General features: G+C 35.6%; 27 protein-coding genes, 1 long non-coding RNA gene, 1 other non-coding gene and 3 pseudogenes across 41 annotated transcripts; 15 read left to right on the top strand and 17 right to left on the bottom strand.

The window, feature by feature from the left end:
* Positions 1 to 3,176: 3,176 nt before the first annotated feature.
* Positions 3,177 to 5,635, bottom strand: LOC130499504 (uncharacterized; annotated as a pseudogene).
* Positions 5,636 to 7,465: 1,830 nt separating this feature from the next.
* Positions 7,466 to 8,792, top strand: LOC108828283 (beta-carotene isomerase D27, chloroplastic). The gene is made up of 4 exons (XM_018601918.2): positions 7,466 to 8,135; positions 8,218 to 8,324; positions 8,401 to 8,496; positions 8,564 to 8,792. Exons 1-4 carry the CDS (start codon positions 7,621 to 7,623, stop codon positions 8,611 to 8,613), a joined length of 768 nt encoding a protein of 255 aa, XP_018457420.1. The 5' UTR covers positions 7,466 to 7,620; the 3' UTR covers positions 8,614 to 8,792.
* A 648-nt stretch (positions 8,793 to 9,440) lies between these two features.
* LOC108828284 (uncharacterized) lies at positions 9,441 to 11,675 on the top strand. Of its 3 annotated transcripts, none has more exons than XM_018601921.2 (9): positions 9,441 to 9,650; positions 9,731 to 9,848; positions 9,930 to 9,951; positions 10,054 to 10,110; positions 10,212 to 10,293; positions 10,675 to 10,770; positions 10,855 to 10,979; positions 11,091 to 11,109; positions 11,201 to 11,675. In XM_018601921.2, exons 2-9 carry the CDS (start codon positions 9,755 to 9,757, stop codon positions 11,423 to 11,425), a joined length of 720 nt encoding a protein of 239 aa, XP_018457423.1. In that variant the 5' UTR covers positions 9,441 to 9,650; positions 9,731 to 9,754; the 3' UTR covers positions 11,426 to 11,675. The 3 variants fall into 3 exon arrangements, with proteins under 3 accessions (XP_018457423.1, XP_018457422.1, XP_018457421.1); XM_018601920.2 differs by having other exon boundaries at positions 9,753 to 9,848; XM_018601919.2 differs by having other exon boundaries at positions 9,442 to 9,671; positions 9,753 to 9,848.
* Positions 11,676 to 14,149: 2,474 nt separating this feature from the next.
* On the bottom strand, positions 14,150 to 14,942 carry LOC130499601 (brassinosteroid-responsive RING protein 1). Its single transcript, XM_056993840.1, has one exon. It carries the CDS (start codon positions 14,864 to 14,866, stop codon positions 14,348 to 14,350), a length of 519 nt encoding a protein of 172 aa, XP_056849820.1. The 5' UTR covers positions 14,867 to 14,942; the 3' UTR covers positions 14,150 to 14,347.
* Positions 14,943 to 18,916: 3,974 nt separating this feature from the next.
* On the bottom strand, positions 18,917 to 21,153 carry LOC130499576 (uncharacterized). The gene is made up of 8 exons (XM_056993768.1): positions 21,015 to 21,153; positions 20,836 to 20,940; positions 20,550 to 20,636; positions 20,406 to 20,456; positions 20,131 to 20,224; positions 19,922 to 20,006; positions 19,644 to 19,836; positions 18,917 to 19,293 (listed from the first exon to the last, which is right to left on the bottom strand). The coding sequence occupies exons 1-7, from the start codon at positions 21,099 to 21,101 to the stop codon at positions 19,677 to 19,679; spliced, it is 669 nt and encodes a 222-aa protein (XP_056849748.1). The 5' UTR covers positions 21,102 to 21,153; the 3' UTR covers positions 18,917 to 19,293; positions 19,644 to 19,676.
* Positions 21,154 to 21,276: 123 nt separating this feature from the next.
* On the top strand, positions 21,277 to 21,379 carry LOC130500534 (small nucleolar RNA Z279/snoR105/snoR108). The gene has a single exon (XR_008939155.1). It is a non-coding gene; the product is annotated as a small nucleolar RNA Z279/snoR105/snoR108 (small nucleolar RNA).
* A 674-nt stretch (positions 21,380 to 22,053) lies between these two features.
* LOC130499577 (cytosolic sulfotransferase 5-like) lies at positions 22,054 to 24,983 on the bottom strand. Its single transcript, XM_056993769.1, has 3 exons — positions 24,649 to 24,983; positions 23,613 to 23,619; positions 22,054 to 22,899 (listed from the first exon to the last, which is right to left on the bottom strand). Exons 1-3 carry the CDS (start codon positions 24,747 to 24,749, stop codon positions 22,081 to 22,083), a joined length of 927 nt encoding a protein of 308 aa, XP_056849749.1. The 5' UTR covers positions 24,750 to 24,983; the 3' UTR covers positions 22,054 to 22,080.
* LOC130499578 (uncharacterized) lies at positions 22,822 to 24,506 on the top strand. Of its 2 annotated transcripts, XR_008938453.1 has the most exons (4): positions 22,822 to 23,347; positions 23,773 to 23,914; positions 23,991 to 24,123; positions 24,287 to 24,506. It is a non-coding gene; the product is annotated as an uncharacterized LOC130499578 (long non-coding RNA). The 2 variants fall into 2 exon arrangements; XR_008938452.1 differs by having other exon boundaries at positions 23,773 to 24,123.
* An 8,743-nt stretch (positions 24,984 to 33,726) lies between the features above and the next one.
* On the bottom strand, positions 33,727 to 34,624 carry LOC130500190 (uncharacterized). Its single transcript, XM_056994944.1, has 3 exons — positions 34,289 to 34,624; positions 34,111 to 34,128; positions 33,727 to 33,849 (listed from the first exon to the last, which is right to left on the bottom strand). The coding sequence occupies exons 1-3, from the start codon at positions 34,622 to 34,624 to the stop codon at positions 33,727 to 33,729; spliced, it is 477 nt and encodes a 158-aa protein (XP_056850924.1).
* A 3,746-nt stretch (positions 34,625 to 38,370) lies between these two features.
* On the top strand, positions 38,371 to 40,725 carry LOC108825479 (E3 ubiquitin-protein ligase SP1). Its single transcript, XM_018598777.2, has 10 exons — positions 38,371 to 38,800; positions 38,907 to 39,034; positions 39,126 to 39,221; positions 39,290 to 39,427; positions 39,511 to 39,576; positions 39,706 to 39,818; positions 39,909 to 40,019; positions 40,137 to 40,174; positions 40,257 to 40,365; positions 40,450 to 40,725. The coding sequence occupies exons 1-10, from the start codon at positions 38,674 to 38,676 to the stop codon at positions 40,550 to 40,552; spliced, it is 1,029 nt and encodes a 342-aa protein (XP_018454279.1). The 5' UTR covers positions 38,371 to 38,673; the 3' UTR covers positions 40,553 to 40,725.
* LOC108825470 (disease resistance protein RML1B) lies at positions 40,023 to 53,162 on the bottom strand. Of its 6 annotated transcripts, XM_056994277.1 has the most exons (7): positions 50,704 to 53,162; positions 50,164 to 50,598; positions 48,984 to 50,079; positions 48,503 to 48,844; positions 48,286 to 48,402; positions 40,766 to 41,164; positions 40,023 to 40,606 (listed from the first exon to the last, which is right to left on the bottom strand). In XM_056994277.1, exons 2-6 carry the CDS (start codon positions 50,505 to 50,507, stop codon positions 40,931 to 40,933), a joined length of 2,133 nt encoding a protein of 710 aa, XP_056850257.1. In that variant the 5' UTR covers positions 50,508 to 50,598; positions 50,704 to 53,162; the 3' UTR covers positions 40,023 to 40,606; positions 40,766 to 40,930. The 6 variants fall into 6 exon arrangements, with proteins under 6 accessions (XP_056850257.1, XP_018454266.1, XP_018454264.1 ...); XM_018598764.2 differs by lacking the exon at positions 50,704 to 53,162 and having other exon boundaries at positions 40,766 to 41,098; positions 50,164 to 50,697; XM_018598762.2 differs by lacking the exon at positions 50,704 to 53,162 and having other exon boundaries at positions 50,164 to 50,697.
* On the bottom strand, positions 46,994 to 48,279 carry LOC130494741 (disease resistance protein RML1B-like). The gene is made up of 2 exons (XM_056994280.1): positions 48,063 to 48,279; positions 46,994 to 47,954 (listed from the first exon to the last, which is right to left on the bottom strand). The coding sequence occupies exons 1-2, from the start codon at positions 48,262 to 48,264 to the stop codon at positions 46,999 to 47,001; spliced, it is 1,158 nt and encodes a 385-aa protein (XP_056850260.1). The 5' UTR covers positions 48,265 to 48,279; the 3' UTR covers positions 46,994 to 46,998.
* Positions 53,163 to 53,174: 12 nt separating the features above from the next.
* LOC108825472 (disease resistance protein RML1B-like) lies at positions 53,175 to 57,628 on the bottom strand (annotated as a pseudogene).
* Positions 56,910 to 61,889, bottom strand: LOC108825471 (disease resistance protein RML1A). 2 transcript variants are annotated; one of them, XM_018598769.2, is made up of 5 exons: positions 61,358 to 61,889; positions 60,044 to 61,133; positions 59,436 to 59,732; positions 57,803 to 59,334; positions 56,910 to 57,724 (listed from the first exon to the last, which is right to left on the bottom strand). In XM_018598769.2, the coding sequence occupies exons 1-4, from the start codon at positions 61,825 to 61,827 to the stop codon at positions 58,207 to 58,209; spliced, it is 2,985 nt and encodes a 994-aa protein (XP_018454271.2). In that variant the 5' UTR covers positions 61,828 to 61,889; the 3' UTR covers positions 56,910 to 57,724; positions 57,803 to 58,206. The 2 variants fall into 2 exon arrangements, with proteins under 2 accessions (XP_018454271.2, XP_056850256.1); XM_056994276.1 differs by lacking the exons at positions 56,910 to 57,724; positions 57,803 to 59,334 and adding an exon at positions 59,792 to 59,864 and having other exon boundaries at positions 59,560 to 59,692.
* A 2,892-nt stretch (positions 61,890 to 64,781) lies between these two features.
* Positions 64,782 to 66,404, top strand: LOC108825475 (protein ROH1). Its single transcript, XM_018598773.2, has one exon. The coding sequence runs from the start codon at positions 64,967 to 64,969 to the stop codon at positions 66,167 to 66,169; it is 1,203 nt and encodes a 400-aa protein (XP_018454275.1). The 5' UTR covers positions 64,782 to 64,966; the 3' UTR covers positions 66,170 to 66,404.
* Positions 66,405 to 69,814: 3,410 nt separating this feature from the next.
* LOC108825474 (monodehydroascorbate reductase, chloroplastic/mitochondrial) lies at positions 69,815 to 73,384 on the top strand. The gene is made up of 17 exons (XM_018598772.2): positions 69,815 to 69,970; positions 70,042 to 70,222; positions 70,329 to 70,428; positions 70,517 to 70,594; positions 70,668 to 70,739; positions 70,859 to 70,977; positions 71,075 to 71,159; positions 71,266 to 71,355; positions 71,530 to 71,631; positions 71,736 to 71,825; positions 71,930 to 72,010; positions 72,132 to 72,203; positions 72,289 to 72,383; positions 72,477 to 72,565; positions 72,666 to 72,728; positions 72,829 to 72,869; positions 73,008 to 73,384. The coding sequence occupies exons 1-17, from the start codon at positions 69,961 to 69,963 to the stop codon at positions 73,125 to 73,127; spliced, it is 1,488 nt and encodes a 495-aa protein (XP_018454274.1). The 5' UTR covers positions 69,815 to 69,960; the 3' UTR covers positions 73,128 to 73,384.
* A 125-nt stretch (positions 73,385 to 73,509) lies between these two features.
* On the top strand, positions 73,510 to 75,478 carry LOC108825485 (heavy metal-associated isoprenylated plant protein 15). Its single transcript, XM_018598782.2, has 3 exons — positions 73,510 to 74,091; positions 74,195 to 74,270; positions 74,997 to 75,478. Exons 1-3 carry the CDS (start codon positions 74,086 to 74,088, stop codon positions 75,305 to 75,307), a joined length of 393 nt encoding a protein of 130 aa, XP_018454284.1. The 5' UTR covers positions 73,510 to 74,085; the 3' UTR covers positions 75,308 to 75,478.
* A 282-nt stretch (positions 75,479 to 75,760) lies between these two features.
* Positions 75,761 to 76,876, bottom strand: LOC108825483 (2-C-methyl-D-erythritol 2,4-cyclodiphosphate synthase, chloroplastic). The gene is made up of 3 exons (XM_018598780.2): positions 76,527 to 76,876; positions 76,317 to 76,447; positions 75,761 to 76,094 (listed from the first exon to the last, which is right to left on the bottom strand). The coding sequence occupies exons 1-3, from the start codon at positions 76,855 to 76,857 to the stop codon at positions 75,861 to 75,863; spliced, it is 696 nt and encodes a 231-aa protein (XP_018454282.1). The 5' UTR covers positions 76,858 to 76,876; the 3' UTR covers positions 75,761 to 75,860.
* A 174-nt stretch (positions 76,877 to 77,050) lies between these two features.
* On the top strand, positions 77,051 to 79,650 carry LOC108825476 (G-patch domain-containing protein 1). Its single transcript, XM_018598774.2, has 11 exons — positions 77,051 to 77,251; positions 77,348 to 77,432; positions 77,655 to 77,731; positions 77,807 to 77,834; positions 77,918 to 78,008; positions 78,105 to 78,171; positions 78,324 to 78,423; positions 78,513 to 78,676; positions 78,752 to 79,021; positions 79,096 to 79,218; positions 79,340 to 79,650. Exons 1-11 carry the CDS (start codon positions 77,174 to 77,176, stop codon positions 79,403 to 79,405), a joined length of 1,149 nt encoding a protein of 382 aa, XP_018454276.1. The 5' UTR covers positions 77,051 to 77,173; the 3' UTR covers positions 79,406 to 79,650.
* Positions 79,642 to 81,674, bottom strand: LOC108825477 (meiotic recombination protein SPO11-2). 2 transcript variants are annotated; one of them, XM_018598775.2, is made up of 11 exons: positions 81,515 to 81,674; positions 81,347 to 81,430; positions 81,142 to 81,271; positions 80,933 to 81,070; positions 80,771 to 80,859; positions 80,560 to 80,688; positions 80,394 to 80,488; positions 80,234 to 80,296; positions 80,074 to 80,150; positions 79,859 to 79,986; positions 79,642 to 79,776 (listed from the first exon to the last, which is right to left on the bottom strand). In XM_018598775.2, the coding sequence occupies exons 1-11, from the start codon at positions 81,587 to 81,589 to the stop codon at positions 79,642 to 79,644; spliced, it is 1,143 nt and encodes a 380-aa protein (XP_018454277.1). In that variant the 5' UTR covers positions 81,590 to 81,674. The 2 variants fall into 2 exon arrangements, with proteins under 2 accessions (XP_018454277.1, XP_056850259.1); XM_056994279.1 differs by having other exon boundaries at positions 79,859 to 80,150.
* Positions 81,675 to 87,079: 5,405 nt separating this feature from the next.
* On the top strand, positions 87,080 to 89,454 carry LOC108825484 (probable WRKY transcription factor 56). 2 transcript variants are annotated; one of them, XM_056994281.1, is made up of 2 exons: positions 87,080 to 87,531; positions 89,139 to 89,454. In XM_056994281.1, the coding sequence occupies exons 1-2, from the start codon at positions 87,146 to 87,148 to the stop codon at positions 89,326 to 89,328; spliced, it is 576 nt and encodes a 191-aa protein (XP_056850261.1). In that variant the 5' UTR covers positions 87,080 to 87,145; the 3' UTR covers positions 89,329 to 89,454. The 2 variants fall into 2 exon arrangements, with proteins under 2 accessions (XP_056850261.1, XP_018454283.1); XM_018598781.2 differs by having other exon boundaries at positions 89,142 to 89,454.
* A 1,792-nt stretch (positions 89,455 to 91,246) lies between these two features.
* On the bottom strand, positions 91,247 to 94,821 carry LOC108825478 (serpin-Z1-like). The gene is made up of 2 exons (XM_018598776.2): positions 94,317 to 94,821; positions 91,247 to 92,135 (listed from the first exon to the last, which is right to left on the bottom strand). The coding sequence occupies exons 1-2, from the start codon at positions 94,707 to 94,709 to the stop codon at positions 91,404 to 91,406; spliced, it is 1,125 nt and encodes a 374-aa protein (XP_018454278.1). The 5' UTR covers positions 94,710 to 94,821; the 3' UTR covers positions 91,247 to 91,403.
* A 2,396-nt stretch (positions 94,822 to 97,217) lies between these two features.
* Positions 97,218 to 99,075, bottom strand: LOC108825480 (serine/threonine-protein phosphatase PP1 isozyme 3). Its single transcript, XM_018598778.1, has 4 exons — positions 98,699 to 99,075; positions 97,888 to 98,447; positions 97,582 to 97,791; positions 97,218 to 97,499 (listed from the first exon to the last, which is right to left on the bottom strand). The coding sequence occupies exons 1-4, from the start codon at positions 98,874 to 98,876 to the stop codon at positions 97,482 to 97,484; spliced, it is 966 nt and encodes a 321-aa protein (XP_018454280.1). The 5' UTR covers positions 98,877 to 99,075; the 3' UTR covers positions 97,218 to 97,481.
* A 1,821-nt stretch (positions 99,076 to 100,896) lies between these two features.
* On the top strand, positions 100,897 to 102,325 carry LOC108825481 (reticulon-like protein B3). The gene is made up of 5 exons (XM_018598779.2): positions 100,897 to 101,164; positions 101,310 to 101,490; positions 101,565 to 101,706; positions 101,769 to 101,838; positions 101,937 to 102,325. Exons 1-5 carry the CDS (start codon positions 100,981 to 100,983, stop codon positions 102,113 to 102,115), a joined length of 756 nt encoding a protein of 251 aa, XP_018454281.1. The 5' UTR covers positions 100,897 to 100,980; the 3' UTR covers positions 102,116 to 102,325.
* A 584-nt stretch (positions 102,326 to 102,909) lies between these two features.
* On the bottom strand, positions 102,910 to 105,999 carry LOC108825473 (uncharacterized). 2 transcript variants are annotated; one of them, XM_018598771.2, is made up of 2 exons: positions 105,733 to 105,999; positions 102,910 to 105,381 (listed from the first exon to the last, which is right to left on the bottom strand). In XM_018598771.2, the coding sequence occupies exon 2, from the start codon at positions 105,105 to 105,107 to the stop codon at positions 103,155 to 103,157; it is 1,953 nt and encodes a 650-aa protein (XP_018454273.1). In that variant the 5' UTR covers positions 105,108 to 105,381; positions 105,733 to 105,999; the 3' UTR covers positions 102,910 to 103,154. The 2 variants fall into 2 exon arrangements, with proteins under 2 accessions (XP_018454273.1, XP_018454272.1); XM_018598770.2 differs by having other exon boundaries at positions 102,910 to 105,384.
* Positions 106,000 to 114,120: 8,121 nt separating this feature from the next.
* On the top strand, positions 114,121 to 114,974 carry LOC108827545 (dirigent protein 5). The gene has a single exon (XM_018600960.2). The coding sequence runs from the start codon at positions 114,204 to 114,206 to the stop codon at positions 114,750 to 114,752; it is 549 nt and encodes a 182-aa protein (XP_018456462.1). The 5' UTR covers positions 114,121 to 114,203; the 3' UTR covers positions 114,753 to 114,974.
* A 130-nt stretch (positions 114,975 to 115,104) lies between these two features.
* Positions 115,105 to 118,603, bottom strand: LOC108827541 (cation/H(+) antiporter 16). Its single transcript, XM_018600957.2, has 3 exons — positions 118,351 to 118,603; positions 116,573 to 117,583; positions 115,105 to 116,491 (listed from the first exon to the last, which is right to left on the bottom strand). The coding sequence occupies exons 1-3, from the start codon at positions 118,552 to 118,554 to the stop codon at positions 115,295 to 115,297; spliced, it is 2,412 nt and encodes an 803-aa protein (XP_018456459.1). The 5' UTR covers positions 118,555 to 118,603; the 3' UTR covers positions 115,105 to 115,294.
* Positions 118,604 to 123,946: 5,343 nt separating this feature from the next.
* On the top strand, positions 123,947 to 126,676 carry LOC108827543 (uncharacterized protein At5g41620). Its single transcript, XM_018600958.2, has 3 exons — positions 123,947 to 124,545; positions 125,105 to 125,200; positions 125,276 to 126,676. The coding sequence occupies exons 1-3, from the start codon at positions 124,174 to 124,176 to the stop codon at positions 126,509 to 126,511; spliced, it is 1,704 nt and encodes a 567-aa protein (XP_018456460.1). The 5' UTR covers positions 123,947 to 124,173; the 3' UTR covers positions 126,512 to 126,676.
* Positions 126,677 to 126,807: 131 nt separating this feature from the next.
* LOC108827702 (uncharacterized) lies at positions 126,808 to 127,632 on the top strand. Its single transcript, XM_018601174.2, has 3 exons — positions 126,808 to 127,007; positions 127,211 to 127,346; positions 127,434 to 127,632. Exons 1-3 carry the CDS (start codon positions 126,844 to 126,846, stop codon positions 127,488 to 127,490), a joined length of 357 nt encoding a protein of 118 aa, XP_018456676.1. The 5' UTR covers positions 126,808 to 126,843; the 3' UTR covers positions 127,491 to 127,632.
* LOC108827544 (6-phosphogluconate dehydrogenase, decarboxylating 1, chloroplastic) lies at positions 127,601 to 129,321 on the bottom strand. Its single transcript, XM_018600959.2, has one exon. The coding sequence runs from the start codon at positions 129,186 to 129,188 to the stop codon at positions 127,722 to 127,724; it is 1,467 nt and encodes a 488-aa protein (XP_018456461.1). The 5' UTR covers positions 129,189 to 129,321; the 3' UTR covers positions 127,601 to 127,721.
* An 828-nt stretch (positions 129,322 to 130,149) lies between these two features.
* Positions 130,150 to 131,755, top strand: LOC108824203 (putative inactive receptor-like protein kinase At1g64210; annotated as a pseudogene).
* Positions 131,756 to 131,854: 99 nt separating this feature from the next.
* LOC108824204 (mitochondrial import receptor subunit TOM7-2-like) lies at positions 131,855 to 132,309 on the bottom strand. The gene has a single exon (XM_018597578.2). It carries the CDS (start codon positions 132,207 to 132,209, stop codon positions 131,976 to 131,978), a length of 234 nt encoding a protein of 77 aa, XP_018453080.1. The 5' UTR covers positions 132,210 to 132,309; the 3' UTR covers positions 131,855 to 131,975.
* Between the last annotated feature and the right edge of the window lie 1,314 nt (positions 132,310 to 133,623).

Here is a 133,623-nt window from a genome sequence, read left to right on the forward strand (position 1 = left end):
TAATTTCCAATCTAAATTTATGTCTAAATATTACAAATATATCATTTAGTATAAATAAAAAACTAAAAACATAAAATAATACCCGCCCGGTCGGGCGGGTCAAGGTCTAGTAAATAGTTAATCAAAGAGCAGAACATCAAGTAATCAAAGATAAAAAGCAATAGTTCACTGAAGTAATCTTAGAAAAAGAATATCCCTCCGTAAATTGAAAAGTATGATTAGATTTAATGTGAACTATTGAAAAGTATGATTAGATTTAATGTGAACTATAAAGAATTAGTTTAATTTATCAATATTTATAAATTCAAACCTCTAATTCATATATACATGATCCTTGATCATTATCAAGACCGTCTGCCAGACATTATATGGTAAGACTGTTTGGTACTGATATCAAGGGAAAACACAACGGATAGCAAGTTTTGGGTGCAAAGTACTTGATCTTGGCGTGAATGCTGAAGAGAAAGATATGTTATCTCATTGTTGAGTCTGTCATGTCAGTAAAACAAACAGAGTAAAAAGATCAAAGTTGACAAGTATTCTTAGCTTGGCAATGACGATACAAAAACAAATCTGTAGTGACCTCAATTAACAACAAAGGGTTCATTCACAAGAACGGTTTCTAGATGGTCCAGTATATTCTTGGCTTGACAAGAACCAAAGTATTGGTCTGCATCTTGAGAAAGTATCCGACAGCCCAAGAGCTTTCCGCATCAAACTTACGCAGAAGTGAAATCACTCGGTTGAGAGCGAACGAAACTATGAACTTCTTGGGTAAGAGCTTCGGCGCTGAGGAGACAGAGCGTGAGAAACATCATGAAGTGCCGTCACAAACAAATCTACCAGAAACTTGTAATGAAACGAAATTACGACTCAAAAGATACACAGAGAAGTATGATTAGATTTCAGTCTCTTCAGTCTCTTCACCAGCTTACTGTATTTGGTATTAGTATTTTTTTTTTTGAGGGGAGAAAACGACTGCGTATTGGAAATAAGTCATTCTGCGGAGAAAACGTCGGCGTATTCAGCGTGTGATGTTGTTTATTGCATCCCATATCGTTAACAAACAGAGAAGTCAAGCGATTTATAAAGAGCGGAGTCGGAGACAGAGGTCACGACCTTACTTGAACAGGATCTGTTCTACAGGCTCGTACCTCTGTATCGGCCTTTTTTGTTAGCTTTCGAGGCTTTTTTATTCTTTTTCAGTGCACTGAGGTTAGAAACCGCAATGTATATAGAGCGTGTTGTTTATTTCTCCCACATCGGTAATGGACAGAGCAGTCGTGTTGTTTATAGAACGAAGCCAAGAAGGTCGAGGTCACGACATTACTTGAACCAGATCTGTTCTATAGACTCCTAATTTTTTAAGCTTTGGTTGATGCTTACTACACTCTTTCAAGTGTTGTACATAGGGCATTTGAGCTCTGTGTCGTGTCTTCTGAAGCTGAACTCATTCAGACAAGAGTGATCTAGATAGTTATTTCTGCCTGTCGTTTTTTTTTTTTTTTTTTTTTGGCTCAACTTCAACTTTCATTATCCAAAGAGTTTTACAATGAGATTACACCTCACACGAGTTTTAACCACAAGACAATGGAGTGATCTAGTACCACCTAGGAACACGTCTATGGATCCTACGCTACCCAATCAAAACTCTATTGTACTCTTGCAACCACATGGAGCGAATTCACACTACGACTCAGTATGGACCGCCCCTTAAACCACTACATTCTACCACTAGAAAAAACAAGAATACAAAACTATTTCAAAGTCCATCGAAACAGAACACAAGAGGAGAACTGAATAAGCTCAGAGCAGTCGATGACTTAGTATTTGAATGCAGCACATGATCAACCACCATAACACCGAGAGGTGCATTTTCCCCTGTGTAAGTTTCAACTGACCTGAAACTAAGGCTATGTATCCTTGCAAAGTCGGGATGAGATTTTGGCAGCAACGACTATTCAGTTCCCAACAAAAGAGACAAAGTGAAACTGCCGAATATAACTATGATTATGATTCGGCATTGCGGAAGTTCCACTTTGAAACACGATGCCACAGAGGTTCACAACTCCTTCGTTGACCAATCGATGAAGCTTGAACCTCCTCATGTTCTGTCTCCGAGAACCGGAGAAGCAGCTACTCTTGAGAAAAACCTTCATGCCGCTGATGAAGCTCCCTATGTCCACAATGAAGCGCCATTCTTCCCTCCTCCGAGTTGGCCATTGACGACCCTCTACGACTGAAGGAATCACAGCCACGCGCCACGCTTGAGTCAATCCGGCTGACACACATCAGCCTTATGAGCTCCGGTACCACCGTTAAGAGAAAGGTTCTCAACGTTCACTTGTCGGGATTGAGACCAGAGGCTTTCCACGCGCCGAAAGCTCTCCAGACTTCTGACCACACGCCCTCTCTTTTCTTCTCCAAGACACCAGCTTTCAGATCTACGAGAAAGGGGAACACAGGCACAGCCACGCACCTCCATCTCTATGTTGAAATCAGACGAATCAAGCTTGAAAAACGACCGTCGGTGATTACCAACAAACCCTAAAAACCGACCCTTCTCAGAGGTTCTTCTTCTTCCTGCTCGCCGCCGTTCCAGAGGTCGTCTTCTTCCAGCTACCTCAGCTCCGCCGCGGTCAGAGCTTAAGCAGGGGTCTCCATCGAGACTCCAGATCCGTCGAGCATATCACAGGGGGGAGAGGAACCGCCAAGAGAGCAAAACAAAACAAGATAAAGGGGAGAGGAGAAGCCTCCGACTCCGGGAGAGGACACCGGCCGCCGGGGGACACTTGCAGATCTAGGGTTTTTCTCTGTGTGTTGAGAGGTTCTTTCACTTGTGTTTCTTGTTCACAAATAATGCGTCTTAAGCAGTATTTCTGCCTGTCGTTTTGACTCTCAACTCATAATTTTTGTTTCATAATAGAATTATGAGCAGAAGAACTTATGTGAACTCTGGGATGTTAATGATTCAAAACATAATTTAAGAAATTAACTTAAATTAATTGAGATTTATTGAGAGTTGGGCAGACCCTTTTCTGAGATATTTTAAGAAACACATATCACTGAAAACTAATTGAGATTATACAAACAGTCTCAGTTTGCTACCGTAGATTGTAAATGAACTGTTTCGATGGAAGCTTGAGAAAGTCCTATCAAAAACTCACGAGCAGCTGTGAAATGGACACATGATCATGTTGAAAAAGACGGGAGGTATTACCGTATTGTATTATCCTTTTTAGTTAGCACGTCGATGCTAATTCTAATCATCCAAGAATCAAAATCGCAATTTTTCTCTAAACAACGAAATTAAAGGTGAAACAAAAACTTGTTAAGTGTTTGTTTAGAAGCCGTGCATGTGAGTATCATCAATAATCATCATTGGCCGATAAAGCGGCGTTTTTTTAGCAGAGTTCATGTAGGGTCTAAGAACCCATTCCATCTCTGCTTCCTCTTGTTCCATTGTTCCTAATTTCACCTGCATCACCAAGAAACATCATTTGATATTTAAGGAACCTGATTGATATATAACACATTCATTATACAATTTAACAAACCAAATCGAATCAAGACAGAATAACCGAAAAAGTGCATTAATACCTGGTAGAGCCGCAACTCAAACCGAGGACCGACTTCTTTTAGCTCTATCGATTTTGGGCCTCCTTCTCCTTTATCATACACATGATTCCTATTTTTTTATATATATGCCCAGAATCATTTTCTATCAAGAATCAACACAAACAAACAAACAAAAAAACATGCAATATCGTAGGAGAAAAAACTAGTACCTGAAAGAAATATAATCAGATTTATTACGGAAAGTAACTATACGTCTTGCATCCAGTTTTGGAACTGGGAACATGTGTTTTAACATGCTCCCAACTCTTTTACCCATCTGCCAAAGAAAAAATACAGTAAACAAACTCTACAAAACTGGTTTACATTGCAGCAAAGAAGGAAGTGAATCTGTTCTAACAGAATATACCTGGCTTGTAAAGTTGTCAAAAATGACACGAGGATATTGCTCAGACATCTTCCCCATTGCTTTCTTGCTTTGGATATCATACCTTGTTACCTAAAACAAAGGCTGGAGTTGTTAAAAAAAGGAAAGATTTGAAAAGACAAAAATCATTAGGATGCAGAGGTACTTACCACATTAAGTAATTGAAAGTAAGCAGTTGGTCCGAATGGGAGATGAGAAACGATAAGGCCATCAGGCCTACCACGGTTCTCAGTAACAAATATCACATCACTATAATCATGCGAACGCGCCATCTCAATAATCTCAGAAATGACCTGCACAAAGAAACAATTCAGTATATAAATGGGTATTGTGTTGTATAAAAGTCACTACAAGTCCAGAATACTCAAACTCCTAATAGACTTACTCATCTACACGTTCAAATCTTTGAACCTATGTTACGCGTAACTATCTGATGTAAGTAAAGGCATGAATGCGATAGTTACAGCCAGATAACAAAATGGTCCAAAAGGGAGCTAAATACCATTAGAGCTGAACTTAACGACAAATATGAGAGAAACCACAAGGAGTGACCAATTGGAAAACAAAACTAGATTATATAAGATGATGATTAGATTTAGTACAGAAAAGGCAGAAGATGACAAATATATACCTGACTACCACGATTCATTCTCTTGGCGTTAGGAAATACATTCTTCAACTCCTGGCAATTAAAGGTTATAAATCAATCACCAAGCCCCGAAACGTTGTAAAAAGTAACACGGAAGAAAACAAGCCACACAATAATTAATGGTAAACATCTATCAACGAGAGTACTGAAACTAAATTCAATATATATATATATATATATATACCTTAACGAATCGCGTTAGAGGAGCACTTGGATCCCTAGACGTAGTCATCAAAATCTTGGGATCTTTTTCCGTTGCTTTTGCATATTCATCATCAATATGACTCCCTGGAACTACTTTCACAACATGATTAGACAAAGATTATCCACTTTTAGCGACAAACCACAATAATGACACTGACAACAAGAGTTTCAAACGAATGAGCGTATATACTAACTACACAAAGTATGAACGTATACTAATTACGCAAAGAATGAACGTATACTAATTACGCAAGTTCGAACAGAATATATTGAACTATGTATTGAAACAACAATAACTTGGAACCTCGAGCTTATTAACAATAAGCTCCAATTATATAACACAAGTAGAATTTAGTACACAACAGGCTTCACAAAAAAACATGAGGATTCTTACCGGAGGTGTTTTGATCTTCAAGATCAATCTCCTCACGAAGCTTCGCCTCCTCGTTTCGGAGCTCAGATGGAATCGGCTTCCCTTCTGTTCAAACATAAACCCAAATCACAACAAAAAATTATAGATTGTTTAAGAGAGTTAAAAGAAAAAAATAAAAAATCAGTGTGGACCTTGCAGGGCTTCCCTTATCTTCCGCTTCTTCTCATAGAGCCGACGCTCTTCACCTTCCAAGTTTTTCATGTAGAGATACTCCTTTCTTAACCTAATGTTCCTGGCAAACATCTTGATTCGTCGTGAGTGACAGAGAGAGAGAGAGAGAGGGTGGGGCTACCAAGGAACCAGTTTGGTAGGAAAGGGTTTCAAAAGATGCAGGAGGGGAAGGCAACTACAAGATTGCGACAGTCTTATAATAATAAAAAACGGCAAGGTGTTTGTCTATGAAAAGGTGAAACCATTAGCAAGCTACTTTTAGGCCACTTAGTATGTGGGCTCTAAATAGGCCACAAAACAACACTACGAAATTTTTGACAGTGACGCAGGGTTTAACTATTGAGTTGGTGACCCAATCTCTCAAATTAGTGTACAGATGTGTCCTTGTGCTTGTATATATTTTCTATTGTTCCATCTAGACCAGATTCTTACACCTAATTAATAGTTATCTTAGTCACTCTGTTGTATAACTAGTGTCCTTTCGTCACACAAGTGTGTTAGGTATGTGCCGGTGTTTTTAGACATGATTCAGATTTGCGGTTAAACCGGTAAATACGGTGATCTACAACTAATTCAGTTTATATTCAACGAAAATCCTTCAATTAAAACCCAACAAAATCTAATAAAACCAAGAAACTTAGTATTAACTTGTGATCCGACACTGGTTAATCCGGTAAAAACCACAAAATTTAAAAACTATTGCGAGATCAACTTTGATATTATCAGTAATAACAATTTTTATAGTTTATTCAGATCGACTTTGAATAGTATCTGATATTCAAAATATTGCCCTACATGATATATTCATATATTTTTACTGATTTAATATATATATATATATATATATATATATATATATATATGTTTAAGTTTTTTGGTTGATCTCATTTCAATTAGTAATTGTCATGTCTACAGACAACTGGTTTTTGAGTGTGTGGTTTGGATGTTAGATAGGAGAATTGGTGTTAGATCAGTGAAGATATGTCATACACATGATGGACTAATATTTATTTGGACTCATTTGGAAAGAAACATAAGTTATTGTTTCTAGATAATATTGATATATATACAACTTGGTAGCATATTATTATTATGTTCAGAGCTATTTATAAAATCAGTGAGATTCATAATGCAATGTGAAAATTAGAGTTGTTGTACAAAATTACAGTTTTGCAAGATGTTCAAGTTAGAAGATCGATTATAAAATATAAATTTTCTGATTGAAAATCTGTTACAAGGTAAAGTTTGAAGAATGCATCACTAAATTAACATCTTAATTTCTATTTAATTTTTGTAGTTTGTGATGCATATTTTTATGTAGTAATTTTTAAGTAGTTTTGTCTTGATTTTGTAAACTAGTTTTGGTATTAGTGAAATTGTTTTTTTTTGCTTGGAGAAAAATCATCTATTTTATATAAAATTGAAATATGAAATTGGGCATGGTTGTTTTTCGGTTTAGTTTTTAGTTTTTTTTTGTTCATTTTTTTTTGTTGTTTTAGATATAGAAACCTTTCGTAAATATGAAAGACATATGCGATAACAATAACAGTAACTTTTTTTCTTCTTATAAGGCTATGTTTATTGCAGGGTTTTTAGGGTGAAATTTTTAGACTAATATAAAAAATGTCTCTTAACTTTTAACTAATAAAAAATAATAACCGTCTCTTATATAGGTTCTTAGTTTTTTTTATTTAAAGTTAAGAGATCTAAAAAACGGTTCTTAGTTTTTTCTTATTTAAAATTAAGAGACAGTTTTTATATTAAGCTAAAAACATTATAAGGTCTGCCCTTCACCATCTGCTTTTTACCTTCCTGTATTTACTGCGGCTAACTAAATCAAATGTAACTTACAGATGGCTTCCAGATTCCTCTCGAGTTTGGAGAGATTACCAATGGTAAGTCACTCTCACTTGAATAATAATAATTGGATATAACGAAGTGTTCAATAGTCCACACATTATATAGCACAAAGAATCTGAAGCGAAAAAACTGTTTTAAGAGGCAAACAAAGTGGACACTTGTAAGTTGTGAGTTGAATCTTCTCCTTGTCTCACCCTTTTGCGTGTGTGTTGTGTGTGGCCACTAATGTAGCAACAAAAAAAAAACAGAGCACGTTGGCAGGGAAGAGCCCAGACACGAAGAGAGGGAGAGATCTTATCCATGGCTGCTATTACTAGTCTCCAAGCAATCCATCTCAAACTCGGGAGACGTGGCAGCATCCGTTGCGGGATCGCAGAGCCGAGCGGAGTACCAGCTCCGGTAGGGCAGAAGACTAGATACAAAGATGGTTTGGCGGAGAGAGTGTTCATGGGGCTGTTCGCGAGGAAGATGGACAAGTTTGGTGGCTCGAAGAAGAAGAAGAAGAAGGATGAGACGAAGGAGAAAGAGTTTTGGGAATACGACTACGAGAGCTTCGTTGAGGTTTCAAAGGGAGTGATGCAAGGACGATCAAGGGCACAGCAGCAAGAGGTTGTGAGAGAGGTTCTTCTCTCGATGCTTCCTCCCGGCGCTCCTGAACAGTTTAGAAAACTCTTCCCACCGACGAAATGGGCAGCAGAGTTCAATGCAGCTCTTACGGTGCCTTTCTTTCACTGGCTGGTTGGTCCTTCTCAGGTCATAGAAGTGGAAGTGAATGGTGTGAAACAGAGAAGTGGAGTTCGTATAAAGAAATGCAGGTACGCTGTGACTACTACTTGTTCTTGTCATGTTTCAAAATTGTCACAGACTTTGCTTTTGCTCATACTGTTGATATCGAAGGTATCTAGAGAACAGTGGGTGTGTAGGAATGTGTGTGAATATGTGCAAGATCCCAACACAAGATTTCTTCACCAATGAGTTTGGTCTCCCACTCACCATGAACCCAAGTAATTAATCTTTTTCCTCACCATCTAATCCCTTCTTGGGGTTTTGCTTACAGTACTTGCCTATTTACTGTTGTAGATTTTGAAGATATGAGTTGCGAGATGATATACGGACAAGTGCCTCCTACATTTGAAGAAGATCCAGCCACAAAACAACCTTGTTTAGCAGACATATGTACGTCTTACAAAGGCCTCGTATCTTAGTATGTAATCTAACACATGAGGATGTTGCTTGCCTGCAGGTTCTATAGCCAATCCGAGCTCCCCAGTCTGTCCTAAACTACAAGCATGAACACCATTGGATCAGCTAGATGTGCTATTTCCAAAGATATACATTTACATACTTTTTCACAAACATACACAGAAAAGTCACAATATTGTAGAGATTTGATACTGGTTAGTATTATTATGTGTTTCTATTCTGGTTGAGTTGTGAAAGTATCCGATAATACAGACACTTGACCTTACTCATCTGCATCCCCTCTCTCAATCTTTATCGTTTGTGGAGTCACATGTTTCAGCTTATTAGAGGATTCGTTTGAACGAGGAATCATATAAAAAGAGATTGAACATAGTGCTTTTGTCAGTTACTTTTTTTTTCTTGTAAAACCTTTTGTTAGTTACTAGAGAGACAAATTAAGAAATGTGGAACAAATGAGTACAAACAGAAACAGTGAATGTGATCTGGGAGGTGATCATTAAAAGCACATGGAAGTTTTGGCCCAACAAATATTCTTGATGAGACTACCAGAAACATTAATCTGTGATTGTTAATAATTAGTATGTTAATATTATGACAAAATATAGGTTCATAAATAGATTAACAGGGGTAGTTTGGTGAAAAAAGTTCAAGAATTCATTTTTCAATTTGCAAATTATGTCATTCTTTTGTATATGAAGTGCAAATTTTCAATATACTGTAGTATGATAGTTTGTAATATAATGTACAAGCCTAAAATATCATATGGCCCAAAAATTCCAAAAAAGGAAAATAAAATCTTCTATTTTTATTTTAAGAATTGTTCTATAATCTCAGCATTCCAGAAGTGATTTTTAGAAAATAAATATTTGTCCAAAAAATTATATATATATTTCATATTTCTAAAGGGTCGGCATTCTCGAAGATCGGTCTTTGAACCAATCACGAGGTTGCTAAATCCTAGGTGTCCACACAAAAAAACGAGTTGAAGTCAAAGTTATTGATAATTCAAAGAAAGTGATTTGATTTTGAAGTTTCTTCGTTGAAAAGAAAAATAAATAAAAAGAGAGAGAGAGAGAAGAGTGAGTGAAGGAGAAGACGACAGACAAGTTTGCAGTTTCAATTCAAAGGTTTCCGCGTACAGAATTAAAGTATATCAGATCTATTCGCATAACTTGTTTTCGATCTGTACCTTTTTACTGATTTTTAGGGTTTTTGGATCTTCTGTTTAGCAATGGCGGATAAGGCCGAGAAGATGAAGCTCCGGCAAGATTACCGGAACTTATGGCACTCCGATCTCATGGGAACCGTCACCGCCGACACTCCCTGTAAATCTCTCTCTCTCTCTCTTCACTCTCTTTTCGATTTCTCTAAATCTTAATCAAAGAAATTGATTTTTCTTTGTGCAGATTGTTGCTTGTCGTGTGTGTGGTAAGATTATTTGTTGTTGTTGTTGTTGTTGTTGTTTCTCTGTATAATTTGGTACACAGTTGATATCTCCTTCTTTGTTTGTTTTATTGCTTGCTTTTGTAGTGGACCGTGTGTTTCTTACTTGCTTCGGAGAAGAGCACTTTACAATGACATGTCCAGGTCTCAACTTTTTTTTTTATCTATGTACATTATTATTATTGGTATTGAAGATATTTTTATTTTTCCCTTTGCTAAGATATTGTGAGTCTTTATTCTTGCAGGTATACTTGCTGTGCTGGATACATGCCATGTAGTGGGAGGTGTGGAGAAAGCAAATGCCCTGAACTCTGCCTTGCTACTGAGGTCTCACTTCCATTATTAATACATATATATATCATTACATTAAAGCCGCTTGTTTTTCGGTGAACAAAATGAAACAGCTTACATTTTCTTGATCATTCTTTTTTTCCCCTATCTCTGTGGCATTTGTTCTAATATGAGTACTTTTAATCCCTTTTAGACAATTATTTCCTCTTTTTCTGTGTTTTGTACTCTCGTATTTCTGATTGCTTTGCTCATTTCATTTTGACTGAGAGACTTACATTATCTCTGAGATCCATACATACCAATGAACTGGATTTTTTTGGCTTGCTGGCATGAGTAGTCAACTTGCCTATTATTCAATAGTAGATCTCTTGATGATTCGACATTTTTTTTAAGAAACTTGTAATTGTGATTTTTTAGGTTTTCCTCTGTTTCGGAAACTCTGTGGCCTCTACTCGCTTTCTTCTCCAGGATGAATTCAACATCCAGACTACAAAATGCGACAATTGCATTATTGTACTCTCTTTCTCTCCTTCTGTTTTAACTTGTTTTACACAGAATGCATATACACATCTCATTCTCATCCTTGGCGTTTTGCAGGGATTTATGTTCTGCCTAAGCCAAGTCGCTTGCATTTTCTCTATTGTTGCTTGCCTCGTTGGTAGCGAGGAACTCTCTGAAGCTTCTCAGATACTCTCTTGCTGTGCCGATATGGTCTACTGCACGTATGTTTTTACTCTTCCTTAATTCTTTTCACTTTATCCTCTTAGTATATTAAAGGTAAAACCAATGCTAATACTTTTACGACCGTCTTGGTGTTATTTTTTTTTTTTCAGGGTCTGCGCGTGTATGCAGGTATAAGAAAGCGTGAACTACTAATCTTTTAGCTTCTGAAATATATTTTCTTATGTTATATATAAACCGAAGACCAATGTTATGCTTGCAGACTCAACACAAGCTTGAAATGGACAAAAGAGATGGAGTGTTTGGTCCTCAGCCAATGGGAGTTCCACCGGCACAGCAGATGTCCCGTTTTGACCAACCTGCCCCTCCAGTCGGCTACCCTCCTGCGTCTTACCCACCGGCTCAAGGCTACCCTCCTGCACCTTACCCACCGGCTCAAGGCTACCCTCCTGCATCTTATCCGCCTCCTGGTTATCCCCAACATTGAGGAACTTTAAACCAATATCTTCATATTGTGTGTCAAAGTGTTGTTGTTATTACTGTTCAGCTATTTTTCTCAGTTATGTGGTTGCTTTGCAAGTATTAGTACTCTGGTTTATGCACTAAAACATTTGGTATCATCTGGTGTGTTGACTTTGTTGGTATTTTTCTCCCATTTATCTGATGAACGCAAAAATGTGTAAACCTTGCTATGCTATATGTGTGGCTGTATTCCTTTTATCTTTGCATTATCTGTACTGTGATTTCTTTGCAATTGCCTAACCAGCCTGTTCAAGTAGGCTACTTAACACTGTCAAGTAGCCCAAAACAATATTTCGGTATTGTTTTGGGATGCTTTTCACGATGACCTATGACCAAACCGGTAACATACAAGGGCTTGCCAATTATAAAAGCACATGCGCAAGCCTTTCTCCCGAAGCTGAATAGATGAGCGGAATACTGATCCTGAGGACTAGTCATGGCATTAATAACCACAAGTTGGAAACTAATGTTTCTTTCTTCTTTATTTTAGTTATATCTGTTGGCACTCTGCTTTGTATTCCTAACATGAGAATCCGAGTAGTATTTTTTATTTTCTCCCGAACCTGATTTGTCTATAAATATCTGTTCTTTATAATAAGATATTGCGCACGAGGGTGGGACGTGGAATCATCGAGGATGGGCTAAATTGCTTATGAAGTTTATTTAAGTCTTGTAAAAATCTTGAAAATATTTTTCAAAAACAAAAAAAATCTTGAAAATATATAACAAAGCTAATGATTCAATTCATACTGCCTTTTACGCTTTTAAGTCAAAGTGGGTCAACCATAATAACATTGGAAGAGTTGTCTATCGATTAATTTAACGACTTCTCCCACTATATTTAGAAAATTCAGTGTAGTACGTTTGAAGTGTAAAGAAAAACTAACTTATTCAGGTATATGTAGATTTATCATATTTCAAAATTTAATCAAGGGATGTGCTAGTATATGCTCCATATCGCAGGAAACTGGTACTGATAAAATAATAGAATCTACAAGTTGATATTTCTTCACAATGGTAAGGTAAAATAGTCGATTCTTCAAGATCTAAAATTACATTAGTATATTGTTCTGGTATAACATGTTTAGTTCGCCTTTTGCAATTTAGCGGCGGAAAATTGGTATTTTTTTAAAATTATAGTTAATTATTTATTTATGTTACTTCATGGTTTCACAATTTGCCATTTTTTGTGTACTTCATGGTATTGTTTGAAATTTTCAACATAATGTTTTTATAGATTCTATTTATTTTTGTGGTATATCTGAGAGCCAAAAAATGAGTAGAAGCGTGTGGGGCTCGTATTAGTTTAGAAATAAATAAGCACACGCACAGACAAGTCCATGTGTGCGACGTGGCGACAGCATAACATATTCCAATTTCCAAAGTTTCCCAACACATGCGAAGCTTCTTCGCGTCACGCTCTCTGCCTTCATACTCTTTTGCAGGAACCTCTCAAATTATATTTAATACCCCAATGATTAAGTGTTGATTCTTAAGAATGCAAAAGATTAACAAGTCTTTCAGTTCATAGAAAATTCTACAAAAATAAAAGCAACAATCCTATTTCAAGTATACAGCTTACCAAGATGGACTATGATTAAGCTTCGCTAGAAAGTTTAATATGTACGGTATTAATCGTAGGCCCCAGATTTTAGTTCAAACACTTACGATTAAAAATCGTATAAAAACACCCAAATTCTTTCATATATAAGAGCGTGAATTACAAGACAAATAGAGATGATGAAAAAAAACCTTCATACAACTATACAAAGCGAGAATTATAAGAAAATTGATGAAAAAAGTTCCTTTACTTAGATACTTGGAAAATACATTGTTTACCAAATTTTTTTTTTCAAGTTTATGGTTTTTGATGCACTTTATTTGCCTATTTTTGTTTTTTTGGAGAAATTATTTGCCTATATTAGTCCTTTTAACTTTTGAGTGGAGAGCATATAGCCTCTTGGTGGAGGCTGCCTCCATCGTTGATTCGTTGCGTTGTCGTTCTTTGACTTTACAAATCTTTAACTTAACTCTGAGATAAAAAAAAAAATAACTTAACTCTGAGATAAGTTCATCTATTTTCCGTGAACCACATGTGTCAAAAGGAAATAGCTTCATGGATCTTTTATCAGTGAATAGTTATGAAAACCTCAAAATTTTCTTTTGCTATATTTTAAATTTAAAAAGTTAACGCGTGATTTACAATTTGTAGTGAGAAACTAGGTAGCACAGAAGCCTACTATTTGACACTGGATGTTTTTTAAGATTTCTTGACAATTTTAATAAAATAGGAAATATTACACATTTTTTTAACGCTGATTTATTATGATATTACAATTACAATTATTAAGAACATTACATATACGATTCGACAACTGACAATACTCATAGTTGCCTAATAAATCGCACTCTCTCTGGGACTTGAAATCTGGATTTGAGAAAATCTGCAATAAATTGCATAGTCTGAGAATCAAACCCCAAACTTGGGTGTAGAAAACTTTAGACCTTAATCATTATGCTAAGATGCTTCCACAGAAATATTACACATTTATTAATTTGTTAATGAGCAAGTCCAATTATGTTTCCATCTAATTTTTTCTTTCTCAAAATAAAGTTGTTTTTGCTTAGATAACAAAAAACCTGTGAATGAACAGATTTATTTTCACGGTAACAGAAAAAAGAGTGCAAATAATAACTCAAACTTTAGTTTCCTTTTCTGAATAGATGATACAAGTTTTCTTCTTCCTCTTTCACTAGCCTGTAACCACTTTCTATTTTTAATTTACATCCATCAGCTACCAAACACAATACTACTAACAAAAAAGTATTAACAAAGAAAATAACCTTTCATGTTACCCTGTCAAGCGAGAGGAAAAAGAACTATGTCCTAAGATGATTGAGCAAGAAGTTCAGAAACGTCTTCACTAGATTCCGACCAAAGCTTTTGACTAAAGTCCGTTTGAAGCTCATCAGGTACAAACTGGGTACGACAAAGCGGACACGTCATCTGACTATAATCCATAATCCAACGGTCCAAGCATTCTTTATGGAAAATATGCCTGCAATTCGTCAGCCGTCGGATCTCATCGTCGTTCTCGAAGTCGTAGAGACACACTGCACAACATTCGGATTCGGGTCGGTTTAGATCCGAGAATCTGACAACGGGCAAGATCTGTCCAGCTAGCAGCGCTGCTGAAAACAAGTGAGAGTCATGGTGGCTTGAGGTGGTGGAGTTTGGTGGTGGGTCGGGCCATGAAGATGTAACCGGTTCGGGTTCCAAGAAATCGGGTAAACCAATGAACCAGAAAAGTGTGGAGATTAGTTTTCGTATCAAACCTAAGAAAGAGAGTACATGAATGAAGATTTTTGGGAGTAGGAGCTCGGAATAGCCCACCGGAAAACCCATTGCTTCGCCGTTAGAGAGAAAACTGTAAAGAGAGAGAAATAGAGAGAGAGACTTTTGGATTGTGATGAAAAGATGGAGAGGGTGGGATGTATATATAGTTGGCGTGTGTATGTGTATATTAATATTGTATATGTGATTTGGTAATTAATTATTGCTCCGTTAATTTAATGGAGTACTCAATAATGTGAAAATTTTCGTAGGATAATCTTTTATTTAGTTTCTTTTCAATAAAAAAGTTCCAAAAAAAAGAAAATGATATTTTTATGAAAGAGTAACTATATATTTATATTTTTAGATTAATTAATTTAAACTGACTGTTTAGGGGTAAAGGATGAGGAGGTTTTGGAGGTGTTTTTGTAAAAAAATATTAAAAATAGTTTTTAAAAGTATTTTTTAAAAGTATTTTCGAATTTATAAAAAAAATGAATTTGTTTCGAAAAGTTATTAAAAAGTTCAAATTTGAAAACACATAATTCAAATTTATAAAAACATTCTTTACTTTTTTATTTTTTTTAATTTTATTATTATTTATTTATATTTATATATCTATAAATCAAGAGGTAGAAATGTATTTAGTTCTTTAATAAAACTTATTCTGGTCATTTCTTCTTTTCTTTTTCTTTTTTTTTGTTTAGATGTCATTTTCTTCTTTAGGAACTTTTTTATTGACAAAAAACTTTAAAAATCGTTATTTGAAATGCTTTAATTTGTTTCTGTTTGCGTGGTTTTCTTTGGTATTTAATTATTTTGCTTGATGAGGATATAGCTACGAATGTGGTAATGATCTTTCTTTAGGTTATAGTATATGCATAGACTATTGATTGTTTTTGTTCATACTCCCTATAAAGATAATAGAAATCAAGAAATATAAAGTATTAATGTAAATCCAGAAATACATCAAATAATTAAGGTAAAGACAGATCGTTATTCGTTAGGTTCATTTCATTCTCAGTTTGTCGACACCTATATTGCATTATACATGCTATGTACATGCATTTATATTTATACTTTAGAGATTGTTTTTGGTTACCGTGAAATTAGGATCTTTAAAATAATTTTTTAAAAAAAAAATTTACCTTCAAAGTAGGATATTTTCACATCAATGTAGATTACAAAAAAAAAATAAAGAATGAAAATTAGATTCTACTCTACAAAATCAATGAAAGGACATCAATTCACTGTACTAGAAAATCTTAATTAATCGTCACATTTTGGCATGGACAAGGCGAAAATATATTTATCATACCAAGTGTATTTGATATCACAATGATGAATACACACATTGAGTTCAGTCCAAAACAATGTTTGAATCTTCACATGACTAGTAGAGATCATCAGTCTACATATACGTCATTTGCTATTATGATTCTTCATCTATTGACTTTTGATATGTATTTTTATGACCTAAGGTGAACTACGTAGAAAAGCCTTTGCAGTTCTTTAAGTTTGATTTTGATTCGTACTTCTAGAATACAATATTAATTTACGTAACCAAAATATTTGAAGATCTATTTCTAGAGAGGGGGAGTCATATGGGTATCTGACTCAAATGTATGAAAGAGCTAAAGCAGCTCTGACCCACCTCACACCCTCCCCATCTTCTCCTCCAACATTTCACATTCCGCCATTCAACACTTTTTGCAACTATATACTGTATACACTCACACACAGACCTTATATATATATATAAGGTTGTTTATTCATCTATGTAACTTGAACAATATTTCAATGAATTAAAAAATTCCCAATTTAATTGGATTTATATGTTTGATAAAGTAGATGCTTTGTCATACTTTGGAAAAATTGAATCCACCACATGTAGAAGGCGTGAGAGGACAAAAATCACCAGGCTATTTGTCTCCCACGTACGTTTATGTACAGCAAGTTTACCACACACTCATGTTTATATTACATAGGAACAAGGGCTTACAGAATAATTAAAAAGCGTCACTGTTAGTAAGATTATATTAACTGATAAGCCAGATAAATCCAGCCAAGATTAATCCTTTTTGTCTGGACAATTAATTTAACAACCAAAATTCGGTTAAGAAAAACACGGAAAATCAATTATTTTTTCTTTCAAATTACTTAGGAACTGCAGTGTTCAAAATTTATAGTTTATACCCTGGCAATTTACATTCACACATAAGGGTTTAGGTAAGGTGTCAACAAAGTTTTAATGATCGTTGATGACTGATGTGTCATGTGTGTACGTAGAATTTTGATCCATTTTTAGCATACTATTATTTTTTTGTTAACATATTTTCTTCAGTCTACATGCAAATATCAAAACTCTAAAATGAGGAAAAGTAAATAATTTAGAAACTTCAAATATGTTAGAAACTTCCGGTCCTCTCGTAACAGACGAGTTAGTAACTGTGATATATATACTCTATGGATTGGATTATGACAGCCCTTAGTTTCTCTAGTTTCTCTCGGTTATTTTGTAAGTTCATATATTCATACTTATCAATCTAAAACCGTCAATATTTGCATTGGTCATCTGGCTTGAACCAATACTGGAGTCACTTTGTAAAATGTTAATATCATATGCACTGTTGTACTATGTACATGTAAAGAGTTTGTTGTATATATTGTATTTTATGTACGGATATTACTATAGTCATGACAGCATGCTTTGCAGGATTTAAATTATTATAAGAAAGGGAACAGTAAAAAGTACTTGAGGAATTTTGCTTTAAGTTTTAAAAGTAGAGTTAAACATATTTAACTTGAACCTTGTCTGCTAATTCAACGGAAAACTACAAAGTTTATTCCAGTTTTGCATGTCAGAGACTGTCGTTTTGTCAGCAAGCGACCAACTAATCACACTAATTGTTTTAAGCAACCAGCTAAACTATAATTAAAGTATCCAAATATATATACTTGTCTTTGTTTATATTCAATAATCAATTCAATATATACAACCAATTTCATAGTTATCCAGATTAACACTCACTTGACTCTTAGATCATTATTGTTTGTCTATTTTCTCAGATATATTTTGGTTTAGTTTATTCTTTTTTTTTGGTTGAAGAAACTGAAATGGTGAGAAGTGAGGCTTGATCCAAGGTCTGGTGGGAGAGTTTTTTTACTGGGGAAACACCAACTGATCTAATGAATTTTTTTTTTGGTTCAGTATATTCATGTGAATATTCCTAATTTTTGTCCTTGTTATATTTTTAAGAAACTTTTGAGCTATTCCGATAATGAAATTAATCCGAAAATGAAATTATTTTATAACTATTGTAATTATTTTCTCAGATGAACAAGTCACACTATGTCAATGATTGGTCATGTAGACTGACTTGGACCAAGTGGCTTTTCTTTTCTGAATGCATTTATTTTTCTCTTTTAATTTCTTTGAATGAATTTAAGAGCATCTTCAAGAACAACTTTATATTTGAAGTTTGCTGAATTTTATATTTGAGGTTTGATGGTATTTTTATTCACTAGTAAACTCTAATTTTTATTTATTTTATATTTGTACATCATAGTCTTTACTTTAGACAAAAATCAAATAAAAACATAAAACTTTATAAGAACTAAAATCATAGAATAAAACTATTCTAAGTAATATTTATTAATAAATATTACATTCTACTAAAGATTACACATAAATAAAAGATTTTAAAATACATGACTATTCATTATTATTGTTATTATTTTCACAATGTTCCCACATATGATCAATCAGTTGACATTTTAGTTTTATCAAATGAACAATTCCTTGATTTCTTAAAATAAAGTGCATCAGCTAGGGGAAAATTATGATATAACTCAATTATGTATGCTAAACAAGTAAAGAAACTAAACTGTAAAGAAATGCATGAGGATAGTAAAATGTTATTAACAAACAAAGAATCTATCGATGATCATACTACTTGTGAGTTTATCGATCTGAACAAGAAACATTCACAAAGGGAAGAACTCAAGCGTAATAACAACCTCCAAATGAACAAAAATTTTATGGAATTTTTTTTGGTGATACTAGAGGTAGAGTGATAATTTATCAACACAACAACAAGCAATTCAAGCTCTTTAAAAAAATACCAGAAACAACAATCTAGAAAATGAGTTCGAAACTTGAACAAGACAACATCATCAAACAATTAGTATTGTCATGTTTTAAACAACTTCGAAATAATAAAATGAACAAAAAGATGCGTTAGTGTGCTCGTGTTCCTTGAGAACAAATGGACTTTGAGAAAATTCAAATACAATTGTAGCAAACTGGTCGTGAAATGTATTGTTAGGCTTATTAGGTACCAATTCAATCGTATCTGTGATCTTTTATCCTTGCTTTGACACAATTAGAAACCATTTTCACCAATCGTTGTGATTCATAATCTTCTTTACCCAATCGATCCTCCTTCTTTCTCAGCCAAATGAGACAAGCTCAACCATTAGTTCAATATCGATATTTCCTATAAACACACAGAAACACGTTGCAGTCACACACAGTAAACTCTACCCAAATATTTTCTTAGAGAGGACATCAAAGGTTCTCAATCTCAAGTACGGTTTTGAAGCTAATATATTTATTAACAATGCTTTGCTTAATATGGATAACATCAAAACAGTGGTTATATACGAGAAAGAATGTAAAATTAAGCTAAGCTCTTGGTTGACCCTTTGGGTAGAAATATTCAACTTTATGCAAAGTGTTATCAGAGTATCTGCGCCTTGACCAACCCTAAACACCCCGACTCTACTAATACCATCTAGAGTAGAGTAACTAAGGATTATCTTATTATGTAGTAAATGTTAATACTACCTTTGACCTCCTCTGGCTCATATTTTTGCAGCCTTAGAATGCTGATTTTCCAGAACTCAATACGATCTCAACCAGCTGAATGTTGCCGCTCAGTAAAGATGCCTTGCGAGATGGCAAAAAAGAGAAGCCATCCACAAGTTTAACGCACTTCAGACCCCATTTCACCATGAGGAATTCGATTAGATGATGCCCGCTGCAGTATAAAAATCCATACACAAAAATCACCATCCTAATCTTTTGCAGATATGTTATATGACAAGGATGAATGAATTGTGTACCTCCTGTTATGATACGTGGTGATAAAAACTGCATCTGGAGAATTTTGAAGCAGGAAAGAGACGGTGGCAAAGAGATCATCGAACGCTATATACAAAACAAAGGTTCGCGATTCACATTTCAGCTCATGGTAACAAGTAATCTGGGAGAAGTAACGACTCCACAAGGGAAAATTAGAAGGCCAAAACAAAAAGGAAACAGATGAACTAACCACTTGAATCATATAGAACATCTGCTCCAAGTATAATGTTAGGCCGCAGATCAAATATGGTTGCATCCCACACTCCCCAAGTGAGACCCATTACCTGCCAATAGACCACCATAAGGTATGTTTAAATGAATGGAGAAAACACCATGAGACAAATATCTTGGAGATACAAACAAACATATACGCTACGCTCCTAAGCGTTATATATATGCGATTAACGATTATTGTTAATCCAGCGGGCGTTGAAGTTGAAGAAAGTGAAAAGTAGTAAACGTTACATTACAGTTGAGATTGTTAAGCTCACAAACTCTTGTCATATTCTCCAAAACCTGCAAATGTATCATGTATGGTGAAAGATGAGTAATAAACTCCTAGTCTCTGAACCAAATGAGAAAACAAAGCTTATCAATACATTTTCACACCTCTGTTTTGCTTGAGTCATCGGTAAGGGTGACATTAGCTCCAACCTTAGCAGCTACTAAACCGGGTAAAGAAGTGCCAGCTCCTAGCTACAAATTACATCAAACACATAAATGTCTTAAGAAAAGAAGTATATAAAAGTCAAAAAAAGACATTCATTAGCTCAAACACAGAACACAATGATGACATAATCCCACTTCTTTAATGAAGAAAAGCTAAAAAAAACAAAACATTCACTCAAATCTTTGTTCTCGATTTCAATTGAGAAAGCAGGAGTGGTTTGTTTACCTCGAGAACTGAAGAGCCACGAAATCGAGATCGCTCTTGCCAGACGTACTCGGCGAGGATGACGCTACAAGGCCAAACGAACAAACCATACTCTTCCTTCATATTCTACACACACAAAAAATGTCACAAGCCAACGATGCAAAACGAAAACCATCAGAAGAAGAAGGATAGCTTCATACCTCGATAACAGATACAGAGATGGAAGTTTCGGAATCTCCTCCATCATCGCCATAGAAATCATGCTGAGAGATGGTGGTAGTAGTCATTGTATATTCTTGAGATTTTGAAGTTAGGTTTTTTTTTTAATTTAAGTTGAGTATAAGGGAGGAACGGAGAAACGTCCCACATCGGTAAGAAGTGAAGTTGAGGACACTATTGTTTGGGTATAAAAAGGCTTTGGGTGGGTTAGAGTAAAAACATGATCCTTCAGGCAAGTGAAAGGGGATATGATGAGTGGTAAATATTCTCGCTTTATGAGAGAAGAGCGTTTCGCTCCGCCTGTTACGACAATTGAGCGCTCTCCTTTGTCTTACCATCTGATCCCTCTCCTCATTGGTCACTTTTTTTTTTTCATAAAACAAATTTTGTTTATTAACTATAATAATAGTTATTGTTTTCTTTGAAAATACATTAATATTTTTCAAATATACTTATTAGATAATTACAGTTTATATTCGTTTTAGTAAAAAAATATTGGAACTCTTATTATTTTTAGTGTCTTTTTACTTGAACAACCTCTATTTGTCTTACCATCTTAGATTCAAAGCTCCCACGCTCAATAATGTCGAAGTCGTGGGAACTGCTGCTGAATTCGAACACTATCTCTCTTCTCACTTCTGATGGGTCAAAATCTAGCAAGCCAGAGCCAAATGTAAAACAAATGTTCTGTTCGACATCTGATTTGATGAAGATGAGATAAAAGGAATAAGTAGATCATTAGAAAACGTTGGACGAAAACTATCTAGTTATCAAAACCGAACGTTCACATCAAAGACTTAAGTCAAAATCTTTCTGGAGCAACCTCAACTGCTTTTGAATTTTGTTGCAAGATCAGCATTAGAAACCAGAAGCTAGGCTAAGACATAGCAACAAAGCATGAATGAAGAATAATGAAACGCAACAGAAAAAAAAAAGTGTTTCGAGAGTAGTTTTGTCTTAAAAAAAGGAAAAGGACCATAACAAACGGAAAGTGCTCTTATTATGCTTGCATCAACAAAGAAACACACAAACCATAATAATAAAACTCTAAAAATTCAAACCAGAACCTTGAAGTTTTTCTTGGATGATCATGTCTATCTTGTTCTCCATTTCAGGCGTAAGATAATTTTTCGAGTCACCGACTTCTCCTTTACGGAAAAAAAACTTGTGCTCCACATTGTTTATTGTCCCTGTTTTGTTAGCCTCCAAACTGCTCAGATTACGCAGAGAGCAGAGGTCCAAGATCTCGTCCACAGATCCACTATCTTCTTCTTGCTTGGTAAAAGGACAACCCAAGAAGTCCGCAAGTCTCTTGATCTGATCACGAGGCTCGGCTTTCATTTCCTCATACCTCATGAAAAGGACATGCTTTGGGTCTTCCAAGCTTCCTCTCCAGTAACTCAAGAGATGATCCCAAAAAGGTCCAAAATAGTTGGTTCCATCGCAGAACTCGTTAAACATAGACTCGAGAACGCTTCTGGTTGGTTCGATTTTATATATAGCACAGCTGTAAAACCAACACGAGATCAACGTGTCCTTCACGTTCCTGCACACGTACACAATCTTGCAAGGAGAGTGCTTGAGGGCTTCGTGGATCGTGTGCAGTGGCATGTGAGTCGAGAACAGCCTCGGAGGTGCTGAGAACTTGGCTAGGTTAGGACTCGAGCTTTCGTGGTACAGATCGATCTCCAAGAATGGTATAATGCCATGAGGATTATGATATAGAAGAGGATGATCAGAAGAGTGGTTCTTTGATCTCTCAAGCAGAGCGACTGTGAGGGCCTTTAGCGGTTGAAAACCTCTCTGGAAATTGAGAACACCTTGGAGGGTGTTGTAATAATACCAACATCCTTGATATTTACAAATCTTAGACCACCCACGATGGGGGATGATGATGAATCCTTAGCGCTAAATCTTAAGGTAGTTTTAATTAAATATGATTAATTTTTGTAATAGAGCTAAGGATTGGTCCGTCGGGAAGGGATTTAAGGATTGAGTCCGTGAGGACGTGGCAAGGCGTGAGTGGTCCGTCCGGCTGGGGTTGTGTTTAGCGTGTGGAAAAAAAATTCACAATCTTTATGACCAAAAAAAAATTGAGAGCAACTCTTCTAAGGCGACGAAGAAGACGAAGAGGAAGGAGATCTTAGGGTCCCCTCCAGATGACTACACCAATCACCATCGGAAAATAAGCTTCGGCGGAGTAATTCTCTCGCTAATGGAGCCTGCTCAGATCGAATCTGATTTGATATCCTCGTCTGAGACGGCGCGTTTGATTTCTTTGACGAGACCCGGATCAGGCATGCGTCGCACGCCGGTAAGTGTTGCTTTCGCGATCTCACTGTTTTACTAGATTTGGCGTTTCGACATCATGATGTTGTGATTTTCTTGCACTAACTTGATGTTTTATCTTATAGCTTGGTGCTATTAGAAAGCTGCGTTTGATCCTAATGATTGGTTGTCAATAATATCTATGTTTCTTATTTATTTTGATGCCCTGAGACTTGAGTGGTTTGGCTGTACTACATCATGCTTAGCTTAAGGCTCTTTGAAATGCTATTAGAAAGCTGCGTTTGAGATACTGCTCCTCTTTATCAGACAGCTTATTGTGCATTCATAAAGTTCTAGACTCCAATTCCTTCTAAGTAATTGGTAGTTGTAACTGTGCCATGTATCAGACAGCTTTGTGCTACTCTCTGTTCCCTGATTCTGATTATTTTCCAACTCTATGCAATATCACAGGAAGGATGGCTTTCTGGACATTGATAAAAGGTCTGCTGCTCTTTGCAAATGCGTTTGTTTCATCCACCGTGTCTACTCCTCAGACCTCGAGCTTGCAGGAGCTGAAGCAAAGTGTGTTATTTGCTTGTCTGAATTCGACAAGGTGATAGTAAATTGCAGGCTTTTTTCATGTTTCTTGATGTCTCAAGCTAAGCCCGTTCAATAATGATGTTTTGTAGTAATGTATCAATCGTTATGTTCGTTGATGTTTCGAACGGGCTTAGCTTTGCTTCGTAATGAAAGGAGGATTCTCACAATCTCCTTCTAGCTCTACTCCTCCTCCTTCATCCAGATTCAAATCCAACCCTCAAGGTTCGAATCGATTTCTCTTGCAAGTTGTTTCGGTATTAGCTCTGTAACTTGTTTTTAGTTTCTGTTTTACTGTCTTGTTTCTGTTTCAGTACTTTTGGAATCATTTGCTTAATAATTGAAAAGCTTAAAGTCAGATTCTTTTGTTGGGTTTGAGGACATACAGGAGGAGGTGATTCAGAGTATGATGAAGAGGAGAGCACAAAGAAGTTTGCGAGGAAAGTAGCTGATCATTATAGTCACCAAACTCTGGAAGAGAGCGAAGCTAGTCCCATCATTCATCTGAAGAAACTCAACAATTGGGTTTGATCACTCATTCACTCTTTATCATCTCTTAGACATTGTTATTTCAGTTTTTTTTTTTTAAAAAAAAATTATTCTAAGGATTCCAAATTGGGATACACCATTGTAGACACTTTTTTTTGCAATGAAACCTTAACTATTTAAACAAAAAATCAAAAAAAAAAAATTAATAAAATATGGCTAAGGATTCCACAATGGAATCCACCATTGTGGATGCTCTTATGCCCTTGGTAATCTGTGTGTGAAGGAAGCGAAGAGATCACCTTCTTGGTTTCTTCACTTATCTTGTCGTCTCTAAGGTTCGACGGAAGCTCCTTCGGATCCATTTGTGTTTCTTGGTTCTTGACTTCTTGTTACTCGTTACAAAAGGATATGTTTAAGTTTCAAACGAAGTCGTAATAGATATAGGAGAAGAAATTAAGCCAGAAAAAAAGATATTACTGGTAATAAAGACGAAATCTAATTATGGATTCAGTCAGCGAACGTCTCAATATCAACAAGATGTCGTGACAGGTGTAGCTAAGTTTTTATTATTTTATTTTGAAATCCGTAACAGTGGTCTAATGGCGTTTGAGAGAATTAAAAAATCCAGTATGGCGAACCCATTATGGGTTATTAGGTCTTTGACTTCAATAGACCCGGATTTAGCATTTTTCTTTACAAAAAAAAAAGCCTAATTTATTTTGCTGGTGATAACGACAAACCTTAAAAGAAACCAAATATTTAACATATTGAATTTCATTTTCTATTAAAAGAAACCAAATATTTAAATATGGATGGGTTAAAGTTTGGTGCATAATATTTAAAATAAGTCAGAACAAACATTACATATATATGTATACTATTTTCAAATACAATTACTTATTTTACATTCATTTATATATTATGAAATAATAAAAAGGTGATGATTGTTTGAATAATTTTTGGATTTTGGATTTTGGTTTTTGATTTTTGGCTTTTTGCTTTTGATTTTAGAATTTGGTTTTAAAATTTTAGTCTTGATTTTTTTTGTTGATTTTACTTTTTCAAAAAAACTTGAATGGTAAACTTAGATTTTGGTTTTTGTTTTTCCAAACTAAAATAAGTTATTAAAATAATATATTTCTTTTAAAACAATAAAATACAAATTATTATTATTATTATCATCCTTATAAATATATTAAATCATATTAAAATTAAATAAAATATATTATATAAATAAAATAATAGATATAATTTATAATAAATATAATTATATCTCCAGGAAAATATATAGATAGTTAAGATTTTAAAATGGAAGAAATATCAATAACGGAATTTTAAAAGTATATTTAATTCTAAAAATTATTTTAGAGAAAAAATAATTGTATTTTAAAGTGGTAAAGATACATAAAATTTTGTAATTCAAATATTTTAACACAGAATAATAATAACTATATTAAAAAATAAAATAAAAACAATATTATAAATGTATAGTAATTAAAACTAACGAAATTTAACTTAAATTCTATAGTATAGGATATTAATTAATTAACTATAAAATTAATCTATCTAAACATAACTCCAATAACTTAATTCGTAGGGATGATTATTAATTTGTTGTATTCATATTTTTGTAGAATAAATGTAACTCTTTCAACAAAAATAAATGTATCTTTTATATAGTAGATGTATTTCTAAATGTTTCTTTTTGCAAAATAAAAAGTTAAAAATAAAGTATATTTTAAATAACTAATTTTTTTTTTAATTTTCAATTTTTACTATATATTGCTTTCATATTATATATGTTAAGCAAATGATTCTTACTAAACGTTATATTTAATTATATATTTAATGCATGAATTTAGTAAAAAAATATTTACTAAAAAGAAAAGTGACAAATATTGAAAACCAATGTAACTTTTTTTAAGAAACCACAAAAACTTTTTTTTTTGGTTTTTGTGTGAAAAACGGTTATTGAAAAAAAACTAATTTTCTTACATTTTAGAGAATCCATTTTTTAAAAATCTTGATTGGAAAAAAAATAGTTTTTGGAAATACAACAACCAAAAACTAATTTAAAAACCACAAATAATCATCCTCTAAATAATTAAGAAACCTGTAACTATTGAGGGGATGTGTGCTGCGTTCTTATGGTCAGGTTCACCAAACACACACACAAAGGCGAAGGTCTCCTGGGACGACGTATGTAGACCAAAAGAAGAGGGTGGATTAGGCATTCGACGGCTCTCGGATACGTCGCGTGTTTTTTGCGCTCAGCTTGATATGGCGTTTACTCACGAACTCTGGATCACTTTGGGTAGCTTGGACAAAACGCTACCTCCTCCGCTCTCATAGCTTCTGGGATGTTACCGACAAGAGTGCAGGATCATGGATATGGCGTAAGCTTCTGAAGCTTAGGGACCAAGCAGTATGTTTTCTTCGTTCTGAGATTGGGAATGGCAAGACCACACTGTTCTGGTTCGATAACTGGTTGAGCATGCAAGGCTTTTAAATATTACATGAGATTATGGAACACAAGTCTTAGGAATCTCCCGCTATGCGACGGTTTCAGAGGCAGCTTCTGGTGGACAATGGAACATTCGATGGTGCCGTGGCCATCACCTACGGGCGATGATGGCCTGCATCTACTCTGTTCCAGCTCCGGCGGAAGATGCACCTGCAGACCGTCGTCTATGGCGTCATGGAGATGAAAATTACAGGCCGACTTTTTCAAGCAAGGATACATGGGAACAACTTCGAACCCATCACCCACGACTTGATTGGTGTGGAGTTGTCTGGTTCAAACAGGGGATTCCGCGTTTCTCGTTCATAACTTGGCTGGCTTTTCAGGACAGACTAGCGACAGGAGAACGAAGTAGAGCTTGGGGATGTATACAACCGTGCATTCTTTGTGGAGAGCCGGATGAGACCCGCGATCACTTGTTCTTCGCATGTCCCTATTCTTTCACGGTGTGGCACGACCTAACGGGTTTTATACTTGGCGCCCGAGTAAATCCAGATTGGGCTATCACTATTGCATCGCTTCTATCCCCGCGCAGGAAGGAGCTGGACACATGCTTGCTCAAGCTTGCTCTTCAAGCTGCAGTTCATAGTATTTGGCGAGAAAGAAACAGCAGATGCCACCAAGGTGATCCTCTCAGCCCTTTTCAGATGGTCCGATTCATTGATAAGACCATAAGAAACAGGATATCCTCTCTTCGCTACCGGAAGCCAGCTTTCTATAGTGACATGATGCAACGATGGCTCGCGAGGCCATCTGCTCCTCCATAAGCTTTTCTATTTGGTTTCTTAAATCTTGTGTTCCAATTCTAAAAACATAAACTTCAGTGGCCTGTATTTTTTTTTTTGTTGATAATCAATTTAAAATTTCAGCAAAAAAAAAAGAAACCTATAACTATTACGTATATAATTAAATTGGAACGTGCACATAAATCAAAACAATTTTATTTACTACTATTTATGGTAAAATAATTTAAAATATTTCTTTATTTGATATGGTATATAATTATATTTTATATAATATTAACAAGGAGATATATTATATTTTTTTTAAAAATTGATTTGTTACATTTAATTCTTACTCATATGATTTATAATCATTTGTATTATTGTTATAAAATAATAAACCATTGATCACAAAATATTCAATAAACATTGATCACAAAATATTCAATGTAGAACTTTTAATAATTTTAATATTTTATAATCTAAAAAGTTTAATGAAAATTTAAATTTAAAATATTAATTTCTTAATACTTGTTCAATGAAAATTTTGAAACTAAAAAAATTATGTATTTTATATGGTTTTTTATCATAATGTATTTTATATGGTATATAGATTAATTTAAAAAATTTACAAAAAATTATATTTTAATTAGAATATCTATTAAATGAAACTTCATATTTATATTGTTTTATAATCATTTATCTTATTATAAAAAAATTATTGATCACAAATCTTTAATGTGGAATTTTACAGTTTTAGTAATTTGTAATCGTTCTTAAAAATTTGATAACATATACAAAAAATTAAAATTTTGTTATATAATTATTGTAATTGTTTAATTTATCTTGACTATTATATTTTAGCGGGTTGGTACTAAACAGCCGTTCAATAATTGATCGTTTATGTGGACAGAATTTGTCTTACTTAGAGCATCATTAACCCTAGCACCCCATTAGGGGTGCTTAATCACTTTTTAGTAATAAATGGGTGCTAAGCACTTTTTTTAAGCAATCTCTAATTTTTGTCCTCCAATGCAAGTATCTTATTTAGAGATTCTTAAAAAAATTAAACATTGTTTTATTTAAGATATAATTTTATTTATGATATAAAACATTTTAAAGATCAAGAAAATATATTAAGAAACACTTTGGTTTGTAAAATCTCTTGCCATCATCAGAAAGTAAGCCAACATTATTTGAAACATCCTATACAAATTTGACATATACATTCTACAGAAAAACTTACAATATGCTGAAGAGATGTGATGCTTTGCTTCCTGCCAATATGGAAAGGATCATTTAACATGAAAACAAAAGACTTACATCTGCTTTATAATCCACAACAAAAGAGGTCTGACCCGTTTATGAGAACTTTCGACCCAATACTTATTTGGATTGGAGTAACTAAACTACCCAGCTCTCGTTGCAGAGATAGCATCACCATCCTGAAAGAAACCCAATACACATGTCAAATCTCTCTCTAGAATTGTATTGAAACCCTAAAGTTTTGTATTAATAGAAAAGAAACAGACAATTATTTTGGGATGTAAGGTCTATAGGCTACTAGTATAATGTAATCAGCATTCATGTAAGGGTTTCAGACTAAACTCAAAGACAAGGTAATACTTTCAAGTGACTCTGTAAGATAGTTGCAGCTTTAAAGTCACCATGATCAGTTAATTGAAGTAGATGTGGATGGTTCTTCTTATCAGAAGTCAGAGACGATGACTGACCTGGTTCTCCAAACAGATATTAAGAGCATCAAAGCCCGATATGCAGCCTTGGGCAGCTTCATCCTGTGCGATTGCTTCTATCTGCGAATGTCCAAGTAAGTATCACAGTTATTCACTCTATACAAACCCACAATCATCTCAGTGCACACACATAGCAAGAAGAGAGAAAGACAATGTGCAACTTACAATGCCTTTGAAGAATGCAATCTGAGGAACAAAGTATTTAGTCCCGAGTTTGGATTGATCGTTAGAGACAATATTAACCACACCATAACAAACATGGCCATCATACTGATCTCTACAAGCCCTCAGCTTAAAGTGAACATAAGAAAGCTCTTTGTTTAACTCGAGAAGGTACTTGTCAAATATCTTATTAGCATCTCCTGCCAACAAAACCCAATGAAGAAAAACAATTCCTTTTAGCAATCAACATTAACATAAACCAGTCACTGAATCGTTTCCTCGGACAATCTCATTCAACATAAGCCGTTAACATCAATCAATTTACATCAAATTGGGTAAAATATAGATTTTTATTCAAGGAATAACCAATACCGAACAAACCCACAAAAGTTAACTACAGATTCATCCGAAACGTATAACAGAGAGAGACATACCTGGGTTTCTGCCGGTAACGCTAGTGGAGATTGAATGATTTTCTGAGAGAAGGAGACAACGGTGAGAAAGATCGCGAGTCGACAAAAGAGACTCAAAATCAATTGGTCGAGAGAGAGAAAGAGACGCTGAGTCTAAATGTCCAACACGTGTCTCATAAGACACGGCACTTGTGGAGCTTAATTAAGCGGTGTTGCTTAAGTAAATAGGTAATTTTCTTTTTCTTTTTAATTCTAAAAACTTAAAAACCTCACTAAGCAACCGCGTTAATGCTGCTCTTAAGGCGCACATGTTGAAGTCCAACAAATAGTTATTAAAGACCATAAAAGTCGTGAAATCAGTATAAATATATGGAAACTTGTAGGTTGAAACTTACTGTAAGAAGACTATTGAAGTTGCGTACATCTTGCATATATAATATATGGAAACTTGTAGGTTGAAACTTATTGTAAGAAGACTATTGAAGACCATAAAAGTCGTGAAATCATTATAAATATATAGAAACTTGTAGGTTGAAACTTACTGTAAGAAGACTATTGAAGTTGCTTACATCTTGCATATATAATATATGGAAACTTGTAGGTTGAAACTTAGAGCATCATTAACCCTAGCACCTCTAATGTGGTGCTTAATCATTTTTTTTAGTAATAAATGGGTGTTAAGCATTTAAGAAATCCCTAAATTTTGTCCTCCAATGCAAGTATCTTATAAGAGTTTTTAAAAAAAATATTGGCATCAACATAAGGCATTACAACTAATCCAAAACATGTTCTATTGGCATCAATCAAACTGTGTTACCATTGTTACTTAATCAAAAACATGGTCAACACAAGTCGTGGCCATCTCCTATAAAAGCTGTGTTCATCTTCTCTTCCACACAACAACCATTCCCTACTCGCTTCTTCCAATCCCAAAGATGTTATGGCTCCCTACATTGAAACTAATTTCAGAACATGTAAACAAAATCGGAATGTTATAACAACTTATCAGAGTATGCTGAAGTCTTTCATATTCTAGAAACAGAGCAATGGATTCACCACTAGATTAAGTAAGAACTAAAAAGCGAGAGCAGAACATGATGAAGATCTCATCAAAAGCCTGCACTTTGGTGAAACTAGTCTACAAATAGAAACCTCGAGTCTTTCATATTCTAAAAAAAACAGAACAATGGAACAAGATTTACCACTAGATTAGCTCTGCAAAGACAGTGACAACTAAGAACTAAGAAACAAGAGCAGAACATGATGACGATCTCATCAAAAGCCCCACACTTTGGTAAAAAAACAATATACACAAGAAACAATTAACAACTGAATCTCTAAGACACAGTCTGAGAGCTTGTTGGACCATTCAAACAAATGAGAACACTGTTACTTTCCAATCTTAAGCTTAATGAAGCCACCAAGGCATAAAGCTTGTCAATTCACATACAAACTTGTTCACTAAACTAACATCAATTGGATTCTCATGAACCATTCAATACTAAGCATTCAAAAAAGAGGCATAAAAGATCACTGCCATTAAATCTTCTACACATTTGTTCCTACTGTCTATCATCTATCACCATATCTATCCTTGTAAGACTCTTCACCATACCTTTATATGAATGATGTCTAAGAGCTCAGCAGCAGCTTTAGAGTCAGACAAATCAGCAGCAGCTTGACTACAAAATCGAAAACAGAGTTAGTTAGATGTTTGGTTATAATCACAAGAGAGTCTGAGAAGATAAAGGACGAAGCTTTATTGCATTTGATACCTCATGTGTAATCTGGGAGGGCGAATGAGACTGTTAGCAAGTCCTTGCGGACAAACGACGAGATCCATGTGTAATCTGGGAAGGTGAATTAGACTGTCTCTGCATCTGTTCCATTTTTTTGTGTTTTCTTCAAAAATCAGGGTTTCAGAAAGAAAAAGTTTCAGGGGAATATGGAGAAGAAGAAGAAGAAGGCACCAGACGAGAGGTCTGTGTGATTCGAGAGGATGGGACTACGTCCTGAGAGACGAGTCGAGAAGGGGGAGAAGAGTTGGAGAGAGAGAGAGAGAGAGGTAAGAGACAAGGTAATTGTAACACGTGTCCCCAAGCACTCTTTCTTTTGACGCTTAATTAAGCTTTGTTGTTTAAGGTAATTGTGATTTTTCTTTTTTTTTTAATTACAAAAAACCTAAGCACCCTACTTAAGCAATCCCGTTAATGCTTCTCTTACTGTAAGAAGACTATTGAAGTTGCTTACATCTTGCATAAATATATATAATATATATAGAGAGATTTACATATTAGGTCACTTTATGAGTTTGGACACCACTTTAAGTCACATTGGACTACTAAGACACTTATGGACTGGCTAAATACATTTCTGCCCCTAATTTAACTAAGCAGATGAGTTATCGTTTGTGTTTGTCTTTAGAGGCCATTTGGGTTTTGAATTTCAAATATATTATTTTTAGTTATTTTATTTGGTTTAGTGTATGAGTGAATCATTTGTCGGTGACTTTTCATTTCTCTTTTATTTTCTGGCCGATAAAATTCTCCGACAACCGTTCCACAAAAAGGCGATTGAGAAAGACTGAGTTTTCGTGTTCGACGACCCATAATCCTTGAGATGACGACAAGGCGTAGGCGCTCTGGGAAAGAGCAAGTAGTTGATGAGTTTTTGTTTGCTCCTTCTAATCCCAAATTCGATTTGCTAGGTTTTTTGTAGGTTAATTCCGAATTAGGGCTTTTACGTGTTGGCTGTTTTTATCGCCGTCATTGATCGTTTCTTGTAGAGTGGAGACTTGGTTTTTGTTTAGTACTGATAAAACGGAAACTTCGGTTGCAGATCGGAGTAGGCTTTAGGCAACGGTTAAATGACGACAGGGCAGAGACGAGCAAGGAAAGAAATTACGTCCGATGAGTTTACATAGGCTTACTTTCGTATGAGTTAGTGTTTCTAAGGTTCCGACGGTTTCGACTTAGTTTGATTGGTTGATTTCGTTTTGGAATTTGAGCGAGTAGTGAGCTTATTTTCTGATTGAACTTGCTTTGATTGCAGAGGAGGAAAATCATGGTGACTATCCCAACGAGAGACTGCCGGAAAGGCTATTTGCGACGGACCGGTACCCTAGCAAGTGCCTCGATGTTTACTCAACACTGAAAGGCTATTTAGTAGAACTAGTGTCGTGTACATATGTTGCATTATCGATGTGTACATCAATCGACATATGTTGCATTATCCATGTGTACATCAATCCGTATTATCCATATGTACGAACACTTATGCAATCAAAAGTGCTTAATGTTTACTCAACACTGAAAGGCTATTTAGCAGAACTAGTGTCGTGTACATATGTTGTATTATCCCTGTGTACATCAATCGACATATGTTGCATTATCCATGTGTACATCAATCCGTATTATCCATATGTACGAACACTCATGCAATCAAAAGCGCTTGTCAATATGTATGATGCGTAAGGAATGATAAGATCTTTAGAAAAGAAATTTTTTTTTGCTTAATTTAACCAAATGTTCAAACTTCAAATCTTCAATAATGCAAAGCTCTGACTTCACTTACATTTTTGTAGTTTTGTTATTTATAGTAGTGATCACAAATTGTTTTGATAAGTTCAATGTGTACACATAATATTGATTGTATTCACAAAAGCTTGCATGTACATTAATTCACAAAAAAACGGGTACACTAAATATGTTAACATACATTTGCATAAACACATTCTAGATGAAGAATTTGCTACCATTGCAACCAATTTAAATGCCATCACGAGGAAGCACTTTGAGTACAAACTTAGCACCAGGACCAAGTGTCTTGGTCTTGCTACCACTAGTAGCAGTAGCGCAGAGCTTCCCATGCTTGGTAGTGATTCCAAGTTCCTGAGAGGTACAAAAATCAAGTACACCTATAGAAGTGAACAAAAAACAATAACAAGAAGAATGATGAGTATTCTCTTATAGACAAACCCAAGAAACAGCAGAGTTTGTGTCATTAGATACACAACTATCTACACCAAATTCACTCTACAGATTCTAGAGAGCTTCTACGTACAAAGGTTTTAAACTTTTAATCAACTTTAATTGTCACATGGTCCAGACAAATTCCAAATAAACATAGTTCAGAGACATTCCCAGTAAAACCTCCAAAGTCTTGTCTTTCTGCAAATATACAGATATACACATCAACAAACCCTTTTGGTTTTCTCAAAAAAAAAAAAAAAAACAAACCCTTGGGGTTTACTTGAGTTCATCTTCCTCAGCTGATAGATTCCATTTTTCTCAACTAAAAAAATTGGATGAACTATGCTTCTTGACAGACCCAGTCTGTATTTGAAGGCTCTGACAACCCAAATTCTCTGTTTCCACAACTACCGTAAGACCCACCAACGTGTCTCACAATAGACTCGTCCTTTGTTGGCTTCTCTGAATTTTCTCTACATAAATCCCTAAAGCCACCTTCCATTTCTTCCCTTCTGTGGTCGATTTGCCCAATTCTCGATACCCAATTGCATATTACTCGCTTCGTCAAAGACTCCACCCGATTCTTGACCCACCAATTCCCGACACCCAAAGAATCAACATTTATTTCTCTTTCATCACCTAGGGTTCTGTTGTTCTCAAACCCAGAACTCAAACTCGTTAAATCTTGAGTCATCGTCAACGAATTGCTCTGATATTTCTTTGGTTTCCTTCCTGGGCTCCCGTCTACGTAATCGCCGTCGTCGTCTTCATCTCCATCTCTGTTTTTGTCTATGTAACTGCCGTCAATGTATCGCCATCTTTTAGGAAAAAGAAACGTTTGAGGAGAAAGACGATGAAGAACAAAAGATTAGGAAAGCATTCATTAGGTTTTAGTGTACACAAGGGTAAAACTGAAATTTCATATGGTGAATAGTAGAGAAAAGGCAAGAGAAAGTGTGCTAGGAGAAGAAAGTGACTTAAACTGACATTAATAAGTGTAAAAGTGACTCACACCGTAAATCAATTTTATGTTTCTTATTATACTCTCAGTCACTTGCAGCTACACAGGTAGTTTTTGGTTGGTTGTTTACAGGATTACCCTCCCATCTCTCTACTTTTAACAAACTCAATTTTCTTTTTATTTTCAGTTTCCAACAAGTTTTGTTTTAAATTTTGAAATTCACGTCAACGTCAACAACATTGTGGATCCCATTATTTGTTATCTTTATCTTCTTTTTACTTTTTTTTTTTTGATAAAACCAAATCTCATCTTCTTTTTTTTTGGCTAAGAATATGCTGAGGCTTTTTTTCTAACTATAACAAAAATTCAGAGCTTGTTTGGTAAATTTGTGATTCTTCCTTCTCCTTCTTTGTGTCTTTTCGTCTTTGTCTCTGCTCTTCTTGGTGAGATATTTGTCTTCGGTGGAAATGCTTGTCATTCTATATTGTTGAAGTCGTTGTCACCGGAGCGTCGTTGTCCTCATAATTGTATAGGGTCTGCTTGGAAGAATCAGTTTGCAGCAAAGGTCTAATTTGGTGCCAACTATGGGAGCAATGACAATCGAGCTAGGTCTGCTCTGTATTAGGTTCAACGGCGGTGGTTAATCTCGAGGACATGCTGCAGTTTTTCAGGAGGTTCTTTGCGGTAGACGATTGTATGGTAAAATTGATGTTGCTCGTCTTTGAAGGGATTTGCGTAAATGAGATGAATTGTTAACCGAAATCACACAATTCGTAGAGGCTATTGTGGCAGACATTTACCCAAGCAAACAATTGAACGTGTATTAGAGTTGACTACGTGTTGTTCGTGTGTGCTGGTGGAGGTGTACACATGTACTATGAAGTTTTTGTACATATGTACATTTGTAAAAGATACGTCCATGTGGACAGTAACACATGTATACACTATTTCATTCTCACCAAAACACATATATTACACTATTTGATGTTCTATATATATATATATATATACACGAGGTCATAATTCATGCTGTGCGCATAGTTAAATAATTGATTAGATTATTTATTTTATGTTGTATTAAAAAAATTGTATAGTTTTTTTCTAGAATTAGATATTAAAATATAATTCAGATATTTACAAGTTTTTATTTGAATTTTGTTTGAATTTGTTTCGAATCGTTGCATGTTCGGTTAGTGTTTGAGTCTAGGTAGCCATCTTAGTTATGTATTTTCTTTAATAAAAATCCATATATATTTAAGTCTTCAAATTTGAAAAAAAATAATATAAAACATAAAAAGTTGAATAATGTAACACTAAACACTTAAATTTACATAAAATTAGTTAAATTTAAACATTTGGATAAAGAACAAATGGATATTTTTAGTATTTTGAATTTTTATTTTAGATATTTACTTGTGATTGCTTTGATAATTTTGAGATATTTTCATATTTTTGAATATCTGATAGTTACAACATTAAAAATTATATTATATATAATACTGTTTGCTCTCTCCTAGATGCGGCATATCATCGTCATGTCAGAAAGTCAAACCCTGTAGTGTTGATATGTGTCTAGCCAGAGTAAAACACAACACCTCATTTATTTGGAGTTTCGTACTGGGCTCAGTTGTTAATTTATATTGTTCGGGCCTGTAAAAACTGATAGTTGGGCTATGTATCAGTAAGCAATAATCGTCCTCGTTATCGACATATTCTCGATGAATCCAAGCGTCGAACATGATAGAAACGGCTTAATCCAAGTATTGTCGCCACTTCTTTAACTGTTTTTAATTCAATGCACCTTTCATTATTTCTTTTGATCTTTTGAGTGAAACTTAGACTAGATAAGTCTCATCCCATGAAATTCATCATTTCAATTTTCTCTATCTTTGTAAACTTTCAGCAATAAGAATGGCTAAATCTTTTCTATTCTTCGAAGATTTGAAGGCTGTTGGTCAAGTATTTGTTAAGATACTCATGAAGTATTCGCCACCGTTTGAGATTGAGCCGCATTTGATATCGGTTTCGGTTGAGTAAAGATGGAAACTGAAGATTGAACGGAAGAAAGCGGTCTTGACACCGTCAAAGATGGTGTCGAGAGGATTGTAGAGTGGAGGATGGGGAGAGTCATGATGGATCAGCTGGAGTGTTAGGTTTGGCAAGTGAGCTCGAGACATATTGTGCCATGGCACTAGAAAGATTCAATATATAGTGATTATTTAGTGTATTTATTGTAAATATGTTTTTATCCTCTAATTTGAATTATGTCTATATTTAAATGTATAATTTACAAAATTTATTAGTGATTACTTTATTTTTAAATCTCTAACTAAAAATTAAAGGTTGATAACCCCGTAACTCTTTTTAAAACCATGTCATCTGAAGAAAATAAATGGTAGTGATGATATGTGTACAAATTGCTTTACAAGTGATTGTTAATACTGAAGTTCTAAAATGTAAACTCGTACCACTAAACTAAATCCAAACAAGTTTAGCGTGACGATTATGTCAAAGGTTCAACTCTCAGCAATGTATAATTTGCATTTATTTTTATTTAAATCAGTGTCAAAAAAAACTAAATCCAAACACCATAGATAGAATATTGTGAATTGTGAATTTTGGTGTTACAAGAGAACTAGACTTTTGCGTCTAGTTGGGCTTAGATTAAAAAACATGTAAGCCCACGCATCAGTTTGGGCATTTTGAGAACGAAAAACAAACGTAAATTAATGATCTCAAGAGCATCTCCAATGTAAAACTCCATTTTTTCTTTCAAAATAGAATAAAAATGAATATGGAGTAAAATTACTCTAATCCTACTTTATTTTTCATTCCATAATGGAGTCATGAACAAACAAAAAATAGATTACTCAATTTATGGAGTAAACTTCAAAATGTAGTGAGATATGGAGTTGGGTTGGAGCATATGTTACTTTATAATCACTTTTACTCCATTTTGAAGTTAAAAATGGAGTTGGGTTGGAGATGCCCTAGATGAAGAAGAAAAGAGGTAGATGTATTGGAGAACGCCAAAAATCTCCAGATTCATGGATCGACGGTTGGTTGTGTTGATCAAAGTCTGAGAATCTGAAAGAATTTGGATGGAATTCATTCCGAGAGAGAGAGCAGAGATTTGGATGGAATCCAATCCACCAAAAAGTCTTTTCAGAGGAAAATTTGACAACAGCTAAACGGGATTCTACAGCTAATATATGCATTAGGTATAAACATAATAAACCTGAATCAGGTTAATGATTCAGCTAATATATGCAGCAATCCGGTAATGAAACAAAATATTAATGGTTCATTAGTCAGAAAAGATCATCACGTGATTAACAAAGACTTGTGTGATCCTTTGTCAAAAGAAAAAAAAACAAAGACTTGTGCGACGACGACGACAAACAAAAAAAGAAAGACTTTTGCGTCTAGTTGGGCTTAAATAATAAACATATAGGCCCACGCAACCGAATATTGGGAAGTGGACACGTCATTAGCTACCTTCCTTGCTTCCTTCCGACCTTTATCGTCTTCTTTGCCCCCAAACCTCGAGAGAGAGATCGAAGCAAAGAATCATCCAATTACAACGTTCTGAAATTCTCACCTTCGTGCGATCCAGAGATCACTCCTCCACTGCTCTCTCAGTGTCTAATAATCCTTGGAACGCTTCCTCGATGTCAAACTCATAGCTCTCGTCAGCGTCACGATCGTCTTTGCAATCGCGCTTTACTAATCCCAAATATTTAATTTTCATTCGCGGCTGAAACTCCAAACATTAGGGGAAGATGATTCATTGGGGAGGAGTTACCTGCTGCCTCAGCGCCGCCGCTCTTTATCTTCTCGGCCGGAGTAGTGGCAGGGACGCCGAAGTACTCAAAACCGTCACTAGGGTTAACCAACTCAAGGAGCTAGGTCATCTTCTCCCCCCCAAATTGCTTCATCTACTCTCTCTCATATATATTATTTTTGTCTGATTCTTATTAATACTTGTTTTTCGGATTTACTATGTATTTTGCAGCGCAATTGCTAGAATTAGATAGCAGCAAGCTCCTTCCTTTCATTGTGGCCGTTTCAGGAAGAGTTGGCTCTGACACTCCTATCAAGTGTGAGCATAGTGGCATACGCGGTGTTATCGTCGAGGAAACGGTACTTATTAGTCTAGTTTGTGTTTCCCGTTTTGTCAGTTAGGTGTATGTGAAACTATAGCAAATCATATATATATTTGATGTGTTTTCAGGCGGAACAACATTTTCTGAAACACAATGAGACTGGTTCTTGGGTACAAGATAGTGCGCTGATGCTATCTATGAGCAAGGAGGTTCCTTGGTTCCTGGTATGTCAAAATATCAAGTTGCTTTCTTATAAACAATCTCTCGAATTTCATAATTGTTTGTGAAACAGGATGATGGGACAAGTCGTGTGAATGTAGTGGGAGCTCGTGGTGCAACAGGGTTTGCTTTGACTGTTGGAAGTGAAGTTTTTGAAGAGTCAGGGCGGTCTCTTGTACGAGGAACACTTGATTATCTCCAAGGCCTTAAGGTATTTTTGCTTTTCTATTCGGTTGCTTGTTTGTTGTTATTGACCTCTCTATTTGCTTTAAGCGGGTATCGTTTTGGTTTCAGATGCTTGGAGTTAAGCGCATTGAGCGTGTTCTTCCTACTGGAATGCCTCTCACAATTGTTGGCGAGGTATGTCGTATTCTTAGTGTTTATATGGAAATTTAGCAGAAAGAGTATTTGTAGAATGCTGGATCGATCTTTCTAGAGAGCCATACTGATGAGTTTGAATCTAATTTCTATTGCTGGCATGTATGGCAGGCTGTCAAGGACGATATTGGAGATTTAAGGATTCAGAAACCTGAAAGAGGGCCTTTCTACGTCTCTCCTAAATCACTCGATCAGCTCATTTCTAATCTGGGGAAATGGTCAAGGTCCTCTATCTCTCTGTCCTCCCTCACTTTGTTCTTCTTCTCCTATTCTATTTCAGAAAAAGACGACGATGAGCCAAACTGTTTTTACAGGTTGTACAAGTATGCCTCCATGGGTTTAACTGTTTTTGGTGTGTTTCTAATTACAAAGCATGTCATTGATTTTCTTCTAGAGAGAAGACAGCGGCGAGAAATACAGAAAAGGTATGTTAAACATTTGTCTGTCTATAAAGTTGAATAATTGTCCTCAACTAGATCCGTTTTGTTTCCCTCGAAAATTATGTACACAAAAAAATTAAGCAGTGTCAACTGTTGTTGCAGAGTGCTTGATGCAGCAGCTAAGAGAGCTGGGACTGAAGGTATCCATTGGGTGAAATCTTTTTATTTTCCACTCATAAATTGGTAGCACAGTTTCTGACCACAAAACTTTTCTCTCACCAGGTTCAAACGGCGCACATGAGAGCGTTTCAGATTCTACCAAGAATGAAGGCGCTGTTCCTGATCTCTGTGTGATCTGCCTTGAGCAGAACTACAATGCTGTGTTTGTCCCGTAAGCATTCTTCTGCTTCATTTTGGCTGTTTTTTACATTTGCAAATTGCTAAAAAGAGCGTGTGTTGTTGTTACTTCTCGCAGGTGTGGTCATATGTGCTGCTGCACCGCATGCTCCTCCCATTTGTCCAGCTGTCCACTTTGTCGGAGACGTATAGATCAGGTGGTTAAGACATATCGTCACTGAGCAAAACTCAACTCAGGGCTCAGAAGCATTCTCTACTCGAGTTGCCTGTAAATACTGCAAGATCAAAACGATACTAAATTGGTGTTCGTTATCCTCTCTTGTTTGCCTTCAAGAACAATACATTTGAACTATATAAAAACATAAGGTGTTTGCAGTAAGTTCGATTTAATTAATCTTGCCGCTGCCAATGACATTAGGTGTTTGCAGCTTAACCTGTTTGAATCTTCCTTGCTTCACTCTTGATTGACTATATCTGTCTTTTTCCCCAAAACAAGCTTTAAGTGTTTCTCACAAAATGGGAGATACTAAAGCAGAGAAGCCAGCTCCAACAATCTGTACGATTCTCAGCTTTGCCATTGTTGTCTTCTTTCGTGTAGATTATTCCTTCAGTAATATTAGTGTTGAGAGAAGAGATTGAGTCGCTTTGTTGGCTTGATCAAACCCAAGCCTTCTTATCTCTTTTTCCACCGTAAACACATGGGCACCACATTCAACAATGTTGAGTTCGTGGTAGGTACTGATGAATTCGAACATCATCTCATTCTCCTGTTCAAGCCATCCATGTTCTTTAGCATATAAATAGATGTCCCGCTTGGATGCATAGACATGTTCCTGTCAGTGAAGCGACCCTAGTTTATGCGCACGCGACACAAAAATCTGCTAGCTACTTCAATCTGTGTGGTTTAGGGGCAACCACTGAACCACGATGCAAAACCTAAATTCTCTGGAATCTAGTACATAAAATAGTTTATATATATGCTATGCCGGTTTTTGTGTTACAAAAAGAAATTACTATGTCAAATGTGAATCATGTCAATCGTATAACTTCCAAATCATGGCTGGATTTTAAACGGTTCAATATTCTATATAATTTTCAATCAACAAATTTGTTTCTTTTATCACCTTCATATTCTATGTTTTGTTATCAGTATCATTGGCATCTCATCCATCTTTCATTTGTTTCAGGTTATCAAGTTGGATATCGGCCATATCGACCCATCGATCACATCTAAGGGCGGTCGGTTAGAACTTAGAACCTCGGAAACCAATCTGGTCGACCCAGATTCTGAGACAGAGATAATCAGTATGACAGATAGATCCTAACTAGGAGCTAACCAATAGCTCTAAGAAAGGTGAATACTAGTCTAGAAGGGGACTGTGAGTTTTAGAATAGTCACCTCGAAGATGCTAGATCCTTAGGATATAAGAACAGAGAGTTTTAGAGGTTGGATAAAATGATTTCTGATAGATCTCTGCAAATGCAGGAGATGAGTACAAATACTAAAGTTCGAGGGTCACACTAACGGTCTAAAACAATGACCTGTTAATGACGACAAAAGCATAAAGTAAAAGCATAAAGCAAAAGGTGAAATGAGCTGGATGTATTTGCTGACTACGCCTTTTTGTGATCAGGTTGTTAGGCGTGATACTCCTGTGACAATACTCCCTTCTTCAGAGCAACCTTGTCCTCAAGGATTGAAAAGAGGATACTTGTTGGTGAAGTCCTTGTAGAACTCCCAAGTTGCCATTTCAGGTGATTCATCTTTCCAGTGGACTAAAACTTTTGTTGCAGCTTCGTTTTGGCGCTTAACAGTCTTAGTCTCCAGAATTGCTGCAGGTTCTTTGGTGTTGCCGAGGTCAAGCCAGTACTGAGGAACCGCAGGGGAGGATGAAGCAGGGTTTGGGCACAGCTTTAGTTGACTCACGTGAAATGTGTCATGAATTGCAGCTTCAGTAGGCAGCGAGAGTTTGTAGGCAACCTTGCCGATACGGTCTAGCACACGGAAGGGACCATAAAAGCGTGGCGAGAGCTTGTGTGGAGCCTTATTCTTTTTCACTGTATGCTGGCGATATGGCTGGAGCTTCAAGTATACGTAATCACCGATCTTGAACTCTCGCTGGGAACGCTTTGCATCGGCATACTGCCGCATACGGTTCTGAGCGCGAAGCAAGTGAAATTTAAGCATGTTAATCACTTCCTCACGCTTCTGGAGGCTGCGGTCTACAACAACGGAGGAGCTTTCACCCGGAAGGTAAGGGAGGTGAAGTGGTGGGGGTTGACCGTAGATGACCTCGTATGGAGTAGCTTGAATGGCAGAGTGAAAAGTGGTGTTATACCACCATTCTGCAAGACTGAGCCATTTGCTCCAGGATGTTGGTGTCTCAGCAGCCATACAGCGTAGATAGGTCTCCAAGGTCTTGTTGGTTACCTCTGTTTGACCGTCGGTTTGAGGGTGGTAAGCAGTGGAGCGCTTGAGAGTAACCCCTTGTACACGGAAGAGCTCGTTCCAAACCTCACTGATAAAGATCGGATCTCTGTCACTGATGACATCTTTGGGCATGCCATGGAGTTTGAAGATGTTGTCCAAGAATGCCTGAGCAACAGTGAGGGCCGTGTATGGGTGGGACAAGGGTATAAAGTGTGCGTTCTTGCTCATCCTATCGACCACTACCATAATACAGTGTTTGCCCTGAGACGGCGGGAGACCTTCAATGAAGTCTAGGCTTATAGATTCCCAGATCCCATCAGGAATTGGTAGAGGTTGTAGAAGACCCGGTTTGGCAGCCATATCGTACTTGTTCTGTTGGCAGATACTACAGTTTCGAATGTAGTTCTGGACCTCCACGTTTAGCTTAGGCCAATAGAACAAAGATCTGATACGATGTAAGGTTGCGTCACGTCCAGAGTGTCCCCCAATGGCAGAGTCGTGAAGCCATTTGAAGATGTGCAACTTGATATCTTTATCGTTTCCAACGACTAGCTTGCCTCGACGTCTCAGCTCTCCGTTTGTGTATGTGAAGAGGGGGTGTGAAGAGCTGTTAGATTTCAAGTCGCAGATAATCTTCTGGAGAGTAGCATCGGTTTCCCAGAGTAGCTTCAACGAATCGTAGAAACCAGTATGAGCCTGAGATAGTACCATGTTCAGCAACTGAGAGCCAGAGACTCGAGAGAGAGCGTCAGCAACAACATTGTCTTTCCCTTGCTTGTAGTGGATCTCGAAGTTGTAGCCCATAAGCTTAGAGAGCCACATGTGCTGGAAAGGTGTAGTTATTTTCTGCTCCATGAGGTACTTGAGGCTTCGCTGATCAGTGTTGATGATGAAAGGGCGATGCGCAAGGTAGGGGTGCCAGGTTTGCACTGCGTGCACTAATGCCATCAACTCCTTTTCATACACAGACAGGTTTTGGTGGCGGGGACCAAGGGAGCGACTTATGAAGCAGATAGGGTGTTTTCCCTGCATAAGGACCGCACCAATACCGGTGTTTGACGCGTCTGTCTCAACAATGAAAGGTTGATCAAAGTCGGGGAGGGCTAAGACAGGCGTGGAACTGAGCGCTGCTTTGAGGTCTGAGAAGGATTGATCAGCTTCAAGGGACCAAGTAAAGCCATCTTTTTTCAGTAGCGTGCTGAGGGGGCGAGCGATGGAGCTATAACCTTTGATGAAGCGGCGGTAATAGTTTGCCAATCCCAAGAAGCTCCGTAGGTGCTTCTGTGTCGTAGGGATTGGCCAATCACGTATTACAGCAATCTTTCGGGGATCGGTGCTCACGCCGTCAGCAGAAATAAAGTGGCCAAGGTACTCTATGATCGTTGCACCAATAGTACATTTAGAGAGTTTGAGATACAGCTGTTGTTGTTGCAGGATCAGGAAGACCTCCGCAAGGTGTTGTAGGTGTTCCTCCCAAGTCTTGCTGTATACAAGGATGTCGTCGAAAAAGACAAGCACTGATTTCCGAGAGAGGTCTTGAAATACATGATTCATAAGACTCTGGAAAGTGCAAGGGGCGTTTGTCAAGCCGAAAGGCATGACAAGGTATTCATAGTGCCCTTGATGTGTCTTGAATGCTGTCTTGTAGACGTCATCCTCCGACATTCGGAGTTGGTGAAAACCTGCTCGAAGATCCAACTTAGAGAAGTACTTGGCGCCACCAAGTTCATCGAGGAGGTCTTCTAGCAGAGGGATCGGATACTTGTCCTTGATCGTCTGCTTGTTGAGCCCTCTGTAATCCACACAAAGACGCCACGTGCCATCTTTTTTCTTGACCAAGACGATGGGTGAGGCGTAGGGGCTAGCACTGTGCTGAATGATCCCTTGAGTCAGCATTTCCTTGATCATCGTATCGATTGTATCTTTTTGAAGAGAAGAGTACCGATACGGGCGTAAGTTGACGGGGTTGGAGCCCGCAAGGAGTGGTATCTGGTGATCAAAACCCTCTCTAAACGGTGGCAGTGACTTAGGTTCTTGAAAGATATCTTCAAACGTTTGAAGAAGTTGTTGGAGAGCTGGGTCGTCAGCATTTGTTGTTCCCGAAGCAGAGATGTGAGAGTACAACATTTCAGGATTGAGGCTTTGCTGGTTGTCGGCATTCTCATCAATCTGTTGTAGCTGGATTAAGGCTATTTGAGGTTCTTGGAGCATGAGCTTGTTCAAGCTGGAGCCCTTAATAACCTTGCCTCCTGTCTTAACGACGCCACGAAGTACATGTTTGGTGCCAGAGAGTGTGAACTCCATTCTGAGGTTGAGGAAGTCCCAAAGAATAGGTCCCAAAGTGCAAAGCCATTGCACTCCAAGCACAAAATCGCAGCAGTCAAGAGGGACAGTGCGGATTTCCGTCGTAAAGGAGGAGCCTTGAACGGTCCAAGTGAAAGCCGAGCACTTGAAGTTTGTGAGAAGGGTGTCACCAGTTGCAGCTTTCACTGACATTGGGCGCGTTGGTTCGAGCTCACAACCCAGTTGAGTGGCGATGTTGAGGTCCACAAAGTTGTGGGTACTTCCAGGGTCTACAAGTATATGCAGCTTGTGTTTGCCGTGATGACCAATCAAGCGCATACAGTTGTAGGAGGTGGAGCCGTTTAAGGCATTGATGGAGATGACTGGTGTGACTTCAACAGTCGCTTGCTTGTCGTCTGACTCTGGCTCGGCATCAGAGGAGCTATCGTCAGGGATGGTATCAGCATCATCACACTCCATGACATAGATCTGAGAGCGCTTGTGTTTTAGTTGATGGCCAGGAGTAAATGGTTCATCACAAAACATACATAAGCCTTTCGATCTTCTGTCTTGCATTTCCTGGTAGGAGAACTTTCGAGGTGGTTTGTCAGTGGGGTTTCGGGGAATAAAGGAGGGTTTTTGGTTGGTGGGGGCTTGGGTTAGAGGTAGGAGGGGGGAAGGGTTGTTTGGTTTTTGGTAGGGTTTTGTGTTTGGGTAAGGATTGAAGGGGGCTCTTTGTCGGTTTGGGGTATGGGAGAGAGAGGATTCATGGAGCATAGCAATCTTTGCAGCGCCCGCAATGGAGGTTGTTTCAAACTGTCTCGTGTGGAGAGAGAGATGAGGGTTCATGTTAGCCAGGAAAATGCTAAGAGCATGAGCCTCAGGAAGGACAAGGCGCATCCTTGTCGTCTCAAACTTGTCGAGATAGGCAGCAACCAAATCGGAGCCTTGCTTGAGGGCCACTAGCTCAGCAAGAGGGTCGTCAAAGAGTTCACAAAAACGAGCAGATATGGCGATTATATAGTCTGTCCAAGAGGGAACAGGCCAAACCTAGTGCTCATGTAGTTTGTGTGCCATTGAGTAGCTCTTCCGGTGAGATGCATCGCAGCTAAGCGTACCTTCAGCTCCTGTGAGGTGCCGTCGATATCAAAGAACTGCTCACACTTGGAAAGCCAGTCGCGGAGGTCAGTGCCATCGAACTTTGGGAACGAGATTTTGGAAAGGCGAGATGTGAGTCTGCCAAACTCGTTGTGTTGACGGAATCCGTTGAGATCTGGGGGGTCAGGTGGTTGGGAAGAACCGAGGTTGAAGGGTGTCGGAGGGTGGGAGGGGCCGGGGTCTAGTGGGGCTTTTCCGGTGGCGTGGAGCGGTGAGGCGTTGGCGGAGAACATCAGGGCCTCGAGTCTGTCGAAACGAGCGTCGAGGGAGTCGGAACGAGACTTAAGCTCAGCAGCGAGGAGGTCGTGTAAGGACCGTAACTCGTCAACTTGCTCAGTCAGAGATCTCTCTTGGAGTCGTGTTTCAACCATGGTTTCGGTACCGAGGAAAGGTGACTTCTGATACCAATGAGACAGAGATAATCAGTATGACAGATAGATCCTAACTAGGAGCTAACCAATAGCTCTAAGAAAGGTGAATACTAGTCTAGAAGGGGACTGTGAGTTTTAGAATAGTCACCTCGAAGATGCTAGATCCTTAGGATATAAGAACAGAGAGTTTTAGAGGTTGGATAAAATGATTTCTGATAGATCTCTGCAAATGCAGGAGATGAGTACAAATACTAAAGTTCGAGGGTCACACTAACGGTCTAAAACAATGACCTGTTAATGACGACAAAAGCATAAAGTAAAAGCATAAAGCAAAAGGTGAAATGAGCTGGATGTATTTGCTGACTACGCCTTTTTGTGATCAGGTTGTTAGGCGTGATACTCCTGTGACAGATTCCAGCCTGTATTACTTCGGGATCTTTTTTTTCTCAAATTCCTCTATCGTCCGTTGAGATTCACTTCTTCGGCGGCACTGAGCTCGAAATTGTCGTCTGCTTTGGCGGTACTGTTCACTCAATTCGTATTCGTCCTCACTCCATTCGCGCTCCTCACTTGATTCATACGGTGTCGCCTGTAAAGGATTCGCTGGGTTCAACTCAAGGCTCTCGTCGATCAGACTATTAATATCGTCTTCACATGATTCGTACCTCCCATCAGTGAGGTAATCAATGTGGTCTTCAGACACTTGGTCTGATCCAGATTCATAGCTCCCTTGGATGCTCTTGTCTTCAAACACTTTGGCACCACATTCAATAACGTCGAATTCGTGAGATTTGCTGCTGAATTCGAACACTGTCTCTCTGCTGACTTCGGAGGGGAAGATGAATGGCAAGCGAGGGTGAAATATAAGTAGATGTTCAGATCGATATCTGGAGACATAGCTTACGCAAAACTCCTCAACAACGGGGTCTAGGTCGCCTTTGCTTATGCAGCGGCACACTAAGTATTCTGAATGTCTACTTTTTTTGCTGATTTGATGGTTAGGTGACACCACAACGCAAAGCTTCAATATAGATACAGCAGAAAGAGGATTGTTACCATAGGGAATTCTAATGGTCAATGAACTTCCTCTGGCTCGGTGATCAAACTTGGCAGGTACTTTTTTTCCTGGTAAGATAACCCATTCACAAGACAAGGAACGGTGGATAATTTCTCTTCGTGCTTGTTGGCCTAATTTGAAGCAGTTGGTGAAATCGAGTACTGCATTTGGACTGCTATTCAAAGGGCAAAACACGGTCTCCAGTGATTCGCAATCTTCCGCATTTAAGGATTTGATCGAACCAGGGAGCTCTGGCAATGATGCGAGTCTTCTACATCCATCAAGGGAGAGTTGCTCTAGCTGATGAAGATCTTTGATGCAATCTGGAATCGTCTCAATATCAGAATACCGTAGGTCTAGACATATTAGACTCTTGTGGAGATGTGTTAATCCCTTGAGTTTCCCACTTTTCCTTATACGAGAGTACATACCAGATGATGGCGGCCGTTGTCGAAAAGAGTCCCCACATATACTCAATCTCGGTGAAGTAGTTGAAATAAACAGAAACTTTCTCAATTTTGAACATCCGTTCATTTCGACAATTCCAAGAGAAGCCAAGTTCAGGTGGTCTGGAATGACTTGTAGGTTTACGCAATCATCCATCCACCACAATTCTAGTTTCTGAAGATGCATAAAAGAGGATGGAATCTCTACCAAACTCTTGCAATAACTCATATCCAATATCTTCAGATTTGTTGCTCTTGAAAGATCCGGGAGTTCCTTCAACTGGCATGAAAATGACAGATCAAGCTTCTTGAGATTTGCAAGCCGCTGAATTTGAGAACCACACAACAACAGAGGGACATCATATAACATGAAGAGAAGATAATTCATATATATATATATATATATATTAAGTACATACACCAACCTGGGTTCCTTTCCAGAGGTGCTCGAATTTGCCATGCTTCATATCAAGTTCCACGAGATATTCAGGATGAAAGGAAGGAGGAAGACACTTGTTAGGGTATGCATTCCAATGTAGAAACCTTAGACGGCGTGGAAACTTCATCTCCTCAGGTATATGTATTACATCATTCATATCATCTCTGCTTTTTTCCCCAGCAAGAATGTCAAATTTTAGTTTGTCATCTCTGCTTTTGTAGACTTTGAGAAACTGAAGATTATACATTCTTTTAAAAGCTCTTTCGTCAACAATCAGGTCGTTGATTCCTGATATATCAAATGATATGCCGGACACAGCTCTAGTTCCCTAAACCAAATTACAGATAAAAAATAAAAGGTTAGGTCCCTATGTCAGATTTTGCCTAGAATGACTGGTCTGATATAAAAATAATTACCAAGGAATCAAACAGATATATATATATATAAAAAAGTGGAAAAGAATTTACTGTTTCGTTTTCGAGGACATCGCAAATCTCATGCGCATCCAGTAAGATTTGGCGTTTCCAAGGCTCTTGTTTATGAATGGCTTGTCTACCCACTCGTCGTAGTAGCTTGTGCATCTCGATTATATTCCCATATGTAGATATCTCTATGAGAGATCTATAGACTAGGATCTGCAAACCGCGTTTGACATCTATTGTACCGTCAGAGAACATGGCTTTCACAAGATCACTATCTTCATTGTTGAAGAAGACTGCAATGTGGAGAAATAGGGTTTGCTCATTCTCCTCTAAACTTTCATAGCCCACTTTTAGCACGTCCTCTATACCTTGATCAAGAATAGTTTCCAGTCTGTTCACTACATCTTCCCATTCGTCCTTCTTCTTCCCACGTAAAGATTTACCCACCACACATAGAGCCAATGGAAGATTACCACAAAGCCTTATTATCCTTGTACAAAGCACCTCAAAACCATAAAGTGGAGACCTTAGTCTAAAAGCACATCTACATAAGATCTCGATAGCTTCTTCATCAAATGGAAACCCCACATGGTAAGTGCTACCGATACCATGTTGCTGCAAAATCTCTAGGTTTTCTGTGGTCACTACAATCCTACTCCCAGGACCAAACCATGCACTCTCATTAGCCAACGCCTCTAATTGCTTTAGACTGTTCACGTCATCAAGAATGATAAGCACTTTCTGGTCGCATAGGTTTTCTTTTACTGCACCTAAATGGCATATCCTCATGTCCTTGTGGTTCAAAACCTTTGAAAGAAAATTTTCTTGTAACCTTTTCTTCCAACCATATTCGTCAAGACCACTAGGACAGATTTCCCTAAGGTTGTCCACAAAACAAGTAAGCTGGAACCTACGGGAGAGTAGACTATGTAAAGCTCGAGCTATGGTAGTCTTACCGATCCCTGCAGGACCAGTGATGGCAACCATCTTAACTCCATCGTAATCCAGATCTAACAAAGACTCTATTTCCTTTAGATGAGCATCAAGTCCCACAATGCCTTCAAAATCTCTACACGGTGTTGCATTCAGTTTTTGTAAAACATCTTTTGCAATCTTCGCAATCATTTTAGCTTCATTGACCCTTAGATAAAAAAAAAAAAACAATAGAGATAATAAGACTTCCTCTGTTCCATTACTCACAAACAAAATAAATATAAACACAAACCAGTTGAGGAAGTGTTCCCCGGCAATGTTTCCCACATCGTTCAAAGCTTTGCTCCATCTTCGCCGCTCCCCCTCTCCATAACTAGCGCAAGTTTCGTTGAAAAATTTCCCAAAATCTCCGGTCTGTTTCCTTACAGCAGATGGATCTACTCCGTAGAAGATCGTCATCACGACTTGTCCCATATCTTCCTTGCACTTCAAAATCTCCAACAGTTCATCCAAACACCAGCTCGAAGAAGCATAATTTTTCGAGAGCAACACGATCGCGATCCTCGATTCTCCAATCGATTCCATTAGTTCAGGGCCAATGGTTTGGCCTCTCTCGATCCTTTCATCATCGAACATGGAAATCCCATTGCGATTAAACTGTTCCCGTAAATGACTGAGAAATGTTTTACGGACGTCAGGTCCGTGAAAACTGGTGAAGACGTTGAATCTCCAGGACCGAAGCGAAGAAGAAGAAGAAGAAGCCATGAGAGAGAGAGAGAGGGGATTGTGAGTGTTTACATTACACAATTGAGGAAGGATGAAATTTGCTGACCTAAAGATCGTATCGCAGTGATTGGAATAGTGGAATTCACTGTGTGGGTGGACTCCGTACTTTTGTTTTTACCATATAGCCACTAGGCATGAGACACTTGCCTGTAAACAGAAAACTAAATCGTACCAAACGGAAAACATAAAGGGGCTGACTCGTTTTCCCGCTACCACCAGCAAACGCAGCTTTTGCGGTTCATAGCGGTTGTTGGCGTTTCGAAACAATCACAGAAAATGCTATAAATCGCTTCAAACCGCTCCGAACTTCTTAAAATCAAAAACTGGTTCCAGCTAGCGTTTGCGGTTGCGGGAGGGTAAATTTTTTTTCTTTAAAAACAGAATAAATAAAAAATAATACTAAAACATCCAATAAAAATTTTAAATTGAAATAATAGAAATTGTAAAATGTATTCATACTATATTTCAATTTATATTATAAAAATTTAAAACCAAAATATTTTATAAACTTTTAAAATTTAATAATATGATTTTATAAATAGAAATTTTATATTGTAAATATTATTAAATTATTATTTAACAGATGTTGCGTTTGGTAGTTTACCAGTCATAAGAGTCCCACAAACGCAACAATTTCTAACACCTGTACCAGTCATACAAATCTTTAGAAAACGCTTAAAACCGCAATCACCCACACCCACAAACTCCCGCAAACGCAACCGCAACCGCTGCGGTTACACCAGTCAGGCCCTAAATATGTTTCGGAATGTGGCGATTTCGGAATGTCGAGGATCTTAGCGGATATTATCTCTTTAGCTTCTTCTTTCGAATGTATTTCTTTTCACTGGATTTCTCGTGTGAGAAATGATGTAGCTGATAAGCTAGCAAAGCAGGCTTTGTCTGTTGAACTGGTTTTAATGGCTCCAACTACTTTGATTTGATCATTTAATATAAGTGTGTTTCAAAAAAAAAAAGGAGAGCATTGCCTCTTTGATCACTGTAGAAGTCTGGGATGACCTCTCCACTGGACGAGCTCGCTCTAGACGGCCTGAGACCAAAAGTAGAGAGATACCTGTTTAGACAACCTGTATAGACGAGCATCTTTAATTCTTGTAACTGACTGAGATAGTTTATCCCTAATTATTAATACTGAATTCTCTGAGCCCTTTACGTTTTTTATAACATTACATCATTGACCAGATATGCAATCCATACAGCCGAAGGAGTTGGGTGTTTTTCTCTCCCTGATCTTCTCTGTTTCTTTGCTCTGTTTGATGATTTTTGAAACTGTTTCTTGCTATTCCGTATTTTCAGTCCAATTTCTAGAGATAGATAGCAGCAAACTCCTACCTTTCATTGTGGTCGTATCTGGAAAATTTGGCTCTGACACACCTATCAAGTGCGAGCATATTGGCATACACGGTGTTATCGTCGAGGAAACAATTTTTGTGTACAAATTCGATGGATCTGGCGATTCGGAATGTGAAAGTTTACGAGGCTGAAACAACTTGAGCTGCATGGGGTCGGTAATGTTCTTAATGAAGAAGTTATCAAGGATACTAAGGAAGAAGACGACTCAAGCTCTAAGACTGAAGTTGAAGCTAAGAAAGATCGTCTTTCTAAGGAGAAAGATACTCGTGCGAAGAACTTGATCTGTTCAAGCCTAACCAATATAGTTCTAAGGAAATTCATGAAAGAAACAACAGCTTTGGAAGTTTAGAAAGCTAGAGGGAGCTATCAAACTAAGACTCTACCGAACCGGACTTATTTGAATCAAAGCTTTGCAAGTTATAAAATGGTGGAGAACAAAAGTATAAAAGAAAATCTAGACATTTTCCTAAAATTTGTTGATGATCTTGCAAGCTTGAACATTCATATTGTATATGAGGATTAAGCTATTTCGATTCTTACGAGTTTTCCTCTTCAGTATTATTCTCTTATATATACTCTGAACTATGGCAATGGGAAGGAAACATTGACGATCAAAGAAGTGACTATTTAGAAGTGGAGTTGAAAGAGAAAGGCTTAAATGGTAGATCAAGATCAAATGCAGAAGGTCTAGTAGTTACTAGAGGAAGGATTGGTAAACATGGAGGAGGAGGTCATGGAAAGAATAGATCCCCCTTCAACTCCGTTACTTCTCCAAACAAACACACGTTAACTAGTCCATCCGTAACTTCATTGTTGAGAGAAGCTTTGCTGGCTTCATCAAATTCAGTCCTTGTTTTTTCTCTCGTTTTCCTCGGTCATGATCTGGCACCACATTCAATGAAATATCTAGCTCCTGGCATGTGATGAACTGGAACATTATCTTTATTGTCCTGTTCAAGCCACCATCCATGTTTGCCAACAAAACCAGTGTATATTGTCTGCTTGGACTTGGACTTGGACATTATGAAGAATGCATAGATATGTCCTAGTCAGTGAGGTAGCCCAAGGCAAATCACAACAATTTGAGAGGTAATGTTCTTTGATCTCCTGTTTAGGAGAAACCCAAGGCAAATCCTAAATTTGCGGAAACCAGAACGAATGGGAGAGATCAAAACAGAGGACGAACCAGCTCCAACAGTATACCTTTCCGTTTCCTTTAGCACTGTCTTCTTCTTCTTCTTCTTCTTCATCACCATCAAATGCGTTGTGGCGGTCTTGCAACTCCTCGTTGGGTTCAAACTCGTAGCTCAAGTCATCTTAATCTTCCGAAACTTGGTCTAACCCATCTTTATTTCTCCTGTCGCCTTCTCTCTCGTCAATATCCGTACACCACACTCAATTATATCTATGACCTGAGGTGTATGGACAGGAGAGGAATACTGATGAGTTGTGATGCTGAATTCAAACAATATCTCGTTCTCCTCTCCAATCCTTCCATCTTCATCGAGCATTTTAGTCTGGGATATACAAAGATGTTCCGTTAGGATAATGGGGATCTCATACACTATGTTCTCGCCGAGGAGGCAACCGTTGCTACTTATGCGACACAACACTTGAGAAAAAGCCTTTTCAATCTTCTTCTGCTTAGGGGATATCACGACGCAAATCTTAAAGCCGTGAAAACCTGAAGGGACGGTCAAGGAACTTCCGGTAGCTCGGTACTGGTTGAACTCCGCAGGCATTTTCCTTCCAGGTAGGCATGCCTTGGCAAAAACCGATTTTGCTTGGTAATTACTCTTCGTGCCTCTTGGCCTAATCTGAAACAGTTGCAGAAATAGAGATCTTCAATTGGAGAGTCAAGAGAGAAAGATACGGTCTCCAGTGATTCGCATGTGTTTGCCATTAGTGTTTTGAGGGAAACAGGGAACTCTGGCAGTGAAGCAAGTTTAGGACAGCCAGTTATGTAAAGCAGTTTTAACCCATGAAGTTCTTTGATGCAATCTGGAATCCTTTCAATATCTGCTCCACTTCTGTTCAGAAACTTTTTTTCCCCATGTGGATCTGGAAATGTATTGAGACTCCCAATTATACCGAGAGAACGAAGGCTAGAACAGACCCTAACTGATTCAAGCAACTTCACTAGCATTGTGTCTGCGATTGTAAGTGTTGTAATTATCATGGAAATCTCTGGAAATTTCCTTAATTGTGAGCATCCCAACATGTCGAGCCATTCTAAAGATTCTAAGTTGATGTGAGCCGGAATAACCTGTAGATTAACACAGACAGCAATCCCTAACCACTTTAGTCGATGAAGATTTCCAATAGAAGAAGGAAGTTCTACCAAACTCTTGCAACCAGTCAGAATCAATTTCTCCAGATTTGTAGCATTTGAAAGATCCGGGACTTCCTTTAGATTCGAGGACTCTGACAAAACCATCTCCTTGAGATTTCTAAGCGGCTGTAAGTAAAAAATGAATATTCATGAACTTCATATATTCAAAAGTAAAAGCATATATAAAACAAACCTGGGCTCCTTGCCAAAGCTTCTCGAGGTGGTTATCTTGCAGATCAAGTTTCACAAGATATTTCGGACAAAATGAATGAGGAAGATACTTTCCAGGGTATACCTTCCATTGTAATACCCTTAGGCGATGTGGAAAATCCATGTCCTCCGGTACATGAATTCTATCTTTTGCATCAAACTTTGTCTTGTAGACACTAAGAAATCGAAGATTCTGCATGTTTTTAAAAGCTCTCGGGCTTATAAACATGCCGTCTAGGATTTTGGATATATCAAAAGATATTCCCACCACACTTCTACCACCCTAAACCAAAAGTACAGAGTACAAGAATTTATTAGTAAAATACCTAACACTTAGTATTTGCCAAGTAGTATTAATGAATAAACTATTTATAAGAAAAAAAAACTTACAGAATCAGTTTGGAGGACATCACAGATCTCATCAGTATCTATTAGGATTTGGCGTTTCCATGGCTCTTGCCTTTGAATCGCTTGTCTACCCATTTGTTGAAGTAATCTGTGCATCACTATTTTCCCTTCCATGGATATTTTTATGAGAGATTTATAGGCGAGGGTTTTCAACCCGAGTCTGACATCCAAGTTACTGTCACCCAGCATGGCCATCACATGATCCTCTTCTTCATTGTTGAAGAAGAATGCAATGTGGAGAAATAGAGATTGGTCATTCGCATGTAAACTGTCGTATCCGACTCTAAGTACTCTTTCGATATCTCGATCAAGACTGTTTTCTAGCCTCTGCAGAATAACTTCCCACTCATCTTGGTTCTTTCCACGTAAAACTGAACCCATGACACGTAGACCCAACGGAAGGTTGCTGCAGATTTCTGTTACTCTCTCCGTAAGCTTTTCAAAACCATCAGGTGGAGAGCTCGGTCTAAAAGCATATCTGCAAAAGATCTTACGAGCTTCTTCTCTGGATGGGAAATTAACATGGTATGTATTGTTGATACCATGTTGCTCCAAGATTTCTTGATCTTCGGTGGTTATAATAATTCTGCTACCACAACCAAACCACTTAGTTTCATTAGCCAAAGCCTCTAGTTGCTTTAAATCATCCACATCATCAAGAAAGATAAGCACTTTCTGGTCGCGTAGCCTTTCCTGTATCGTACCTAAGTGGTGTATAGTCGTACCATTTTGGTTTAAAATCATTGAAAGAAGTTTCTTCTGCAGAGACAGCTTCAAGCCATACTCGTCAAGACCACTACCACTATTATAGCTTACCCTTATATTCTCCATAAAACAAGTAAGCTGAAACTTGGGAGAGAGTCGATTATGTAAAGCTCTGGCAATTGTAGTCTTACCAATTCCTGCTGGGCCACATATTCCAACTATCATAGCTTCATCCTCACAATCTAAATGTAACAAAGACTGCATTTTCTTCAAGTGTGCTTCAAGTCCCACTATGCCTTCAAAATCCTTAGATGGTGTAGCATTTAGTCTCCGTGAAATATCTTCTGCAATCTTCTCGATCATGTTTGCTTCAGTGTCCCTAACAAAAATTTAAGAAGAACATTGTTACCGTAAAATGATCGTGAGAAAAAAAATGCATTTCTTCTAATATTCGTTAAACAAAAAAATAAATAAATTGCCTCGATTATTGGAATCCTATTCTATTCTTCACAATATAAGATCAATTGAAGACAAACCAATTTTGGCAGTCTTCTCCAGCTATGTTGCTAACATTAGTCAAAGCTGTGATCCATATCTGCTTTTCCACGTCCGTCTTTAGTGAACATGTTTTCTTGAAAGCACTCCCAAAATCGCCGGTCTGTTTCCTTACATCGGAAGGATCCACACCATAGAAGATGGTCATCCCTACTTGTCCTGTAACTTTCTTGCACTCCAATATCTCCACCAATTCATTCAAACACCAGCTTGAGGAAGCATAGTTCTTTGAGAGAATCACAACCAAGATCCTCGATTCTCTTATCACTTGTACCAGTGAAGGTGCTATAGTTGTGCTTCTCTCAATTCCTTGATCATTGAACATTGTAATTCCATTATGTAAAAACTGTTTTCGCAAGTGACCATGCAACGTTTTACGAACGTCTGGCCCATGGAAGCTTGGGAAGACGTTGAATCTGTAATTGGAAGACGTAAATGAAGAGGGAGAAGAAGCCATGAGAAACGAGGTAAGAGATGCAAAAGGGTTGGTAAAGAGAAGTTGAAGATAAGAAAAATAGAATATTCCACATTAATATGTCTTTGGAAAGCTAAATAAAAACAAAATATCAAAGATTTGAAGCAATTTATACAAAACTACAACCATATACTGTATATGCTCTTGAGTAGTGGTCACTTTAGCCTGTCTGATTTGGGCAAAATTGAATGAAATATTTGTCTATGATCTCTAAAATTTTTGAAAAAAAAATTCTTAGGTATAAGTTTCCAAATTTAAAAGAAAAAAAATTATAGAAAATTTTACTAAATAGCATTTTTTTTTTCTGTCACGAACTATATCGCATACAATTTTTACAATCTCAGGGTTTTCCCTGCTGAAACCCTACAAGTTGTAGTCCGGCTTGATTAGACTATCACTACTTGGTTATCATGCACCAATTTTAAACAAATAACCAGCGAATCTAAGGCGTTGGAATCAGGCCGAGGAGGCTTCTCCAATGAAAGGAATCAACAGGAGGCATGCATGACTCTGCAACTACAATATGAGGCAGAGAACTTAAGAACCAGTTATGATATTGAGCTAGAGATAAGGAAATATCCAGAGCATCTAGTGGATGAGGAAATCATCTCTCTAGATGAGAATGAATCAGTGGAAACATGTTAACGCTGAGTTGCAGATGAAAGAAGAGAGGGTGTCCAATTCTTGAGAAGAAGTTGGAAGTAAAGCGGAGTGCCAATATAGCTTTTGATGATATATCAGATGACAAATCCAGTGTATATTTAAGAAAACTTACTGCATTCACAAATCTTCTCGGCATCAAGTAAGAATCAACATATCTTGAGCTCAACAAACTTCCTCCAAATACTTGATAGAATAGGTAAATTTATGATCAGGGCAAGAACCACAAGCTGCTTTCTCCCTCAAACCAAAGGCATACCCCAGTAAAGCAAAAATAATAATCCTTAGTAACAAGTTAACCATATAACTTTTGCAGATGCAACACATGATAGTTTGTCTAAACTCATAACTCTGCAGCGCAAACAGCTCAAGTAAGAAAACACAGTAAGAGCATAATATGGTAAGACATGGCAGCTAATGATGACATACCTTACTAGTTACTTCTATTGCCTTAACCAAGCGAGGAGGACTCAGTGGTCTTTTGAAGAAGTTTCGGCCTCATACGGACCCGGGTTCGGATCCCGCACGGAGCCGAACCGGAGATAAAATTTAAAATTTGGGCTCCTCCAGCGTTTGGGGTGACCGAGGCTACAGACATTCGCGCTAGTCTAGATCCACCTTGGTGGGTGGCAGGATACATTGGATTATTCAAAAAAAAAAAAAACTTCTATCGCCCTCTTAGCGAAATCAAGCTTCCAACGTTTCTCACAGAATCAGACAGAACAAAACAGAGGAAGAGCCAACTTCAGAAGTCTGTGTTCGTCGCTTTCACAGATCACTCCATTTGTGCAGTCACCCTATTTGGTGTCGTCTTCCAAAATAAACTTCGATGGTCATCTCCCATTAGTGAGGCTAATACTATCAAGTACGTCTTCGGTCCAGATATGGACTCCACATTCAATAATGTCAAAGCTGTTATAACTGCAGCTAAATTCAAACAGTATCTCTCTGCTCTTTTTGGAGGAGTTGATAAATGGCAAACGAGAGTTAAATATAAATAAATGTTCACCACAACATTTGGAGAAAATTCCTAGATGGAACACCTCCTCGACTGGTTCTATTTCGCCATTGCCTATTCGACAGCACAATGATTCAAACCCGTTCGATTCGCTGGTTTGGTCGTCAGGTGACACCGCAGCGCAGAGCTTTAATCTTGATAAATCAGAAAGAGAATTGTCACCATCTGGAATAACAATGATAAATGAATTTCCTCTGGCTCTGTAATCAAACTCCGAAGGTACTTCTCTTCCGGGTAAGATAGCCCATCTGCACAAAGACGAACGTTGGATAATTTCTTTCCGTGCTTGTTGGTCCAGTTTGAAACAGTTGGTGAAAACCAGTGTTGCATCCGAACTGTGATTCAAAGGGGAGAATATGGTCTTCAGAGATTCACAGTCTTCCGCAGTTAAGGATTTGAGCGAACCAGGGAGCTCTGGCAATGATCTGAGTCTTCTACAGCCAGTTAGAGTAAGGTGCAACGAATAAAGAGCTTTTATGCAATCTGGGATACTTTCGATATCAGTATAGCTTAGGTCCAGATACCATAAACTCGTCGGAAGATGCCTTAATCCCTTGAGCTTTCCACTTTTCTTTACACTGAAACACGCAAGGCGAGGGAAGAGCCTAACTCCAGACACGTCTTCTATCTCTGTGTATGATATATCCACTTTTACCAAGTTGGTGGAAATAATTGAAAAGTTTCTCAGCTTTGAACACCTTTGCATGTCGATGTTTTCAAGGGATCCCAAGTTCAGGTGAGGTGGAATGACTTGTAGGTTTATGCAGTTCCCCATCCGCAAGTCTTTTAGTTTCTGAAGATGCGAAAATGAGGTTGGGATCTCTACCAAACTCTCGCAAACACTCAGGTCCAGTTTCTCAAGATTTGTAGCATTCGAGAGATCTGGGAGCTCTTTCAAATGACAAGACAGTGTCAAATCCATCTTCTTGAGATTTGTAAGCGGCTATAAAACCCACACAACAACAGAGAGAGAGAGGACCATCATATAAAATAAATAGAAAGTAACTGATCATCATGTATAATATATAAAAGTACAAAACCAACCTGCGTTCCTTGCCAGAGGTACTCGAGCTTGCTATATCGCATGCAAAGGTTGACGAGATTTTCTGGATGAAATGTAGATGGAAGACACTTGTTTGGATATGCTGTCCATTGTAGTAACCTTAGACGACGGGGAAACTCCATCTCCGCTGGTATATGGATTCCGTCATTTCCATCATGTATGCTTTTGTAGATGGCGAGGAATCGAAGGTTGGACATCCTCTTAAAAGCTCTCTTGCTTACAATCAGCTCGCTGATTCCTGACACATCAAATGATATACCAGACACAACACTGGTACCCTAAATCAAATTACAAACAAAGAGAAATTGTTAGGACCGCATGCAAGATTCCTTTTTACCTCAACCAGATGTCTTTTTTTTTTTGTAACGCCCTCAACCAGATGTCTTGTTTAAATTACTCCTCTTTTTTTTCTGAAAAATAACCTTTTTAGATTTTTCTTTTGTTCCACAAAGATAGATTTTCTAGATTTCAAAGTAATAATTTTAGTAATTAATATTAATAAGTTGTATATGCGTGAATGCTTTAGAAGATCTATCTTTTCAAAAGTAAAAACAAAGGGAGTATAATTCTATCAAGGAAAATAACTTACTGTTTCATTTTCGAGGACATCGCAAATCTCAAAAGTATCCATTAAGATTTGATGTCTCCAAGGCTCTTGTTTACGAATGGCTTGTCTAGCCATTTGCTGTAATAACTTGTGCATCTCTATTCTTTCCCCATATGTATCAATGAGAGATCTATTGAGTAGAATCTTCAAACCACGTTTAACAACCAACTTACCATCAGCGAACATAGCTTTCACAATATCACTATTTTCATTGTTGAAGAAAACTGCAATGTGGAGAAATAGAGTCTGCTCATTCTCATCTAAACTTTCATAGCCTACTCTTAGTATCTCCTCGATCTCTCGATCCAGAACAGTTTCCAGTCTGTTCATTATATCTTCCCATTCGTCCTCTATCTTCCCACGTAAAGATGAACCCACCAGACGTAGAGCCAATGGAAGATTGCCACAAAGCTCTGTTATCCTTCTACACAACACCTTATAACCATGAAGTGGAGACCTTTGTCTAAAAGCATATCTACATAAGATCTCGATGGCTTCTTCATCAAATGGAAACCCCACGTGGTAAGTATTATCGATACCATGTTGCTGCAAAATCTCTAGGTCTTCTGTGGTCACTACAATCCTACTTCCAGGACCAAACCATGTAGTTTCGTTAGCCAACGCCTCTAATTGATTTAGACTGTTCACATCGTCAAGAATGATAAGAACTTTTTGGTCACATAGATTTTCTTGTACTGCACCTAAATGGCATATCCTTATACCATTGTGGTTCAAAATCTTCGAAAGAAATTGTTCTTGTAAACGCAGTTTCAATCCATACTCATCGAAACCACTATGATAGCTTCCCCTAAGGTTGTCCACAAAACAAGTAAGATGAAACCTGTTAGAGAGTAGACTATGTAAAGCTCGGGCAATGGTAGTTTTACCAATCCCTGCAGGACCAATGATTGCAACCATCTTAACGCCATCACAATCTAAATCTAGCAAAGACTCCATTTCCTTTAAATGAGCCTCAAGTCCAACCATGCCATCAAAATCCTCAGACGGTGTGGCATTTAGTTTATCTAAAATATCTTGTGCAATCTCCTCAATCATTTGGGCTTCATTGTCCCTAACAAAAGAGAATGAAAAAGCTTATTTTAACCATTAAATAGTCATGATTTAGGAAGAACATATATAGAGATAACAATTCACAATAATATAAGTATGTATTTACATTTTCCATTCCCTTAATAATCATTCAATTCAGTTCACCATATTTACTCTCGGTAAAAAAGTCACCACTATTTAGTTAGAACATGAGAAAAAACAAACTAAAGTTAACAAAACACAAACCAGTTAAGGAAGTCTTCCCCAGCTATGTTTCCCACATAAGTCAAAGCTTGACTCCATCTTTGACTCTCTTCCTCTGTTTTACCACGACATGTTTTCTTGAAAACTTTCCCGAAATCTCCGGTCTGTTTCCGCACATGGGATGGATCTACTCCGTAGAAGATCGTCATCACTATCTGTCCCATATCTTCCTTGCACTTCAAAATCTCCAACAGTTCATCCAAACACCAGCTTGAAGAGGCATAGTTCTTCGACAGCACCACGATCGATATCCTCGATTTTCTGATCGCTTGCGTGAGAGCAGGGGCGATGATTTGGCTTCTCTCGATTCCTTGATCGTCGAACATGGTAATCCCATAACAGTTAAACTGTTTACGTAAATGACTGAGAAAGGTTTTACGGACGTCTGGTCCATGGAAGCTCGGGAAGACGCGGTATCTCCATGTGCGAGGAAAGGAAGAAGAAGAAGCCATGAGAGAGGATCAAGGGCATTGACCGACAGAGAACTATTTTTATGTCAGTAAATTTTCTAATCTCTAAATAATTATCTCAGCTTGTTTTTGCTCAAACTATATGAATTATTTATAATTTAAAAAGAAGCACTGGAATTTTTAACTTAGTAATGTTTTAATTTTATTTGTAGCTCATATTCTCTTCTTAATGGACGAGTCTTTCACATTAGTCTTTGGCTACTCGAAACTCTTTTCAGTAATAAATCCAACCGTCCAAAGAGTATTTAATCCTACTAGACAATGTTGTGTATCTTTGAAAGCCATATCAATTTTGGCGAATCTATACTATTATTTGCGAAGTAAAATTTTGGATTCGAGCTCTCACGTTAAAAGTTAGAGTGGTTAATATCGTTTATATCCTTAATGAATAAAATATATAAATTAACTCCAAAATAAAAACGAATTTAAATGATTAATAATAATAATAATAATAATAATAGTAATAATAATAATAATAATAAGAATTATCTGAAACCTAATATATATTTTAAAAAATAAAATATGATATACACACATATATATTGTGTTGTTATCTGAAATTATTTTTTAATAATAAATTTAAAACTAAAATAAACAGAAAACACATAACTAAAGATTAATCAAAAAATTATATAAATTAACTCCAAAATAAAAATGAATTTAAATGATTAATAATAATAATAATAATAATAATAATAGTAATAATAATAATAATAATAATAAGAATTATCTGAAACCTAATATATATTTTAAAAAATAAAATATGATATATACACATATATATTGTGTTGTTATCTGAAATTATTTTTTAATAATAAATTTAAAATTAAAATAAACAGAAAACACATAACTAAAGATTAATCAAAAAAATTTATCAATTTTATATAATTGAAAAGAGAACATTTAGTTTATAATACTATATTCAAAGCAATTTTCTTTCTCTCATGTTAAAAGTTATAGCGTTTAAAATCTTCATTATCCTTAATACATAATTAGATTAGATTTGTTAATATAGAATTACTCACAAATTTTAAATGAATTTCATTAATTTGATTTCAAATATATATTAATCTGAAACCTAATATATATTTTAAAAATAAAATATGATATATACACATATATATTGTGTTGTTATCTGAAATTATTTTTTAATAATAAATTTAAAACTAAAATAAACAGAAAATACATAACTAAAGATTAATCAAAAAAATTATATAAATTAACTCCAAATTAAAAACGAATTTAAATGATTAATAATAATAATAATAATAGTAATAATAATAATAATAATAATAATAATAATAATAAGAAGAATTATCTGAAACCTAATATATATTTTAAAAAATAAAATATGATATATACACATATATATTGTGTTGTTATCTGAAATTATTTTTTAATAATAAATTTAAAACTAAAATAAACAGAAAACACATAACTAAAGATTAATCAAAAAATTTATCAAATTTATATAATTGAAAAGAGAACATTTAGTTTATAATACTATATTCAAAGCAATTTTCATTCTCTCACGTTAAAAGTTATAGCGTTTAAAATCTTCATTATCCTTAATACATAATTAGATTAGATTTGTTAATATAGAATTACTCACAAATTTTAAATGAATTTCATTAATTTGATTTCAAATATATATTAATCTGAAACCTAATATATATTTTAAAAATAAAATATGATATATACACATATATATTGTGTTGTTATCTGAAATTATTTTTTAATAATAAATTTAAAACTAAAATAAACAGAAAACACATAACTAGAGATTAATCAAAAAAATTATATAAATTAACTCCAAAATAAAAACGAATTTAAATGATTAATAATAATAATAATAATAATAGTAATAATAATAATAATAATAATAATAAGAATTATCTGAAACCTAATATATATTTAAAAAAATAAAATATGATATATACACATATATATTGTGTTGTTATCTGAAATTATTTTTTAATAATAAATTTAAAACTAAAATAAACAGAAAACACATAACTAAAGGTTAATCAAATTTTTTTATCAATTTTATATAATTGAAAAGAGAACATTTAGTTTATACTACTATATTCAAAGCAATTTTCTTTTTCTCACGTTAAAAGTTATAGCGTTTAAAATCTTCATTATCCTTAATACATAATTAGATTAGATTTGTTAATATAGAATTACTCACAAAATTTAAATGAATTTCATTAATTTGATTTTCATCATTATCTACAAAATTATATATATGTCTAATATGTATATATATATATATATATAAATGTTACACAAAATATATATAATATTATACACATATATATATACCATATATTATTAATTGAAATTTGACAAATCAATTTCCGCCCTTTAGGGCGGGTCCTAATCTAGTAGATAAATTAAACTCAAATACTAATATTTAGATATAAATTAAATAATACTCCTTCCATTTCGATTTAATTGTCGTTTTAGGAAAAAAAATTCGTTTCAAAATAAGTGTTGTTTTAAAATTTCTCTATTTTAATTTTTCGGTTGGTAGGTGTATAGGTAATTGTGTTTTTATTTTGAAAATATTCAAAATCATATGTTTTTTTAATCTGTGTATATAGACCTAGAACAAATAAAATGAAACGGATAGAGTATTTGATTGAGTACACTTTACATTAACATGTATTTTCTCATTTCATTCTCAATTACAGTTCTGATTTGATTCTAGTTAGTGTATTGAGAAAATAAGAAACTTGGTTCAGTTCCTAATCAAAATAGCAGTTCAACTCAATCCAAATTGAACCGGTTTGGTATAGATGATTAACATTCTTAGATTAAAAATAAAAGAGCATGTAGTTTAATTTTTTAACATATAAACAGCATGCAGTTTGAATATTTCCAAATCACGACGTATCACGATAAGTCACATGTTCTCAATCAAATGACAAAATGGGGGAACACAAAATAGAGGTAACTGCGCACGAAGAACGGGTCTCAAGCTTTCCGACAAGACATGCACACCACAAATTTTATTTTATTTTTTTATTTAACCTTTGGACCACAAATTTCTTTAACTATCCGTATATAAATCGACAATTTCCAAAACCTTCCCAAGCTTCTTATTGACTCAATAATCATGAGACCTGCGCAAGACAACCAAGGATCCTTCCTCGGCCGGATTAGTATCCGTCGCAACCAATTCACCGACGTCAACACCGAACAAGAGCAAGAAGATCTCGAGCTTTTCCAAAAACACATCGCCGATCGTTTCACCGAGCTTCTCTCTCCTCCTCCACCACCACAACAACCACCGTCCGATGAGACGAACACGGTTGCTCCCGTACCCGCGACGGAGCAGATTATGTCCGTCACCTGGCTTCGTAAGCTCATGGATGTTTTCCTCTGCTGCGAAGCCGAGTTCAAAGCGATTCTCTTAATGGGCCGTGACCCGACCCAGATATCTAAACCGCCTTTCGACCGGTTAGTCCCCGAAATGTTAGACCGGTCCATTAAAGCGCTCGACATCTGTACCGCCGTCGTTAACGGAATCGACTCCGTTAGACATTACCAGCGCCTAGCCGAGATCGCCGTGGCGGCACTGGAGCAGCGTCCGTTAGGAGACGGTAACGTGAGGCGGGCGAAACGGGCCCTCTCGAACCTACTCATCGCGCTGAGCATCGAGGACAAAGAGAACGTAAGCGGCGGAGGAGGCCGTAGCGGCGGATCGTCCGCGGCGAGCAAAGGAGGAGCGACGATCGGTCAGCTCAAATCGTCGTCGTGGGCCGTCGGGAGAAACTGGTCGGCGGCGAAGCAGATCCACGCGATGACGGCGAACCTCGCGCCGCCGCGCGGCAACGAAGCGGCGGGGTTGCCACTGCCGATGTTTATAATGAGCACCGTGACGGTGTTCGTGATGTGGGTTCTGACGGCGGCGGTTCCGTGTCAGGAGAGAGCTGGACTGGCGAATCATCTGCCGGTGCCGAAGCATTTGAACTGGGCTCAGAGTTTGGTCGGGATACACGAGAAGATCGGAGACGAGTGGAAGAAGAAGGAGAAGAAAGGATCCGCGGGGCTGATGGAGGAGATGACGAGGATGGAGAAGCTTGGTCACTCGCTGGTTGAGTTCGCCGACGGGTTTCATTATCCGGCGGAGAAAGAGGCCGCTGAATCTGCGGCGGCTCAGGTGGCGGAGATGGCGGAGATATGCCGGAGAATGGAGGAGGAGCTTGTGCCGTTGCAGCAACAGATCAGAGAGGTTTTCCATAGGATCGTGAGGAGTCGTGCGGAGATTCTGGAGGTGTTGGAGCAGGCCGGGAAACTTTCAGCGCCAGTTGTATAAAAGATTTTAAAATGTCGGGGTGACATTTGAGAATTTTGTAATTCGTTGGGGTTAATAAGATAAGATATTTATTTTCTTAGTTCTGTGTTATCGTTTTTTTCTTCTGTCCTTGTTTGGGTTTCAGAACTCTTCTGGAACGGCCCATACCAGTATGGCAGTATGTCTACAATTGTGCTTCTTGTATTTTCATATAAAGGATTTTGCTTTGGTGACAAAAAAAAAGGATTTTGCTTAATCTTTTGTTAAATGGTTTAATGCATACTAATATACCAAACCAATTGGATATGTAAACCAGTTCGATTTATGAACATGTAAATTGAAGAAGAGAAAAATATATGGAAATTGTTATCTTTTATAAAAAAAAATTTAAAACCTTATCTTCTTTTATAATATTGAGAGAATGTTGTTGAAGCTTCTAAGCTTTACACGTCCAAATGCAAAGCTCTGATATATTGTAGTTTATCTAAATTGTTTCAGTGAAAATGGTTAAAAAAATCTGATAGATTGACAAGTTTTTGTTTTAAAGACTATTTTTTCTACTCTTTTCAAGTTTTGATAAGTATTTTACCATTATCTTTATTTTCGGATATATGTACGATTTTTTTGAAAATAAGCTCTAAAATAATTTAGTTTTTAATTCTATATAAAGTATGCAATTGTACTTCATTTTCATCCTTTGTTTTATTCTAAAGAAAAGTTTGCTTCAGTAATATTATATTTCTTATTTAATTCAAATTTGAATTAATAACTAGTATTACTTCAAATTTGAAAATATGGTTTATTTTCATTTAAAGACAAACCTTGTAAAATTATAAATTGACTTTTAAATTTAGTTTTTTCTTAAATAAATTATATATGTTAATGTTATCTAATTAATTTAATTTTTATTATTCGTTTCATCTAATTAGATTTTGATAGCAAAAACATGAAATATCTATTTTCAATATCTTTTTATTGTTTTAGAAGATTCTAAGATATTGAAGCTCATTTCAGACTTATGAAAGTTAATCATTGCAGAAAATGTATATTTATTAATTTATACAATCTAATGTTATTTTTATCTATTTATGCAATATATAATAATTGTGTTATATGATAATGTTTTCTTTAATATTAAATAGTAATTTAAAAAAAAATAGTTCGATAAAATTAGTAAATTTAAAAAATTAAAAGATGTCATTGATACTTAATGATAAATCTGACAATAAATATATTTGAAATATTTTTTTACAGACAAAAATGAAGCAATTAACTAGAGAAATGGTGTTTTCATTTTTTTTTTTTTAAAATAACAAGTTTGAAGTTGACAAAAAAACAAGTTTGAAGATAAAAATGCAACCAACAATTATGTCATGGGCTGTTTTTTAAAATAACGGTTTTATCAGTCAAAAATGTGTGTAATTAAAAATAAACATAGTGTACTTATTTCTCCAAAAAAATAGTGTACTGATATGCACTAGGCTTTTGCTTTAGCAGATTCTAGGATATTGAAGCTTATTTCAAACTTAAAAAACACATTCGTTAATCATTTGCAGAAAATGGATATTTTTTATTTAATACAATCTAATGTTATTTGTTTATCTATTTATGTTATATGTAATAATTTTATTACATGATAATGTGTAATTTATGTTAAATAGTATTTTTTGGATTTTGTTAAAATAAATAGTTAGATAAAATTATTAAAAAATAAAAATGTCAATGATAATTAACCATAAATCTGAAAATGAATATATTTGAAATATTCTTTGTGCAGACAAAAAAGAAACAAGTCACTATATAAATGTTTTTTCCATTTTTTCTTTATAAAATAATAAGTTTGAAGATAAAATGCAACCAACAACTAGAACGCTATGTCAAAGGCTGTTCTTCAGAATAACGGTTTTATCAGTCAAAAATTGTGTGTTTAATTGGTATATAGTGATGAAATGTGATGTTGATGATGGCTAGCTCATACTAGAGAAAGAAGAAGAGTCTGTAACATTTCACTTTTAAAGGTTATCATAAGATTGGCTTTAACGATATCATAATACCCATTGTTTATGATATACTTCCAAAACCAAAAAGGTTAAAAGATCATCATCATCATCTAAATATCTAATAAATATTTTCTTCCTTGACTACAGTAGTACTAGTGAACATCAGCCTGTTGATAGACTAGAAGAACCAGGAACAGATGTAGATTATGGTGTAGGTACTGAGCAGATGATAAATAATCATTATAGAGTGGAAGACCCCACTGAAGAATCTATGAGATTTTTTGACATGTTAGATGCAGGAAAACAATTTTTATACAAAAGTTGTAGAGAGGGTCATTCACCCTTATCAACAGGTTATAATTTAACTGAAGAATGCGTGGATGCGATTGCTGATGAAATAAATTATATCTTCAGCCACAATGAATTAACATGTTTTAATTTATAGGTGAATGAAAGTTATATCTTCAGCCACAATGAATTAACATGTTTTAAATTATACCTTTAAGCCTTTAGTAAGCTTAAAGGTTATCATAAGATTAGCTTTAACGGTATCATAATACCCATTGTTTATGATATACTTCCAAAACCAAAAGGTTAAAAGATCATCATCATCATCTAAATATCTAATAAATATTTTCTTCCTTGACTACAGTAGTACTAGTGAACATCAGCATGTTGATAGACTAGAAGAACCAGGAACAGATGTAGATTATGGTGTAGGTACTGAGCAGATGGTAAATAATCATTATAGAGTGGAAGACCCCACTGAAGAATCTATGAGATTTTTTGACATATTAGATGCAGGAAAACAACTTTTATACAAAAGTTGTAGAGAGGGTCATTCACCCTTATCAGCAGGTTATAATTTGGCTGAAGAATGCGTGGATGCGATTGCTAATGATATGCACTAGGCTTTTGCTTTAGTAGATTCTAGGATATTGAAGCTTATTTCAAATTTAAAAAAAACACATTCGTTAATCATTTGCAGAAAATGGATATTTTTTATTTAATACAATCTAATGTTATTTGTTTATCTATTTATGTTATATGTAATAATTTTATTACATGATAATGTGTAATTTATGTTAAATAGTATTTTTTGGATTTTGTTAAAATAAATAGTTAGATAAAATTATTAAAAAATAAAAATGTCAATGATAATTAACCATAAATCTGAAAATGAATATATTTGAAATATTCTTTGTGCAGACAAAAAAGAAACAAGTCAATATATAAATGTTTTTTCCATTTTTTCTTTATAAAATAATAAGTTTGAAGATAAAATGCAACCAACAACTAGAACGCTATGTCAAAGGCTGTTCTTCAGAATAATGGTTTTATCAGTCAAAAATTGTGAGTAGTTTTTTTTCGAGCAACTTAAATATATTAAAATCAAATGGCCTCAGGCCCAAGCAGAGTCAAAAATTTGGTGTAGTTAAAAACAAAATACAGTGTACTGATATGCACTAGGCTTAGATAATTAGATCATTATAATATTGATCAAACCAAAATTGTGTATTGCTGATAGAAGAATCCTAGAATACGGTATAACTTAGTTAAGAATATACCAATATATCTCTTTATCAACAAAAAAAAGAAAAAAAAAGTCATAAAAGGACAAATGAATAAAAAAGCAAAAAGACAAGTCAGCTCCATCATTTCAATAATCCTCTCCGTCTTTGATCAATCGCAATATCGAAGAACTCATTTAGCCTCTCCCTTAATGCCCTTTAGCTTTGTCCTAGAGCCAATACTACAGAGAGACTCACACACACACTCGCTTCAATAATTTAATTATTTCATTCTTATAAAATGTCTCCAGGTCCCCTCTCTCACTCACTCATACCCTAGATCGAATCTCTCTCTATTGAAATCCCTCTGTTGTTGTTGCAGTTCGAAGACTCATGGCGTTAGCATCCACCACGTTGCCAGCGAAGAGCGGATTGTCTCTTTGGTGTCCGACTTCTCCGTCGTCCCTCGCTCGCCGTCTCCCCACTCGTTTTTCTCCTCCGATCGGTTCGAGAATCGCCTCCAGAGGCATCGTCACTGCTTCCTTCGCTAACGAGAATCGCGAGTGAGTTCGTAATTCCGAAATTTTTGGATATTATAATATACGGAATTAGTGAATGCGGGAGGAAGGATTGAGTATAACTAACTTTTGGTTTGCTTGGTTCGGTTAGGTTTGTGATAATAGGGGGAGGTAATGCGGCGGGTTATGCAGCAAGGACCTTTGTTGAAAATGGAATGGCCGATGGTCGCCTTTGCATTGTCACCAAAGAGGTGTTTTCTTCGTCAGTAATCACTATCGTATCGTATCGTATCGCTCTTTGTTTGATTGTTTGTGATTGTTGTCATATTGTTTTTTTAGGCGTACGCACCTTATGAGAGACCTGCCTTGACAAAAGCTTACTTGTTCCCTCCCGAGAAGAAGCCTGCTCGTCTTCCAGTAAGCTTAGCCTCCTCCCCCCAGTTATATCATTATTAGTGTTCTGCGCCTAATATGAATGAATAATGTGCAGGGCTTTCACACTTGTGTTGGAGGTGGTGGAGAGAGGCAAACACCTGATTGGTACAAGGAGAAAGGCATTGAGGTTTTTCTTCTGATACAAATAGTTTTGCTTGTTTTCCATAATCTGTTAAAAGGAAGAGTTTTTAGTTTGTTCCGGAATCTACGTGGGTCGATCTCTTGATTCATTTAATTTTTTAACAGATGATATATGAAGATCCAGTGACTGGAGCTGATTTTGAAAAGCAAACCCTCACAACAAACACTGGGAAGCAGTTAAAATATGGATCCCTTATTATCGCTACTGGCTGTACTGCCTCTAGGTGCGTGAAATGCTGCATTCTTTTTTCCAATTAAAAAAAAACACCAGGGCTTCTCGATCTTGTCCATTTGAATATACGGTTTCTATTTCTATTGCAGGTTCCCAGATAAAATTGGTGGGAACTTGCCTGGGGTTCACTATATTCGGGAGGTTGCAGATGCTGATTCACTTATTTCATCTCTGGTTAGCTGAATGCAATCTTACTACTCTATATGAAATGTTTCACAATGCGTCATCAGCAAACTCTAAACTCCCTTGGCACCAAATAACCTTTCAATATATGATTCAGGGAAAGTCAAAGAAAGTTGTCATTGTTGGTGGTGGCTACATCGGCATGGAGGTTGCTGCTGCTGCTGTTGCGTGGAACCTAGATACAACCGTTAGTATTCCCTTAGACTCTAAATCTCTAAATTGTGTTGCTGATCAAGTATACTTTTTAGTAGCCTAAAACAAAATATCTGGAGACTTTAGATAATAGTTGAATGCAGTTGCATTTTTCGCATGCATGTTCTAACTTAATCTGCCTTTGAGCTTTTCCCCTGTGCAACAATAGATTGTCTTCCCAGAAGATCAGCTTCTGCAAAGATTGTTCACTCCATCACTTGCTCAGAGATATGAAGAACTCTACCGTCAAAATGGTGTTAAGTTCGTCAAGGTAAGCACGATCAGTGCCTTGGACTGAAAGCATTTGTTTTCCTGTAAACCTAATAATTTTAGCAACACAGTGAGTGAACTTCCTTCCTCTTTTCCGTTGGACAGGGCGCTTCGATAAATAACTTAGAAGCTGGTTCGGATGGGCGTGTAACAGCTGTTAAGCTTGCTGACGGGTCTACAATTGAGGCAGACACGGTAATAGTTACTTTTTTTCTTTTTAATATGATGCAACTTCAACAACTCTTTCAAATGGAATTTGTGACTGGTGAATAAAATCTTGGCTCGTCCTTACTTCACAGGTTGTGATCGGAATTGGAGCTAAGCCTGCTATTGGCCCCTTTGAAACTTTGGCCATGAACAAATCTATTGGAGGTATTCAGGTATTGTTATCGCAAAACATTCTAATCAATCATCTCCACCATTATCAGTTTTTCGAAGTTATAATTACATTAGTATTTTCTACAATCTAAAGGCTGATAAAAGCTCATCTTCAAACCACAGGTTGATGGCTTGTTCAGGACAAGTACCCCTGGTATTTTTGCTATTGGAGATGTCGCAGCCTTCCCATTGAAGGTACTTTGCTGCTGCTCGACACAACATGTTAAGCGACCAAGCCTGTTTTGTGTAAACTCATCATGTTATATTGTCTGATGGACAGATATATGATCGGATGACCCGAGTTGAACATGTTGATCACGCCCGCCGTTCTGCACAACACTGCGTGAAATCTCTGCTCACTGCACACACTGACACGTAAGCTTCTTGCACCCTGGCATGAATCTGTACACTTCTGTGTATCTCTCATTCTTAACCTAAATAGTTCTTGTCTGGCACAAATCGTTGCAGATACGATTATCTCCCGTATTTCTACTCAAGAGTATTCGAGTATGAAGGCAGCTCAAGAAAAGTTTGGTGGCAGTTTTTTGGGGATAATGGTAAATATTGTTAGAACCTAAACATTACACAATCATCCTATTACTCAATCAATATTTCCACAGTATCTAATCTAAAACCACACTGATTCATATTGGCCAGTGGGAGAAGCAGTTGAAGTAGGCAACTTCGATCCCAAGATCGCTACCTTCTGGATTGATTCTGGTAAATCATACCCTTCAACTTTTTCTTACCTCAACTATTTGACCATTGCACTAGCTTAGCGATTTAACTAACTTCGATGAGTAATTATTTGGTAAAACAGGCAGGTTGAAAGGTGTTCTTGTAGAAAGTGGTTCGCCAGAGGTAAGAGACACTCCCTCATTTCAATCGAGCATATGAATCTGAACCATTGCAATTACATATGGGTTTATTAATTGAATATAAAAGCTATATTGGGGCTTAATAATGCCTTGCGTTGTTGTGTATATTATCTTCACACAGGAGTTTCAGCTTCTACCAAAGCTAGCAAGAAGTCAACCTATTGTCGATAAGGCTAAACTCGCCAGCGCATCTTCAGTGGAGGAAGCCCTCGAGATTGCTCAAGCCGCTCTACAGAGTTAAGAGAGTAGGTGATGGGTTTTATAGCTTTCGGATTCAGAGAAAGCAAGCAAGACACATCTTTATTCTCTCGGTGAAAGTACTCATCTTTTTTTATTCAAAAAAAGAAAGTACTCATCTTTCCATTGAAAATGGTTTTTATAGAGAGCACTCTAGTCAATAATCTGCATGAATAAGCTATATCTCCTCTTTTTTATTTTGCTCATAACAGAGCTTGTTCCACATAAATTCGCATGATGGTCGATTGAGATTTTAAGCTTTTTTTTTTTACTGGAAAACGGTTTGTTATGCAAAGTAATCCATTATGACAGTAAATTTGTAGAAAACAACACATCAACTATTTATATATAAAATAAGCCGCCCGGAATAAAAACATTAGGATTGCAAAATGCATACAAACTTGATTGCAAAAAATAAAATAAAAAACAAAAAAAAAGAACATGGGATACTTGTAGTTTTCTCATACTTGTATGCGGGCACTAAAAGCTGATGAAGCTATACTAACAGAGCTTTGCAATAATGTCTTTGACCAAATAAAAAAGGTAGGAAGAGGTGTGATACTGAAAATAGAAAGGATTAACATAATCGACCGTAGTCACACATCATTTTGCCACTACAAGAATAGAAATTGCCACAGAAGAACACAGACACACACAAAAGTAAAGGTGGAAAAAATGCCCACACGCTAATTCTCGCGAGTATCTCCACTTTCTTGTTTTCTTTTGAGAAGAAAACCATTTCATTTGGTTAACTATCAGTGACAAGGCGCGTGCGAAATCTCATAGTTGCAAACTTGCAATTTTGGTCTCGTTCTGTTATCTTCTTCTAAAGCCACTTTTCATGTGGCGGTTTGTTGTTTGGTATATAAAAAAAGATCATCGACCTTGTTGACATTCTAAGAATAAAGCTTCTTTTTTTTTTGGGTTTTCTCTCATATTCTCTCCTCTGTTCTACAAAGAAAATGAAGGTATTTTCTACTATTTACAATGTATTAATAGTTCAGTCTTTTGATTTATATGGGCTTAGAGTATTTTAATTACTGGTGTTTTTTTCTCTCATATTTTCTACAGAAAATGGTTGTTATGATGGGTGTTCATGACGAGAGATCAAAAAGGAGAATCATTGCCGCAGTTGCTAACTTCCATGGTAATCCACATCAATCATCAAACAGTTTTCTTTGTATCTTGTCCTTGTTCTTGAGTTTTTCTTTTGAAAAGACAACCTTTTTTTTCTTGTTCACGGGTTTTTTTTTTACTGAAAAGCAAGCTTTTTTTTTTTGGTAAAAAGCAAAAGCTTTTTATTACATACATTCTATGGTTTTGGGGTTCTTTACGGGTTACGAATTGAAACCCATGAGACATGACTCTTGTCCTTTCTTTATCTTGTTCATGAGTTTTCATTGAGAAACCAAAGTTCTTGATAACACACATTCAGTCTGTTTTCGGGATTCTTTATGGTTTATGAATTCAAAAAAAAAAAGAACTTTTAGTTTTGTCTTGTTCATGACAGTCTTTCTAAAAGGAAGAACATAAAATAAAACTGGTAGTTACATATTGACTCTGTTCTTGGGATTCTTTGTGGGTTATGAATTGAAGCTCCAAATGTTTGAAATTTAATTGTATTTTGCCATGCATATTAATTGGAAACAAAGCTTTTAACTACATATACACATACTCTATCTCTGTTTTTGGGATGCAATATAGGTTATGACTGAAACCTTCCCAAAAGAAAAAAAATGATATATGTCTTGTTAATGAGTTTTTAAATCAAAACAGAGCTTTTGATTGTCATGCAAAACTCTATTGTTGCCCACTGTCTTGCTCATTAGTTTTTTTTCTTTCTTTTTTGCAAAATGTTTCCTGTTGCTTTTAGGGGTTACATCGATTGCCATGGACTCAAAAGATGGCAAACTGACGGTGATAGGAGATTTTGACAGCAGTAAGCTCCTCACCAAACTCGAAAAGGGATGGACCAATGCTGAAATGGCCACATTTGGACCTTACGATCCCAAAAAAGAGGCCGAAACTGCTGCCGCTGCTGCCGAGAAGAAGAGGATGGAAGAACGGGAACGTGAGAGGTTGGAGGTTTCCCGTGCAAACCACAGTTTCAATGGTCCTACTCCTACGCATCATCAGATCTGTTTATGCAACCATGACCCGTACAATGGCTGCATAATCTCCTAAGAGTTTCAAGTGAATAAAAGAGGCATATGGTAACTTTTAATATTCGTTGGAAGTGGACTTCAAACTAGTGTTTCCTCTGACGAGTAATGATGTTTTAGATTCCATCATGGATGTTTTTATTTCACTAGTATTAGTTTAGTTCTGTACATATAAAAAGACTTTGCATTATAAACCAAAAAAGCAATTGTCTATTTCAATTTTGGATTCGATTTCTATATTTTATATATAATAAAATCAACAAAAAGAAAATCATAGCTTTCTTGTGATGAAATGTCTGAAGAATGAAAAAGACAGACGCATACGTCACAAGAAGCTCCAGTCGCAATTTCCAAATTTATTCAAATCTGACCAAGAACACAGATTTAAATTTCCATTTTAATATATCATCATCATCATCATCATCATCATCATCATCACATGATTCGATTTTCATTGTAGCTAAGAGGGGATAAATAAGGGCTCTAAAGGGTGATTACACCATGTGTAAAATTTACATTTAACAAAATATTTTTATAATGAGATCGATACATTAAGGAATATGATTAAATCTGAATCACTTCTTCATGAGGAGAATAACAGTGTGAGCTGCAATGCTTCTGTTTTCTCCAAGGCTATCAACTTTCTCATGTGTTTTGGCCTTCAAGTTCACCACAGAAGGATCTGCACCAAGAAGCTTGGAGAGATTGGATCGGATCGTCTCTTTGTGTGGACTTATCTTGGGTCTCTGTAGAATCAAAGTGGCGTCTAGGTTTCCTATCTCGTACCCTGCCTCGTCCATGAGTCTCACCTGAAACACAAAGGACAAACACACAACCTCCGTTTCAAGATACATTTTTTTTTTCTGTTATAAATATGTCAACTCGACAACTCCCTAGGAAGTGACGATGAGCTAATTACAAGTGATCATCATTTAAAAGTTTTAAAGCTTCCATACAATCAATAACATTCACAGCCAATCATAACTAACTAACTAACAGCTTGCAAAGGGAAGGGTAGTAGGAAAGCTTACGGCTTCTTTGATGAAGACAGAGGAGGCAGCTCCTTTCCATTTAGGATCAGAGTCAGGGAAGATCTGACCGATATCAGGAAGCCCTAAAGCTCCCAAGATAGCATCCACTACACAATGGAGCAACACATCCCCTGCCACACAAAACACCACATCATCAACAAAGCTCAAAGCCTCAATCTATTACAAAAAGCTCAAAACTTTTTTTTGTACCATCGGAGTGAGCTTCGCAGCCTCTATCGTGAGGGATATCAATCCCGCCTATTATCAGAGGGTACCCCGGCTCTAACCGGTGCAGATCGAACCCGTGACCCACTCGAAACGGAAGTGTTCTCGTTGATTTCTCCGGTTCGGCGGAGGAAGCAACCGAAGCCGAGACTGAAGAACGATGGGACAAAGAGAGAGACTTTAGCCTCCGTGGTGAGAACCCATGACGGTCGATCTTCGCCGGCGGGAAAAGGAATGGTCTTTTCGTAATTTGAGAGCGAAACAGAGACGAAGAAGAAGGAGATAGCTGAGTAGTACAAGTAGCCATAGCCCCCATTTTGTCCTCTGATTCCAATCAGCCACTTTTTTTTTAATAAATAAAATACTTAGTGGGCTTCTTCGTTGGGCCTATAATATAGCCCATTAAAAGACTGATTAGATCTCTACCGTCGATCACGTCGCATATCCACTAAACTTAACAATAAGCCGCGTCGTAGAGTGTAATAGCTCATCATCTCTGTCGGTTTTAGGTTTTGCTCCTCCCAGCTTGTCCTAAACTCCCTCCGCCTCCCCACTCTTCTCTTCTTTTGACCGAAACGGCGACGGACTTACCTGCAATATCTAGATCGATAGCCGGAAACAAAGAAGAGAAGATGGCGGCGCCGGAAGCTCCAGTAAAGTACGTCGGTATCCTAAAGGAATCCGCCGCTTTCCGCCTAATGAAATCGATGGTGAGTTCAGTTTTTTGCCTAAATGATCATCTAAGCTTAGTGATTTCTCACAAAGACTTCTAATTGTTTCGGAATGGTTGTTATATTTGTGTAAAGGGATGGGAAGAAGGAGAAGGACTTGGTAAAGACAAGCAAGGGATCAAAGGCTATGTCCGTGTCAAGAACAAGCAAGACACAACCGGTTTGTTCCTTTCTTATTCTTTGTCTTAATGTATTGTGTTTAATGGCCATTACACATACTCAAAGCCTGATTTTAGGAAACTTGAAATAGAGCTATGTTTGCACTTGTATATACACAAACAAGTTATTGATCTCTGATTTTTTGTTAGAATGTAGTGTGTATATAGAGCTAGATGAATAATTCATCTGTAATACGACTTAAAAATTTGAACTTTGGGAGCAGGTGTTGGTGTTGACAAGCCGAATCCATGGGCATTCGATACTACTCAGTTTGATAACATTCTCAAGAAGTTGAAAGTGGTAATGGCTTGTCTATTTTCTACTGATATCTCTTTATAAATGATTTTAATCCTTATTCTTGTGTGTTGTTTGCAGCAAGCAGCACCTATCAAGAAGGATGATGGTATATATACTTATCTTTTAACTATTTTAAAGTTCTGTCGCTTGGATTTTCTTAATGAGTTGTGTTTATGTGGCATGTAACAGCTTCGGAGAAGGAAGCTGAAAGTGACGATGAAGCTGGCAAATCTGAGCCTGTCAAGCCCAATGTTGCTAAGGTTACTCGTCCACAAGGAAGGTTGCTACATCATTTCTTATTCTTAAGTTTCTCTCTTTAGCCATTCTCGGTGGCATTGTGTTTTGAGTGTTTTGTGTCTTGTTGTTCTGTAATTAGGTATAAACGTAGAGAGAAGGGGAAGCTTGTCAATTCTTACTCTTCTAAAGATCTTGAAGGCATACTTGTAAGCTTTCTTTTCTACTATTATTTCTCTACTTGTTTGATCTCCTGATTCATGGCCATTAAGATTATTGCTAACGCCTGCATATTGTTTATTTCTGCATTTTTTTATCAGATTGGTATAACTTGGTCTATATTGTTTTTACTGTTGTGTAGGTTAAGCGAACTGAGGAGCCTTCTCCTGCGGTTTGTGACATAGCCGATGATGCTATGGAGATTGAAATCATATCTGAGGACCAACATCCTGATGTTGAAGGTGTGTGTAATTGGTCTTGAAATCTTGAATTGGTGCGACTTTCATTTCGCTGTCCTGAAAAATGTCTATTGATCTTTTGAACCGAACAGAACAGAAAATCGAAGAACCTTCTTCAGACTGGTGGGGATTTAAATCCGGGTTTGTCTCGGGCGGTCTTCTTGGAGCTAAGCCTGGCAAAAAGAAATCATCCAAGTCTAAGGAGCGAAAAATGTTTTGTGAGGACGATCAAGAGAATCTTTACAACATGGTTCAGGTATGTGTCTACCTCTTCTTCTCAAGCTATTCTTACAAAAGAGTTATCTTAACTCTCTGGAAATGATGTATGCAGGATAAAGCCACGGCTGGAAAACAAGGACTGGGTATCAAGGACCGGCCTAAGAAAATAGCTGGTGTTCGTTACCAAGGAAAGAAAACTTCTTTTGATAACAGTGATGATGATGACGATACTGATGAAGAGGAAGAGGAAGAAGAAGAGAGTGAAGAAGATGATGACAAGGACTCTGTTATAGAAAATTCTCTCCCAGCAAAAAGGAAGCGTGATGAAATCACTGAACCTAAAATCAAGTTGAAGAAACTGTGCAAGCAGATTCTTAAAAAGGTATTTTGTCAATTTTAACTTTGAAAAGTTATTATTGTCTTCCTCTGAAACACGTATTGTCTTAAAATTTTCAGGAAGCTGGTAGTGGTGGATCCATGAAGCTGAAACAGCTTAAATCTCTAATTGATGAACAAGCACCATCGCTTCTCTCGGAGTTTTCTTCAAGGAAAGATGCTATTGCTTACTTGAAACTTAAGGTAATACTAATCTTTACTCATGTTATTACTTTATGTGCTACACTGAGTTGTGGATTTAGTAAACTAAATCGTTTTTTTTCTCAATTTCTTACTGATGTTGGACGTGATCTCGTTGTTGCAGCTGGAGCGAAGTGGGAAATTTATTGTGGAGGGAAAGAAGATCAGTCTCGTATCTAAAAACAAGTGAGGACAATTATCGTTATACTACCTGCATAGGACAGTGGAGATTAGGGCAAGTTTTGTTACTGAATCACCACCATGCCATATGTATAACAAATATCTTTTCATTTTGAAATTTTGAGAGTCTGCATTAAAACTTCACCATAGTAAGTCAAAACTAATCTCTTTTATTGAAGAGCAGATATAGAACAAACTCTTGTTTATTGTGTTTCTGGAATTTTCATGCTGGAGTGTGAAGCGTTGTTATATGTATTTGCCCTGTACGATCTTGGTGGCTATATATTTCCCGAGATAGTTATAACCATGGCAATACAGTGCTTCTATCTCAGCTCTCTTACCAGTTTCGATCATCAGTGACAACTCCTCTCTGTAGTTTTCCTTCCAGAAGCAAATAAAAAAGGAGTCGGGTTTTAATTCGTAGATTCAATTACGGATACGACCTGAGTTTCATTCAATCTACCTGCAAGATTTTAGAGGACAATAAGCTTTTAGCAATCTGCGAGTCCTTTGGCTTAAGAGGAACCAAAGACTCTTGGGGTATCAGGTTGAGATCATCTCCTCGCAGCCCAATCCACTTAACATTGCAAGCTAAAGACAAACCAAAAGGCCTATCAGAACAGGAGACTTGGATGACTGTCATTATTACATCCACTTCATATTGCAGTCTTGATTTACCATATCTGTAAGCTTCAAGACCCATTCCTACGCTTCCAAACTTGAAGGTGCATAGTATAGCTAACCCAGCTGGATTCCTATGCAATGACAGACTTGTCAGTTATGAGTACTAAACTTCTATCTTTAAACAAAGAGAAGAATGTTTATTTTTAGTGCTCACCAATCTACTAGAGCAAGAATTGGGAGATGAGGAAATGTTATGCTCATCCGATGAAGGAAAAACCTAAACCATTCAACCTCCAAAAAGCTATTATTCAGCATCAATGACTACATTTCAACCATGGTTTTTGTTAAATCTGATTTTTTAAGATTTTCTTGACCTTGTGGCAATGTCCGGATACCCTTTTGCAGTAACGAACACACAAGGAATGTGATTGAACACACGATCTTCCACAAGCCGATGAAATATCGCATGCTTAAAAAAACAGATCTAGCAGTGAACTTACATGGATAATTTAATGTTGTGTCATGTCTAAAGAGTAATACCTTTTCGACAAGAATGATATAGCGAGCATCGCTTGTGATGATGGTGTTGTCTAGCAAATTCAAGTCTCCTGAGATAGGAAACCCAGAAGAACCACAGGCTGAACAGTCTACAGCTTCCTTACCTGGTTCCTGCATGTGATAAATAGGCAGAGATCAGAAATCCTAGCTAAGAAACAGAGAGAGACATGATGATTCATTAGTGTTAACTCACTTGTAGAGATAACCTTCCAGCAACAAGGCCTCTGGTAGAAGCCATAATCCCAAGACTGAATCTACTGCAACGTAAAAGTGCCACCACATCTGCACAAAACAAAACAAAAAAAAACATTTTTAAAAATAGAACCATGACACGTGGCGGCACTAGAAATCAGACCTTGGACGCTTCGGTTGACTTCAAGCTGAGAAGAAAAGTAGTCAGGCGAATCACAAAGCAGTTTATAGAAGAGCTCTCTTTGAGTGACTCGCTTTCCTTGAAGCAGAATCTGAAAGCACATCTCCATAACTTTCCACACTAAGAAATTCAAAAACCATGAGATCTGTGATTTTCAAATCAAAAAGAAGATTCAACAATGGTATAGATACCGCGCACAAAAGCTTTGGCAGTTTTAGCATTGGTCAAGGAGCTCTTGGTAAAGGAAGTAGAGAGGAATATGTACGAAACGTCTGTGAGTATGCCTTTGTTTACGCAGCTATTGCTTCTCTTCCTATTGATCTGTTAAAAACCAGACTCAAGAGCATTTCAATTCGGGAATCGATAAGATCTCCGCGATTAATGAGATTTAGTTACCAGAGAGAGATCGGAGATGGCTGGATCTGTAGAATTCAACACTCTGAGGAGATTGAGAACAGACACTTCGATTCTAGCACGAGCCTGTTTACACAACAATCTTCAATTTCAAAATCGGAACCACGGCACTAATCGCGAATTTTGAGAATCGGCAGGGGAGAAACTTACTTCGTGAGGAGGAAGGATATCAGCGTAGGAGGTGTTTTGATCCGAGAAGAACTTCATCGATGCTTCTTCCTCCATTTCCAGATCTTTTTTTTTTCTTTCTCTGATTTGAATTTTTTGGAGGAGGAAGAGAGGCGCGCGATGTTTTTAGCTTTGACGAATGTACGTAATCTCGAAAACTGTTTATAGACTGTATGGCGTTTCATGCATAAGAAACCGGCATGCAGTTCATTAACCTTTCGACAGAACCCCATACAGTAATGATTATAATTATATTAATCCACAGTTTTTTTTCCTCTTGCATTTTGATCAATCTGAAATTTTATAAACAAAGCTTTGGCTACATCCGTGGAGAAATTTAATAAGTAAGCTATATGATAAAATTGAAGTACCTTTTTCAAAATAACACATATTTATTATTAATTAATTAATTATGAATAATTTATTTTGTTAGATTTTTTTCTAACCAAACTTATGGTTATTCTCTGACTAGAATATTTTCTATCACTAAAGACTAAACAGATTTATTTTAAATGTGACATACAAACTTTCAGTATTATTTATTCTTTTATATTATTATTTCATTTCACATACAAAATATAAACTATAAATATTTTTTATTAAAACATATAAAGTTGTTTTTCAAATAAATGTTAAATAAATTTATAACTAATATTATTTAATATATAGATAATAATACAATAACTAAATTTTAATTTAATATTTTTCCAAATTACACGTAGAAGAAAATGGCTTATTAAAAAACTTAGAGACATATCTATCTATTTTATTCAAACAAAAGCAAGTTTTTTTTACATAATTTTTTTTGGAAAGATAGACTTATTAATATATATCAACATACTAATTGGTGTTTTAATTTATAAATAAATACATCAAAATATTTATATGATTAAAATTACTAATTGACAAATATGTTATGTAACATGTCATTTTGATTGGTTTAACATATAATTACAATATGATCAACTAACAAAGTACATTCGATTAAAAGCCATCTATCTATCGTAAAAGTAATATACTACAAACCAAAAAACGAACATCCATATGAATTCTATGTTTGTTAAAATAAATACATGACCGAATACACAGATTTAGTTATTGTATTATTCCAAATATTAATTTAATATTTTTTCCAAATTACATGTAGAAGAAAATGGCTTATTAAAAAACTTAGAGACATATCTATCTATTTTATTCAAACAAAAGCAAGTTTTTTTATATAATTCTTTTTTGGAAAGATAGACTTATTAATATATATCAACATACTAATTGGTGTTTTAATTTATAAATAAATACATCAAAATATTTATATGATTAAAATTACTAATTGACAAATATGTTATGTAACATGTCATTTTGATTGGTTTAACATATAATTACAATATGATCAACTAACAAAGTACATTCGATTAAAAGCCATCTATCTATCGTAAAAGTAATATATTACAAACCAAAAAAACGAACATCCATATGAATTCTTATGTTTGTTAAAATAAATACATGAGCGAATACACAGATTTAGTAATTGTATTATTCCAAATTTTAATTTAATATTTTTCCAAATTACACGTAGAAGAAAATGGCTTATTAAAAAACTTAGAGACATATCTATCTATTTTATTCAAACAAAAGCAAGTTTTTTTACATAATATTTTTTTTGGAAATATAGACTTATTAATATATATCAACATACTAATTGGTGTTTTAATTTATAAATAAATACATCAAAATATTTATATGATTAAAATTACTAATTGACAAATATGTTATGTAACATGTCATTTTGATTGGTTTAACATATAATTACAATATGATCAACTAACAAAGTACATTCGATTAAAAGCCATCTATCTATCGTAAAAGTAATATACTACAAACCAAAAAATGAACATCCATATGAATTCTTATGTTTGTTAAAATAAATACATGAGCGAATACACAGATTTAGTTAAATAAATAATCTAAAATTGTATACGTTGATTAGCTTGATTTGATTATACCAAATGATATTTACATCTATGTATCTCGTCTCAGGACAAGGTTGGTATAGTACTTTGGAAAGATTTGATAGCCTAATGGGAGCAAGGAATGTAAGATCGAGTCTTTCTCCCTTGCATTCAGAGGTGGAAGCATTGATATAAGCAATGGAATGTATGAAAAATTTACGTCAGTTCAGGGTTACGTTTGCAACGGATTGTTTCCAATTGGTATAGATGGTTTCGGAACCACATGAATGGTCAGCTTTTGCAAGTTATCTGGAGGATATAAAGACTCTTAAAGACGTTCTTGTCAACTCAGAGATTGTTCATGTACCACGAACATAGAATATGCAGGCGAACAGACTAGCACGAAGTGTCAGGATGCAACCGTCTTTTGTCGTTCACATGGACTCCGATTTACCGGCTTGGTTTTCCGAGTTAAGATAAAAGTTTTTGTTTCTGCTGATGATAAAAAAGAAAAAAAGATATTTACATCTATGTAGCAATACAGAAAAAAGAAGATTCAACCAAACAAATAACTTTTTAAAAAGGTGGCAAAAGAGAAATAGATCCAGAGAAAAGCTTCAGTTGGAATCATATAGTTTGTATTCGAAAGAACACATTTCAAATTTAAAACCAACGTTGAAATACTAAATCAAAAGAGAATGGGAGTGGTTAATACATTTAAGTTGGATTTTCCGGTTAAATTTACTATCCCAGCCGAACAGAACTCAAAAACTATATGAACCGGACCTACACCGAAAATAAAACACTTAAGTCTCATATCCAAACTACCAGTATCCAAAATATCCGAACTAAAATGATATCCAAAATGCTTAGGGCTAATTACAAACATGAAATGGAGATCCACATTTTAGGGGTATAAAAATTTGTTTTAAAGCCCAATATAAGAGAGAATTTAGTGGGAGATGAATTAAGATAAAGTTGATTGATTTTAAGAATCAAGAGAATTAAGAAGTCTATGAAACTATTATACTATAATGATTTTGAGAATCTTGAATGTATATGTAATATTTTGAAATTCTTGTTTTATGTGTTAAAATATTAAGAATCCAAATTCCAATAACATTAGATTTTGATAGAATTAAAAATCTTTAAAATCTAATTTTTTTGAATAACAATAGATTATATATGTCATTAAAAGATCATAAAACCAATAACACTTGATTTTATAAGAATGTCAGAATCTATTATCCAATAACTATAAACTTTTAAAATTCTAACAATCATTATAAGTAGCTTCCACTAACATCCTCTAAAACAAATAAAATTTTGAAAACAGACATAAACGGAATCGAACACCTAATGCTGGGTTGTCATTAGCAGTGTATCCAAACCAGAAGTGTTGCAGAATCTTGACGTACATATAATGAAAACACTTTTTTGAACAATTTGTTTTTCCAACAAAAAAGTTTGAACTATTTTTTTAATTTATGTGTATTTTTTTTAATTTATGTGTATCATCCTTGTGCATGGACCACGTAATTTTTTTTATAATCTTTCTTCCACATAGGGACCATATAATAAAACACTAGAATATAAATTAAACATGTGTTAAAAAGAAAAAAAGTCGAGAGCAAAGGGAAAAAAAAAAAGACGTCGTCTATCCATCTTTTCCGGCCGGCGGCTAGCCGCTGTTACCGTGGGAAGATGGATTCTTTTTATTGCTTGTTTTAGTCTCTTTTTTTGCCTAGATGGATTCAAATCTGGTCCTAGGTTTCAGTTTGTCGGATTGAAGCCGGAAGTTTCAGATCGGACACCATAGAACCGGATCTCATCAGATCTGTGATATATGGTGGTTGATTTATAGTGACCGGCTGTGTTGAGTTCGATTGTGTTAGGTGCTGTTTTGTTTGTTTGCTATGGTGAAGAAGCGTCTAGAAGAGCATGGGGAGTCCGTTCAGAGTCTAATGGCAAGTCTCAGTTAGATCTGGAAGGAGTCGACGGAGTGCAAGCGTTTAGAAGGTGCAAGTTGAGCCTTTTACAGAATCCGGTGGCGAGTTAAAGCTGGATCTAAAGAAGGAAGTGGATGATTGGCGCGTAGAAGACGCGTGGTGGTCCCTGTCAAAGATCAATGGCAAGTTGGTTTGATTTTGAAGGGCGTCAATAAAGCATAAGCACGTAGAAAGCTTAACACAGCAACGGTTAATTGTAAGTTGACGGGCTGATCTTGGTTTTTTTGACTAGTTTTGATTTTCATTTAAGGTAGTTAAGGCTTTTGTATAAGATCTTTTGGCTCTGGGATTAGAGTATCTGCTAATCGCCGGCTTGTTTATTTCACTTTCTGGATTTTAGCTTGTGTGTTTAAGGTTTGTAATCTCAGTTATGTTTGAATAATAAAACATCAGATGACAAAAAAAAAAAATTGAACATGTGTCATGCATGTGACCTTCATTTTACAACGTCGATCGGCCTCTTGCGAATATGATCATGCAAATTTTATCCTATTATAAGATTTTCAAGTCATCATATTTTTAAATTGAATGCCCTCTTTTAAGAAAAAAAAAGATATATGTATATGTTTACGTGTGAGCAGGAGTTTGCATTGGTTTAAAACTATGCTAATTTTTATTTGGATTAATTCGACCGGTCAAACGAGATTCTTAACAACTACAACCACAAGAATTTAAGTTCGTTTAACCGTATTTAATGCCCAACACTTTAAGCGACTTCATCTCAAAAACTATATTTTGATTATCATCATATTTAATTATGTGCGGTTTTGATGAGCGAAATTTAAGAATTTTTTTTTTTTTTGAAAAACGAAATTTAAGAATTGCAAAATGAATTTATGTGAATTTATGTATATGCTGTCCAATAGATATGTCAAGTTTCTTATGCACTCATGACTCGGTGGAACCTACCAAAACGATCTTATACAATAATTAACCACACATATTTATGAAACAGTACTGCCATTTTACCTGTTACATGTAAATTGATAAGCTATTTAAGCTAATACCAAGCATTCCCTTGGTCATGGGAAAACATCATCTTGAAAGTAGAAATTAACTTTAACCACTAATATGATAGATGTATTTGATTGCCATATATGAGACATGGGGCATGTGGGTATATATAGTCTTTCACATAAGGTTACAACTTTAAGTTATCATTACACTTTACACATAAAACATCAGTATTAATTAATATCTTATAAGTATTATGGTCAAAATATGAAAAAATCGATATAGTATATAACATATACCGGTATCTTTCAAATTTATCAGCTGTTCTTTTTTTTTTCTTAATACATATATAACCTTCTTAGGCTCCAAATAAATAAGTTTGGCGTAGTAAATACATTTTAAGTAGGGTGATATACGAATCTAGATAAAAATATTGATCAAAAACATTCTTAAGGAGAAGAAAATATATATAGCTAGGAAAATTAAGGAGGAAATTCTAAAGCAGTTGAACAGAAGTTAGGTGAATATAGTTGGCCTTAATGTTATATACCCTTTTACTCATTCTTTTTCTTTCTTCCCTACGAATATCTTTATAACCTTTCGCGTCTTCTCTTCTCCTTCTTCTTTATATCCCCAAATATATACATAAACATACCTTCATATAGTGTGTGAGAAAGAGATCTAGATAGACAAAGCTTCATACAATGGAAGGGGTCGACGACACAAACCCGACGTTAACACTAGAAGAAGGCGAAAACAACCCTTTTTCTTCCTTTGACGATAAAACATTAATGATGATGGATCCTTCCTTGATGTTTTCCAGCGATATGGGGCCATCTTCATCTTGTTCTCCGGCCAGTTTTTATATGTCTGCTCAGCCAGAGAATTTTCAACATGCTGAAGGAGGAGGAGACGCGGAGGAGATTGGAGGATTAAGTGATCATAATAAGAATAGTAAAGGGAAAGGGAAGAGATCATCGGCGATGCAGAGGATTGCGTTTCATACGAGGAGTGATGATGATGTTCTTGATGATGGTTATAAGTGGCGAAAATATGGTCAGAAATCTGTCAAAAACAATGCTCATCCCAGGTTCTTCTTTTACTTAATTACATCTAATACATTAGTTATGTCGTTTAAACATTATATTTGATATCCTTAAAGACACACACTCTTGGTCACGTGTAACCCTTGGTTGGAAACATTAGTTTAACAACCTATAACGATCAAATCAAATTGTGTTAGTCCCGTTGCTTTAGGTTATATTACTCGTGTCTTTGAAACTAGGGTGTTTATTTCGGATTGGTTTATCCAAACCGGTTCTTATATTAAATTATCCAAAATAAAATTGGTACATATAGATAACCAAAACATCTTTTCAAGTAAATATGTCATATCCCATATTAGGATCATTATGTCATATTCTTAACATAAACAAAATATATAATAGATTCATATTGGTCTGTTTGTTTCGTTGTTGTGTTAACAACATTTATTTTGGTTTGTATTTTAGTCTGACACATAATCTATCTTATTAAAACAGAAACATTCTGTTGGACCTAACATTTATTTTGTAAGTTTTTAAATTAAATACACCTTTATATTTTATAGTTAAACATACATTAAATCACTTTATGTTCCTTTCTTTATATTACTATCCATGTTTCCAAACAATATACTTATTTCTTTATACTACTATCAATGTTTCCAAACAATATATTTATTTTTCTTTATACTACTATCAATGTTTCCAAACAATATATTTTTATACTACTATCAATGTTTCCAAATAATACAATAATTAATCTTAGTTATTTTATATCTATCATTTTCTCTTTAAAATTTTGTAGAAACGTCATAATTTTAAAGTTCACTATCATAAATTGCAAAATAGTGAACTTTAAAATTTCGATTATAAGATTACAAATTATGAAGCTATTACAATTTAAATCCAATTAGATTACATATCGGTCATCCATCAGTTCAATCGGTTAGTCTCGGATTTTAGTGATTTTTTAATATGAATATTTTAAAAACATAAATTGAATTGTCAGATCTCCGGATTAACCGGTATAATCACAATCGGGTTGAATTTAAAAATACTGATTTAAATGCAAAAATATTTTAAATACACACTCTTTAAAATTTACCAAAATATTTGTTAAATTATTAGTGAAATTTTTCATCGTAAAATATTCCGCGCTTCAAAAGCGCGGGTCAAAATCTAGTTACATGTTATAACTTATCAAACATTTTTAGTCAAAAAAAAAGTTATCAAACATATTTTGGCGACATATCATTTATCCAAATAGTTAAACGTTAATTTGTTTTAATTGAAAAATCAAAAATGTCAAATGTGTCGATGAATCCGTGATAATGGAACAAACATGATTTGGTTATTGCTATTCGTCTGTAGTTTAGATAATTGTTATGCATATCGAAAGTAACCCAAATTTTAACTTAGGAATCAATTTTTAAAATTAAAAATGGATGTACTTAATCTACTTTTTTAGACACTTAATCAATACCCAAAATCACTGGTTTCTGAAATTATCGCGAATAAAACCTCGTGATCCATATGAATTTTGTTCTTTAAGATTTGACAGAGATTCACTAAACTAGCCCAATAGCTTCACTAAGACAGTATCATATATGGATTGATTCATTATTCATTTGTTTTGGCAACAACAAAAATACAGCAGGAGCTATTATAGATGCACATACCATACATGCAATGTGAAGAAACAAGTGCAGAGATTGGCAAAAGATCCAAAAGTCGTCGTAACAACCTACGAAGGTGTTCATAATCATCCTTGTGAGAAGCTCATGGAGACTCTCAGTCCTCTCCTTAGGCAACTTCAATTCCTCACCAGAGTTTCTGATTTGTGATTAAATGTTAATTAGTCGTGTAATTAAAGCATGTTAATCTTGGTTTAATCATTCCATTGACCTCAGTCTCCCAAGGGATAAATGTATAAAACAAATTTGAGATTATAAAATTTTCATGTTCGTTAAGGTGATGTTCCTGAAAAACCTATAAAAAATCCCATTTTCCTTTAATATCATAAAAAATAATTTTTTTCTTAAAATCATAAAATTATATTTTTTTTCCTGCAAAAACTACAAAAACCATCAAATCACATTTTACCCCCACCCCCAAAAAACCACATAATCTTTTTCGTTAAAATCACAAAAGGTATTGTCCGTCAAAATCGTAAAACTATATTTTTTGCCAACACCGCAAAAAACATAAAGTCACATTTCTTGTCAAAACTGCAAAATCATTGTTTCCACTAAAACTTTAGAGCATTTCTAACCTCACTCCAAAACCCACTCCAAACTCCATGTTACAGTAAAATCATCTCCAACTCCATTCCAAAACCCACTCCAAAATAGAGTAATAGACATGATTACTCCAAATATAGAGTAAACCAACCCATTACTCCAAAATGAAGTTGAACTTTTTTATTTATAAAATAGTCTTTCACATTTAAGTATTTTTGTTTTTATAAAATATTATTATAAATAAATATAATAATGTTATTTTATATATATTACAAATTTTATTATTAATATTTATTAATTATATAAACAGCCATCTAATGAAATATTTTATGCAACAAAAGTATATAATATAAAGCAAAAAATATTTGTAGTGAATAATTATAATAATTCTAATGAATTATTTAAGTTGATATGTTATTGTGTTTAAACAATGTAATATAACTTTTAGTGTATTAAATATTTCATTTTAAACCTTGTTGAGTAATTTTAATGATATAATAGAAATAAAAATGTTACAAAGTGAAAATGGACTGTTTTGTAAATAGTATAAATGAAAGAGGATATTACTAATTTTAAAATAAATATAAAACATAAAATATTAAAAATATTCAATTTTGGAGTAGAAAATGGAGTAATACATTGGAGTAAAACCCTACTCCATTTTGGAGTTACTTCATTTTGAAGTAAAAAATGGAGTAATACATTGGATATGCTCTTAAACACACATTTTACCGTCAAAATCATAAAACGGAATTCTCCCATCAAAACTGATACAATACATTTTTCCGTAAATCTGTCAAATCACATTTTCCGCTAAACCACAAAAAATTGATGTCATAATCGCAAATCTACATTTTTCCGCTAAAACCACAAAAACGCATTTTGCAGCAATCATATTTTTTGAAAAAAAAAAACTTAAAACATATTTTCTGTTAAAGCCTCAAAGTTACATTTTTCTGTTCCCACTGAAACTACAAACATATATTTTCTACCAAAATTTTAAAATTACATTTTTCACTAAAATTGTAGAATCACATTTTCCTCCAAAACCGTAAAACTATCTGCTAAAACTATAAAATCATATTTCATGCTAAAATAAAAAAAAATCGGCCAAAATCACAGAACTGTACTTTTCCTCCGACCACAAAATAATATTTTTGCACCAAAATCATATGTTAAATAAATAATAAAAATTAATATAGTTAAGCATAAAATTTAAAATGATCAAATCAAAACAGTAGTGTATATGTCATTTGTTTACTAAAGTCATACATGGAAATTTTATTTAAATGATCCATTTTCTATCTGGATGGAAAAGCCAAAATCCTGAATGACAGATGGACAAACAAACGTGCCTAATTAAATCATATCAATCTTGGTTTAATAATTTCATTGACCTCTGTTTCCAAAGAGATGAATGTATAAACCAAATCTGAGATCATAATTTCATGTTTATTGAAATGATGTGTGTACCACCATCCACTTTTCTTAAATCGTTTTGTTTTCTATATTTTGATCCGTATAGACACAGCTACAGAAAACTCAATGATTGAGGACATAACAGAGAAAATGATTGACTGCTTCCTTACAAGAACATTTCAACTTATTTGCTGATACAAATATACGATAAGAGCAAAGATTAAACAGAGACCAAATCAACATGTATTGCTATTGGGAGCCTATGAAGATTGAGAGGGATCAAAAATTTGACCAGCAAACAAAACAGTTCCAGTTGTGTCTTTTCTAATTAAGAAAAGAAATGGTTTATTAGCCACAAAATCTATGCTCTTCGGAGGTTCCATACCAAGATAGCAGCCACAAGCTTCATCAGCAGTGGCAGCCGCAGCTTCAACGCCTGATTCATCTATCTTAATAAAAGCTTTGTGGTACAACGAATTTGAACCCAGTTCCAACTGACTAAAAACATCTGAAACCAAGAACCCGAACGAGATCTCAAACTTTGGGATTCTGAATGTCCCAACTTTAACTTCACAACCCGGAACGTGAGCATCCAAGAATCCAGGAGTGGTTGCTATCCTCTCCACGAGATTGTCCAATCCATCTTTCTTGCGGGGTAGATAGAAATACATAGCGAACGTGCGATTGGTATCACCACGGCCTCCCTGGAAAGGGAGTCTAGCAACCTTGAAACCATCGTAAGCGGCTATGTATTGGTCCTCACCACTTGTCATGAATGGCACAGACACTGTCGAGCCGTTGAGAAGGTAGAACTTTCTCTTACGTGTATCATAATCATCAAATGGGGTTTGCCAAGTGCCCTTGAAGTACAACGCGTTTGCATAAATACGTTCGGTTTTGTTTGTAACGGAACCAGGAGGAAGAAGGTCCTTGATGAGATCGTTGGTGCGTTCTTGAACCCATGAGTTCACCTCTATACGCACTTCTTCAGACTTCAAAAAATATACAGTAAAAACTCTATGAATTAATATTTTATAGACAATAAATATAATAAATTAATAAATTTATTTCTGATGTTATTTTGTCAGTTTACACCTAAAAATACATCTATATTTAAAGTATATTTTTTATTCATCAATAATCGAATAAGAGCAATATGAAATTTGTGTTTGTAAAATGTAATAATCAATACTAGATTTTGATCCGCACGCCCGTGCAGATGTATATTTCAAAAATATATTATTATTTATTTTTCACGTCAATATCAAAGTTGGATAAAAAATTCAAATCTGAAAAACCGAACCGATCACGATCCGGAAGAGTAATACCAAACCCAAATCAAAATTGATTAAATATCCAAATTATTCAAAATTTTGATATTTAGACAACCGAAACCATAACCAATTCGAACCAAAGTATTTTAGATATCAAAATGTATCCAAAAAGGATTTATATACTTATATATATTAATTATTTTTAGTTTTAATGTATATAAAAACATCCATGATATATATGATAAAAGTATGAAAATATATAAAAATAGTCAAATATAAATATCTAACATAGTGAAGGTACACTCAAAACACCAAAAATATTTAAATAATTATTGATTTTTGATCCAAAATTAAAACTAAACCAATTTATATATTAAGTTTAGGTATTCTGACATATGTTATTCAGATTTATTACAATATATTATTTTATTTATAGATTTTAAGAAATTTTAATATATGATGAATTTTAAAAAATAATTTAAATGGGTTATCTGAACCCGAAATGAACCCACAAAGATCTGAATATAATCGGACTGAAATTTAGAAATATCCGAATGGGGCTGAAATTTTTGACTCCGGAAACCCAAAACCCAAACAGATCCGAAACGAACCCGAATGGATACCTGAACGCCCAGCCCTGGTCATAATTCGAACTGAAATTTAGAAATATTTGAATGGAACTGAAATCTTTGACTCCTGAAACCCGAAATCCAAACAGATCCAAAACGAACCGTAATGAATACCTGAACGCCCAGCCCTAGTCACTATTATGTATCATATATATGTCATCATATAATTAATTGTATTGGTCCATCATATAAATAATCATTTAACTAATAGTATTTTATATGTACCATCTTATAAATAATCATATATATATTATATTCTTAAAGTTTAATGTGAAATATAAAAACCATAATTTAAGTTGGTATATGGATTTAATTTTTTTATTGTACTTTTCTTATATATATTGAAAACATTTTTAAATAATGGTTATTGAAAAATATTTTAGTAAAAATAAAATTTTGAATATATGCATATTTTAAATCAACTTTTGATATAAATCAACTATAAAGTATTATTTTGATTTGAAATATGTTAACAAAATTTAAATTTTATTTTATGATTATTTTAGACAAAACAATGTTTTTAGGTAATTAGATTAGTCCATTTTGTATATTTTAAAACTGATATAATGGATTTCCAATTTTTATTGATAACATAAGCCATTACTTTTTTCTTCTTGAAACTTTTATCCATGTTTTAAAATTTATTTTTTTGCATTAGTTTTCTATAAATTATTATTAATTTATGATATTTATTTTTATATAATATACTATTTATATTTCAGTTTTTGTTTTTATTTTCACCATAAAGAATTGTAAATAAAAAGAATTGTAAATATAGTGACAGAATTGTAAATAAAAAAATATAGAAAGAAAGTTGTTTAATTTATTGTAAAATTAATGGCTAAATGTTTAATTAAAAAAAGTATTAAATATGTTATTTATGTTTCTAAACAATTCTCATTTGTTATTAATTTATTGAAAATACAATGGCTAAATGTGTAAATAAAAAAAAGTACACATCTCTATTATCCATATTTCCAAACATATTTCATTTATTCTACTATCCTTATTTCCAAACAATCCAAATGTGTAATTCAACTTTAATAATATAGATATATACACCTTAAATCAATTTTACTTTTTGTTTTTTACATAAAAGGGTACTTTTAATTTATAAATCTAAAAAAAACAAAAATCTCTGTAAACTAATAAAATATTAAATTCTTAATATTATTAATTTTATAATCTTTTTGCTGTAAATATAAATTTCATATTCAAACGTGCTTTCCAAGATTCTATCTAAATTGTCAACACAGATAAATTTACCTACCTTTGATACGAAATCCACGAGATTGAAAGCAGCTTTGAAGAAATTCTCCAAGAGATCCTTGAGCTTAGGGTCAAGGGAGATAGTTTTCTCGATCCAGACGCCATTGACCGACGAGATCTCTGGCCCGCCGCTGGCGTTACCGCCGGTGTAGACGAGGGAAACGAGCTCGGTGAAGACGGCGTTGAGCTCATCGGTGGAAGAAGACTTCAGGAAGCAGAGGATCTCATCGGCGACGGAGGGTTCGCTGGGAGCAGAAGCCACGAGAGTTAGAGCGGAGTATATTGAGGCAGGCGAGAAGACGATGTTAGAGTGTTTGGCCTCTGAGGAGAAGACGTGCCTAGCAAGGAACATGGCGAGTTCGTTTTGCTTCTTCATTGATTCTTTCGCATCCATTTTTTTAACTTCAACAAGAGAGAGGGGAGAGGTGAAAACTTATTGGGAAAGATAGAGTTGACGTGTTTTTATAGTGAACGACTTGACATGAAAAGTTCTAAATAACCCAAAAGTCGTCGTCCCAGGCCTACGAAGGTGATTAAATGTTAAATACTGCCAGTGGTCTGATTACTTAAATAATGTATCAGTTTTTTTTTCTTCTTGGTACAACGACACATTAAGCCCAAAATCAAAAACATTCAAAGCTTCAAAGTTCAAACCCGAATTCGATCTTAATACTTTGGAATCTTGAATTCACCAACTTGATCTATGTATCTTGGAATGTGACTATCCAAGAATCCATGAGTAAAACATTGAGAAATGTATATCCCACACACATGGACTAAGGATACACTTTATAAAATGTAAGAACTATGTCAAATTTTTTAACACACATGGATTTGAGATATCTTTGTAGAAATATTCTTAAATACTTTTGTAACAGAAAAAAAGAGATACAATAATTATTACTGATTAAAAATACAAAATATAGATATAAAATTTATGCGTGAAAAAATTGATTTCAAGCTTTGTTGCAAGTATTATTGAATATCCAGCCAAAATTTATGCATAATCTCACTATAGGAGTATTATAGATGTTAGGATTGGCAATGGCATGCCCATAGGGATGTCAATTTGGACATCATGTCATTGGTCACCTATGTCCAAACCCATTTGGATTAAACCAAATTAGACCAACAAATAAAGATGTCCAATTGGATTTAACCAATTAGACCCAAATCTAATGGTCTTAATCCAAATGGACATGGACGGCCAAATGATACAAAAATCATAAAATTTTATTTTGAGGAAAAAATCAAGTTTTCTCTCCAAAACCGTAAATTGAGATTTCTTGACAGAACCGTAAGTTGAGTTTTCCCGTCAAAACCATAAAATGAAGATTTCCCGCCAAAATCTTAAAATCGAGTTTTCGAGTTTTCCCGTCAAAACTGTAAATCTAATTTTTCCGTCAAAACTGTAAATCGAATTTTCCCGCCAAAACCGTAAAGTCGAGTTTTCCCGCCAAAACCGTAAAATCGAGTTTTCCCGTCAAAACTGTAAATTGAGTTTTTCCGTCAAAACTGTAAATCGAGTTTTTCCGCCAAAACCGTTAAATTGAGATTTCCCGCCAAAATCGTAAAATCGAGTTTTTCCACCAAAACCGTGAAATCAAGTTTTTTTTTCCAAAACCGTAAAATTGAGATTTCTCACCAAAATCATAAAATCAAACTTTTAGTTTTCCCGTCAAAACCGTAAAATCGAGTTTTTCCGCCAAAACCGTAAAATCAAGTTTTTTCGCCAAAATCGTATCTATGCTTTTGAATTAAAAAACAATGAAATTATATTTTTTTTTGTTAAAAATAAATTTTTTGGATTGTTAAAGTAGAGATTGTATTTGGGCTTTGCGGAATGCCCATTTGAAATGGGCCAATTTGGTCTGGACAATTTGGTCTGGTACAATTTGGGCTTAAAAAAAATAGTGTCCATTTGGACTGGTGTGTCCATTTAGACAGCCCAAATGGACCCGTACAGCCCAATTGACACCTCTACATGCCCATTCTTCTTTGGATCACACCTTATCTTGCAAGGTGTGTAACATTTAGCTGGAGTCGCTCTTTTAATCCTCGCAAGCATTGATATACGATACAATTTTTTATACATGCATTTATGTTGATAGAAGCATATACATGTGCTGAAAATAAAATTGTAAATAAATTTACAATAATGAAAGCATTGTAAATTTTCTTTGACACCTGAATTACCATACTGTAAATACTATAACAACACAAAATTTTGAAGTGTAATTTATTTGTCGGTTTGTGTTTAAAAAAATAGGAAAAAAAACTTTTTTATTTGTTTATTGTAGTGTGAAACACGAGTTCTGGTGATGGTGTTAGGATTGATCAAGACGATTTTTATAGTAGAAATAGTTTTACCTGAGTTTGGAAATTTGTTAGAAAGTCGCACTGTTAATTTCTTAATCAAGTGTATATATCAATTAATTTTTGTAGACTTAGGTGTATTATATGTTTTAGTCATCAAAACAACTATCTTCTATTAATTAAAGTAACTAATTTTTCACATTGTCAATCTTAGCTGACGACCTTGAAACCTTTACAGCCCTGTCTTGTCGATAAGGGAACCTGATGACCTTGAAACCATCATTAGCCAGTTACATAGTGGTTCTTATAGTTGCTTCGCGACTGGTTCTTATTGTTTTTCTTCAAAGACTTATAGAACCAGAGCAATTCCATTTTGTTAGGCGTGTAACGGATCCAAGAGGAGGAAGACTTTTGATGAATTATTTGTGTGACGTGAAGCCTAAGACTTCACCACCATACGTACTTAATTCCGAGTACAAAGATACCTAGTTTTCTTCTAATCAAATGGAGCTAGGGTTCTGCCAATCTTTGACCAATAATTTCGTAAGTTTCTAAGCGATACAGCTTGCCGTTTTTTCAAGTTACGTCACAGGAGAACATCAGGGTTTTCATTAAATGTTTTAAGGAAAAGAAACAACAGTGTATCTCACAGATAATATCTAAGATTCACTCAAAGATACAAAGATTTATATAGTCAGAAATTTCATATTCACTCGGTGAGGGAAAAGATAGGAATAACCCTTTTGCCATAAGTGATCCAGAGCAGAAGAAGATGACAGTTTGATTGATGATTAATAACATTCAGCTCAAGCAGCAAAGTGTCTTGAGCCAGGAAACATGATTTTGTCTTTCAACCTTTTCCACCACCCTAAAGAGAAAACAAAAACAATGAGACTGAGTAAAAAAGACTTGACTAATTCTATTGTTCCATGCTTTTAAAAGAAGCTAACCTTGCGAGGTGGGGTTCCTCGCCTACCATTCTTGCCAAACCCGAAGTTTCCTTTCTTTTCAGAAGCTTTAAGGATTTGAAAAGAGCATGTCAAGGAATCATCCACGCTCATCATCGCACCTGCATTGTCAAACTCTCCACAGTAGTTTGGTGCCGAGAATATCGTAACTAGCTGCCTGTTTGCAAAGAACTCATACCCATCTTCCACAACCTTAAACGGAAAACAATCAGCTTGAGTAGACTCTAACAATGGAGAAGTTAACCAAAAAAGATATTAAACAAATAACAGTTTCTTTCCTCTAAGTACCTGATGAGCTCTGCAGATTAGGTCAAGGTCATGCTTTTGAAGAAACTCCTCAACCTTATCAACCCCAAAGGTATAAGAAACCCCCCTGTCATTCTCTCCCCACCCTTCAATATCCTTGTCCGGATCAGACCACAACAGATCACACAACAACCCATGATCAGGAATATCGATAGGACGAGCAATGTTCCTGATCTCATCCAAATGCTTCAACTCAGGGGACAACCCACCGTGCATACACAGTATCTTCTCATCGATGAGAGCAGCAACAGGGAGACAGTTAAAACAGTCGGTGAACACCTTCCACACTTTAACGCTATATCTCTTCTTGCACTCGTCGTAGAACCCGTAGATACGGTTTATAGAAGCGCACTCATGGTTCCCACGCAAGAGGAAGAAGTTCTCTTTGTATTTGATCTTGTAGGCGAGGAGGAGGCATATGGTCTCAACGCTCTGCTTGCCACGGTCTACGTAGTCCCCGAGGAAGAGATAGTTCGCAGCAGGTGGGTAGCCACCGTACTCAAACAGCCTCAAGAGATCTGAGAACTGTCCATGTGTATCTCCTGACAAAAAAAAACATAGAAAAAAAAACAAATACCGTTATAAAAGTGATATGATCATTTATAACAGATTCAAATATCATATGCATCTCTCTAGGCTATTGACCAAACAGTAGAATCAAAGTTTGACCAGTTTCATATGCATTTTTTTTCTTTTCTAAATTAAAACATATCTGGTTAGGTATCAATCTCTCCATCTCAATCAAAAGATAACCAACAGACTCAATATTAAGAAAGAAAGAAAGAAAGAGAACCACAAATCTTGATGGGAGCCTCGAGTTCGAGGAGATTAGGTTGACTGAGGAAGATTTGCTTGGCGGTGGAGCAGAGGTGTTTGATCTCGTCGTCCGTCAACTGCACCTGCTTCGTCGTCTTGCCGTTTTTGGCACCCAATAACCTCTTTATCACATCATCCACCACACTATCTTCCATCAAAAGGAACAAAAGCCCCCTCGGATTTTCCGAGATTGAAGAGTTTTGGTTTCCGACGACCTCCGGGTTGCGAGATGATGATAATAACGTCTCCGATCAATAGTCTCTCTGTAGGTAAGGTAGGTAGACGCAGAGAGAATTGAGTTTTTGTGAAGGTAAAGAAGAGGAGACCTAGACAGAATCGGATTTAATCGAAGCACGCGTGCGGCTCGTGTGAACCGGAAGCGACGGCTTTGTCTTTTGACCAAAATTAATTTTTCTTTTTAAAAAAAAAACGATTTAATGGATAAGGGATCATTTCTTCAGATAAACTTTGGGGCAACTGTACATATTTCTTCTCCACAAGTATTAAAAAATACAAATAATTGCATACGAAGTTGGAATTGTTTTTGATACTATTTTTTTATTCAAATCTATCACATTGTAAACGATATAAAGTTATATATTTGGATTTCTAAAAATGTAGTTTTATGGGGTTTGTAATTGTAATGGCATTTGATAGAAGTATAGTGTTATTCTAAAATGTTTATCATTTTTTGAATTTAGAAAAAATAGTTTAAGCTTCTTGTGAAAATATATATTTACTCATTTTTTAGTTACAAATGATATTAAGTATCGGATTCAGTAAAATATATATTTTTATATAGCTTTTATAAATTATACATTTCCAAGAATATTATAGTTGTCGATATATTGGATATTTTTATATTCCCTCCGTTTCAGATTACTTGTCGTTTTAGAGCAGAATTTTCGTTTCAAAATAAGTGTCTTTTTCGGTTTTCGGAAGATTTTATTGAAAATATTCTCTAATCTATTTTTTTATTGGTTGATATATGGTTAGGTATATTGGTAATAGTATTTTTATTTTAAAAATATGTAAAATTAAATGTTTTCTTAATTTGTGCGCATAAACCTAGAACGACAAGTAATATGAAACGGATGGAGTATAATATAGGAGAACACATCTTAGGCGAAATAATAAAATAGATGGAAAGAGATGAGTAAAATTAACTTAATTTTAAACCAGGAGCTTGAGATAATAAACCCAATACGGTGAATTCTGGTTCGAACTCTACTGGTCATACGGATATAAATTATTGCTTCGGTTTATTTGAATATCTATTTTCATCTGTGGGTTAGGTATGTATCTTTAATAGATGAGGATTTAACTCTTTTAATTTCAAAAAAAAAATTCACTTAATTTTTTTATATTTTGGCTTTATTCATACATAGAAAATTTATAGATAACTGTTTAAAAATGTTTTCTTTATATTTTTTTGGAATGTTTGTGAAATGGATGGAATGAGTATTATATTTTGTTCATATAAAATAGCAAAGAATTAATAGAAGGAGCTATCATATGTAACTTTGTTTTTGAGCAATTATCTCAAATAATTCTTTTTAAGTTTTTGTTATCAAAATCTTATAAAGAAAAAATGATTTAAAAAATTCATTAAAATGCAAAAAAATCTTTTATCCCTCACTTTATAGATAAATAAATAATAAAATATTATAATACGAAAAAATAAAAATATTTATAGTTTTAAATTATATATTTTAATTTTAAAATTTTCTAACTTTTTCAAAAAAGTTTTTTTTTTTTTTTTGAAATTTGAAAATAATGTTTGAAACTTATTTTAACATAGAAGTGTAACTTTATCTTTAATTTTAATGAAACTTTTTTGATCATATTTAAAATATTTTTGGTGAAAAAAGTAATAAAGAATATCTTAGGGAATTTCTCTAAATAGAATGAGTTATTCGATGTCGTTTTATTCCAAAAACCAATCAACTATTTAATTTGAACATTTGATTAGAAATTTAACAGTAGTTTGTCTTATTAGTTTATTTAATTATATTTATTTTTGATAGTAAGCTTTTTTTGTCTGAGCAACTTAAGTAAGCCATTGATTCCAACGTGGGCTGCACCGGCCCGGATACACCAACGACCGCGATAGAGTAATATAAATCGACGGGCGAGATTGAATCCGTATCGAACGCTCTTAAAGGTGGACTGGGAGATACTTTTTTCTTTTATTTTCTTCTCCGCTTCTCACTGAACCAAAGTTTTAGGGTTTTTGCGGAGGTTTTGAAGCTAACTACAATGGCGCAAGAGCACAAACACGAGGAATCGATCATGGAGAAGATCGCGGAGAAGATCCACGGTCACGACGACTCTTCTTCTTCAGATTCAGATGACGAGAAGAAAGAGTCGTCTATCAAGACGAAGATCTACCGCCTCTTCGGAAGAGAAAAGCCTGTCCACAAGGTCTTCGGCGGCGGAAAACGTATGGATCTCTAATTCTATATACTCTCTCTTATCGGATCTGGATTCTCTAGCTTATTGTGAAGTTTAGCCTAGGATCTCTCGATTGTGAAGTGTGTGGATTTGATATGCTATTTACATGTTGTTGTTTTGTTAATTTGAATCAGCTGCTGACATATTCCTATGGAGGAACAAGAAGGTATCAGGAGGAGTGCTGGGTGCTGCAACACTCTCCTGGATCTTATTCGAGTATCTTCAATACAACCTCCTCACTCTCTTCGGCCACATCTCGATCCTCGCTCTCGCTGTGTTGTTCTTGTGGTCTAGTGCTACTACCTTCATTCACAAGTAAGTTGAATGTTTGAGATTTGTATCGTTATGTTCAAAAAGGATGATTGATTATTTTGCATTTTTTTTTACAGGACACCTCCTCATATCCCTGAAGTTCACATCCCCCAGGAAGTCGTTCTCCAGCTTGCCTCTGGACTAAGGATTGAGATCAATCGTGGTTTTTCTCTTCTTAGGAACATCGCATTAGGAAGAGATCTCAAGAAGTTCCTTATGGTAGTAACCTTTTTTTGTTCAAATTTTAGATTGTTGGTTTCTTACGCTAATCTTGTTTTCAGGTTGTTGCTGGTTTGTGGGTTTTGTCCAAAGTTGGTAGCTCATGCAACTTCTTGACCTTGATCTATATCGGTAATACTCTATACAGATCCCTTGTTACATCGAATCTATTAAATTACCATGCTATGTGTGTTTTCTGATATCTAATACTCTCTTCTCTCTGCTTTCAGCAACTGTTCTTCTCTTCACCGTTCCCGTGCTTTACGAAAAGTATGATGATAAAGTAGATGCCTTTGGCGAAAAGGCAATGAAGGAGATCAAGAAGCAATACGCTGTGCTCGATGAGAAGGTTTTGAGCAAGGTGATGAGCAAAATCCCCAGAGGAGCCTTCATCAAGAAGAAGGATTAGAAGAGTGTGTAAGTTTCTCTCTGCATCATCATCTGAGTCTTCCGGATTGATAGATGAAACTCGAAGCATTTGTTTTTTTGTTTACTTGTTATTGGAAGCTGGCTTGGTTATATAAACCCTTTAGTCTCTCTCTCTCTCTGTGGATTTTATTCGGGGTTTTAACCAAAATTTACGCAACATATGAATTTGAATGAACTCTATTATTGTTGATTCTGTTATGGAGTACCATCTTCGTTATGAGAGTCAAATCTTTGAATTTTGAATGTTGCAAAATTTAAATTGCTTCTTTCTGCCACGGATGTTTCTCACCGTATCTTATGATCCTATCACTCGTTTATATATATTTTGCACACAAGTGCCTTCAGATTTCCGACATATCTCAATATAGGTTTGCTGAGTTTCTTTCCTGATATCTTTCAGACATTGATGGTTTTAGACCGGGTAATAATTTTCTTGATTCAGTTCGGTTTAGATCAAAACTGTAATCGCTTTTAGTTTTATTTTGTAGTCTGCTCTTTGATGTTGGTCCAGTACCGTTTGTATAATGTACTAAAGATGTAACATCTACAGCTTCACTATTCAATTTCTCACAACTTGCTTCTACAGCTGTTGCAAATTTACCTTTGCTTTATCTAACATTGGGAAAGAACACAAAATAGCGTACAACATCATGATTACGCATCAGTCTTCGAATCAGGCCGTTGAAATCACGTCAGCAATGACGCCATGAAACCTGACCTAAAGCTAGAGTTGCAAGAACTGTATCTTAAATCAAAAGACATAAGAAATTAAGATTTGCAGTTTTGCAAACAAAGACATCAGTTTTATTCTTATCATCATCATCGGAAGAAGAAGAGAGAATGTTTCGACAATTCACAATAACCTTGATTCAATATCTACATGAAAATAAGACACGGACTTAGCACAAACCTAAACTAGACCAAACACAAGACTCGTAACACCTTCACTCCCATGTGCGCAAACATACTCCACGCGTGCAGCATTAAAAGACTGGAATCAAACTGAAGATATTATTAACTTACATCCACCTCTTAGGCAGGTTGCTTGAGCCAGAGCCAGAGCCACCCTCTTTAGCAGCCAACATCGCCATTATCAAACTTCCACCATGGACTCTTCCTTCTGGAGCCAACCCCACTCCTGCTTCATCCTCGTTGAGATCAATATCAGTCTCTGGAGATCCATCAGCACTTCTCGCTTTCATCATGTCGATGTTCATGTCTTGAGAACCGCTAAACTCTTCCTCGCTGCTGCTGCTTCCTCTCGGTTCTTGGCTCCCAGAAGTTATAGTCATTCCTCCATGAACCCGGTTATCCTCAACCAGACTGTTATGGAGTGCACAAAGACCACTCTTACCTCGAGCAAACGAGTTACAAGGACCAGAAGAAGATTGTCCCGCGTACTCGGTCTCGGGATGACCCCACGCACAACGCTTCCCTCCTCCATGCGCCTTGCAATAGTCAGTGCTACCTTGCGCGCTTTTCCCACATCCTTCAGACATGCACCTCTTTCCTCCACCGTGCCTGACACAGAAATCAGTCCTCCCTCTCGCGCTCTTTGTGCATTCAGGAACCGCACATCTCTTACCACCTCCATGAGCCACACAGAAATTTGTACCTCCATGAACACTCTTGGAGCAGGGATCACCTTCTCCAAAGGCACATCGTTTACCTCCTCCATGTCCTTTACAGAACGGCGTGCTTCCTTCCGCGCCTTTCGTGCAACCAAAGTGTGTGCACCGTTTACCACCACCATGTGCTTTGCAGAACATAGTGCTCCCTTGCGCTCCTTTCGTGCATCCACTAGACTGGCATCGACGACCACCTCCATGAGAGATGCAGAGTCCCGAAAGCCCTTCAGCGCTTTTAGTGCAGTTCTCTCTTTGGCATCTCTTTCCTCCACCATGCCTGATACAGAGCCCTGACCTTCCTCTAGCAGCTCGTGTGCAATCTTCATGGCTGCATCTTCGACCACCTCCATGTGCTATACAAAAGTCAGTACGGCCTTCAGCGCTTTTGGTGCATCCTAGAAAATCGCATCTACGCCCACCTCCATGGGCTTTACAGTACACAGTTCGACCTTCAGCTCCTTTGTGGCAACCATGTTTCTGGCATCTACGTCCACCACCGTGGGAAATGCAACGGCCTGACGCGCCTCTTGCCCCCTTCTGACATCCTTCTACTTGACACAACTTGGAACTAGAAGAAGAACTCTTATGATGAGGCTTCAGCTGCTGAGTTAAACCGGAAGTAAATGCACCGGAGCTTAATGGCGTTGTTGTTGTTGTTGTCGAGCTTGAAGACAGGTCTAGAACATGAGGAGCAGCAGAAGGAATGATTATCTTCTTAGGAGCATGAGCTAGGAAGGAGCTTGTTTCTTTGCTTGATAAAGCTTGCAATGCAGGTGATGACGCAAACCCTGGTCTCCCGCCACCACATGATGTGGATCGTTCATTAGTAGCACGTAACATGTCCGCAAGAGTTGGATATTGGTTCGCCTGCTGCTGCTGGACCGCAGTGATCTCAGATTGACAAGACCCTCCTCCTCCACCAGAGAGACTCAACTCCAGATCACATGTTGTCCCTTTCATTTTCAGGTTGGCTGGTATTCTGTCGCTAGCCGGCTTATCGTTGCCGAGATGGAGGGTAAAGTCGAGGTCAAGATCCATGGAGGAGGCCTCCTCGATTTCTTTGGGAGAAGATAAAGTCATGGAAGCAGTTGGCGAGCTGCCTTTGGTATCAGAAGAGCTTGAGGAGTGACCGAGTCTCAAGGAAAGCAAAGGATCAGCTTCTTGAAACATTGATCCCCATTTCCTTTTAGTACCCTTTGAGTTAGGTAGTGGGGAGGGAAGGGAATCAAGACGCAGAGTAGTATCAGTGGCAGCCTCTGCTTCTTGGACTTGAAGGGAACGGCCCAAGATGTTAAATGAATTGGTGGTAGCAGCAAAAGCAGTGTTTTGGAATCTGGAATGCATGGTCGGTTGGTCGGTCACACAACAAAAGCAAAGAGGAAGAAGCCAACAGCACAAACTTCAGGGGGAAAGAGAGAGAGAGAAAGAGAGTTAGAAAGCCTTATAAGCATCTCCACCTCCGCTTACAAATCCTGAGGTATCGCACCGATCCATTTCTCAAATAAAAACGTTCAAAACCAAATCTGGCAGCTGCTTCAAACAATTGCTCTCTCTAACCGAAAGTTAGTTAATTCTCAAACCTCCACCAAAGTATTAAAGGTAGCAGCTAACCATCCTTCTGCTTCATAACACAAAGAAAAGACAAGCGAGTGTCAATTTCAGTGCAAGTAAACAAACAAACAAAAAGGTACAACATGAGAAACCACAAAATCGTTACGAGGACAACACGCAAGCATAAATGAGACTGTGAATGCATCAATAAACGCAGCAAAGGTACAAAAAAAAAACATGTGAAGTGCATCGGTGTCATGTTTTCTCGAACAAAACAAGGAATAAAACAGAGATTTATTTCTTCGATTTCCGATACACAACAATCCATCGAACAAAAAGGACAATACTCTTTTGACTTTTTTTCTCAATCAAACAATAAATTAAGAAATTCGATTGTTGCAACAAAGGAAGAATTTACCTGAATCTGATTAAACAGAATTTCACGGGATCAGATGAAGGAATAATCAAATCGCAAAGCAATTCTCTTTCAACGAAATGAAAATACTTTTTCAACAACCGATGATTCTCTTCTTCTTCTTCGTCTTCTTTGAGAAATCTTATAGGGGAATTTGCAGCGCCGGCGATAGAGATTATTGAAAGATGTGTTATATAGAGAGGAGAACGCGAGGCTATAAAAGCGAAGGAGTGGTAATCATCGCCGCATCTACAACAAACGGACGCCGCAAATAAAAGGAGGGTAAGACGACTTATGCAACCCCCCCCCCATCCCCCCCACCCACACGTGCTATCAGAATCTTTAGCACGTGCCTTCTGTCTTTTCTTTTTGGTTCTTCACTCTTTTTTTTGTTTGGTTAATACATTAAAAGATATATTTTTTCCAAAGTCTACTGAATTATATTATTAGAAACTATAAAAAATAATACAATACTCCTTACACCATACTAAAATTTCTTATAATATATTTTTCTATAGTATTTGTAATTTTCATTTTATAAAAATTGAATTCCAAATCTTCTGATTGATTTAATAAACAATTAATAAAAAGCTAAACTAAACTTCCACATAAACTAACATATAAGTAAATCAATAATGGTTTCTGAAAGCACATCTATGATTAATAATTAAACCTAGTTACCTGTCAAACATTATTTTCGTTAGTTTCCTCCTATTCACTCTCATATTAATGTTTTTTTTTGTGTTATCAAACAGATTCCTATAGATTACAAACCAAATTTGTAGTTCTGTATTTATATACATGATAAACAACAGTTGCTTTTTTGCACTACATGGGAGAATGTCTACTCTTAAATTATGCATCTGTGATATATGATTAAGTTCTAAACTATTGAAACTTCTCTTTAAAATCTTTATATTTTCCAAATATTTTGCAAAACTTAATCATTTTTATGGTTCCAAAACTATAATCACTAATTAAGAACAATGTGTTGTAAATATAATATTAAACTGTGTTAAATTTCTTATGCACTCCATTTTTTAAGTGAGAGCGCTTCTGTCTTCGAATGAATTGGTTATTTAACTCGCTCTGGTATTCTTTATTTCCATTAAATTACTAAAATCTTTCGGTGTGTTATACTATTATTGTTACCTAGGTTCTATCGTTTTCCATTAAACGAATGATGCTGTATTGAAGTTGAAATTAATGTAAGTTTATATTATTTAAGAAAACGGTAAAACCATAATATTGCAAGCAGAAAAATGTGGAGAGCAAACAGTACAGGAAATTGCAAATAAAATTAAAATGGTATTTTATACAACAAATAAGAGGGAAATAAATAGTATACTAGATTCTGACTCATTTTATAAAGAGTGGTTATATTTTTGTCTTACATTTCTTTTAAAAAGTTTAATTTTCATATTTATATTTTTAATCATATTTTTATATTTTTGAAATCATATTTATATAAAGTATTTTTCTAAATGATTAGTAAATTTTTCTAATAGTTATATAAAAATAGTTGGATTAAATCTATATCAATAGATCATATTCCTAATTTAATAGAATAGATTCTTAAGTAATTATCTCAGCCAACACTAGAAACAAAACACCTTACTCAAACATTTCAGTCTTCAAAGTTTTTTTTCAAGTTTTGAGCACCTCAGAAAAACAGGTTTACAGAGTTTCTTTATCGTAGCAAAATTGATGTAGTTATTTTATTTCAAAAACTAAGCACATTCTTTTTATATACATTTTTCTTCTGAAAGATTTGTCCGCGTTCAGCTCTTGTGTTAGGAATACCATGCTTTTTTTTCATCTGATGGATTTATATTGGATAAGACATATGAAACAATAAAAAACAATAAAGATGTGATCAGACGGACTCTAGCTTTTTGGGGAGGGAAGTAGGAATAGATACCAAATGATGTGGAAGAATTGAGATCAATGAAGCTTATTGTTGCCACCTGCCATCAGGGCCGGCTTAGGTGGGGGACAAACGGTGCGACCGCCCGGAATCCAGTCCAATGTCTCCCCATTCTTAATAGTCGAGGGATCTGGATTTTAAAAAATATATTATAGTTTTATGTTAAAATTATCTATAAAGAGGTTAAATTTTTTTTCCATATATATAAATATTTGGTTTCATCATAATTTTCTGAAAACATACTCATAATATTTATTTTTAAAAATAAAATTTATCAAAAATTTTGAAGTTTGAACTACTATTAGTTTAAGGCTCTAATTTTATTTTTTGCACTAGGGTCCATAAAACTGTTGAGCCGGTCCTGTCTGCCATAGAATACAAACCTTAATCTCTACTTCTATCATTGTTCTTAAAATCAAGTGTAAAATGAGATCCCTTGACTAAAATATTAGAACTGAAATGCTAGGATAAAAGCTAGTAAAATGCCATTAGAATCTGGTTTTTGTGCAATTAAAGATGAACGATCCAAGGATATGCATGCTGACATCTGGTATATCCACCCTCCATTTTCAAGCTTAAGGACATAGATTTGTTTCACTAAAATTATATGCTCTTCTATTTAAAAGTTTTTTAAGTTTGAATTTATTCTCACTTATTTGGATGCACAGAAAAGTTCGAAACTGTCATTTTAATGGAAAAGAGGGAGTCTTCTTCAAGTCCTGTTATGAAACAATGATCGTTTGAAGTGAATATGCATATTAGGTGTATTTAATGTATATAAAGATAACTGGTATTGACATTTACCTTTGGCAAGAGGTTTCTTAGCAAAGAACCTAGCTTCCAGAACTGCAAGCTGCGATTCAAGTTAGAGTTCTTGTGTTTCCAAGTTTCTGAAGAATTGATATTCTCCTCTTTGATGGGATTTTAAGCCTATTTACGATCTTAATGAGTACACATAAAAAACTTGTACCTCTTTTTGTCTAAGAGAAAGTAGTCAAAGAACCCACCCAAAGTTCTCCAGAGAACTCCTAGAGAGAAATTTTATAGTGATAACTTAGCGGCCTCGATTTTTATTGTATAGCGAACTCGATTCTAATATTGAACTTGCCTCGTACTTCAAATCTTTTTTCGAGCCTGATTTACTTCTAATATAAACGAAAATTCCGACATAATTTGTTCCTAAGTCATTTATTAATCGCCTTACCTGAAAGCTCCGAAACTGCTAGTTCTGCCTGTTGAAAAACAACTCATCATAAAATGAAGGGCTAAAAAGAGATTTATGGTTATGGATTTCTGAAAAGGAAAAAGAAGACAACTTATTCAGTTTCCATACGTACTCGAAACTCCATAATTAGCTTATGCAATAAATGCACACAATTTCTAGCATGTACCTTCAAAGTCATTAGAATTGAGATAAACAAAAGTCACTAGCATACAAGCAATTCAAAAGTCATTTGCATACAACACACCTGTCCTACGCTGCGAGTAAGAACCGAGGATAACTTCATATTGGGCTAAAATAAACCCCATTGTTCAGTTAAGTTCTATTTTACGGTAACTTCAATTTGTTTGGACAGAAATATTTGATGATTTAAATTATGCCAATATCTGGACAAAAGATGTTGGATAATTTAGATACTTTGGAGCGAATAAATAAATAATTTTGATTATTTAAATTTTAATACTAATCAATTAATTTTAGTTAATTTTATGAGTGAGTTATATATTCAGACACTTTTTCTCTTTTTTTAACACATTCAGACACAACACGCTGGAGGGACACTTTAACATGTTTCTGAGCTGATTTGAGACTAATATGCTCCTCACTTCCTTAACCGAGACCAGGGTTTAGTTAGTGATAGTATTTTTATATTGTCAAGTTGTCAAATACCGTACAGCTTTGCGTTTTGTGTTTACTCGGAGAAGTTGTCGTTTGGTTCCTAGAGAGCAGTGACAAACAACAGATGTCGGATGAAAGCCAATCCAAAGGTGAGGACCAGTTTTGGTTGAGAAAGTAGATTTGATAATAAAATATTCTTTCTTCTCAACATATATATATATATATATATTTGTCTTTTTCAAAATTTAAGATATATAAAGAAATTATAATTGTTACAATAAATTATAATTTCTTTTTCTCTATATTTTAAAATCCATTTGTATATATATATTTTATATATTTAAAAAATTATATAAAAATACATTGACATAGAAAATGTGGACGGAAAAAATGTGGATATGGACAAAAAATACATAAACACAAAATGTGGACATGGACATCAAAGTTGGACACTAACACTAAAACGTTAAAATCCATACTTACACCAAGTTAGTTCTATATTAGTTACATGTTATTCTTGTTTATTTCACCCTTTAATATGTTTTGCCTATATTTTCGTTTTAAAATATTTAAATCAAATAAATTTATGAATACAAATTATGATTTTAATTCTCTACATTTAGACATCCGTTTTGGTATATATATATATATATATATATATATATATATTATATTTTAACATTTATACAAAAGGTTATTTGAACATAAAAAGTTTGGATAATAATTTTTTTTTATTTGAGAAATGTGGACAGCAAAATTGTGGATATGGTAAATTTTGTTTTGATTTTTCATATTCAAAAAACTTGGACATGATTTTATGGACAAAGTTTTGTGAACAAAATTTTGTAGAATCAATTTTGTGTCTAAGGTTCATTTCCAGATATTTCTTCGTAAATTTTTGGACATGATTTTGTATAGGATTTACAGATTTTCCAAGTCATATATTTCTTAGTTTTTTTTCTGAATTATACAAGATGCCATGGATGAAGGTTCGTCGGAAGAGTTCTCAATCATATAAGATTTTGTAAATACTCCATCTATCTCATTTTAAGTGGTGTTTAAGGATTTCTATTTTGTCCCAAAATAATTGATATTCTCACTTTCCTAGACAAAATTTAATGTTGCTTAAAATTTATAACCAATTACAAAATGTTGTATCTTTTTTTCTATTGGTTAAACTGTTTTATTTAATGCTATTTGTATAAAACCAAGATAAATTACATAAAATTTTGTATTTTCTTAATCTTTGTGAAAAAACCTTAAACTCCACTTAAAATAGGACAGAGAGTACTGTTTTGTGGATATATATATATATATATTTTATATATTATATAGGATTCTAAGGACATAGAGTTTGTGGACACAGTTTATGTTGACATACATATTTCATCCAAACATCTCGACGGAAGAACATCTCAACGGAAAAGCACTAAACTTTAAATTAAATCTCACGATAAGAGCCATCTTTAAGGTTCCATTAAAATAGTCATGTGCTTACACCATTTTTTTTTCCACAGATCTGAAGCAAGTCTAAATCCAGTGTTTTCCATACATTACTTCATCAAAAAGAAATCTTGATATGTAAATAAATCAAAGCTTCACTGAGCTTAGATTCATGGAGTTTTCACACAGTCGTGGACTCAGTGGCTCAGTGACGTTGTGGCTCAGAGACAACTTGGATTTCTTCTTCGCCATTGTTGTTCGTCAAACTGCAGATCCAATTCAGTAAGCTTTTGAGTTCACTTAATCTATGTTCTAGTTGTTTGAAAGAGGGACGAAGAAATTAGGATTTTCTTGGTCTGGAGAAAGTGAATGTAGATCTGTGTTTTGTATTTTTTTTAAATGAAAACGTGGTTGGATATGTCCAAAATATAAAAATTATATTAAAAATGATTCTTATGTTTGGTTAGATGAAGCTTGGTCTGGTCTAAAGTGAGGATAAGAAAGTCTTTTGATAAAGATATTGTGTTGGACAAGTGAGAAGTGTCTAATGAAGTAATTCAAAAAATAGAAAGTGTGCTACAGCGTAAAAAAATCTAATTTTATTATCTCGCCTAAAAATAAACAAACTTTTTGAATTTGTAAATTGCAAAACTAAAAAGAAAAAGGTAATACGGTGAACAAAGTAAAATTTGATAAGAGCCGGAGCCAATTCTAGGAGCAAGTCCTAAGTTTTAAAACGCTGCAAGCAGAAAAAGGTCATTTTCAAAACAAAAAGAGAAAAGAAAATATGTACTATAGCAGTTTTGAATCGAGGTTGTCCAAACCAAAACCATTATCTTCAACTTATGCCACTACAGTAAAGTAGTATTTGATAAATTTGTGAAAAATAAATTGGTCGGAATCATGGGCTTCCACGGCTTTGACCAGAGGGCTGGCTCTGATGAGAGCTCAACAACGTGACAGTGAATTAGCAAAGACCAGGCAACTTTTTGTGATCAGGCTTCCATCAAGAATTTCTGCTTGTTTCTTTTTCTGCCAAATTTTTGAAACAAAAACAAAACTTACATCGTCTCTGTCTGTACTGTATTTTCTTTTGTAATACATGGTTTCGTGATATTATAAAAATATTTTATGAATAGTTATAAGTCACATTTAAAATTCTGCAATTTGTTCTTTATTGGCTGCCAAAATGCCAATGTTCTTTTAAGTCGGCTAAGGATAGCATAATTTATAGCATAAAATGGGTGAATTGATGATAAAATGTTCACTACTTGTTAGATTTGACTTATTAACATGATTAGGAATCTCATAAAGAAAAGATACAATGATGTAGTTAAAGATCATTGGCAAATTTAGCTGTAACCAACTGATTTTGAGAAGGAAAAAAGTCCTAAATTTCTTTATATATATATAGGGTATCAATAAAAATTTAAACCCAAACTGACAACTGATCTAAACATCATATATATATGCTAAAACAATAATTTAAAAGATGGTCATTTTAAGTTTAATAATAAAGTAATAGATATTCAGTACTAATTATAAGTTAGACCAACACATTAATTAATTTTCATATATATATTTTATGTTTCATAAATAATTTTATTTGACATTTTTTCTTGTTATAAAAAAAATTATTTTAGAATTTCAATACAATTTATATTTAGTTTTAACTTAATACTAATTGTAAACTGCATAGATATTATAAAAAATAAATATATTTCAGTTATTTTTTAATATGTTAAAAAGATCATTTGACATTTTTTGTAAAACAGACAGAGTATAAAACACACTGAAGTTTTAAATTACTTACAAAGTGTGGTTTTTTTAACTGGTTTTCATATTAAAAACACATAAACAGAAGTTTATAGAGATAGACGAATGAGATAAACAGAAAAAAAAAAAGAACAACTTGAAAGTAAAGCAAAAAGAGACACCAAAACCGAATTGAATCAACCCTAAACGGGGATAAACAGAAGTGAACAAGGGGGGTTCAAGTAAAATGGTACGACAACACCTAATCAGCTAGAGAATCGTCAGACAACACAAACAAGTCGCGAGAGCAACTCCGGGACTTGCATCCTGTTCACCTTCCGGAATGTTGTTAATCCTGAGAGGATCCAAAGCTACCTCACTCTTACCCACACTTAAACAACAACTAACAATTAAGCCCACAACAACTAATAAAGTGTAGTTTAGTAAAACTAAATCCACACGTGAATATTGGAAAAGAATTATATAATTCATTAGCATGTCAGTGGCATTTGACTAAATTGGCATGTAAAATTATAAGGTATTAGAAAAAAACTCGCCGTGCTGATATTAGTGCTCCCCACCAACCCATAATTAAAAGACGACCCGACCATGCTAGTTGCTAAAATGATGTTTTATGCAAATTTTGAAAATATTTGGGAATTAACCAATTTTGAGGATAGAGTTTTATACATTCATAAATCATCTTAATATTCTAAAATTTTAGAGCAACTTTATAAAAAATCATGAACGCAATTAAAATATTTAACCAATTTCTAGAATTTTTAATACTTGTAGTATACAAGTGTTATAAACTAACAAAATGAGATGGTTTAGATATTTGATGATCTTTTGGAGCTCGATTTTGATATATCATATTTCGGTGACATTTCAAGTCCTTTGTCTGACCAGATTCGGAAACTAAGTCATCGTTGCAATGAGTAGTACTAATGTTAACTAATTGTTACAACGAAAACACTACCACATGGCTTTCGACGCTCGGCAACTACATGTTCTTTTGTTCTTGAGAGTAACGCAATGACCCAATCTATTGGCAATGTATTTACATTACCGATTTGATATCTCTCCAGCTTCTAAATTTATGTACTGGTAGATGTTTTAGATCAATTGAAATTAAGCTATTTAGTTTTGATACTTAACAACGAATTCGAGTTATCTTAAACTGGTTTATCTATCATTACAATGTGTGGAAATTGTCGAAAGGTGATTGAGCCGCCTAATTTGAAAAGTATCAGATATATCATCGTAAAGGATTTCACTTGATAGTTGATATGCATAAACAAAGCTTTTCACCAACCTAAAAAAAATAAATATATTTGACCAGAAGAAAAACAAAGTGAGCTAGTCCACTTCTACATTTTATTAATGCAGACTACTAAGCTCAATTTGTATATAAACCCATCACACTTACTAGTATATCAATCAACACTTTCTTCATCAAATTACATTTACACTCTCATTCTTATCTTTCACATCTTCATAGACAAAAATATGGTGCGCCAAATGAAATCATTTCTCTTCCTATTCATTGTCCTTGTTCTATCAGAAACTGTCATGTCAGCTCGAAAACCATCCAAATCTCAATCAAAACCTTGCAAAAACTTCGTCCTCTACTATCATGACATAATGTTTGGGGTCGATGACGTGCAAAACGCGACATCTGCTGCCGTTACAAACCCTCCGGGACTCGGGAATTTCAAATTCGGAAAGCTCGTGATCTTCGACGATCCAGTGACCATAGACAAAAACTATCAATCCGAACCTGTGGCACGTGCTCAGGGGTTCTATTTCTACGACATGAAGAATGATTACAATGCGTGGTTCTCATACACACTTGTGTTTAACTCGACTCAACACAAAGGGACGTTAAACATAATGGGAGCAGATCTTATGATGGAGAAGACACGAGATTTGTCTGTGGTCGGGGGGACAGGTGATTTCTTCATGTCCCGAGGGATTGTTACGTTTGAAACTGACACCTTTGAAGGTGCGAAGTATTTTAGAGTCAAGATGGATATCAAACTCTATGACTGTTATTAAAAAAAAGGAAAAAAAATGGGAGTGTGTGTGTGTATGTGTGTTTTTGATTACTCTGGCCTTGTGATGATTGAATAAGCTTAAGCTATGTAACAATCTTATTTTGGGAGTTTATGTGTTCTGCTAGATTTGTCTTTCGATGCAATCCATATCATCTAATATCTATATTATGTCATGTCTTGTTTGATGAGAAACTTTTGTGTTATACAATTTTGGGTTTTACTACGATAGTTATTTTTAACTAACTTGTACCACTGAAAGTAAATCTAGCTTAATAATGAACGTGTAAGCGAAATAAATGATAAATATGGTACACCAAATTTTAAAAAATTCCTACATAGCCACTATCATGACAATCTTTAACAACATGACTAATCTATATCTAATAATATACTTTTAAGTGTATTTTGTGCCACTAATTTTTAAACATGTTTGATCTTACAACACCTTCACAAGCTCATGAAAAGGACTAAGGAGGATCATTTTAATACATGTTTATGCACACTATTTGTATTACCCATCTTTTCAGCTTTTTTCTTTTCTTTTCATGGCGTCTCCACCATCACAACAGAGACTGAACCCACAACGGAAGGATTTCTCGTGGTGTACTGTTGAACCACCAACACTGAAACCGAAGTAGACATGAGGATCAAGTTTCCGACCGGTCCAAGTTCCGGATAATCCATAACCGGTAGTTTCGAAACAAAGGGTCTTTCCGCGGATTTTCCCACTAATAAAATATCACACTCGCAAAATTCTTGTATAATCTTAACCACTTCCTCTGTAGATTTTACTATCCTCTCTTCAAATCTCGTCGAAATGGCCCCCGTATTCTTGATCGCGGCAAGGAATCGCTCGTCTAACAGAGAAGGAGATGTTTCTTGCACTTCAAGTATGTCAAGTTTTGAGATCTCTGGACCTGATATAACCACAATGGTTAACTTAGCCCCAGGATGCTCCGCCATTCGTAACCCGTAAGCCAAAGCCTCACGATCATCGCCGCCACCAAAGAACAGAACATTGACGGAAAGCGAGAAGCTGCTTGAAGCTACCTCAGAATGAATGTCACTGAGACCACCACGGTCGACCAAGATTCCGACAGAACACGGCGAATTTTCAAGAACTCTTTTGTTAATCCCCTGAAACTCTGATCTCACGGTTTCAAACTCTTGCTCCAGAGATCTCCACCGTCTATGAAACGGCAAAATCACAAACGCTGCGTGTTTGCTATCCGCAGAGCTACATATATCCTCGTGAATTGTTAACAAAGGTGAAATAGCGGTCACGGAACGCACCGAAACGTTTCGTAGGTTACAAGAAGCTTCGAACGCGACCACAACGTTATCTCTTTTCTTGTTCCAAAAAGTCAAACCGTTTCTTCTCGCCCTCTGAACCATTCGAATCGAAGAAGGTCTCTCCGAGAGCTGAGTTAAATGCATAACGTAAACGCAAAAGCTTTCTCTAGTTTCGTTTCTTCCGCGAGAAGCTTCGATTAGTTTCACCATCGGATTAATATCTTTAACGCTTTGAAGACATATCAAAACCTTAAGCTGGTGCGTTTGCTCTTCTTCTTCTTCATCGCTCTCAATCTTGCGTCTGCGTTTGCGGTTCTTGTAGCTATCACTGTCCAGCGTTTGCGTTGTCTCGCTTGGTTTGTAAAACGCCATGACTAGTGGCGTTGTGATGAACGTCGTAAAGATCGCCATGAGAACCATAATTGCAAATGTCTGATCGCTCAAAACCTGCGTTACATAATTATATCATAATTACATTATTGTTTAGTTTAATATAAAAAGATTTAATATAAGATTAGAGAAAATTACCTTTCTGTCTTTGCCAATGTTGAGAACAATAAGCTCGACCAAACCTCTCGTGTTCATCAAGACTCCAAGAACAAGCGAATCACGAAACCCTACCTTGCTTAACAAGGCAGCACTCACTGTCCCAACGATCTTCCCGAAACAAGCCGTTACGATCACCAGCGCGAGTCTCCCCCACGATTTCAGACCGTGAATGGTAGTTACGTCCGTTTTCAAACCGCTCATAACGAAGTACAACGGCAGCAGAAGACCCATGACGACATCTTCAATCTTCTCCGCGATCGCGTCCGCGAAACGGCCTTTCGGAAACAGAACACCGACTACAAACGCGCCGAAAATCGCGTGGATTCCAATCGCGTCAGTTGCGAAACCCGCGAACAGAACCGCGCAAAGCGCGAGGCAGACGTACTTCTCGTCTATACGTTCGCCTTCGTGGCAACGCCGAGAGATCAGTTCGAAAATCCGCGGCGCGATTAGAAAACAAGCGATCACAAACGCGATCCCGCTCAGCAGAACCCAGAGAGGAACGAGCAAGGAGCTCCGGTCGCCGGAGAGAGATATGGCCAGAGCGAGGAGAATCCAAGCGGAGACGTCGTTGACGGCGGCGGCGGACATCGAGATACGGCCGAGATCGGTGGTGAGAAGCTTTAGCTCGGCGAGGATTCGAGCCAAGACTCCGAAAGCTGTGAGGGAGAGTGCTACTCCCATGAAAATGATGAACGGAACTCTGCTGTTATTGTCTCCGGAGGAAGAAGAGGAAACTTCCGGGAAGGCGAAGGAGGTGACGACGCCCATAGCAAAAGGGAGGAGCGTTCCGGCGGCGGCGATGGAGATCGCTTTTCGGCTGGTGCGGCGGAGAGATTTCAGATCGATCTCGAGGCCGACGAGGAAGAGGAAGAGAAGGAGGCCGAGGTTTGCGAGGGTGTCGAGCACAGTCAGGCTTTTCGCCGGGAACAGTGAGTTCTTGTACGCCGTGATTCTACCGAGCGCCGACGGGCCCAGAAGTATCCCACCCTGGATCCCGGTACAAATTAATTTATGTTTGGTTAAGGTTACGGTTAAACCGGACATTGGCAAATGTTTCTGACCCGAACAGAAGTATAGCTGAAGTCCCAAACAGCTAATTTATAACTGGATTTTCTAAACGTGAAAACTAAACCAACAGAAGTATAGCTGAAGTCCGAACGAAGTTTTAATACGAATAGGATGACTAGTTTTTCTAAATACAAAAAAAAATTCAAACCGAATCCGACAAAAATGTTGTGAACAGCCGTCGTTTAGGTTAGAAGAAGAATAGAGAAGAAAACGTATTGAGGCAAATACCCGTTTAGGGTTTTTTATTAATGATGTGATAATAATTTACAAACTTTTAGACCCATATTTATACAGCCTCAAAACCCGATTTCCTTTTCTCATTAGAAATAGTAACTTTCCTAAACCGAAAAGGCATACCGTACTGGACATTTTACTGGTACAACAGAGATTTAAGACACACAGATGCAACAAAAAATAAAATGGAATTAAAACTCAATTTTCCTAGAAAGAACTAGACAAAATTTGATAATACCAAAAACAACTTCTGGTTAGCAGTAGAAGGTTTGTCAGTTCTCACTCTATTTCTTTTTCAACTTCAAACAGAAAAAAGCTGTACAAAACGGAACCAAAATTTTTGGATGCAACCATGATCAGCTCTCTAAATAGACAACAAGAACGTACAGATCTTGTCTTTCATGAACCAAAAATAATAAAACTGTTGTAAAGCGGGTTGATTGAAGACTTACTATGATCTCGGCCACAACACGTGGCTGTCTCATGGGGCGGAGGAAGAAGGCCAAAGAGCGAGTGACGGCGACGACAAGACAAATCTGTAGAATGACAAGAGGAAGAGCAAAGTCTAACGGACTTTCTCCTTGGAACACTCCATTTGATGTCGCCTTCATCATTTCCACCGTCTCCGGAGATGCCCCGTTGACCAAAGTAGTCATCTTCTGTCTGAAAACTGAAATTATGTGTATATCTCTCTCTCTCTATGTATCTTTGTAGTTGACTAAATAATTGAGATTGAGAATCTCTTGAGTATCTTGTGTTATGTTATGTCATATGCAGGGCAGTCTTTACTACGTACAAATAAAGTGGTCAGACAACATCCGAATTTAAAACTAAGAAAGTTTAAATACTTTCCAAAACAAATAAAAAAATTAGAGTATAAAACTATTAATTTTACTATACTCACTATTTTTCTTCAAAATAATCTTTAGCTTCGCTCCTAAACTATATATTAAAAGATATACTGGTTAATATCAGTTATATTTTAATAAATAATTTAATATATTAGATAATTATTTATAAATTATATATCGTTATAAATAAACATAAAAAGTTTAAAATAAAAAGATAATTCTTATATTTATTATGTTGTTATCTGGAAATATAATTTTAATTATAAAAATAGATTTAAAATAAAAATGTATAAACACTAATTAAGTAAAAAAATAAACAGATTTGTAACTTTAATAATAACGACAACAATAAATATTTGTAACATGATAATGTCCAGATATACGATAAAACATCTAGTGTATAAATAAAATTATTTAAAATTTTGACATAACTATTGACTGTAACTTACACAAAAAGAACTATTAATAACTCTAAAAACAATATCAGTGTCTTGTTAATATATTGTTAATCAATACTACTAAAAAGAACTATCAGTGTCTTGTTAATATATTGTTAATCAACTATTTTAATAGTATTGATTAAAACAACTTATTACTCATTTAAAACATTTTATTAATCATTTAATAATATACTATACAAAAAAACAAATATGACTAAAAGTACAAATACAAAAATTAAAATTTCTAAAAAAATATAGAACAAAAAAATATATCCGTCTTTTTTAAGGGAGGGTCATAATCTATCGTTTTTAAAACATAGTCTATAAAAAAATTTAGACGACACTTGTCTTATGTGTGAGTGTATATATATAATCTTACCCCCTGCGTTTATTGGTCTTATCTGTTCTCTATGTTAATCATTTGGCTAGACAATTAGTGTCCAAAATTTAAAACCGGTTGTATTTATCAGTTACTTATAAAATATTGATTTGTAATAAATTAATGTTACAAATATTAATTTAGTTTCCGCTTAATGAATCTAGACAAGCATTCTCGTCCTAAACAAAGTCAAACTGAAAACATATCAAAGTTGGTTAAACCGGGTCAGTACCGGCTTACATAAGGGGACAATCGGTGCGATCACTCTAGGTCCAGTCCGTTGTCCCCTATTTATTAGAAGATAAGGATTCAATTTTTTTAAAAATGTATATATTTTTATGTTAAAAATAAAAAGGGGTCCAAATTTTTTTATACGAAAGTATTTTTGTTTTATCACAGTTTTTTTCTTAAATACTTCTGATATTTAAAAAAAACATAAATATCTATCAGATTTTTTAAAGAAAAATAGTAGTTAGGAAATTTTTTTTTGCCCTAGAGCTCATGATACCATTGAGCCGGCCTTGAACCGGGTTTTGGCATTATTTTTGTTATTGCTTCTAATATAACGTATTCACGTCGGATGATTAAACAAATAAATAAGCCGTCGTCGTGACTATTAATAAAAAATGTCAATGACTCATTTTCATTTTCTTTATATATTTAATAGTCCATATTTTTTTAACATCATCATTTCAATACACACTAAATTTTTACACAAAATATAATAGTTTTGTTTGATAAAATAAATGTTTTATTAATAATTAATTTTTATAGGTTAAAACTAAATAAACCTAGTCATAATTTATACAGAATATACAATAATATTTTTGTGTAAAATAAAAATAAATTACTAAATTTATAATTAAATTATTATTTTTAAATAATTAAGAAGATACAAAACTATCAAAATTTTGAAAAATTAACATGGACCATTATTAATCTCTATTTTTTATTCAACATGTTGAATTTTTGTAACATCAAAATGATTTTCATCGTTAAATTACATTTTAACACTCCTACTCTAAATGATCTAATGTGTTTAATGGTATCCAATATTTAACAATTATTCGGTAGCCTTTTGAAAATTTTGATTTATCACCAAAATCTAAGTTTAACTTCAATCAAAACCACAACATTTTCAACCACAGTCACCGGAGTTTTTATAAAAAAATTCTTATTTATTTTTTATTTTTGAATAATTTGGAGTATTCTGATTTCTACCGAAATTTAGATTAGCGGCGAATATCTATAGCAGTCTATGTTATTGGTCAGGATATACGTCGATATAGCAGTGTATGTTATTGGTCGGAATATACGTCGGTTACCGGACAAAAAAAAACCCAAATATTAAATTTTATTCTTAGCAGTCAGCAGGATTCGATCAAAGATTCATATTAGATCGGAAGTTCTTTCCAAACTACTGAACCGTCATCGCTTGATTATAATAATAAATTATCCCCTAGACTATATTTGAGAAGTGATTTTGCCACATGTCTTCTCTACAATCATTCTCAAAAAAATAATATGACATGGTTACTAAAATTGATGACATGTCTTATAGATTAATATGACATGGACAATTATATTTAATGTTAATTTATAATTTCTGTAAACTTTTTAAAATATGTTAATAACTCATATATTACATTTATTTTCGATTTATATTTTTGAACTTTTTTAAAATATGGTAATAACTCATAAATCATCATTAAAATAAATATATTCAATTATGACATTTCGATTTCGAATTTCATTTAAATTATAAGTGATTTTGCCACATGTCTTCTCTACAATCATTCTCACAAAAATAACATGACATGACTATAAAAATTGATGACATGTCTTATAGATTAATATGACATGGATAATTATATTTAATGTTAATTTATATTTTTGGTAAACTTTTTAAAATATGTTAATAACTCATATATTACATTAATTTTCGATTTATATTTTTGGACTTTTTTAAAATATAGTAATAACTCATAAATCATCATTAAATAAATATATTCAATTATGACATTTCAAATTTCGTATTTCATTTACATTATAAGTGATTTTGCCACATGTCTTCTCTACAATAATTCTCACAAAAATAACATGACATAACTACAAAAATTGATGACATGTCTTATAGATTAATATGACTTGGACAATTATATTTAATGTTAATTTATATTTTTGGTAAACTTTTTAAAATATGGTAATAACTCATATATTACATTTATTTTCGATTTATATTTTTGGACTTTTTTAAAATATGGTAATAACTCATAAATCATCATTAAAATAAATTTATTCAATTATGGCATTTCAAATTTCGAAATATAATTTAAATTAAAAATATTTCAAAAACATATACATATTTTGAAAAATTATAAAAATTAAATCATAAAATCAAATTAAATCGTAAAATCATTAGTTTCTTATATATAACTACATATTTTATAAATATTTTTAAATTTTAATTTTTGACGATTATTATTTTTACATCTCCTAGATTATATTTGAGAAATGATTTTGTCATATGTCTTCTCTACAATCATTTTCACAAAAATAATATGACATGACTACTAAAATTGATGACATGTTTTATAGATTAATATGACATGAACAATTATATTTAATGTTAATTTAAATTTTTGCTAAACTTTTTACAATATGGCAATAACTCATATATTATATTTATTGTCGATTTATATTTTTGGACTTTTTTAAAATATGGTAATAACTCATAAATCATCATTAAAATAAATATATTTAATTATGGCATTTCAAATTTCGAAATATCATTTAAATTAAAAATATTTCAAAATATATACATAATTTTATAAAATTATAAAATTAAATCATAAAATCAAACTAAATCGTAAAATCATTAGTTTCTTATATATACCTACAGATTTTATAAATATTTTTTAATTTTAATTTTTGACAATTATGCAATTTTACATATTTATTTAATTAAAATAAATATATAGAAAAATCTATATAAGATTATAATTTTAAATATATACATGCACATTCTTAAATATAATTCAAAATAAACAAAATTGTTTTTATCTTAATTTTAATGTTCAGTTAAATCAAATTTATATTAAAATATTGATAAAAAAGAAAATTTATAATATTAATATTAATTAAAAATTAAATATAATTTATATTTATCTGTTAAAAAAATATTTTAATTTTTTTACTGCACATGGTGCAGGAAAACACCTAGTTGGCTTATATTTGTTTTGTTTAAATGCATGATCCCCGTTTAAAAACATTTACAACAAAATAACTAAGTAATTTTGTTTTGTTTAAATGCATGGTCCCCCGTATAAAAACATTTACAACAAAATAACTAAATAAGAAAAAACTGAGCTTACGTATAGAATTCCCTGAAAAAAACTATTTATTTCATATAATAAAAGACAATAGACTACCATATATGGTCATTGGTATTACTGTGGGTTATGCATAGTACTCTGCTAACACAAGTGATAAATATGTTTAAAGGAATCTATTTTTCCACGGTAGAATTCAATAAGGTTGCTCGGAAATGTTACATAGTTTTTTTCATTTCTGTACTCTACTTATTTTTGTTCGATGACTGAAAAATTGAAAACATTTCGTATGATTACAGAAAAAGAATAACCTTAAGATAATACTAAAAAGTTTATCACAAAACTGACATTGAAATTGAAAGATCAAAATGACCAAAATACATTTCATTAAATAGGTGAAATACACTTATAACTTTTAGGATTAATTAAGATTTATAATTTAAATTTGGGGATGCAGTTTTGAGAGGTGAAGTTTAGGATTTAAATTTAAGATTTAAATTCTTATTAAAAAGAATACACACATTTATTTTTCAGATTTTGAAAATAAAAATTGAAAAAAATAAAAAATGTCTCGAATATTTAATAAAGTTTTTATTTATACATCTTTAAATTAAGGATACAATTGCTACTCTTTAATGAAATTTACTGTGGTCATTTTTTTGTTTTTTGGTAAAAAAAACAATTTTTGATTCTTTTTTAGAAATTTTCTCTCAGGAAAGTTTAAATATTTTAAGAACCATAATTTAACAAGTAGAAACAACAACAATATCCGATAACCTTTGGGGAGGCCGGAGGGGGTGGGGTATACACATAAACCAAAGAACAAAAGTTACAAGTTCTGCGCGAAAGATAAACCTGATGCCAGTAGGTGCTCAGACTGTGACAGCACACTCTTCTGTTTTTTTCGTCTTCTTCAGAAAATAAAAAATAAAATGATTTTTATTCGGACAAAAAAATAAGATCGAATTAATAAATTTTATAAACACAATTAAGTCGGATGCTTACGAAACTAATGAATGGTCCAAGGAAGTGACACAATTATTCCTTTTTGCGGCCATACAACGGATGAAAACAAAAAAAAAACACACTTGAATAGTTCAGAAGAAACACCCAAAATTGAAGATCGAAATGAATTAAGACAGGAGAGACAAGAGTTTTCTTCCATGATTAGTGAGAGAGAGAGAAAGAAGGTTTCTTAGATCACTGTATGAACAAAAGAAGAAAAGGTAATATTAATAATAACTTTTAGGTTGGGAAGAGGCGGTTTAAAGAAATGAAGAGTAAAGGAGGGGAAGAGGAGGAAGATGGAGGAGGAGAGGAAGAAGGGCAAAAAGGGAAAACCTTTATAGAAAAGTTAAGGAGAAGAGCCGTTTCTGTAGGCCATAGAAGTGTCTTTCGGCCACCCTCCACCCCAACGCGCATTAGCTTCAACCCTAATTACCACCCTCCTTCTTCCTCTAGAAAGCTTGCAGCTTCTCTCTGGGAATTTTATCAGTACTTCGACCAAGACCGCGAGATCTCTCCTGTAGCTAAAATGCACCGACCTCCGTACAGTTCTGGCGGTGATCCTAGTAACCGCCGTCCTCGTCACGGCCATGGAAAGACGGCGGTTAGAGACAATGGTCTTGACCTCACTGATGACCAGGTCTCTCTCTCTCTCTCTCTCTTTGTCTTTTTAGGGTTTAAGATATCAACTCTTTCTCTAGAATTTTGGGATTGCCTGGTGATTAGTTAGTTTTTTTCTTTAGCTGATTGATATCTTATGAAACTGATTGGTTACTTTTAGGATTGGACATAGCTTATGTCTGGATTTATAGTGACTATGCGTTTATCTGTGAGAGTTTTCTTACATGGCTTGTGTGATGAAATGGTAAAATCTAGCCTAAGATTGTACTCCCTCTGTTTTAGATTTTGGGTTTTTGTCAAATTTAGTTTTTTTTCATATTGGTGACAAGTGTTCTAGGTTTGCTTTAATTGTTCTATTATTGATTTAGAGTTTCTTTTGCGCTGAAGTTGAACCTTTTATGGTGAAGGTTTGCCTTTTACTCTGAGCTCTCACTTGCTTTTGGTTACTGATTGATTACTAGATTTTTTTAGTGAAGAGGGTTCTATCTGAAAATGTGACCCTTTTAGTTCAACTCTACTTGTTTCTCGTACTAGCGCATCATTAATATTTTGGTTTTGATTCTTTCTTGTGGTCCCAGCCAGAGAGTGCGGGAAGTATAAGGAAACAGATCGGTCAAATGCTTATGAAACATCATCAAAGAAACCAGCCCTTATCTCCTGCCAGCTCCCTCGAGGTAATTCATTCACATTTAAGTCCCAAGCTTATTAGTATTATGTTTGCCTGCTTTTGAGACGGAATCATTCTGCAGGTGGCTCCATATAACGGAGGAGCAATAACTCCCGGAAGCTCACTGGATCTTCACGGAAGAAGAAGACGAGCTGGTGAGCCTAATCACAACAACAATCTCAAGACATCAACCGAACTTCTCAAAGTACTGAACCGGATCTGGACCCTGGAGGAGCAGCATTCCGCTAACATCTCCTTGATAAAATCTCTGAAAAGCGAGCTCGCTCATTCACGCGCCAGGATCAAAGAGCTTCTCCGCTGCCAGCAAGCCGACAGACGCGAGATGGACGAGTTGGTGAAGCAGCTGGCGGAAGAGAAGCTATCGAACGACACGACGAAAGAACGGGACAGGTTAAGCTCCGCGGTTCAGCAGCTAGAAGAGGAGCGGAGACTGAGGAGACGGTCCGAGAGTCTGCAGAGGAAACTCGCGCGGGAGCTCTCCGAGGCGAAGTCTGCGTTGTCCAGCTGCGTGGAGGAGATGGAGAGAGGGGGTAAGTGGAGGAAGATGATGGAGAGGCTGTGCGACGAGTTCGCGAGAGGGATCAAGAGGTACGAGAGGGAGGTTCATGGTTTGAAGCAGAAGGTGGATAAGAGTTGTTGGGAAGGTTGTTGGGGTGAGGAAGATCAGATGGTTCTTTGTATAGCGGAGACTTGGCTTGACGAGAGGATTCAGAGCGGTGGTGAGGAAGGGTCCGTGGTGGAGAAGCTAGAGGTTGAGATAGAAGCGTTTCTCAAGAGTAAGGAGAAGTTGCCTAAGAATCAACGTAGGAGTTCACTTGAGTCGGCTCCGTTTAACGCCATGAGCGCGCCGATTCAGGAAGTGGAGAGTGAGGAGGAGGAAGAAGAGTCGAATTGCTTTGAGCTCAAGAAACATGTGAGTGATGGAGGTGTGGAACCCTCGAGTTTACAGGTGAAGTTCGAGGATCAGATGGCGTGGGCCATGTCTAATAACGAGAAGAAGAAGAAGTGTGGAGCTACTGAAGAAAGGAACAATAATGGGGTTGGAGAAATGATTAGAAGTCATCGGAGGTTAGTGTCGGAAACTCAAGGGATGGATGAGGGTTCTTGCAGTTACCTACCACCACCAAGTAGTAGTAGGAGAGCAGAGAGTCCGATTCGGCATTGGAATCCGAGAGCCATGACATCTGATCTAACAGCAACAGCACAAGGAGGGAAGAAAGACAACACTCTGAAAGCTAAACTAAGCGAAGCGAGAACCAAGAGTTCCCGGCCACGGATTCGGCTTTTCAAGGGTTAAAGAAGAACCTGTCTAGGAAAAAGAGTTCACAATGTCGATGGAAGATTCTGAGAGAAATAGACACTAGTCTGATGGGTTACATTCCATGTTCTGGATATGTTACAAATCTGTAAATTGTTTGTAACTATGTAATATCATATTTCTTTTTCTCTGAAATTCGGTTTCTTTGTCGTTGTAGAAACAGAGTAGTTAGTGAAACTGTGAATCAAATGTTATTTGAGTTGAGACTATTATATAAAACAGAGGTCAAAACGGCATCGTTTTAAGTTGATACATGGGGTTTATTACCAAAGTCAGCGGTGTTTTTTTTGTCTCTGGATAGAGAGAGAGAGATGGCGACGGCGTCGTTCAGGTGGATTTTGCAGCTACACAAAGATGTACCAAAAGCTGCTCGATTCTACGCGCAAGGTCTCGATTTCTCCGTCAATGTCGTCACTTTACGTTGGGCCGAGCTTCAGTCTGGTCCTCTCAAGCTAGCTCTTATGCAATCTCCCAGGTAATAATTTAAATACCCACCAATGCAGATCACCTGTTTGATCATTTGCCTCAATGAAACGTGTTTTTCGTAGGTTTGTTTCTCGAGAGCAGTTTTTTTTTTTAATTTAGTTGCTTTCAATTCACTGTAAAGCATTCTGATGAAAATGTTGATCATATAGTGTCCATTTATTGCAAAGATAAAGAATTAATGTTTTGATGCAGCGACCATGTGGTGAGTGAGAAAGGATACTCTTCGTTACTATCGTTCACTGTGACAGACATTAATACATCAATCTCCAAACTTATGGAGCTAGGAGCTGAACTCGATGGCTCTATCAAATACGAAGTCCACGGCAAGGTAAAGCAAGCAGCGACCTTCTTCTTTTATCTTTTCTGCAAATGCTCAAATCTCATATTCATTGGTAACGTTTTTTTTGATAACCAGGTTGCATCTGTGAGATGTCTCGACGGTCATGTGCTCGGCCTCTATGAACCTTCTTAGGTTTTATCAGTTCATGAGTTTACTTTGTTCGGATGCTTTATTAATGCATTTGATTGAAACATTGATTACACGGCCGATTGGTGAACTAGTAGTAGCCAGACATACTAGAATAAACAAAGATCAATGTAGTGCATTTCTTATTTTTGAAATCTTAACAAAATGCTCTCGAAACAATTTGGGTTTTAAAAAAAACCCATAAGCAAGACAACGGTTTCCACGAATACAAAAACCTCAATTGCTCTTCCTAGCAAGCTTAGTCCACTCCGTGTGGTACGCACCAGAACGATCAATCCTCTCGTAAGTATGAGCTCCAAACAGATCTCTCTGCGCCTGCACCAGATTCGCCGGCAATCTCGCACGCCTATAAGTATCAAAATACGCAAGACTCGCACACATTCCAGGGGTGCTAATCCCAGCAGAGACAGCCAAACCCACCACTCTCCTCCAAGCAGCTTGTCTCTGAACCATCTCTTTAGCAAACTCAGGATCAACCACAAGGCTCGCCAAATCCGGATTCCTCTGGTAAGCTTTCTTGATCCTATCCAAGAACACAGCTCTTATGATACACCCACCTTTCCAAATCCTAGCCAACTCACCGAAATTCAAGTCCCAGCTCTTCTCCAAGCTCTTAGCTCTAAGCAGATTCATCCCTTGCGCGTAACTACATATCTTCGACGCGTACAGAGCTTGCCTAACGTCATCAACCAACCTCTTCTTATCAATCCCACCTGACCCAGCAGTACCAATCTCTTCCTCCAACCCAGCTTCCCTCAACACTCTAGCAGCATTCTCCCTCTCATCTTTCAACCCGCTCAAGTACCGACAATCCAAAGAAGCGGCAATCGTCGGAGCCGCAACAGAGAGCTCAGCCGCCTGCTGAACAGTCCACTTCCCCGTACCTTTCATCCCAGTCTTATCCAAAATCTTATCCACCAACTCTCCACCACCGAACTCATCCCTAACCCTAAAAATATCCGAAGTAATCTCAACCAAGAAACTCTCCAGCTCACCTCGGTTCCACTCCGCGAAAATCTCCGCGAGCTCCTCGTTGCTCAACCCGCCAACGTTCTTCAACACGTCGTACGCCTCGGAGATGAGCTGCATGTCTCCGTACTCGATCCCGTTGTGCACCATCTTGACGAAGTTCCCAGATCCGCCTTCTCCGATGTAAGTAACGCAAGGCCCATCTTCAACCTGGGCCGCGACTTTCTCCAATATGTCTCTGATGTTATCGTACGCCTGGAACGATCCTCCTGGCATCAGGGAGGGACCGTTCCGAGCGCCTTCCTCGCCGCCGGAGACTCCCATGCCTAAGTAGAGGAGTCCTTTCTGCTCGGCTTCGGAGATCCGTCGCTCCGTGTTTTGGTACCACTCGTTGCCTCCGTCGATGATGCAGTCTCCGGGCTCCATGTACTCGGAGAAGGCGGCGATGGTCTGGTCGACGGGGGCTCCGGCTTTGACGAGGATGATGAGGGATCGGGGGCGCTGGAGGGAGAGGACGAAGTCGCGAGGGGAGTATTGGCCGGAGACGGGGAGGTTTCCTTCGGCGGCGGCGCGATCTAGGGTTTCGTCGACTTTGGATGTGGTTCGGTTGTAGACGGAGATCGGGAAGCCTTTCTCGGCGATGTTTAAGGCGAGGTTCTGGCCCATTACGGCGAGACCGGCGAGGCCGATTCGGGATAGAGCGGCGGACTCCATTGGAGTAGAGAGAGAAAGTGAAATGAGAGGTGAAATGAGAGTGATGAGAGAGAGTGTGTGTGTTGAAGGAGGTATGGTAGTTTATATACAGTGAAAGAGACGGGGCTCGTCGATGGAACCAAGGGACAAACACGAAACGTGATTCGGTACAATAATAACTCTTGAATTTTATTTGGCAGAAGATGATCTCAATGCTTAAAACGTTGTCGTTTATGTCGTTATTATCAAACGACTTCGTTTAGTATTGTTTGAACTTTGATCTTCTCATTTGTCAGGCTTAACGATAATAATAATACATTCGAACCATATCTTTAGGGTCTTGTTTGTCGTTCTATGCAAGTGGAGTTGTGCAAAATGAATACAATAAGTCAATAACATTCATTTTTATTATTTTAAAAATCCAACAAGTGGCTGTTGGATTAGTTAATCCTCTCTAATCATGCATATTTTCTTATAACTATATTTTAAAAATTTCTATCAATATGGTGGTGGTGGTGTCCATGTTGAACTTGGACTCTATATACACCCTTATAGTAGTCTCTTATAAGGTTTTCAATAATTGTACATCAACTTGATATTAGCCTTTTGACCATGTCCAATGGTGGAGGATCCATCTACCTGTTCTCTAAAAATAGAATGTGACTCTTTAACATGACTAACAAAATTTTATCAAAAAAAAAAACATGATTAACAAATTACCAAATATTTACAAAAAAATAAACTAAATTATTGATATAACTCCAACAATTGAACACATAAACAATTACACATATGCGCAAAATACAAAATAAATAAGATACTGTATTTCTTTTTCTTGAACAACATAAGGCACACTATTATATCTTCTAGCAAACAAATAAAAATAAAAAAAATAAGACACTATCTTAAAATACCATAAAATGTTGATATTTTTGCCGGGTATAACCTGCCTGAATATCTTTTCACTTTTCAGTTTCTTACAATGCACGTCTTCTTCTTCTTCTCTTTGTTTCTCTCTTTTGTTCTCATTTTCTCTGAGACTCTTGAACACGATAAAAAGCTTTGCTTAGTTTCTCTTCACCGGGCTCCGGTTTGTGACCAGAGTTTCATGCCAACCAAGACCGAGATCGAATTGTTTCCGTTCCGTTAGACTTCCCGGTGTGATTCCACCTTCCTGAAGATTCTAAGCCTTAGAAAGAACCAACACACGGGAGTTATTTCATCAATCTCAAGAACTTGACTCATCTCTATCTACAACAGAACCGCCTCTCTTGTCCATTTACCACCGATTCTCTCCTAGTTAAAGAGTTAAGATTCTTGATCTGCCAAGCCTGAGGCAGATCGACCTGTCCAACAATCGCTCATCGTTACAATACCAAAATCTCTTCAAATATTCAAGAGTTCATCCTTTTCTGGCAACAATAAGGAGAAACAAACAAAGACTCCTTTATTTGTTCCTAGCTGATTCTATCTGCAGCTTGTATTTTGGGTGTGTATAAAATGATGATCACCTGTTTCGGAAAGGCTAGAATCTCAGGGAAGTCACGGAAGAGAGACTCTACATCGTTTTTTCCTCCAAGAAACTGGACATCTAGAGACGATGACGACGCTGAAGAAGGAGGCAAGATCATATTCTTCGGGGGAAAGAACCATCTGTTTGATTTAGATGATCTGCTTAGCTCATCTGCTGAAGTTTTGGGTAAAGGCGCTTTTGGTACAACCTATAAAGTAACTGTTGAAGACATGAGCACTGTTGTAGTGAAGCGACTGAAGCGAGTTGTGGTGGGAAGAAGAGAGTTTGAGCAACAAATGGAGATCATAGGCATGATCAGACACGAGAATGTAGCCGAGCTAAAGGCTTACTACTTCTCCAAAGACGATAAACTCGCTGTCTATAGCTATTACCCTCAAGGAAGCCTCTTCCAGTTGCTGCACGGTTAGTTACTTCTTCACTTAACCAAACGAGTACACAAACAAAATGTTAGTTTATTTATTTTATTTGTGCAGGAAAGAGAGGAATGTATGATAGAGTACCATTGGATTGGGAGGCTAGACTGAGGATAGCAACAGGGGCAGCGAGAGGTCTGGCTAAGATCCATGAAGGGAACAACGGGAGATGCATACATGGGAACATCAAATCATCAAACATCTTCTTAGACTCGCAACGCTACGGCTGCATCGGCGACGTTGGCTTAACAACCATCATGAGATCTCTTCCTCAGTCCACTTGCCTTACTTCAGGTTACCACGCGCCTGAAATAACAGACACTCGAAGAAGCACGCAGTCTTCGGATGTGTACAGCTTCGGGGTGGTTCTGCTCGAGATTCTGACGGGGAAGTCGCCAGCAGCAAGTCATGGTGAGAACATGGACTTGGCTAGCTGGATAAGGAACGTGGTGGCGAAAGATTGGACAGGGGAAGTGTTTGATATGGAGATTGTGAGTGAATCAGGTGGTGGTGGTGGTGATGAGGAGGAAGAAATGGTAGAGATGTTGCAGATAGGATTGGCTTGCGTTGGCCTGAAGCAACAAGAACGACCTCATATAGCTCAAGTTGTCAAAATGATTCAAGATATTCGACCAACGTAATCACAAAATCAATTCTTTTTCTTATTTTTTTCTTCAATTTGTTTATTCAATTTGAAAATGAAATTTGTTTTATTGATATAATTGTTTGAGAGCAGAAAATGCAAATAACAAAACTTTGAAGGACATTTCATATAATATATTATGAAAAAGAAAACAGAACAAAGTTGGGGAAGTAGAGCAACTAAAACATAACGAAGATTTTCTAGCCAAGTTGGAGGGTTTAGACGGGGCTGAGAAGCTGGAAAAGGTGAGGCTTTGGATCTGATTTCATGCCGATGATGATGATCAGTGGGATGAATCCATATTGAGTCGCCACCTTTGCTTTCTTCAGCGACCAGTTGGTCCACTCCTTGACGAGCTCGTTCTTGGATGATGATGACGAGGTGGTGGAAGAAGACGATCCCTTTGGTCCTTTTCCTCTCCCTTTGATCTTCAAACAAGGCTTAGCCGCCATTGATCCTGATGTCAGAGCACTTTGTGTTTTTTAGAATCGGTGATTTTTTGCTCAAACCTAAGAAAATAAAAGAATTAAGAGCATCAATATCGCGGGGCTTAAGCCAGTTCCTTAGGTATTTTTGGGCCTGAAAATAAATGAAAAATGCTAAGGAATTATGAGAAAGTGGTTTAGCTAAGGAATTTTAAAGTCGTTCCTAACTTGCCAGGTGTCTCTGCTCTCCTTCGCGTCTAGGGGTTCGACCACCATTTCATTTCTAAATCGAAGTCATCTGCTCTCCTTCGCTCTTTCGACAGCGAAACGACAGGCGACCATAACTCCGACGATTTCATCTCGAAGGTCGATATCCTCGCCGTGAATTTGCTCACTCGAGGCGATCTCTTCTCTCCAGCCCCGACTTCTTCCCCTTTGCTCTCTCGACGGCGAAATAATAGGCGACCATAACTTGGACGATTCCAATTTCAAAGCCGATCTCTTCTCTACCGCGTCGATTCCAATTTCAATCTAAAAGGTAAGGCTCTACTTCTTTGGATTTTGTTATTGTCGTTTTATATCTCCTCTGCATGTCGTTGTGTTCCTTTTGTTTTAGTGGAACCAGTGATTGTTTGATTCACAGTTTATAGGTAGTGGTATGTTGGATCTCCTCTGTTATATCTCCTCTGTATCTTGTGATTTGTTGGATTCAGTTTATATGATTGTCGTTTGTTGTTTATATGATTGTCGTTTGTTGTTAAGTTATGGTTACTTGATAGTGTTGTGGTTACTCGATAGGTTTGTGGTTACTTGATAGTGTTGTGGTTACTTGATAGTTTTGTGGTTACTTGATAGTGTTGTGGTTACTTGATAGTTTTGTGGTGACTTGATAGTGTTGTGGTTACTCGATAGGTTTGTGGTTACTTGATAGTGTTGTGGTTACTTGATAGTTTTGTGGTTACTTGATAGTGTTGTGGTTATTTGATAGTTTTGTGGTGACTTGATAGTGTTGTGGTTACTTGATAGTTTTGTGGTGACTTGATAGGTTTGTGGAAACGAAATGATAGTTTTGTAGTAACCTGATAGTGTTGTGGTTACTTGATAGTGTCGTTTGATAGTGTTGTGGTTACTTTATAGTTCAGTTTGATAGTGTTGTGGTTACTTTATAGTTTAGTTGATAGTTATTGCGTAGACATTAAATAGATTTTGTACTTCTGCTTTCAAGTAACAACCTGTTCTATCAACTCTAAAAACTGTACTTAAAATTAAACTAAATCTCCTTTAAATTGAATAACATTGTTAATGAAGTCTCATAGGTTTGTAGTTGTGGAAGATGTAATAAGTTGTGATTAGACATTGGTAGATAATTGTTAGGTGGTTAGTTATTACTTGTTAAATCCCCATATCGTCTTTCTCCTATTAAATCCCATCCTTTATTCAT

Source organism: Raphanus sativus, chromosome 9, assembly GCF_000801105.2.
Source record: "Raphanus sativus cultivar WK10039 chromosome 9, ASM80110v3, whole genome shotgun sequence".
NCBI lineage: Eukaryota > Viridiplantae > Streptophyta > Magnoliopsida > Brassicales > Brassicaceae > Raphanus > Raphanus sativus.

What these genes read in the sequence shown, in the direction of transcription:
- LOC108825481 (XM_018598779.2), top strand. Translation starts at nt 100,981, where the DNA reads ATGGCGCAAGAGCACAAACACGAGGAATCGATCATGGAGAAGATCGCG. An exon ending in GCTACTACCTTCATTCACAA is followed by an intron (nt 101,491 to 101,564) that starts GTAAGTTGAATG and finishes TTTTTTTTACAG; the next exon opens with GACACCTCCTCATATCCCTG. An exon ending in CTTGACCTTGATCTATATCG is followed by an intron (nt 101,839 to 101,936) that starts GTAATACTCTAT and finishes CTCTGCTTTCAG; the next exon opens with CAACTGTTCTTCTCTTCACC.
- LOC108827702 (XM_018601174.2), top strand. Translation starts at nt 126,844, where the DNA reads ATGGCGACGGCGTCGTTCAGGTGGATTTTGCAGCTACACAAAGATGTA. An exon ending in GCTCTTATGCAATCTCCCAG is followed by an intron (nt 127,008 to 127,210) that starts GTAATAATTTAA and finishes GTTTTGATGCAG; the next exon opens with CGACCATGTGGTGAGTGAGA. An exon ending in AATACGAAGTCCACGGCAAG is followed by an intron (nt 127,347 to 127,433) that starts GTAAAGCAAGCA and finishes TTTGATAACCAG; the next exon opens with GTTGCATCTGTGAGATGTCT.
- LOC108825477 (XM_056994279.1), bottom strand. Translation starts at nt 81,589, where the DNA reads ATGGAGGAAGAAGCATCGATGAAGTTCTTCTCGGATCAAAACACCTCC. An exon ending in TGCCAAAGCTTTTGTGCGCG is followed by an intron (nt 81,071 to 81,141) that starts GTATCTATACCA and finishes TGAATTTCTTAG; the next exon opens with TGTGGAAAGTTATGGAGATG. An exon ending in CTGGAAGGTTATCTCTACAA is followed by an intron (nt 80,689 to 80,770) that starts GTGAGTTAACAC and finishes TATCACATGCAG; the next exon opens with GAACCAGGTAAGGAAGCTGT.
- LOC108827544 (XM_018600959.2), bottom strand. Translation starts at nt 129,188, where the DNA reads ATGGAGTCCGCCGCTCTATCCCGAATCGGCCTCGCCGGTCTCGCCGTA.
- LOC108825480 (XM_018598778.1), bottom strand. Translation starts at nt 98,876, where the DNA reads ATGGAAGATAGTGTGGTGGATGATGTGATAAAGAGGTTATTGGGTGCC. An exon ending in GGCTCCCATCAAGATTTGTG is followed by an intron (nt 98,448 to 98,698) that starts GTTCTCTTTCTT and finishes TTTTTTTGTCAG; the next exon opens with GAGATACACATGGACAGTTC. An exon ending in TAATCTGCAGAGCTCATCAG is followed by an intron (nt 97,792 to 97,887) that starts GTACTTAGAGGA and finishes TTTCCGTTTAAG; the next exon opens with GTTGTGGAAGATGGGTATGA.
- LOC130499601 (XM_056993840.1), bottom strand. Translation starts at nt 14,866, where the DNA reads ATGGGTTTTCCGGTGGGCTATTCCGAGCTCCTACTCCCAAAAATCTTC.
- LOC108825475 (XM_018598773.2), top strand. Translation starts at nt 64,967, where the DNA reads ATGAGACCTGCGCAAGACAACCAAGGATCCTTCCTCGGCCGGATTAGT.
- LOC130499576 (XM_056993768.1), bottom strand. Translation starts at nt 21,101, where the DNA reads ATGACTACTACCACCATCTCTCAGCATGATTTCTATGGCGATGATGGA. An exon ending in GTGGCTCTTCAGTTCTCGAG is followed by an intron (nt 20,637 to 20,835) that starts GTAAACAAACCA and finishes TGTAATTTGTAG; the next exon opens with CTAGGAGCTGGCACTTCTTT. An exon ending in TGTTCTATATGATTCAAGTG is followed by an intron (nt 20,007 to 20,130) that starts GTTAGTTCATCT and finishes TTTTGTATATAG; the next exon opens with CGTTCGATGATCTCTTTGCC.
- LOC130499577 (XM_056993769.1), bottom strand. Translation starts at nt 24,749, where the DNA reads ATGGATCCGAAGGAGCTTCCGTCGAACCTTAGAGACGACAAGATAAGT.
- LOC108827545 (XM_018600960.2), top strand. Translation starts at nt 114,204, where the DNA reads ATGGTGCGCCAAATGAAATCATTTCTCTTCCTATTCATTGTCCTTGTT.
- LOC108825470 (XM_018598762.2), bottom strand. Translation starts at nt 50,636, where the DNA reads ATGGCTTCTTCTTCTTCTTCTTCGCTTCGGTCCTGGAGATTCAACGTC. An exon ending in GGGGAACACTTCCTCAACTG is followed by an intron (nt 50,080 to 50,163) that starts GTTTGTGTTTAT and finishes TTTTTATCTAAG; the next exon opens with GGTCAATGAAGCTAAAATGA. An exon ending in ATGTCCTCGAAAACGAAACA is followed by an intron (nt 48,845 to 48,983) that starts GTAAATTCTTTT and finishes AATTTGGTTTAG; the next exon opens with GGAACTAGAGCTGTGTCCGG.
- LOC108827541 (XM_018600957.2), bottom strand. Translation starts at nt 118,554, where the DNA reads ATGACTACTTTGGTCAACGGGGCATCTCCGGAGACGGTGGAAATGATG. An exon ending in GTGTTGTGGCCGAGATCATA is followed by an intron (nt 117,584 to 118,350) that starts GTAAGTCTTCAA and finishes ACCGGGATCCAG; the next exon opens with GGTGGGATACTTCTGGGCCC. An exon ending in ACATTGGCAAAGACAGAAAG is followed by an intron (nt 116,492 to 116,572) that starts GTAATTTTCTCT and finishes TATGTAACGCAG; the next exon opens with GTTTTGAGCGATCAGACATT.
- LOC108825474 (XM_018598772.2), top strand. An exon ending in TTCGCTAACGAGAATCGCGA is followed by an intron (nt 70,223 to 70,328) that starts GTGAGTTCGTAA and finishes TGGTTCGGTTAG; the next exon opens with GTTTGTGATAATAGGGGGAG. An exon ending in TAGAAAGTGGTTCGCCAGAG is followed by an intron (nt 72,870 to 73,007) that starts GTAAGAGACACT and finishes ATCTTCACACAG; the next exon opens with GAGTTTCAGCTTCTACCAAA.
- LOC108828284 (XM_018601921.2), top strand. Translation starts at nt 9,755, where the DNA reads ATGGCGGATAAGGCCGAGAAGATGAAGCTCCGGCAAGATTACCGGAAC. An exon ending in TGTTGCTTGTCGTGTGTGTG is followed by an intron (nt 9,952 to 10,053) that starts GTAAGATTATTT and finishes TTGCTTTTGTAG; the next exon opens with TGGACCGTGTGTTTCTTACT. An exon ending in CTTTACAATGACATGTCCAG is followed by an intron (nt 10,111 to 10,211) that starts GTCTCAACTTTT and finishes TTATTCTTGCAG; the next exon opens with GTATACTTGCTGTGCTGGAT.
- LOC108825479 (XM_018598777.2), top strand. Translation starts at nt 38,674, where the DNA reads ATGATTCATTGGGGAGGAGTTACCTGCTGCCTCAGCGCCGCCGCTCTT. An exon ending in AGGAGGTTCCTTGGTTCCTG is followed by an intron (nt 39,222 to 39,289) that starts GTATGTCAAAAT and finishes TTTGTGAAACAG; the next exon opens with GATGATGGGACAAGTCGTGT. An exon ending in CTCTCACAATTGTTGGCGAG is followed by an intron (nt 39,577 to 39,705) that starts GTATGTCGTATT and finishes CATGTATGGCAG; the next exon opens with GCTGTCAAGGACGATATTGG.
- LOC108825483 (XM_018598780.2), bottom strand. Translation starts at nt 76,857, where the DNA reads ATGGGGGCTATGGCTACTTGTACTACTCAGCTATCTCCTTCTTCTTCG. An exon ending in CTGCGAAGCTCACTCCGATG is followed by an intron (nt 76,448 to 76,526) that starts GTACAAAAAAAA and finishes TTTGTGTGGCAG; the next exon opens with GGGATGTGTTGCTCCATTGT. An exon ending in CTGTCTTCATCAAAGAAGCC is followed by an intron (nt 76,095 to 76,316) that starts GTAAGCTTTCCT and finishes TTTGTGTTTCAG; the next exon opens with GTGAGACTCATGGACGAGGC.
- LOC108824204 (XM_018597578.2), bottom strand. Translation starts at nt 132,209, where the DNA reads ATGGCGGCTAAGCCTTGTTTGAAGATCAAAGGGAGAGGAAAAGGACCA.
- LOC130500190 (XM_056994944.1), bottom strand. Translation starts at nt 34,624, where the DNA reads ATGACTCAAGATTTAACGAGTTTGAGTTCTGGGTTTGAGAACAACAGA.
- LOC108825485 (XM_018598782.2), top strand. An exon ending in CGCAGTTGCTAACTTCCATG is followed by an intron (nt 74,271 to 74,996) that starts GTAATCCACATC and finishes TGTTGCTTTTAG; the next exon opens with GGGTTACATCGATTGCCATG.
- LOC108825471 (XM_018598769.2), bottom strand. Translation starts at nt 61,827, where the DNA reads ATGGCTTCTTCTTCTTCCTTTCCTCGCACATGGAGATACCGCGTCTTC. An exon ending in ATGTCCTCGAAAATGAAACA is followed by an intron (nt 59,733 to 60,043) that starts GTAAGTTATTTT and finishes AATTTGATTTAG; the next exon opens with GGTACCAGTGTTGTGTCTGG. An exon ending in ACCTCTGGCAAGGAACGCAG is followed by an intron (nt 59,335 to 59,435) that starts GTTGGTTTTGTA and finishes TGGGTTTTATAG; the next exon opens with CCGCTTACAAATCTCAAGAA.
- LOC108828283 (XM_018601918.2), top strand. Translation starts at nt 7,621, where the DNA reads ATGGCTGCTATTACTAGTCTCCAAGCAATCCATCTCAAACTCGGGAGA. An exon ending in CCCACTCACCATGAACCCAA is followed by an intron (nt 8,325 to 8,400) that starts GTAATTAATCTT and finishes TTACTGTTGTAG; the next exon opens with ATTTTGAAGATATGAGTTGC. An exon ending in ACCTTGTTTAGCAGACATAT is followed by an intron (nt 8,497 to 8,563) that starts GTACGTCTTACA and finishes GCTTGCCTGCAG; the next exon opens with GTTCTATAGCCAATCCGAGC.
- LOC108825473 (XM_018598771.2), bottom strand. Translation starts at nt 105,107, where the DNA reads ATGCATTCCAGATTCCAAAACACTGCTTTTGCTGCTACCACCAATTCA.
- LOC108825478 (XM_018598776.2), bottom strand. Translation starts at nt 94,709, where the DNA reads ATGGATGCGAAAGAATCAATGAAGAAGCAAAACGAACTCGCCATGTTC. An exon ending in TCGTGGATTTCGTATCAAAG is followed by an intron (nt 92,136 to 94,316) that starts GTAGGTAAATTT and finishes TATTTTTTGAAG; the next exon opens with TCTGAAGAAGTGCGTATAGA.
- LOC108825484 (XM_056994281.1), top strand. Translation starts at nt 87,146, where the DNA reads ATGGAAGGGGTCGACGACACAAACCCGACGTTAACACTAGAAGAAGGC. An exon ending in AAAAACAATGCTCATCCCAG is followed by an intron (nt 87,532 to 89,138) that starts GTTCTTCTTTTA and finishes ACAAAAATACAG; the next exon opens with CAGGAGCTATTATAGATGCA.
- LOC108827543 (XM_018600958.2), top strand. Translation starts at nt 124,174, where the DNA reads ATGAAGAGTAAAGGAGGGGAAGAGGAGGAAGATGGAGGAGGAGAGGAA. An exon ending in TTGACCTCACTGATGACCAG is followed by an intron (nt 124,546 to 125,104) that starts GTCTCTCTCTCT and finishes TTGTGGTCCCAG; the next exon opens with CCAGAGAGTGCGGGAAGTAT. An exon ending in CTCCTGCCAGCTCCCTCGAG is followed by an intron (nt 125,201 to 125,275) that starts GTAATTCATTCA and finishes ATCATTCTGCAG; the next exon opens with GTGGCTCCATATAACGGAGG.
- LOC130494741 (XM_056994280.1), bottom strand. Translation starts at nt 48,264, where the DNA reads ATGCATCTTCAGAAACTAGAATTGTGGTGGATGGATGATTGCGTAAAC. An exon ending in ACAACGGCCGCCATCATCTG is followed by an intron (nt 47,955 to 48,062) that starts GTATGTACTCTC and finishes AGACGATTCCAG; the next exon opens with ATTGCATCAAAGATCTTCAT.
- LOC108825476 (XM_018598774.2), top strand. Translation starts at nt 77,174, where the DNA reads ATGGCGGCGCCGGAAGCTCCAGTAAAGTACGTCGGTATCCTAAAGGAA. An exon ending in GTTACTCGTCCACAAGGAAG is followed by an intron (nt 78,009 to 78,104) that starts GTTGCTACATCA and finishes TTCTGTAATTAG; the next exon opens with GTATAAACGTAGAGAGAAGG. An exon ending in GCAAGCAGATTCTTAAAAAG is followed by an intron (nt 79,022 to 79,095) that starts GTATTTTGTCAA and finishes TAAAATTTTCAG; the next exon opens with GAAGCTGGTAGTGGTGGATC.